At 44.0% G+C, this 144,179-nt stretch overlaps 3 protein-coding genes across 3 annotated transcripts; 2 read left to right on the top strand and 1 right to left on the bottom strand.

Moving 5' to 3' along the window:
• The first annotated feature begins 12,769 nt into the window (after positions 1-12,769).
• On the top strand, positions 12,770-16,896 carry LOC135878850 (C-X-C motif chemokine 13-like). Its single transcript, XM_065404558.1, has 4 exons — positions 12,770-12,833; positions 13,663-13,795; positions 15,125-15,208; positions 16,863-16,896. Exons 1-4 carry the CDS (start codon positions 12,770-12,772, stop codon positions 16,894-16,896), a joined length of 315 nt encoding a protein of 104 aa, XP_065260630.1.
• A 21,184-nt stretch (positions 16,897-38,080) lies between these two features.
• On the top strand, positions 38,081-47,086 carry LOC135878920 (C-X-C motif chemokine 13-like). The gene is made up of 4 exons (XM_065404667.1): positions 38,081-38,144; positions 41,169-41,304; positions 45,716-45,799; positions 47,053-47,086. Exons 1-4 carry the CDS (start codon positions 38,081-38,083, stop codon positions 47,084-47,086), a joined length of 318 nt encoding a protein of 105 aa, XP_065260739.1.
• Positions 47,087-66,896: 19,810 nt separating this feature from the next.
• On the bottom strand, positions 66,897-86,481 carry CNOT6L (CCR4-NOT transcription complex subunit 6 like). Its single transcript, XM_065404714.1, has 11 exons — positions 86,364-86,481; positions 85,606-85,792; positions 84,801-84,886; positions 82,355-82,444; positions 79,963-80,031; positions 78,070-78,227; positions 76,821-76,975; positions 75,458-75,609; positions 73,636-73,863; positions 72,235-72,437; positions 66,897-69,943 (listed from the first exon to the last, which is right to left on the bottom strand). The coding sequence occupies exons 1-11, from the start codon at positions 86,473-86,475 to the stop codon at positions 69,731-69,733; spliced, it is 1,653 nt and encodes a 550-aa protein (XP_065260786.1). The 5' UTR covers positions 86,476-86,481; the 3' UTR covers positions 66,897-69,730.
• Between the last annotated feature and the right edge of the window lie 57,698 nt (positions 86,482-144,179).

Here is a 144,179-nt window from a genome sequence, read left to right on the forward strand (position 1 = left end):
GTTAGGAATGAGGGAGGCAGTTTTGAGAGGCAGTATTGTAGCATCTGCAGGAAGTGGAGAGCTTATAAGTAGCCAAACTGTGAAAACAAGTTTTCATGTGTGTATTTGCTGGTATACAGGAAACCCACCAGTGATTCAAAATACAACCGTGTGTGTTACCCTCTGTGCCATTCAGGCTTTCATTATGATAACATCCTACTACTGCTGCCAGCTAACAGTTACTCCTTCAAGTGGTAGAGGTCTGTGTTTCAGTTCAGAAAGGTGCCTGGTTCAAAACCCATTAACCACCTGTGGTGAGGAGTTTGCAATATTATGTTTCTGCAACATTGCCTCATTTTGACAAAATATCCTCTATTTCTGCAACACGATACACTAGGTGGGAGGATGGCAAATGTAGCATTTAGTGGAATTATGGGTTTACCACCTTCTTCCTTCCCTAGCAGATGAGATCTTTGATAACAGTTTCAATTAGCAGGGCCTCACATAGGGTGACCAGATGTCCCGATTTTATAGGGACAGTCACGATATTCAGGGCTTTTTCTTATATAGGCTCCTATTACCCCCTACCCCGTCCCGATTTTTCACACTTGCTATCTGGTCACCCTAGCCCTGCACCTAATAGCTTTCAAGAAATGCATATAAAAATCTAAACTAACATCACCAGCATGCATGTGAAATCCACCAGCACCTGGGGGAAAGATGCTCAAAGGTATCTGAGGCACGAGGAACACAAGTCTCATGGAAGTTGGTCACCTAACTCCTCTAGGTACTTTTGAAAATCCCATCCTGCCATACCTATGTTGCTTTACATTTACGAGCAGGAGGCTGGATTTTTTTTTAGCGCAAACATAACACAAACAAATAAAGCCTGAGAACGCAAACTTTTCAGGCTGTGGAGCAGAGGGTTCAGTGTGGTTTAATGCGCAAATGGTACCTTGGTAAATGATGATGCATGTAGACATGTTCCACTCTATGTAATGGGGCGTGTGGTGGCAACTGTCTGAAACCAAAATGAGACTTGTAGCAGTCATTCCTATTTCAATCATTATCAAACTCCAGTCCTCTTGCCACTGAAACTGAAGTACGAAGTTCTTGTCCACTTCATTCACGTCAGCGAGGAAATTGAGTCCGCACCATCAGCTCAACTCCCTGCCCCCGCAGAGACCACTAAAGCGGCTGTGTGGGGAACTATGCAGCAGTTGGAAGGCCTGGGAGTTTCCGCTGAACCACTGGCAGAACACAAAACAGCTCCACAATCTGTATTCCACACCCTGGGCTGAAATAGGAGCCATGACCAATTCCTCTGCCTTCCCCTGGGCACCTCAAAACTGCTGGCTGTCTGTTTGAACAGAATGAGGGGGACCAGAGGATTAAAGCTGTTTCAGCCTTATCTCAAAATGTTCTGGTTATGCTGATCCTTAAATGTTCCCCTAATTATAATTTATACACACACACACACACACACACACACACACACACACTCTCTCTCTCTCTCTCTCTCTCTCTCTCTTGTGGTCTGAATTTCGTTGGAAGGTGTGACGCAGTATGGAATATGGGAGACACTTTATGATATTGTTGATCCCAATATTATAAAAGCACAATCACTCTTTCCAGATATACAGTGTAAGGTATCAGTGGAAAAGTTATAATTCACTAAATATGATCTTGTGTATATGTTTGTATCACCTTTGTATGATGAATTCTAGATATGTAGGGTATATCTGTATTTCCAAACTTGTGCTGTTTCTGGGTAACACCCCCCAACAGATTGGCATCAGCACTGCCTAGTCTGTTGCATGGCCCATCAAGGGACATCAACTGTACAATAAACCCATTGAAAGACCAGGGACTACACCTTGTGAGTCAGTAAGACATAGAGGGGCACGCCTTTGGACAGAACTCTTAGGCTTTTCCAGGCCAGATTGCCATGTGAAGCTTGTGTTTGGAACAAAGGAAGCACAGGCCACATGGCATAAGGACTATAAAAGGCAGGTGCATCATCTCCATTTTGTCTTCAATCCTGCTTCTTACCTCTGGAGGAACTTTGCTACAAACTGAAGCTCTGAACAAAGGACTGAATGACCCATCCAAGCTGTGGATGTATTCCAGAGGGACTTTCAAGCCAGCAAACTCATCTATACTGCTAAGAACCTGATATACGGACCTTGAGGTCTCTTTATGTATTTGATTGCTTTATCATTTAACAATTCTCTTGTTCTTTCTTTTTTCTTTATAATAAACCTTTAATTTTAGACACTAAAGGATTGGCTGGCAGCATGGTATTTTGGGTAAGATCCAAACCTATACTGTCCTGGTAACGTGGCTGATCCTTTGGGGTCAGATGAACACTTTGTATATGTGAGCAGTGTTTAAAATAACTTCTCTCTGCACTGGACCTAGGTGCTGATTGGGAGCCAGAGAACTGGACTGCAATAAAGGGGGCTATGTGATTTCTTTTTTGCTTCTTGATAACAAGGTTGGGGGATCAGAAGCACAGTTTGTGACTGGTTGGGGAGTTTTACTTCAGTGTTACCCACCAGTCTTGGGAGGATCTGCTCTCCCTTTTGCAGCCTGCCCTGACCTTGGCATTTCCAGTGAAGGCTGCCCTAGGTACCACAGTCACAGAGGGGACTTAAAATTAGTGAGCACTACCTGCTGTGGTTCCCTACTACAGGGTGAAAGGTTAAACTATCCATGAAAGGTACAGTGAAGCTAGGATGGAAAGGTGGGAAGAGGCCAGACAGAAGCATGGCTGGCCCAAGAATGATACTGGAGAGGAAAGCTAATATTTTGGTCCCACCAGAGTAACAGACACATGGGTGAAAAGATGCATAAAGACCAATATCTAGCAATCACTTTAACGGTCATTCGAGGTCATTCATAGCAAAGGTCTAAAGGATAGAAGTGTTGAATTCCAGTGTATGTGCTTAAAGACAAGGAAACCCTGTGTCCAGTGTTTTCTCAGATGGTGATATGCTGTTTGACCTTTAGGTATCTCTTCTCTCTATCCTAGAGCAAGCAAATATGACGCTTGGTATCAAGCACCCCATTGAGTGCTCACAGTAACTTATTTATTGTGTCTTCCAGTGGAAGGCACAGTTGCTTGCTCATTTTTTAAAATGTTCCAAACTCTTCTCTCAGGGAATCAATTTTTAAGAGTTGGATTATTCACTAACTTTAAACCCTTCCAAGGAAAGGACATACCTATTTCTAATTTTGGTCTTACTAGAGAGGTGTACTACCTCTCCACGTAAAAAAGGACTGTGGGGACTCGAGGAAAAAGCATTGGACCTTCTGTCTCACACACCTGAGAGCTAATCCTGTCTTTGTCACTGACTTGCTGTATGGCATTGGGCAAGCCACTTCAGTCTGTTTACCTCTCTGTAAAATGGGTGTAATACTTAGACTCATCTACTTCACAGACGTGTTGTGAGGCTTAGTTAAACTCTGGACAGTGCTTTGAACACTTTACATGTTAACTATCTCCTCCTGATCACACACAACAGGCTCATAATTGAAAACACCACTGTATCTCCTGCAGCTAAACTGTTAGCTATCTGCTATGAAAAGGCCACCAGTTCTAATTACAGTGACCAAATAGCTTTAATTTACCTGCTATTGTTCTAATACTTACAATATTAAATACTCCTTTTACGTTCTGACTCTAAGAAGATGTTAAGAGCCTTGAGTCATGGTGAGGATCGCTCTCTGTTCTGCTGATGTCTGACTTTTTCTGCTTGCAGTGCAAATCGAGGAAGAGAAATTTTGTTGCACACACAAGTGTCACGGTTTTTAGAGATAGCAGTTTTGCAGCCAGGAGGGACATTCCAAAGAAAATCTTATCACAACACAAAGGAAACAGATGGCTTTGTCGAGATTTTCTTAAGCCAACGTATTGTGCTTATATAAATAAGAATGGGGGAGAAATGAGAAAGTGCTGTTTCAGTTTACCACACTTCTCTCTATTTTTAAACCGAGGAGGCTTTTCCAATTGTAGCCTCAGCGCAGGCCGCTGCCGAATGTTTAACCCCCAGCGACAAGTCAATGTTCACTGACTATCCATGCTCATTAAAGGCTGGCAGAGTTAGGCCTTCACTGAAGAGAAGAATCATCAGGCTCTGAACCCTGAGTGAATCCAAATACCGAGACTGCTCTCCACTAAAAGGATGAAAATGCTATTTCCCATCCCTCCCTGCACACAGGCTTTGGGGGAACCAACTGAGGTGGGGGGAGACAAAATTCAATTCCCTCCCAAATTGGGGGCAGCTTCACACGCACACTCCACTCCGTCCTCTACTCCAACCCTACATCACAGTTCCTTTATTAAAAAAAAGGCGGACAATTTAAGAATGAGTCCTATGTGGTTGTATGCAAATTACTCTGAGCCCCTATGGAATTTCATAGTGAATGAGAGCCTTGTGATAGGTTCTTTTGCCCCAGCCTGCGGCAGCGGTATAATTGTTAAATTCTATAGGGTGCTACATAAGCACCGACTGTGAGGCTCTCGTTCACTATTAAATTCTGAAGGAATTGGGAAATTGCTCAGGTAAATCCTCATCAAATTCTATTTTGTGCTGTCATGTACAGTGGGGTAAAACTGTTAAGCTTGAAGATTGGCTTTGCATGCTAAAAGTTGGAGCCTCGAACAAGGGGTGAGCACTCACTTTCTCTGCTGAGAGAGGGGTGGGAATTGTGGGAGATGACAGTGCTTTGTGGTTTATTTAAATGGTGAATTAATTAAAAAAAAATTTACATGACTTGAAACCATTGTGTTCTGGACATCATTCTACAATCATCTTTTTTTTTTTTTTTTTTTTTTTTAGGCTTCGCTTGCCTCGGGCATCGCAGGGGCTATAGGTGGCAAGGGGGCAGGAGGGGCAGCAACGGGGGCCTCCGCGAGGAGGAACTGCGGAGGATGGATGGTGGTATCCTCCGGTGCTGCAACATCGTCCCCAGCCGGCACTGGTAGATGGAGTATACCCACGGGCAAAGCGGAAGGCTTGGCAGCGGTGCCTCCCTTCCTGGTTTTCCGGGGGGCCTCCGCACCGGATGGCAGGAGCGGAGCTCGAGCCTTCCGCTTGCCCCGCTTTCCCTGTGCTAGGGTCCAGTCCTCCATGGCATTGTCTGCGGGCTGGGTGACAGGAGTTGGGTCGGGGGGCAGAGATGATGGCTCAAGGACCTGAGGAGGTAACAGTGGGGCAGTAGGAGGGGGGGGCGGATTCCCCCTGGGGAGGGCCCTCTCCCACACCCAGCAACACCCCCACCGCACCCTCCTCTACGGGCTCTGCCATAGTGCATGCATCAGAGGCGGGGCCCTCCCGCTCATCTGGGCATGTTGGGGGACGAACCTTCGGACCCGAGCGGGAGCAGTGGTGGTCTGAGAAGGAGGAGGAGCGGCTCTGGGTACCGGGCAGCCAGGGGCGCCGGCAACGACGGGGCTGGCGCCCTGCCGGGGCTCGGGGGTCCCGGACGCTTCTCTGTGCCGGGCCAAGGGGCAGTCCCTCCGGACGTGCCCCATCGCCCGGCAGAGGTAGCACCAGGCCTCCCCCGTAGAGTAGTGCACCCGGTAATGGGCCCCCTGATAGGGGACCAGGAAAGACCCCTCGAGCGCCTCTCTGCCACGCGCCGCCGGCGGCAGTTGAAGCTGCACGTGCCGGCGGAACGAGAGGATGCGACAGAGGGCGGGGTCTTTGCAGCCCAGCGAGAGAGGGCTGATGATGGAGATTGGTTTCCCCAGGGTAGAAAGGGCGGGCAGCAGGGCGACATTGGGGACGAAAGGAGGAACGGAGGTGAGGACCACACGGACACCCAGATCCTCCAGCGGCTCCAGGGGGATGAACAGGCCCCCCACCGCCAGGCCTTCTCCACCGCCTCCTGGGCGGCGGCCTCCGAGGCAAGGAAGAAGACAACCTTGCCATACATTTTGGAGGCCGCCACGATGGCCGTGGGGCCCACTACCCTCGCCAACGCCTGCACGTAGGTCTCCACGTGGGGCGAGGCGGGCACCAGGAGGCAACGGACGCCGTGCTTCCTAGTCAAGGTGGGGAAGGGGCCCCGGCCGCTATAGATGGAAGCAGAGGCGGTGGATGGACGAGATGATGTATCGGCAGGTGGGGGGGCTGCCGCCACCTGGGCATACGCCCTGGGGGCCGGGGGAGGGGCACCCGCAGAGCTGGTGGAGGGAGCAGCGGGAAGGGACGCCACGGTCGGTGGCGGGGCCGTGGCAGTGGGGGCAGCCCCTGCCATGGAGGGCCCAGTCTTCTTAGTGGGGCTCTTTCCCTTCTTTTTGCCCTGGCCTTTCCTGCCGGCTGGGGGGGCTCCCCCAGAATTGGAGGGGGCGAGGGACATGGCAGCAGCGGAGGTCACCCCGTCGCCTGCTGCTGCCGATGCCCCAGTAGGGGCGGTGGCAGGTGGTTTGGCAGTGGCGGTTGAGGTAGAGGCTAAGGGGGTCATTGGGGGGGCAGGCGGGGGAGGGGCAGTGGGGCCTACTTGGGAAAACACACCGGGGAAGGGGAGGGGGGAAGCAGGTCAACCACTCCTCCCCGCTAGGCTGCAGGCAGGGGAGGAGGGCGCCAAAATGGGGGGAGATGGGGGGGTATCAAGGGCTTGGGGGGGAGGGACAGTCACCGACACTGGCTCCTCTAGCTGCACTAGGGGAGGGAAGGTCACAAGAACATCAGGGGGTGCAGTGATTAACCAAAACGGGGTGGGGGGCACAAGCGCATGGGAGGGGGCATGGGCACACGAGGGGAGGGGTCAATCAGGGCAAGGGGGGCGCAAAGGAAGGGGAGCAACCAGGCTGGGAATGGGGCAGAGGAACCAAGGGGCTAACTGTAGGGCTGGGGTAGGACAACCGAACCAAACTGCAGAGGGAAAAGGGCGGGGCAGGCAAACAAACTAAAACTGGGGAGGGGCAAAAGGCTACAGGGGGCAAATGGGGTAGGCAGCAAGGGGCAAAGCTGGGAGGCCTGTTGCAAAGGGGAAGGGGTCAGTCCAGAGGGGGTAGGTGCGCCCACGAGCGCTTGCACCACAAGTCAACGTGCAGGCTGCCTGCTGCTGCAGGCCCAAACGATGGCAATAGGGCGCGGCAGGCCAGGAGAGCAGCAGAGTCCCAGAGGCAGGAGCGGAGGCAGATGGTAAATGGCCTGTGGGGGTGGTGGAGGGGGCAACGGTGGTGGGGGGGGTTCGAGGGGGGACACAGATGGACCAGCGGGCAGGCTCCACGCCACACCTCCTGCGTCCCCACAAACACAGTCTAGACCCCCACCACTAGAGCACAGTTCAAAAATCACTCAGTCCACAATGGCCCCCTCCACAGTGGTCTCCGGAGTCCTGTGCGCTCCCCCAGCAGCCGATGGTCCACTCAGTCCTCTTCCTCCTCCAGGCTCCAGCAGCTCCCCAGGAAAAACGCAGCAGCAGCTCCAGCAATCCCAGCAGCCAGGCAGGAAGGACCCCTCACAGGTGGTAGCAACGGTGGTGAAGGTGGGGTCCCGGCTCCTCCCTCCAGAGATGGTGGGGAGGGGGGGCTGGCCGGCAAGGCCCCCCCACCCCTTGCCCAGCAGCAGTAGCAGCAACAGCAGTCTAGGGAGGGAACACTCTAGCCAGCAGCAGCAGCCCAGGAAGGAAGGGAGAAGGAGCCCCAGCCAACAGGGCAGTCAGAGAGGAGGAGGGAGAGCTCCAGCCAACAGGGCAGTCTGAGGACACCGAGCACTCTCTGTACATATTGGGGTTCATCTTATCGTGTAACCCCCTTTTCCTTCCTGCCCCCCATCTACTCACTTATTGCATCTTGTCTTTACATTTAAATTGTTCAGGGCAGTGACAGTCCAATGAGGCCCCATGCTTCATCTGCGGACTTTGGGCAGTACCATGATGATTCTGCACAAGCGCCGTTCAGAACAGCAAGGCTGGCGTGTAGGCTGAACCCAGATCCTTCTGCTTCAAATCTCGAGCTGCGGGCAAACCTGTTAGCATGATGGGGTCTGTGACACAAGTGTGCTGCTCTGAATCTATTCAGCAGAATATAGTGAAGCACATAGAAATTAACCAGTTAAGTGATGTGATAACTTGCAGGAATCAGAGGCCTCCTCAGGTGGTCCAACCCCATCAGCCATTAACAGTCATCAAACATTTTAATAAGACTATTAGTTTGAAAATTCTCTGAGCAATTGTTTGTGTTTTGTTTTGATTTTTGTCTCCATTCGAGTCCATCAGTAGTTGGCCATTTAGCTGGGGCTGCCTTGAGTCTGCATTCATCTTCTCAGACTTATCTCCGTGTAGATCTCAGTTAAATGGTGGACACTTAAATAATTCCCTGATGCTGAGTGAAAGGGGTGAGCAGTGACAACTTTCTCTAGTGAAATGTACTGTGGGTTTTAATTTAAGTCCTCTGAGCTAGATCACATTTTTAAAAGACCTATCAAAATGCAAACAAATATTGTCGTTCAATATTTAACTAAATATTTTTGGGAAACCAATTTTACTATTTATTTTAGACAATGACACATATTCTTAATTATCTAAAGTTTGGGTTCATTTTAAGGCTACTAATACAGCATAGTCATTATCTGATAAATGCTGACCTAGTCTTCTCTTGAGTCAGACTAATCTGCTCCATCTTGTGAATATTTCTTTGCTTATTCACTTCCATCACAACCAAGAAACTGAACACTTACTTATGTATTTGGGAATCTATACATCTACTGTGCACCATGTAGTGTTGTCACTTCCAGACCTGCGACCTCTTCTTTGCTCCAAAACACATGAGCCACTGATTCCAGTGTGGGTGTCCCCAGTCTGATGAGGGAAATTATTACAATTCAGAATACTGTTTTGGGGTTACCCAGCTGTGAAATATGCTAAATGTAGTCCAGTCCTGTAGTTCTCATGTAGACAGACCCCCAAATGGTAGTAGAGGGAAGTCCATCTGTGTAAGGACAACAAGGGTCTATGTTAGTTTCCAAACTTGGCCAACCGAGAGCTCTGTGGTAGAGTTGATCAACAGTGTTAGAAAGCAAAATTGGATTTTAATGAATCCTTACATCACTCACACAACTCTGCTTTGCTATTCATTGAGACCATTTGGCCATTAGCTCCCGATAGGCCATGTAGCGATAGTTCAGTGGTTTGAGCATTGGCCTATTAAACCCAGGGTTGTGAGCTCAATCCTTGAGGGGGCCATTTAGGGATCTGGGGCAAAAATTGGGGATTGGTCCTGCTTTGAGCAGGGGGTTGGACTAGATGACCTCCTGAGGTGAGGTCCCTTCCAACCCTGATATTCTATGATTCTATGAATGTAGTAGTGACTGCATGATATACAAGTTGAAATCAGTATTAAAGCTTCCACCCTTCACCCCAAATTGTAGGGAATGAAAGACAGGTCTCAACATTTGCACAGTTAAAGCTGGTTTTTCTGGGATATTAGACAAGCAAGACGGACGTCAAATAAAACAGACTATTTCAGGTTCTTCCAATAGTGGGTTAAGGGTCTACATCTGACTGCTGTTAAAGATGGGCAAACCCTAGAAACCCACCCACATGGCAGAGAAGAGAAGTTAATCATGTATACTCCTGCAGTGGAGAGATCATCCCTTATTTAGTCTTATTGCAAATTTAAAAGGTTCAAGGGAAACACTGAGGGATTCAGCAGGACACACTCAAAATTGGACGCAGCTGGCAAGGCATTTGTGCTTTCTCAACACACCATTTTAAAGGCTTCACTTGGCCAGCAAAGGATGCAGTTACAATGGTAAGAAGTATTATAATCAGTGTCCTCAGAAAACTGCAGAGTTGTGGCTCCTTTCCTGGAAACCTTGATATTTTTCTAGTTGATGGTCATGGTGTTGTATTAGCAGGTCCATACTCACAAAGTAGGGTGTGAAATGAACACTGCGGCACCACTAAAACACACAATGATGCATCCTTGGAATTAGGAGGGGTACAAGTTGTGTAGGTCCGTATATAATATGTCCGTGTGTGTAAAATCGGCATACTTTGTAATACATTTTCCAATGAATGTTTTCCTTTCTCATCATTTTACCCTTAATCCACAGACTTCTGTTCAAAAACCAGCCTATTTCATTAGTATCCAAAAGTCATTAGCATCTGGGTCTGCCTCCTATAAGAAGTTCCAGGGAAGTTAGATTCCTGGAGTACGTAAGCCCTAGCAGGCTCTGAAATGAGTTGATAGCTTGTGGTTTGCATACCTCTAGAGAGGGAGCTAGATTGAGCCCCCCATCAGTTGGCACAAATTGGCTGCTATGAGGAGTCTGGAGTTCGAGTGCTTGACCCCGTCCTGCCAAGTCCGCCATTTTTCCTGGCACCCTGCTGGCTTAGGGTCTTTTGGTCAGGCTGTTGCAGTGCTTCCGGTCCTGAACATTGAAGTAGCATGAGTTGCCCCCCACCTCCCCAACCAGATCATGAACCTGGCTTAAAATTAACATTCTACAACATATTTGTGGTTTTTTTATTGGCCGTCTGGTGTGAGAGTTTAGGGTTCACTTTTTCAAACTTTTCTCCACACGAAATCATGAGGGGCTAGAAACTTTTTAAACAAAAGTAAGTTGAGAAAAGATGGTCCAGTGGTTAAGGGAGATGGAGGTTCTAATCCCTGCTGTGCCTGAGTGACACTGGACATGCCACGCAGTTTCTCTCAATGCCCCAGGCTCTGGCAGTAGCAGGAAACTGATTTAGTGGGATACCCAGACGATTCTAACAAGTGACCCATGCCCCACGCAGCAGTGGAAGGCAAAAAAATCCCCAAGGCCCCTGCAAATCTGAGCTGGGGAAAGATTCCTTCCTGATCCCAAATGCGGTGATCAGTTAGACCCTGAGCATGTGAGCAAGGCCTACCAAGCCAGCAGAATGAATTATCAGTTACCACCTCACAGCACTAGCCCACCCTATACATAGCCCCACCTCCAGCTGTAGCTATCTTTGATGCATCAGAGGACAAACCCATGAATACATTGGATTGGGGGCAGAGGAGAAGGAGTGTCCTTCCTGACCCTTATAGATGACTGTCTGAAGCCCTGAAGGATGAGATTTTAGGAATATAAGGTGAACTAGGAGGGACACCTTGGCTGCTGAGTCCTGCCCATCACCACATGACTCCAGGATGTGGGGCTTTGAGAAGGATACCAAATAGGAGACTCATACAACTGAATATTAATGTTAGTCACATTCCAGAGGTTACTTAACAGATTTTAGGACTAGAAGAGACCATTAGATCTAGTCTGACCTTCTGAACCCCACAGGCCATTAAGTTTCACCCAATTATCCCCGTACAGAGTCAATAACTTATGTGGCTAAAGCATTCCTTCCAGGAAGGCATCCAGTCTGAACTTGAAGACATCAGGAGGTGGAGAATCCACCACTTCCCTTGGCAGTATGTTCCAATGGTTCATCATCCTCACTGTTACTTTTTTTGCCTTATTTCTCATTTGAATGTGTCTGGCTTGAGCTCCCAGCCATTGGTGGTGGTTACATTTCTCCACGAGATTCTCAAGCTCTTTATTACCCAGTATTCTCTCCTCATGAAGGGACCTACCAAGTCACCTCTCAATTCATACAGTGTACCAGATAAACAGAGGGAGCTCTTTAAATCTCTTTGCAAGGTGTTTTCTCCCACCCTCCAATGATTTTTGTGGCTCGTTTCTGCACCCTCTGATTTTTTTTTTTTTTTCCAACCTCTTTCTAAAACATGGCACCCGAACCGGCTGCGTCATTCCAATGTCTGTCACTAGTGCCGCGTACAGAGGTGAAATCACCTTCCCACTCACCAGTCCCCTGATTCGACATCCATGGATCACATCAGCTTCCTGCTACAGCATTACACGGGGAGCTCACGTTGAGTTGCTTGTCCACGTTGACCCCTAGGACCTTTTTGGAGTCACCATGTTCTAACGTACAGTCTCCCGTTCTGTAGGTATGCCCTGCCCTCATTGTTCCTAGATGCATAACTTTTACATTTGGCTATATTTATATGCACTTTGTTTGAATGGGCCCAAGTCACTAAGCAAGCCAGATCACTTTATATGATCACCCTCATTGTTATATATTATGCCACCAGTCTGCCATCCCCAAGTTTTATCAGCAGTATCTAGCAGAATCCTGCTAGAAACACAAGCAGTCAATGATGATTCCCCACAACCTGTGGGATAGGCCAGTTAGCCATTTATTAATCTACTGAATGTGTGTTTCACTGATTCTACATAGTGCAAATTGTAATGTCTGAGTCTGATTATAAGCTCTTCAGGACAGGAGATGTCTGTCAGCATTTTGCTTGGTACTGTAAAATACAGAAAAGAAGACAAGATATTTATTGTAGGGTTATAAAATACTTACGCATGTGAAGGCACTATTACATAAAACCAATACAATTATTTGGTGTAAATGCGGGGGGTGAAACATTACAAAGACTATCTCAATATCTTATGTAAGGAAAGTAATTTGGGTTTTCTTCCATTATGCAATGTTTTCCTCTACTGTTTAGCTGATTCTAAAATCAGCAAAATACATATTAATTCCTTCTGCTGATTTGTAACAACAATATTGCAAATTCAGCAATTTGTCTCAGGGGAATGTCTGGGTAGCAGCCCGTGAAGAGCGATGATGCCATTTCTCGGCTTTGCTTTCTAAAAATAGAATCCTGCTGATCTTGCCACAGTGTGAACCTCCCAAATAAATAGGAACCTTTTCTCCACCAAGAGCCTCAGACAAACTGAGATTGAACTTGCTGTTGAGAGGTCAACTGACAACTCTAGCCAGAATGAAATCCCACCCTGCTATTCTGCTGGTCTCTCTGCTGGTGATCTGTCACTCTGTTTACACAGGTAAGTACTTTCATTTCTTGATGGGGCAGGAGGGGTTACGCTCACTCTTCTTGAGAGAGTAAGGTAATCATTAAAAATGGTTTTCTCTCATCAGATTTGCAATGTGTGGTCCAGAGGACCGGGCACTGCTCTAGGAGTCTGGAGACCTGGGTCCTGTTCCCAGCTCTGATACCTATTGTGTGACTTTGGGCAAGTCACTTCACCTCCCTGTGCTTCTCTGCCTCAAAAAACTTACAGTCCACATAAACGACAAGAGAGGGAGAAGAGACTCTCTTATGTGTGGGTACAGCGCCTAGCACAATGGGAACCTGCTCTCTGTTAAGACCTCTAGGCACTACTGTAACGCTAATTAAAAGATGCACCTAAAGATGCAGAAAGGCAGCTTGTGGATTTTTCAAAAGCACCAAACTCCCATTGAAATCAATATTATCGTTAAATACCTTTAAAAATCTGGCCCTTACTCATGCTGCATAGTATCTTACTCCTCCAATTACCTCATTTGTTTTAATAAGGCTACATGTGGAGTAAACGCAACAGATGCTGACCCTCTGTGTCTCAATTCCCCATGGGTACAATAGGGATGATACCACCTACCTTACAGGAGTACTGCAAGGACTAATGCATTAGTCAGTACAGTGCATTGAGATCCTTCAATGGAAGGGGCTTTAGAAATACAAGGTATAATAATTATTTCCGTTAGTTGTGGCTAAAACTCCATTAATAACGTACTAGAAAGCAAGGATTTCTCTGTCTCACTAGCTAAGTGTAAGATACTTACTCTATTGCTATCCCTGAATTATACCTAATTTGATGAATTTTTGCTCCACAGCTATCCTAGAAATCCCCGGTTCCTATAAGAGCTGCAGATGCACAAAGCAGACTTCAGACTTTATATCGCCCAGGAGATATGAAAGTATTGAGATCATTCCTTTTGGGGGTGCCTGCCGAACCACAGAAATTATGTAAGTGGCATAAATTGCTTTTAACTAGCCTCGGTGCACCAAGCCTCTAATTGTAAGTGTAATTGGTGCCCTCTTCATAACTAAAGTAGATACACTGACGCAGTGTCTACCTTTACATTTCAGCTTCCATATAACAACAGAGCTAGATACTGGGTCACTTTTTGTATTTATATAAATAATGTACAAAGAGTAGGTTTTAATGCCCAAAGTCACAGGATTGACTTAGCACTCAGAGGAAAATCAAGTATAAAATCTTGTTGGCTTAACTACAGCCTTGAACCATCCTTTTTTTTTTTTTTTTTTTTTCCCAGCTGTGCGAACTGGTTCCAGTGTAGTAAGAACAGATTCAAATCAAACACGTGTTAAATGCTGAAATTTTTTAATTTTGTTGTTTTTAACTTCATGTGCTTCTGCACTTCCTGTTCTTTGGACCAGACCGGAAGTGGAAGAACCAAAATACCACAAGGAATTACTCTTGTGCTATTCTCAACCTGTATGGATCCAGGAAGTACTGGAAATCTTCCCAAACAGCTTGAGGTCACTGGATTTCTAGCCCAGTTCTGAGACCATAGAATTAGGGATACACTTTAGAGTGGAGATGGAAATGAGTGAGTAGGATTTGGTTTGGAAAAAACTTCTCGATCAGGTGTTGGTTTTGTCAGACTAATAACAGGAACCCAGGTCCCATTTTATCTGAGACAAAGTTTGAGACTGAGAACTAGAGAAAGTATTTCAGTTTGGTCCCTTCTGTTTTCTAGAGAAACACCTACAGCTTTCAGAGGGGTAGCCGTGTTAGTCTGGATCTGTAAAAAGCGACAAAGAGTCCTGTGGCACCTTACAGACTAACAGACGTATTGGAGCATAAGCTTCTGTGTGCTGCTCATGTGTGACCAAAGCATTTAACACGTTTAAAATATGCTCATCGCTAGTTATTTCAAAGGAGTGGGATTTATTTGATTTGTAGAAATACATGTGCTAGAACTTGCATCAGTCCAGCGATCTCCCTCCTTCAATCACACAAATGATCTTGATTGCCCAGTTATGTGTAACTGCAAGTTGTCTCATTGACTTTGCAGAGTGGGGGCTTTAAAAGAGGTGTCTACTGATCACATGTGGTACGAATTAAATCTGAAATTTTGTTTTGCTTTGAATAATTGAAAACGTGTACTCGTCCTCATGTCATGCAGAAATTACTTCTATTTGCCCATTCCTCTACATTCTCAGTACTGCTCCATAAGTTGCCTGTTTGAGGGATGGCTATTGCTGCTAATAAATTATCTGAAGAAAGAACAGTATTTAATGAAAACTTAAACTCCGCTTGTTTTTCAGACTCAAACTAAAAACAGGGCAGAAATTGTGTGTGAATCCCAAGGCCCCCTGGATGCAGAAATTGCTGACTAAGATCCGTAACCAGTAAGTCTCATTTAAATTATTTGCCTGTAATTGGATCCAGTCCTGCAACCGTTCTTCATGAGTAGTCTGACATCAATGGTACTATGTGCATGAGTAAGAACTACTCATGCAATTAAAGTTTGCAGAACTGCCCCCTGAGTTGTAGCAGTTCAGACTAAAGAGACCTGATCTTAAATGAGGCAGCTTGATACAGTTAGGCTTCAAGTTAATGCTTTGTTATACAGCAGTCTGAGTGCACAAGCTGTAGTTACGGTTATATTTGAATTTTTATTCTAACCCTCTGTTTTATCAAGCTCACACTTCTCTGAAATATGCCCCTTCCTGCCTGCAGTCCACTGCTTGGTCTCAGCCAGGAAAGAAATTATCCTGGAAAGGTTGAGCAAGATTCATCTGGTCCTTTTTAATTAATAGAAAAGCAAAAATAATATCCCCACTTAAACTTCAAGAAACTTATTTGATCAACTCCACAAATCAAGCTTTCTGTTTGGCTATTCTCTCTGGATATTTCCATGTCCTTAACAGTGTGATATCTGAGTGCTCAGGAACATCAAATTAATTTAACTTTACTACATCCCTGTAAAGTAAGGAAGTACTAGTTTCACAGCTGTAAACAGGTTAGAACACTGACTCATGAAAGCCTTTCATCTCATTGTGTGACCTTTGTCAAATTGCATAAGCAAGTATACTGTAGAACCAGGATCTCAAGTCCCAGCTGAGTGCTCTAACCACAAGACCATCCGTCTGTGCTGAGGACTAGACTCATTCTTTTATTATTAGAAAAATAAATTAAATGGTAACTTTGGGGCAGTCAGAACAACCGCTTGTAAACTACGTACTAATACTTGATTGGCTTTGCAACCAGTTAGGTTTTAAGCTCAAAGCTAAGAGCTGTAAATTTTTCCTTTTAAAAAACTGACTTATGAACTTTTTTCCAGTGGGAGCAGATTTAAGCCAATGCTGAAGGCTTTTGAAAACCTAACCCTTCATGATCTAACATTTAACAGGGATATTTCCCTTCCTGATTTTTGAGCATTTACTTTAGGATCTTTAAAATTTTTGTTCAATATAAAATCTAGAAGATGTACAACATGGTTAAGATAAAGGATATTGTGAGAATAATTCTCAATTCCTGACTCTTGAGTAATAAAATACAAAGCATTACACCAATAACGTAAACTCTCATTTAATGGCGAAAATTGACAGGCTAAGTCCGCTGAGACAATGTTATCTAATCAATTAGGCCATTTTAGGACAAAGTTGATCGTTAGTGATAAAGCTGAACAAAGTCCAGTCAGGAAAGTTTTACATGCTGCGTGTCTATTTTCAAATGAGAGATGTTGCTCTTTTTTCCTAACCCTCTGTACAATCATCTAGCTCAAACATCAGTCCTGTCCCATTTCTTGCTTATATAAAATCAATGGATGGCCATGGATGAAAAGCTCTGTGTGCATGATAATTATCACAATTGCTTGGTTTGTTTTTTCACATAATTAAGACGGGTCCTAAATAAAGTTTGCGACCATCTTTATCCCCCATCTTACAGATGGGAAAACAAGGCACAGAGATTCAGTGATTTTTTCACAAGGTCAAGAAGTACAGCTGTAACAGCACACCCACTTTCTCTGCATTTACTTTTCTTATTTTCCCCTTACAGAAAGGAACAAACACCTTCCTCACAAAATGAATAGAAGCGTAAACAACTTGAGAAGGAAAAAGGATGGAGGGCACAAACCTGATTGTTTCCTAATTTTGCTTTTGCTGCTTCTTATCTTTGTCTTGCTCAGCCCACAGAATTATTCTTTCTAAACAAGCAGCAACTTTTGTTAGCTACTGCTCCCCTCTCACATCTTTCAGAAAAGCTCGACCTATTTTTACATTAGTCAGATTTCTTGTTCAGTGTTTCAATGTGCTACCTCATGCATCATGAGTCATGGAAGAGTAATATCAAATCAAACCAACTACAACAATACCACTTTGGTTTCTTGGAATAAATGGACTAATGTTTACCAAGTATTATGGCATCTGCTATAAGAAGAATTTGTAGAGTGAGCTATTATGTAATGATCCTGCATTTGATTCCTCAGTGTCCTTTTTCCGTGATGCATATTCAAAACTTCCCAAATATTAATCCCTACCTTGTTCTTTGCCAGTAAATTTTAAATCACAGTATATCTTAAAGGGCCCTTTCCACGCTTGTTGGAATAAATGTGAAGCACTTTCAGTGCAAAGTATTCTTTGAACAGATTGTAATCTTTTAACTTTTTATAATGTACTCTTCGTGTGTGTGCTATGAAGCAAGTGCAATTCAATTAAAGCTCACAGTTTACAATAATTGCGTCCTCCTTTTAATCTAGTGCTGATGACTCTCTGGAGTTTTGGCAAAGCCATCTGCAATTCGTACAGTGCCTAGCACAATGATGTCCTGGTCCATGGCTGGGGGTGCTATTCCAGTACAAATAATAAATAACCAGTCCCCGCCCCTGACCTGCCTTTTCTCTGCCTCCTCCCCCACCCGGAAAGTCCTAAGTGCCGCCAAACAGCTGTTAGGTGGCGGGGGAGGAGCGGGGATGCGGCACACTGGGGGGAGGGGGCGGGGGAGGAGCAGGGATGCGGCTCACTGGGGGGGAGGGGGGAGATCCGGACCACGGGATCGCCAGTCCCGCGCCGCTCCCGGAAGCGGCCGGCACCATGTCCCTGTGGCCCCTGGTGGGGCAGAGGGCTCCGCGCGCAGCCCTTGCCCCGCACTCCCATTGGCTGGGAACGGGGAACCGCAGCCAATGGGAGCTTCGGGGGAGGTACCCGGAGGCGAGGGCAGCGCGTGGAGCTCTCTGCACCCTCCTCCCCCAAGGGCCACAGGGGCGTGGTAGCGGCCGCTTCCGGGAGGGGAGCGGTGTGGGGCCAGGGCAGGCAGGGAGCCTGTCTTAGCTTCGCTGCGTATCACTGCCACCCCAGAGCCACTCCAGGTAAGCAACGAGCCCCCTGCCGCACGCTGCAGCCCCTCCCAACCCCCTGCCCTAGCTCTACATTCATGGCCCTACTTGCAATTTCCCCACCCAGATGTGGCCCTCAGCCCAAAAAGTTTGCCCACCCCGTTCTAAGCTTTCTGCTATATTTTGGATAAGACACAAGAGCCTGAAAAAGCTAATTTGCTGAAACTGATGTACAAGCCTGTATTACACTAATCCAATTCTATGAGGTTTTTCTTTCTTGACCTGACTTTTCTGGGCAGCATTGCTCTGTTAAAGGCCTGAGGGTATAGTACAAAAAGCCTTGTTCATCTAATTTATGTAGGCGCCAAGCCTAATAATGGAAATGTAAAATGCCGGTATTTCACTGCTGATATTTTGGCCGAAACCGGCAATAGCTTAAGAGTTAATAGTCACCTACCCTGGGACATTGATTAGCATTGGGGGAGGGACAGGGCCATATAGTATTTCCACCCATGATCCTAATCTGATCCATCGCTTAACTCCCACTCCACTTTCCACTGTCTCTTCGTTAGTGAATTGATAGCATGAAGCACGTTAGCCAATCTGTGCATTATAAAAATAGGGGCATCCTTTCCATTTGAGAACTGATGGATTAAAACTGAATCTCTGTATGGCTTTTCTATCTCAGTCAGACACTGCCACCCACTGGTCAGTTTTCACCTTAGCAGGGAACCAGAATAAGGAAAAGTGCCAGCAGGTGACTCCCAGGGCTTGTGGCAACTGCCAGCTCAGCAAAACACAGGAACTGCAGACTGAAATCATAGGTGGAGTTTGGGGGGGCGGGAATAGGAGGGCATTCCCCCCCCCCCAAACTGCAAACCTCAGGCAGAGGAGAACAGAGACTGCTCCCAGTTTGCGCCCCTGAGGCAGGGAGTCAGAATTTTGTTTATAAACAGAGTGATTAGTGGCGATTAAGAGAAGAAAGGGCTTTAGGATGTTTCTAAAAGTTAAATGATCTGTTCCAAGCCTTGTGAGCTGCCAAAAGTAAGTAGCCCAAAATAATAAAGTTACTAATCTCTTCCTTTGAGAAGATCACTGATTTTTTTTAGACAAAGGAAATGCAGTAGCTCTCATCTACCTGGATGTCAGTGAGGCATTTGATACAGTGCCACAACAGAAATTATTAGTTAAATGGGAGAAGATGGGGATTAATATGAGAACTGAAAGGTGGATAAGGAACTGGTTAAAGGGGAGACTACAACCTGTCATACTGGAGGGAGGTTCCTCAGGGCTCAGTCTTGGGGCCAACCTTATTTAACATTTTTATTACTGACCTTGGCACAAAAAGTGGGAGCGCACCAATAAAATTTGCGGATGACACAAAGTAGGGAGGTATTGCCAATACCAAAGAGGGCCGGAATAGCATACAAGAAGATCTGGATGACCTTGTAAACTGGAGTAATAGAAATGGGATGATATTTAACAGTGCAAAGTGCAAGGTCATGCATTTAGGGACTAACAACAAGAATTTTTTGCTGTAAACTGGGGACTTATCAGTTGGAAGTACAGAGGAGGAGAAAGACCTGGGTGTATTGGGCGATCACAGGATGACTATGAGCCGTCAATGTGATGTGCTCGTGAAAAAGGCTAATGGATGTATCAGATGAGGTATGTCCAGTAGAGACAGGGAAGTGTTAGTACCATTATACAAGGCACTAGTGAGTTCTCATCTGGAGTATTGTGTGCAATTCCGGTCTCCCATGTTTAAGAAAGATGAATTCAAACTGGAACAGGTGCAGAGACAGGCTACTAGGATGATCTGAGGAATGGAAAACCTATCTTCTGAGAAGAGACTCAAAGATCATGGCTTGTTTAGTCTACTCACTAGACGGCTGAGGGGAGATACGATTGCTGCCTATAAATACATCAGAGGGATAAATACCAGGGAGGGAGCGGAGTTATTTAAGTTAAGCATCAGTGTGGGTCCCAGAAGGAATATATATAAACTGGCCATCAACAAGTTTAGGCTTGAAATTAGGTAAAGGTTTCTAACCATCGGAGGAGTGAAGTTCTGGAACAGCCTCCCAAGGGCAGTAGTTGGGGCAAAAAACCTAACTGGCTTCAAGACTGAGCTTGATATGTTTATGGAGGGGGCAGTATGACAGGACTGCCTACAATGGTGTGTGGCCCATTGGTGACTGCCTGTAGCAAAAATCTTGAATGGCTGGAGATGGGATGCTAGAAGGAGTGGGCCCTGAGTTACTAAAGGGAATTCTTTCCCAGGTATCTACCTGATGGGTCTAACTAATCATCATATTTGGGGTCAGGAAGGAATTTCAACCTGGGTCAGATTGGCAGAGACCGTGGGGGTTTTAAACTAGTGTAAATGGTGAATTCTCTGTAACTTGAAGTCTTTAAACTATGATTTGAGGACTTCAGTAACTCAGCCAGAGGTTAGGGGTCTATCACAGGAGTGGGTGGATGAGGTTCTGTGGCCTGCAAGGTGCAGGCAGTCAGACTAGATGATCCTGATGGTCCCTTCTGACTTCAGTAAGCGTATCTGAGTAAGAATAGACATTACAATTTTAAACCTAACCAGTGCCCCATAAGTGACTTGCCTCAAGATGTCAGAACATGTTAGTATTAGACCTGAGTGGGTCTAATATTTATTTAATTTTCTTTTCTTGAGATTGGAATTAGATACAATCCTCCCATCAGATATTTCTAAGTTATCTGCAAAAACACTAGAGTTTTCAGTTGCCTAAGTAGCCCCTGGAATCACGGTGAAAGTCATGCCCGCCCCCATGTGAAATGGTACCCCTGTGGGCAGGCACGGAATTATCCCCCCCAGCCACGCATGGCCCCATAGGCCTGACTGGGGCAGCCCCACCCCAAATATAGAAGTCAAACTACACCTATGACTAAAATCCCCCTCAGACAAGCACCAGCAGGCACTTCATCTGTCCCTTTGGGGAGGTAGAAAGATAGTTACGGAAGGGCAGTGGCAAACAGAAGCAGTCAGTGGCTCTGACTGGTATGCATGAGATGCATGTTCCTGCCATAAAGAGCAGGGAAATGAATGGTTACTGAAGTGCATCACAGTAAAAATGCCATATGCTGACAGAAGTCTTCTGTGTGAATACAACAGGGGTTTTTCTCTGCACATCACTCCTAATGGTGCAGCAGAGGGATGAGGTCGATGACACACAAATTAGTTTCATACCATGGAGCACACAGAGTGCTAACGGGAAGTGCAGTGACATGTTTAATTGGTGCCATTATTACATTGACAGGGCTTCTATTTTTCAGGGTATCGTTTAAGCAACTTGTGAGTTTTATGTAGTTGTCCAAAAATCAGGATTTTTCTCTTTGTATATACTGTACTGAGTAAGCTCTATTACATACGTTACAGTAGATAGCACTGTAATGAGTAATCTCCGTAGTGTTCCCTATTGAACTATGACAGCACTATTTCAAACAGCACTACGTTAAACCACACTAGGGAATCTCTAGTGTGCACCAGCAGGGTCTATACCAATTAATTATATTAGTGCATGTTACACACCACAGACACTCCCCGTAGTCCACATTACTGCTCTGTGGAGACAAGCCCTTAGCTACAAGTCACCATTTCTGAGGTTTATTGAACAAACACTGATTTATTTTTTTTTAATTGGAGGTGTTTTATCAGCTAAAACTCCAAAGCCCAACGTACTGATAACGTCATCCCTTCTGGAAAAGGCCCATAGGCTTTAATTGGGAAGAAATCAACAGGGTTCTACATAGCCTGTTAAATTGGGTTGTTGTATAAGTTCTCGTTAGCTGACACCACTACCCCGGGGCGGGGAGAGGAGCTGCTCCAGAGGATGACAGGAGCGGATGATTTCTCAAAGCCGCCTGTGCCCTGCATGCCGTTTGGCTGCTACTACCGAAGCTGACCCATGTCCCCACTCACACCCAAATAGTCACTGGCTTGCCCCATGCTGCACTGAGCTCGGTGCCCGACCCTGCTAGCAGTTGCCATAAGTCCACTGTCTTTTCATACTCCCCCTAGGTATCACCCAAGGATGTGGACAAGTAGCCTGAACCACTATAGCCCTTTCTCTGTTGCCAACAGCAGCAGCATCCGCATCCTAACGACAGTGCTCAGACAGACATTCTGAACGTCTTGCGTCCCATCTGAAACCCTGCCTTGCAGAGGTGTTACAGGGCCAGTAATCAGCCTGTTATACCGCCTCTTCTTGGCCACTGCCAGGCCCTCCTCTCAGCCAGCAAGCCCTACCCCATGGCCACCTCAGCCACTCTCATTGGGCCCTTAACAGTAACAAACGCATCATCCTCAGATAGATCTTCCCTTCCCTTCTGCATCAGCATCACTCACGTGCATCTGTCCCCTTGTATCTTTCTAGCCTGCTTCCTGTTGGGTAGCTGCAGGGCCCACAAAGCGGCGTGATACGGCAAACAGCCTGCTTCCAAAGCCTCCAGCATAGCCCAGACAGTTGGTGAAATGGGATTTTTTTAAAAACATTGATTGTTCCCCCATTATAACTGTTACATGCCCCACCCCATTATCATCTCTCATGCACCATCAAAAGGTCAACTCCCACCTCTGGTCTATTATATCAGCTTCCATCACCCACCTATTCAATTATACAACAAGCACCATTGTGCTTTCTCTTGCGCTGCCCCTCACGGTTGGAAGGAGCTCCCTGTAAACTTCTGCAAAGCTACCTCATTACCCTCTTTCAAATCCCCTCCCTTAAAACTCTCCTTTGATGGGGCGCCTACAAAAAGCCACTGGGGTGCTGAGACCACACAGTCTGTAATGCTGGCCAATATTGTCTCATGGTTTCCCTGTTCTCCCTCATCCGTCTTTATCCATTTATGGTGTCTTGTTTATACTTCTATAGTCAACTCTTTGGGGCAGGAACTGGCTTTTTGTTCTGTGTTTGTACAGTGCCTGGCACAATGAAGTCCTTGTCACTATGGTAATACAAATAATTGATAAATAATAAATAATAATAATAATCTAACATTAATAGAAAACCCCCAAAGATATTAGTATATGTGTCAAAAAGAACAAAGGAAGGATAAGCATCCAAAGACATTTTAAAAAGACACAGGATGGGTTCCCTCATCTTCAGAGTCAACTAGAGACACTAAAGAATGTTTCTTACAACTAGTTTGAAAACTCCTAAGCTATTGAGGAAGATCATTTCTCCTCCAACCTATGCAGAAGAGAAGCAGGGTGGGAAGTCTAGATACAACTAATTGCCCTAGAACAGACCAAGACACTGAGTTTGCTTTCCCTGTATACTCTAGGGCACAATGTATCAATTTTGCAGTGTCTATTCTGGAGTATTCACTCAAAATCCATTGTTTTCGCACTTTCATAATTGCAAGTTTTCCCATGGGAATAGCTGAACCCAAGAATTATATTAATCAAATCAGGGAACAGAAACGCAACCTGTGGCTCATCTGTCTGATAATCACTCGTGAAATCTGAGCTGTTTTGATCAACAGCTGAAGCTGTGCTCACAGTGAAATAACTAATGTCCTTGGCAAACTAGTCTCAGCTCCTCAGCCAAATATCTTCAGCAACAAGCACTAGGGGACTTGTTCACAGGCAATACGCAAACGGAAAACAAGGGCTATGTCAAGTGAATAAAAAGTTCACGGCAAATAATTTGCCCAATTCTGAGTCTGTGCACTTAGTAGCAAACATTTGTATGGAAGTACGAGCATTCCAGTCCCACACCCATTCAACTGTGAGCAGCACTTCGGTGCGGACTCGTCTTTAGGGAAAGCAGTGGGAGTGTGAGCACTTTGGACTACCTCCAGAGAATGTAAACGCTGTTAAATAATGCAGTGCCTCAATCCAGAGTAGAGAACTGAAGCCACTGCTAAATATGATTTGGATCAGTTGGGTATATATCTGCCTAGAGAGTGAAATACTGTGGTTAAGCAGTATCATTGCAAAGTCAGCTGAAGGCAGTTGTCTGCTGCTCCAGACCATTGTCTGGCTGGGAACTTTACGCTCACACTGAGAAGGAGCACCTCGCCGCAGTGCTGGGGTGTGTGAAAAAATTGTGAAGTCGTGTATGGATTAGAATCTTGTAAACCTTTCTCTGACCATTAAAAAATAGCAAGGCCTTGGTGCACTGAAGGACACCTTTACCATCTCACAGGCACATGATTAATGACGTTTTACCTGAAGACAGTCCACATATCTGACAAGGCCTTTGTAGCTGTCGATATCTTGTCTAGACACCCTTTGAATGGAACTGATGTGGGAGCAATGCCAATTTTAAGGCTTGGGGAATTCTTGCATCAGCCTAAGGCTACGTCTACACTACCCGCCTGAATCGGCGGGTAGAAATCGATCTCTCGGGGATCGAATTATCGCGTCTCGTCGGGATGCGACATTCGATCTCCGAATCGACACTTGTATTCCACCAGCGGAGGTAGGAGTAAGCGCCGTCGACAGGGGAACCGCGGAGGTCGATTTGCCGCCGTCCTCACAGCGGGGTAAGTCGGCTCCGATACGTCGAATTCAGCTACGCTATTCACGTAGCTGAATTTGCGTATCTTAAATCGACCCCCCCCCCCCCCGTAGTGAGGACGTAGCCTAAGTGACTAATGCTGTTACAACAAATTAGGCCCCTACCAAAAACTGGAATTCCAGACAACATTCTTGGTCATTAGTGGCTGGGCAAAAGTGTTGCATTTCTTCCTGAAGAGAAGCAACAGTAGCCAGCAGAAATTTGGCGAAATACCCATCAGATTGACTAGTTGTTGTATTCTCCAGAAGTGATAAGCCATTAAAATCTCATAGGGCTATTTTCTTGTTGATTAAAATATAGTAATGACTAAAGACTTGAACACTTTCCCCTACTGCCAGCACACGCGAACTTGTTGCCATCTGTTGTTTTTGTCAAGAAAATGAGCTTACTCAGCATGAAGTTAGTTGTATGCTGAAAGAAACAGTTCACAGAAATCAAACTACTCACTCATTATATTTCCCTTTTTTGATGTGTGAGGGGTCATGCTAGAGGAAACATATAGGAGCACTACCTCAGGACGTGAGAGACTTGGGTTCGAGCCCTGATTCCAACGACTACACAAAGTGGAACACTCCAAGAGAGGAGATTGAGAATACCCCATACCTCAATTCAGTCACCTCGGGAGGTGGGAGATCTGGAGCCACGTTAGGCAGCGGGGAAGATTTGAACCCACATCCTGGGTTAAAGGTTAGACATGGGGGCAGTGGCACCCCCACTGGCTGCTTTGGGTAATGCCCAAGCTGGTGGGCCTCACAGGTGGGGGAATACGAGGGAGTTTGGTGCTGAAATACATTTAGAAATTTGGCCCTAGGGGTCAGGACTTAAGTGGCTTTGCACATGCCCATTGGAAGAAACGTAGGCACCTCGGGAATTTTACCAGGGGAAATGTAGGTACCGAGGTGGGGTGGTGGCAGCTGAGCAGGAATTTTGATGAGCTACATTTAGGGTTTGGGCCCCAAATGTGGCAGGTTGAGCCAGAGCCACAAAGGGATTTAGGCGCCTGACAGGTTAGTCCGGGATGTCAGAAAATTTAACCCAGCCCTTCGATTCCCTTTCAACTGATCCCCTCACCCTCAGGCTGTCCTGCAGCCTTACAGCTTCAGCCACCCCACTACACACAGTGAAAGAGCCGAGCAAGCAGTGCCCTGACATAACTATACTTCCACTGCAAACAGGGCCCCCCGTTTCCCACAGGCTTTCCTCTCCAAATGCCCTTCCTGTCCTCAGGGCCCTGCATTGCCTGGCTCGCTGCCATTAACCATTGCAGTTTCCTGAAGGTTTCTATCTCCGTGTGGTCCAGCAGAGGTATTTATCTCATAGCCACCCCTTCCCTGTGTTATCCCTGTCAAATGAGGTCACTGCTTTCCCATAGTTGCCAGGCCTACATTTTGCCCTTAGTACTCCACTGACCTTTGTCTGTAACACGCATCACCATGCACTTCTCCTGCCTTCCCAGCACAAGCTTATTTGCTAGCTGGATCATGTGCCACCACCACCAACTGCAATGAACTCCCTAGAAGTTAGAGATACAATTGCTTCCTTTGTTCAGACTTTGGCTGGCAAGCGGTTGTGCTGCCTCCTGTTTCCATTCTAAAGAGACGTTTCATGTGGGGCATCACGAAGCACAGCTGTTTTGGCTTCTCCCCTCCCCCACAGCACAGAGATTTCCGTTTTGAGAAAAACCAAGGTACATTCCACTGCTTCGCCAAAGGGGTTTGTCCAGCTCCCAGGCACAGGGGAGACAACAAAGTCCCAGCGAGTCATAATGCCTGAAAAGGCCAGTCTGCTGTTGCTGCCACAGCAGGTCATAGAACTGACTTCACAGAGATGGCCCTGATCTGAGACCAGATGGCGTACGTTGGATGACAAAGTAAATCAGCATTCCAGCATGGGCTTTGGCACATGGGCATCAAACGCCAAACCAGACTTAGCCAATACAATGTCAGGCATAGTACACAACACATTAATAGCTAGGTGCATGGTATTAATAGAATATTGATATTCTATGGGTGTTGGGAATTTATGTTAACTGAATGTATTCAACTCTTCCCACTATTCTGTTCATCCATGTCAGGTATCCCACAACACTTTGCAAAGCTGAAGTCAACTCTGGCATTAGAAAATAGGAAACTATGTCAAAGCAAGGCTGTATGAATACTTTGCACCAAGTATAGTCAGGGGAGTATTTTTATGGCTCATCAGCACTTGGAATGTAGTATTCAAAACAAGATATGGGAAAGTATAGGGAAGTACCATCACCGCCCAGAACCGGGAATGCTAGTATCCAAAACTAAGATAAGGAAGGTACAAAGCAACAAGTTAAGGAACTGGTATAAACTGGTGGGTTGGATTTTAGTGACGTATAAAAAGTTTCCAAACTTGTAAAATCATACTGCATATACTGCTAGTTGAAATGGGTCGCTTTGAATCACACCTTCTGTGTAAGGTGAACACACTGCGAGAATTTGCTTCCCAAAGGGAGGGTGTGTATGTGTCCTTCTCATATCGTACTGCTTTGTCTTTAGACAATCACTTTGGCTGAGTTCAGTTATTTGGTCTCTTGAACGTTGTTAAGAATGAACTGGGAACATTCAAACAATTAGCTACACCTTTGAGTCAATTTCCGGGAGTTGCCAAAAGGGATCTGTTCACTCTTTATCTTTCCAACACTCTATGAAGCATTCTCGTCAAGCTGGGTTTAATGACCTGAAGATTTGTACTATAGAGAGACCCATTGTATGGTATAACATGGGAAATTTTCCTCAGCCACATGATGGTGATAGGGCTTCTATTGTTAAGTTGAGAGAGGATGGGGGGAAAAAACCCTTCTGGTCACTGATTTAAGAAGCAGGAAACAAAATAGTGAAAGAATGTCACCATAAGGCCATGTAATGTGCTGCAGGGAAAACTACTTCCTTGAAGCCCCATGTGGGTTTCACACAGTTTGATGGAGATGGGAGGTCTGGAGAGCTCATTGTCATACCTCCCATGTGGAGGAGATGGCACATTTAACTCTGCCACAAGGGTGCTGGAGAGGGGTGAAGTATGTTATCATAGAATAGAATAATAGAAAATTAGGGTTGGAAGAGACCTCAGGAGGTCATCTAGTCCAACCCCCTGCTCAAAGCAGGACCAACACCAACTAAAACATCCCAGCCAGGGCGTTGGCAAGCCGGACCTTAAAAACCTCTAAGGAAGGAGATTCCACCACCTCCCTTGGTAACCCATTCCAGTGCTTCACCACCCTCCTAGTAAAATAGTGTTTCCTAATATCCAACCTAAACCTCCCCCACTGCAACTTGAGACCATTACTTCTTGTTCTGTCATATCTGCCACCTCTGAGAACAGCCGAGCTCCATCCTCTTTGGAACCCCCCTTCAGGTAGTTGAAGGCTGCTATCAAATCCCCCCTCACTCTTCCCTTCTGCAGACTAAATAACCCCAGTTCTCTCAGCCTCTCCTCATAAATCACGTGCCCCATCCCCCTAATCATTTCGTTGCCCTCCACTGGATTCTCTCAATTTGTCCACATCCTTTCTGTAGTGGGAGGACCAAAACTGGACACAATACTCCAGGTGAGGCCTAACCAGTGCCAAATAGAGGGGACTAATCACTTCCCTCGATCTGCTGGCAATGCTCCTACTAATACAGCCCAATATGCCGTTGGCCTTCTTGGCAACAAGGGCGCACTGCTGACTCATATCCAGCTTCTCGTCCACTGTAATCCCCAGGTCCTTTTCTGCAGAACTGCTACTTAACCAGTCGGGTCCCGAGCCTGTAACGGTGCATGGGATTCTTCCTTCCTAAGTGCAGGACTCTGCACTTGTCCTTGTTGAACCTCATGAGATTTCTTTTGGCCCAATCCTCCAATTTGTCTAGGTCCCTCTGGACCCTATCCCTACCCTCTAGCGTATCGACCTCTCCACCCCCCACAGTTTAGTGTCATCTGCAAACTTGCTGAGGGTGCAATCCATCCCCGCATCCAGATGATTAATAAAGATGTTGAACAAAACTGGCCCCAGGACTGACCCCTGGGGCACTCCTCTTGATACCAGCTGCCAACTAGACATCGAGCCATTGATCACTAGCTGTTGAGCCCGACAATCTAGCCAGCTTTCTATCCACCTTATAATCCATTCATCCAATCCATACGTCTTTAAGTTGCTGGCAAGAATACTGTGGGAGACCGTATCAAAAGCTTTGCTAAAGTCAAGATATATCATATCCACTGCTTTCCCCATATCCACAGAGCCAGTTATCTCATCACAGAAGGCAATCAGGTTGGTCAGGCATGACTTGCCCTTGGTGAATCCACGTTGTCTGTTCCTGATCACCTTCCTCTCCTCCAAGTGCTTCAGAATGGATTGCTTGAGGACCTGCTCCATGATTTTGCTGGGGACTGAGGTGAGGCTGACCAGTCTGTAGTTCCCCCGGTTCTCTTTCTTCCCTTTTTTAAAGATGGGCACTATATTTGCCTTTTTCCAATCGTCCGGGACCTCCCCTGATCACCACGAATTTTCAAAGATAATGGCCAATGGCTCTGCAATCACATCAGCCAACTCTCTCAGCACCCTTGGATGCATTAGATCTAGACCCATGGACTTGTGCATGTCCAACTTTTCTAAATAGACCTTAACCTGTTCTTTCACCACTGAGGGCTGCTCGCCTCCTCCCCATACCGTGTTGCCCAGTGCAGCAGTCTGGGCGCTGACCTTGTCTGTGAAGACCGAGGCAAAAAAAGCATTGAGTGTACTTCAGCTTTTTCCACATCATCTGGCACTATGTTGCCTCCCCCATTCAGTAAGGGTCCCACACTTTCCCTGACCACCTTCTTGTTGCTAGCATACCTGTAGAAACCCTTCTTGTTACCCTTCACATCCCTTGCTAGCTGCAATTCCAATCGTGCCTTGGCCTTCCTGATTACACCCCTGCATACTCGAGCAATATTTTTATACTCCTCTCTAGTCATCTGTCCAAATTTCCACTTCTTGTAAGCTTCCTTTCTGAGTTTAAGCTCACTGAAGATTTCACTGTTAAGCTAAACTGGTTGCCTGCCATATTTGCTATTCTTTCTGCACATCGGGATGGTTTGTTCCTGTGCCCTCAATAAGGCTTCTTTAAAATACAGCCAGCTCTCCTGGACTCCTTTCCCCATCATATTAGCCTCCCAGGGGATCCTGCCCATCAGTTCCCTAAGGGAGTCAGTCTGCTTTTCTGAAGTCCAGGGTCCATATTTTGCTTCTCTCCTTTCTTCCTTTTGTCAGGATCCTGAACTCAACCATCTCATGGTCACTGCTGTCGAGGTTGCCACCCACTTCTACTTCCCCTACCAATTCTTCCGTTTGTGAGCAGCAGGTCAAGAGGAGCATGACCCCTAGTCGGTTCCTCCAGCACTTGTACCAGGAAGTTGTCCCCAACACTCTCCAAAAACTTCCTGGATTGTCTGTGCACTGCTGTATTGCTCTCCCAGCAGATGTCAGGGTGATTGAAGTCCCCCATTAGAACCAGGGGCTGTGATCTGGAAACTTCAGTTAGTTGTCCAAAGAAAGCCTCGTCTACCTCATTCTCCTGGTCTGGTGGTCTATAGCACACGCCCACCAGGACATCACTCTTGTTGCTCTCGCCTCTAAACTTAACCCAAAGACTCTCAACAGGCTTTTTTCCAGTTTCATACTGGAACTCTGAGCAATCATACTGCTCTCTTACATACAGTGCAACTCCTCCACCTTTCCTCCCGTACCTGTCCTTCCTGAACAATTTATACCCATCCATGACAGTGCTCCTGCCCCACCAAGTTTCTGTTATTCCAATCACATCATAGTTCCTTGATTGTGCCAGGACTTCCAATTCTTCCTGCTTGTTTCCCAGGCTTCTTGCGTTCGTGTACAGGCACCCAAGATAACTAGTTACGGCAGGTGACGTTGTTGCAGGTCATCTTCAGGCTCCTTTTCTTAATGTAGGAGAAAGCTCAGGCTCTTGGGAAGACCCGCTGTGTATTGTTAGGTTTGGGAGATGCAAGGTTCTATGCAGAGCTGGGTGGAGAGCTTTCGCTCTGCCTTAGGCTCCGTTTAGGCCTCTCTTGAGGCAGGGTGGGTTTTCAACAACCAGGCATTGGTATTGGGTTGCGTTTCCTGGGGGAAGGGATTGACCCGGCTGCTGTTTGACCCTCTCATTTCAGGACTGATGTACGTGTGTAAATAAAGCAAGCTATGCCTAGAATGCAGCCAGCCTCCACGTCCCAATTCCTCTGGACTGGGAAGCCAACCTGCAAGGCCCAGGACACCTGCCACTTCTTGGCAGAGGGACGACACTGGTGTCAAAGGAAGGGGCAACTGTATCTTCTCTGCACTGTGCTTGCAATGAGTATGGAATGCTGACCGAAACGCTTTTCCCCCGAAGAGAGCTAGACAGACATTTCCCACCTTCGGGGGCTTGCTGCGCTTCACTTTTTTGCATGTCTCTGTGTTTCCTGGCTTCAGCTGAACTCAGAAGCAGAAGTAACAAAATACCCTGACACAATGTGTTCTGGGTGGGAGTGTGGGGGTGTGTATGTGTCAGCAGCAATCAGCCATTGCTGGAAATCTCAGAAAGAAATCTTGATCCTAGGCCGAATGACGGGAATAAGCCTCCAGATTTGTAGATGTTAATCCCAACCTGGACTCCAAAGCTCTTGAGGCTCACTGGTTGTGGCCAGCAAGCTGCCAGCAACTATCAAGATTGCCAAGTCAGGTGCCACAGTACAGTTGTTACAGGTATGGGAAGGAAGAGGCAAGGGAAGTGGGGAAAATGACATCCCTGAATGAAGACACCCGACTCCTGCCAGAACCAGCCCTGATCATGACATCTGTAAAGAGGGAGATGGAAATTGCTAATTAGATGGTTGGGGCAGCCACATATGGGGAACCCCAAAACATCACAAACCCAACTTTTTTTTTTTTTTTTAAGGGACACTTGAGGTCTTCAGCCTATAAAATTCAAAGGCAAAAGTCCAGCAAACATTGGTGTCATACGTATCCCTTCCTGGCTGTTTGCACAGCTCAGGATTCTGTGGGCTACAGTAAAGTCCTTGTTCTGTAGCTAAATGGAGGAATATTCCAACTCAAGAGAAAGAATTGCATGTGAATTGACTGCTTGAGGCAACATCAAGACAGAACCTCCCACACCTCTCACTTCTCTAGGACTGGTAGGTATAATTTGGTGGGTACAAATTAGAGGCCTCATATGACCTTCTTCAAAAACGTTGAGATCTGTTGTTGCCGCATTAGCGCCCTGCAAATGCATCTCGCAGAAGAAAGGATGGGGTGAATGTCCAAGAAAGGAGCAGGGAAGATATTCCCCTCTCCAAAGAGTTCTGAAGACTCAGGAAAGCTGTGGCTATTAGCATTAAGGCAGCTCTCAGGCTATGTAAAGGCAGCACTCACAGAACAGCTTTGCATAGTCCAAGGTTAATGGGACATATGACCAGGTCATGTTTTCGCCTGGGTGATTAGCACCAGTGCAGACAGAGGTTCTCTTGCCTTAGGCTATTTTGGAAAAACTGAGGGAAATTTTCCCAGCATTAGCATAGGATGAATGGAAGTACTTAATTTTTTAAAAATTAGTGCTTTTCCTCATAACAGAAAAATGATCATAAACTTTAGGGTTTCTTCCAAACATTTTGCTTCCCCCCCTTCCCAACTGACACCCCTTTTTAAAACTTATTTTTAAAGCAATGGTGCCTTTAAAAACATACTATTTCTGATTTCAGCACCCAGCAACTTGCTCCCTTCTGCTCACCCCGACTCTCAACCTATTCCCCTGTCAAAGGCAGATGTGCTCCAAGATAGAGCCACTAGAGCCTCCAGATTCGGATTGCTGTTTGCGTAAAACACGTAGGACAGCTGCACAGAGCCAGTCCATGGACAGTGGCACCCCTTTGCCCAGTCATGTGACGTTCAGAAGGCTGCAGCGCCGGGAAGCAGCTAGCAGGGCTTGGCAGTTCAACTTCTGTTTGAACTCGGGGGAGTTGCCAGCCCAAATGTCTTGCTTGGAAGAGGGGCTGGCAACAACGATGAGATTCATGTAGGGTTGAGAGTCACACATTCCCCTCCGGCTTTTCTGATCACAAGGAAACCTTAAAGGAAGGGAGTAGAGATGATTGACAGCTGGTGCACCTCTAGCAGCTTACAACGTTGCTCACACTGGTACTGCTGCAATAGGCAAGTGTGGACTCACACAACTTGGTTACACCAGTCATAGGTCATGGTTATCCTTCCACCAGGCATCCTTCTCAGCAATGCTAACACTTGACAGCTATTAGGGGGACACTAAGTAGTAAACAAAGACATGTGCCTTGAGCCCCCACTGAAATAAACTTAAGTAAAACAGCCCTGAGCTCCCATTAGCTTCTTTAGTTATTGATCTGTATCCACAGCAGTTCCATGCTATCTTTCCAAGTGGTGTTTCAGGGTGTGGTATAACTAAACACGATACAGGGATCAGGAACTACATTTACAATACTTAAAGAACGAGGAGTACTTGTGGCACCTTAGAGACTAACAAATGTATTTGAGCATAAGCTTTCGTGGGCTAAAACCCACTTCATCAGATGCATGCAGTGGAAAATACAGTAGGAAGATATATATACACACACAGAGAACATGAAACAATGGGTGTTACCATACACACTATAAGGAGAGTGATCAGTTAAGGTGAGCTTTTATCAGCAGGAGAAAAAAAAACTTTTGTAGTGATAATCAGGATGACCCATTTCCAACAGTTGACAAGAAGGTGTGAGTAACAGTAGGGGGAAAAATTAGCATGGGGAAATAGGTTTTACTTTGTGTAATGACCCATCCACTCCCAGTCTTTATTCAAGCCTAATTTAATGGTGTCCAGTTTGCAAATTAATTCCAGTTCTGCAGTTTCTTGTTGGAGTCTGTTTCTGAAGTTATTTGTTGGAGTATTGTGACTTTGAGCTCTGTAATCGAGTGACCAGAGAGGTTGAAGTGTTCTCCGACTGGTTTTTGAATGTTATAATTCTTGACGTCTGATTTGTGTCCATTTAGTCTTTTGCGTAGAGACTGTCCAGTTTGGCCAATGTACACGGCAGAGGGACATTGATGGCATATATCACATTGGTAGATGTGCAGGTGAACGAGCCTCTGATAGTGTGGCTGATGTGATTAGACTGGGAGTAGATGGGTCATTACACAAAGTAAAACCTATTTCCCCATGCTAATTCCCCCGCCCCCCCCGTTACTCACACCTTCTTATCAACTGTTGGAAATTGGCCATCCTGATTATCACTACAAAAGTTTTTTTTTCTCCTGCTGATTATAGCCCACCTTAATTGATTAGTCTCGTTAGAGTTAGTATGGCAACACCCATTTTTTCATGTCCTCTGTGTATATATATCTTCCCACTGTATTTTCCACTACATGCATCCGATGAAGTGGGTTCTAGCCCACGAAAGCTTATGCTCAAATAAATTTGTTAGTCTCTAAGGTGCCACAAGGACTCCTCGTTCTTTTTGCTGATACAGACTAACACGGCTACCACTCTGAAACCATTTACAATACTTGTAGTTGTTCTAATTCCTTCAGCCTCACCTTAAATGAGAAGGTAAACTAGCCCCCCTCAAATTGTACTCGCTAGGTCTTTTCATATGATTTTAAAATCTCTATTTCCCATTGGCACAAGATTATAACTAGTAATAAGTCAAAGACCTTTGGATTCTGATTATAAAGAGCAGCTGGGAACATAAATAATGATAGTAACATAAATGAGATAGAGTGGAGCCATTTAAATCCTTAAGGGACAGACTTTCAAAGCAAAGCGCATGTAATTGTATGCATCAATTAGGAATGCAGTACTTATAAGTATTTCATGTGTATTTGGCCAAATTGAGTATATAACTAGCTGTGTAAATACCTTGATCAAAATTGGCACTCATGCTTAACCATGTATTTGCAACTGTTGGGTCAGCTTCACTTTGAAAATCTGGTGCTAAAACATAAGTAGACCGAACAAGTAAGCAGACAGGGTTCAAAAAAGAACTAGATAAATTCATGGAGGATAGGTCCATCAATGGCTATTAGCCAGGATGGGCAGGGATGATGTCTCTAGCCTCTGTTTGCCAGACGCTGGAAATGGGCAACGGGGGATGGATCACTTGATGATTGCCTGTTCTGTTCATTCCCTCTTGGGCACCTGGCATTGGTCACTGTTGGAAGACAGGATACTGGGCTAGATGAACCTTTGGTCTGACCCAGTTTGACCGTTCTTATGTTCTTGTTTTCTCTTCCTGTTTAAATTCCTCTTTGTGTTTTCCCCATTGATTTTATTATATATACTTAAAATAGACATTGCTCATTTGCATAATTGTGCTACTTTCCCCCTTCATCTGCTCTTTAGTGCAACCTTTAAAAAGATGGGAAAGTAAAAGGGATTTGTAAATAGGTTATTGTATTATAGAATTTAAAAAATTCCCATTACTTCTCCTGTGTATCATTAAGCAAGCAAGCGTGTCTTTAGCATCCAGAAGGTGGAACTCCCCTGTTGTGCTGCAATACAAACAGGTCACTTTCTGTAGTACAGTATTTAGCCTGGAATGAAAGGGGCAGCTTGTTGCTGAAAAAGAAAAGGATCAGTTCTAACAAACCCCAACATATTCTTTACATAGAGTCATAATACTGCCTCTCCCACTCAAAGTGCACGAAGGACCTTAAAAATATCAACTAGTTGAGCTTCACAGCCCAGCTGTAAGTAAAAATTGTCCCTATTTTACAGTATAAGTGACTAGGGATTAGGAAATCTAGGTTCTAACTCCCATAGGGCTGCGTGTTAACTGTTAGACAATATTTTTTCTCTCTTCCTAGGGCTAAGGAGATTCAATGAGTAGTCAATACATTGGTCATTCACCTCTGGGGTCCTGGATTCAAATCCTGCCTTTGGTCAAAAATGAAGATGAGTTTGCTGCACACATTCTCGTCCTTATGGATTTGTCTACATTATCTAACCATGGAGAGTCTCATGGCAACCAAGGACCCCAATTCTATTCCCATTGAATTTAATACAAGCTTTGCCACTGAACTCAAAAGGGAGCAGAGTTGGACAGTGCTGCCGCCAGGATCACGTGTGGGTAGCTCACAGAGCACCTGACCCTAGCCCATTTGTTCCATCAAAGTTAACACAAACAGCACTGCCTGGAAAATCTGAAGCAGCTTCACATAAGATTAAATAATAAAAATCAATAAAATAGGGGCTACTGCACTGGTGGTATGGTTTATATTTAATGCAATGAACCGCTCTCCATTTTTAGCTGCCTCTTCATTTTCAATATGCCAATAAATTTTGCACTGACAGCACAGAACTGCACCATAAAAATGTTCATGGAGGAAAGCTGGAGATGTAACAGCCGTGTAGGACACAACTGGGACTTTTACAACCGGAGAAGTTGTTGGAGGCAGTTTGAGATAAGCACATTAACTAGACATTTCTGCCCAAATCAGGCCAATAGTCAGTAGAAAAACCACTTGCCTCAGTAGTTTCCACTATAGTTTCCACTGAGAAACCACACAAGCAAATAATGATAGAGAAATATGGAGTATAAAATAAAGTATTGAATTTGAGTTTACGTAATAAGTCGGGCTTCCTCCTGAGCCACGGCCTGGCTTGCTACTGATCAGCAGAAGATCATCTGCCCTTGTTCGGGGTTTGCTGATTAAAATTAAAATGTTTGCTGAGTAAAATGGAGTCTATTTTCCAAAAAGAGGAAGAGATGGGTCAAAGGAAGCCACAGCTTTCTGAGATTTATTCAGAATTAAGCTCCGATGAAATCCAGGACATACAAACACATGCTAAGTGAGTAAGTACAATAACAGACGTACAGATATCACACCTAACAACAATTGCCAAGGCCCTGGTAACCACTGCTGAGTAGTCGTATCCCCATTTTACAGCTTGGGCTGCCTGCTCGAAGGATAGTCCCTGTTACTGGTTATTTCTGAATCTGGCCATCAGAATTTTAAGCAGCAAAGCCTCTTTTTCCAGATCCAATCTCTGTGGCTGGCTATTCGCAGCCTATCCTTATGCTCTTGCATCTGTAGCCATTTTGCAAGCTGCAGGCCGTCCCTCCTCAGTCTCCCCTGTAACCCACTAGTGAGTTCTTCTCGCGCCTTCTTCCTCCACAGCTTGTCAGCAGGCTCCAGCGCTGACCCCTCTTGTTCCGCTTCCATGGAGTACAATGGTGGAAGCACTGAGACGGAACTTCCCCAGTACAGGACTTTTCTGCATCTGTAGGAGGCCAGCAGATGGCACAGAGGAAGGGAATTAGAGTGCAGCTGGAATGCACAGAGTTCCCTTCTATCATATCATATATCTGCACAGCCACCACGTGCCCAGACACTCGACACAGAACTTCTGTGGTTCAACTACCTTTAAGCACTCTTAGCACCTTTCCGCATGTGAACAGTCCCAGGACTGAGGCCTAATTCTCTTCTGTCTTATCTGGTTCACTGCACCATGCTAGCTCCCTCACAGTAAAAATTACACCTAATTCCTGTGACAAAGTCAGGCCGGGCAGCTGCAGGAGGGTCTGGGAAAACAGGTATGTTAGCCCTAGAATGCTAAAGGCCCTTTTTCCGACGAGCTGGGAAGGGGTTACTTCAAGTCAATTAGGGACACCTGAGTCCAATTAAGGGCTGCCTGACACCTGTTAAAACCTCTCTCCTGGTGGTGGTGGTGGGGGGGACAAACTGCTGCAAGGCTGGAGGTAGCAGGCAGATAGGTTTCTCCAGTGTGAGAGACTGCGCTCCTCCCCATAGGGGAGACACCCAAACCCAGGGCCTGTTTAGGGAAAGGACTGACACCCCGGGGCCAGAGACAGGACATCTTCCCCAGTGAGGGGGCCAGGGAAAGGTATTCCCTTTTTTCGGTGCGTAATAGACTTGTTTCCCTTTGTTTGGCAGAGAAGCACTCCTCAGGCCTGCCCCGAGGCCTACCGGGCAGGCTCTGAGAAACAAACCCCGAAGCGGGAAGACAGACACACTCTGGAGTGGGGCTGATTTACCCCAGGCCATGTCCCTGCCAGAGGAGGGAGCACTAGGTCCAGCAAGGCAGAAGGGGTGCCACGCCACATTCCCAATTGCAAATTTGCATATGCTCTTGTGGTACTATAACCCCTAACACCCACCACATTTGGCTCTTAAGAGGAAGGAATGAGAGAAGTCCAGGCTTGACACTTTAAAAAAAAACTAACCATGAGAAGAAATTGTTTCCGTATATTACAGGACTCTGAATAGAAAATTCCATTGTGAAGGCTAATCTGCAAGTTCCCCTTTTTGGAGGGAAATAAAAAGAAGAGTCATTCAAGCTGCGTTCAGTCTAACAGAGGCCAAGATGAAGAACCTGGCTGTAGTCCTGGCAATAGCCCTGATTGTAACTGATCTCACTACCCTGACTGGTGAGTAACTTTTCCTACTAGAACTTCACGCTCTTGTATAATTGGCTTTTAAAAGGATGTAATTTTCACCATGAACCGGTCAATAAGCCCTATAAGCTATGCCTCTCCTTTTGGCGTAGGCGCTATTCCTACCCCTCGATTAGTAAGGCCCTGATTCTGAAAGTTGAACTGTGCAGGCAGATTCTCATACCCATGCACAGATCCAGAGAGTGCCACCTTGCCCCACCACGGACAGCTCCATTTCGGTGCCTCGGGGTATGCAAGACTGGAACCTAAACTTGTATTCCTTTTTACATTACATTGTGTTATAATGGAATACACAAACCAGTAAATAGGACTATCTACACACACACACTATTTATAGTACTTTATAGTCCAAACCCATGTACAGTACTCCCTATTTTGCTTTTCTCCTTATAACATCCAAAATAAGACATCTTTGAAAATATTAATGCAACACTGCAAATGAGACAGAACATGCTGTATTTTTTAATTAACCCATTTTAAATGTTAGTTACAATGAAACTATATTTTGACATAAATGATGTAACTGGGAAAAAGGCTTGTGATTTCTCATATGGGGAGTAAATTAATATTTATCTCTCATGCCTCTTACAGTAATTCTCCCTCTCTACAACTCTAGGCAGGGAGAGATTATTGGTTCATTTTGGTTCACCAGTACTGCCACACCTTTTTTACCCTCTTAACTGGGTAAAATGAGATTAAGTATGTTCCACCCAGTCCCTTTAAAATTTCACAATTCTATTTCTGATCGAATTTGTCTTAACCATTTTTTGTTAGTGACTTTGAATAAGCAACTTAATATGACAATTTATTAATTACATGCAGCAGTCTGGGAGTCAGCTGCAAACTCCAATCATTTTACTGGTGAAACAGATGTCAAAGCATTCAGTTTCAATATCTACAGTATAGCATCACCACAGAAACTGTGGCCTTCGATGTTTGGTTTTCTTACCTGGAACTCTAAACTAAGAGTTAGGGCTTGATACCTGCTACTACTGAAGCCAATTGGAGTTTTGCCATTGAGTCCTATGTGAGCAGGATTGGACCTGTAATGATATTGGAAAAATTAACGTACTGCATGCTAAGCAGGGGTACCTAATTAGTCAAAGAAAATATCAAGGCATCAGTAATATTGACCCTGATCCTGCAAAAACTTACATATGCCTGTCTTTATGCACTGCAAGTAGTAGACTTCACTGAAATCAATGGCACTGCTAACAGTATTTTAAGTTAAGCATGTGCATGTACCTTTGCGGGACTGGCACTGTCAATACTTTAAATCCCCAAATGCTGACTCCCCCGCACCCTCCTTCTCCTTTCTTGCAGTTGTCTTTTACACTTGGTCATTTCACTGCAATAACATTGCAAAAGGAATTATTACTGTAACAATTATTCTTTTATTATACTTTTTAAAGTACCAATCACTTGTTTTGTACATAATGGTAGAACTTAATAGACTGTGTAAAACATTGGGTAAATTTTCAGAAGTGCCTATATTCAAAAGTGACTTAAGTACTTGAGAGACTAGTTCCCATTGAGTTTCATCTCCTAATTGCCTGCTTCGTTAAAAATGGGCCTTAGCTTCTGAAATAAAAACCCTTATTACTGAAACTAAAATAAACATTTAAAGTAATATTACATGGACAGTTATTATGTCTTGGTTAAACTTAACACAATTTAACTCAAACATGGAAAAGTCTATTATAGCAAAACCAATGATTTTTTTGGCTGAACCAAAAGGCAAACATTTTCATTATAAAAAAAATCCAACTCACTAGAACAGAAGGAAAAAGTTGGAGCTTGTTTATTTTGGGGGAGAGCAGGATAATGGGTAAAACTTTCAGAAGCGGCTTAAGCACTTAGAAGACTAGTTTCCACTTAAATAGGTCTGGTCTATACTTAAAATTTAGATCAACCTAGCTACATCACACAGGGGTGTGAAAAGCTCACACTCCTGAATGCCATGATTATGGCAATCTAACGCCCAATGAGATGGGGCTAGGACAATGGAAATGTTTCTGTTGACCTTTCTACTGCCGTTCACAGAGATGACGTTGACAGAAAACCCCTTCTGTCGATGGAGGAAGCATCTACGCTACGGCACGACACCGCATAATGGTGCACTGCAGCTGCAGTGTAGACATGCCTTTAGGCTCTACATTTCAGTGTCTTTCTCCAATTTTAACCTTCTTCCAAACTAGTTACCTCCAAAGATATCTCACTTCTGTAATTACAGTACAGTGTAATATACAGGCTTGCAGAAAACCTTCACTGCTTCCTCCACCTTTTAAGGTCTTTGTACCCACATGGAGTAACTCACAGGATGAGGGCATTTGTTAATTTACATCTGAACTTAACAGGTCTGATCCTGAAACTGATTGCACGTGGGTCGGCTACTGTGCCTCTGTGGAACCCCACTGATGTCCATGGAGCTCCATGCGACCCAGCATCCCTCCACACAGCCCTGTAATGGGCATAGAATAAATGTATTATTCCATGGGCACAAAATAAATGTATTATTAATTACTTGTCCTATGGTAGAGTCTAGAAGTCAGGGCACCAATGTGCTAGGCACTGTACAAGCAAAGAGCTAGATTATGAACTCTTCAGGGCAGGGACTCAGTTTAAGACTGTAGACAACAGATAAATACAAACCAACCAACCGGCGGCATAAGGAAATGATACTATTGAGCATGATAAACGGCGCTCATAGCATACGAGTTGCCTAACCATTGTCAAGTGTTCTGCGGGTATCACGAAAGAGAGAGAGAGAGTTTGAAGGAGGACAACAAAATACCCTTAACTCCCATCCCGCTTTCCCTCACATGGCTATGGCTCATAGTCAAAAAGACAGTGATGTAAATTCAACGGTTATTTTCATTAGTGTTTATTTGTTATTTTTGATGTGCTCTCCGTAGTAGCTTAGAATGGGTTTGGGCCTTGGCAATTTTTGGCTAACAGAGACAAAAAGATGGTTTTGTTCAACGCTTCCTGTTGCAGGTCTACCTATGGAAAGCCTTCTAACCAACCAGAGATGCAGATGCCGCAAGCAAACCTCAGATGTCATCAGTGCTTGGAAGATTAGTTTTATTGAGGTGATTCCTCAGGGGATTCAGTGTAGAAGGAAGGAGATTATGTAAGTGGGAACTCCAATGACCCTCAATTTATGCAATTTCTTTTGGCATTCATTCACTGAGTAGTTTGTGTGATCAGTTTTCTATCCAGGGGTTGTTTATACATGTCCTGCCTCAGCTCTTGAGATCCTGCCAGACCTCTTGTAGATTAACTGTAACAGATTCCACTGAATCCGAGACCTCCATGCAAGAAGAGGCAAGAATTGCCCCTAGCCAGGATGTGAAATGCCTCTATTCACTTTAATGGGGTGTGACCTCTGAATCCTCACTGGCCTAGTCTAAACTAAGGAAAGGTGCATTTTAAAATGTGTTGGGTCTTGTTTCTGTGACAGCTGCCATCTTGGCCAACATACCAGATACTGAACTGGGACGCTCCAGAGCTAAACACATGAGTCTCTACAGCATGAGTTAAAATGCCAGATTATGTAGCTAGGGGCCATAATGAACTCGCACTGAGCACTGGGTTACATCTCCACACACAAGTTGCACTGGTTTCACTAAGATAGTGATTGATTCAACTGATTTAGCTGAATCCTGTGCAAATCCATGTGTACATTTACAAGACACACTTATAAGCGATTTAAAACTGGTTATACCAGTATGACTTACCTGTCAATTGACTGAGGTAAGTTAAACTGACAAGAGCCATGTTTACATCAAGTTCACACCTTATCCACAGAGGGGTTTGCATCAGTTTAAAGTCACCTTTGAAATGCAAAACCCCCAGCACCTATCCACCCCCAACAGGCAAGCCCACCACAACCCCAACCCCAAACCACAAGGCAACTCCACACCCACTCCCCCCTCCCCCTTGTCACTCTTGTGACTCAAATCCTCTCTCACACACATGCTCCGTGCACTTGCGCATTGGTGGGCAAACAGCTGTTGTATTTCAGCAGGTTTGATCTGTTATCTCAAAGTGCGGAAGTGGGGACACTGCAGCATCTTTAGCTGGCCACAGAAACTTTTCTCATTCGATATCCCAGTGCATTGTGATGATGATGCAGATCTTTAGAAGCATATAAAAAAAAAAAAAAAAAACCCAGCAGATTAATTTATTTTTCTGGCAACTGTCAAATCCATTTAAAAAACAGCCAGGCGGGTCAAATAACCAACCTCCGCCCTGTGCTCAGGGGACCTAGGGCCCAGCTCCGTAGCTCAGGGGTAACCCTAAATCGCATATTTAGTTAAACTGGGACAGTGTGGGCCTGGTACACCCTCAAAAATTTTAACAGATATAGCTATTTCAGTTAAGGGGTGTGATTTTGTTTTTTTTTAAACTGAAATAGTTTTACCAGTACAAGCCCTAGTATGCGTCAGCCATACCAGTATAAAGGTGCCTCAGACCAGTATGGGCTATTCCCCTTCCTTGTACAGGAATAGCTATACCAGTATAAAGCACCTCTACACCAGTATAACCCACCTGGGCAGGTTGTACTTTAACTCTGACTATACAAGTAAAGCTGCACAACTCCGTAGACAAGGCCTCAGTGTGTAAGGGCAGGCTTTAGCTACCAAGTTTCAATGAAGTGCTGTTTCAAAACATTTTAGCAGTGAGAGCAGACCTTTAAAAAGAGAGGAGAGCCCAGAGTTGAAGATAACCAGCTAACTCTCTCTCTTTATTTTTTTTTTTTATTAAGAGCACTTAATTAAAACATGTTAGCTGCCACATAAGGAACCCACAGATGCTTTTTCCTAGTCTAGAAAAGGTCGGTGTCTCAGGGCTTGCCTACACAAGAAATGTTTCCAGTTATATCTGAGTAGTTAAACCTCTATAGCCATACTGGTCTAACTCCCTGCACAGACACTTTTAATCCAGAATAAGAGTAGCTTTCTCCAATTTAGTCTGAACTCCTTCCAAAGTGACATAAGTAAACCAGAAAAAGCAGCTCCTATTCCAATTAGAGTGTCCATGCGGGGAGTTATACCAGTAAAACGTTTAATGTTTTAAATTCACATTTTAGCTTAGAGTGGTATAAATTTCCGGTGTAGACAAGCCCTGGCGCAAACCCCTCTGTGGACACTCTGTTCACTTGATGTAAACATGGCTCTTGTCAGTTTAATTTAGGCCGTATCTGCACTCAGGAATAGCCCTGTCTGAGCATGCAGGATACCTGCACCTGTGCTCACCCCTAAGTGTTTGTGGCCCCATTGGAACTCAACTTAATTAGTTGCCAGTTAATTCAAGTTAGCTCGCACCTTTGTAAATGCTAATTTAGACACTGTCACCCCCACACCACCTGGGTGTGGTGTTCTGTCCCATTTAGTGGTCCGAGACCACTTAAATGGAGAGATAAAATGAGTCTGCTCTACACCTCAGCTACCAGCCAGTAACTTTTAGTTCATGCACTAAGCTCCAGAGATCCCCGGTTCGATCCTGACCACTGACAACAGCGGGGTCTGTCAGCGTTACAACTGCACAGATTTTTGAGGTTTACTATAGGGCTCTGCCTGGGGTACATCACAACTGCGTGTGTCCTGGAACAAACATTTGCAAAGAGTATCTAAACTGGCATTTACAGAGGAGTTGGCTCAATTGGTTCATTGCCAATTGTTACTTGAGTTACAACACAGCCATAAACTCCTCTCTATACCTACTCTAAGTGTAAACAAAGATATTCAGAGATTTACACCAATTTTGCTAGTCAGGATTTAACCTTGCTTAAAATAATGTAAACCCTGCTTAGCTGAAAGCCCCTTGCACGTGTTTGTCTACATTCAGGGCTTGGCTACACTTGCGAGTTTAGAGCGCATTAAAGCAGCCCCGGGTGCCCTAGCTCACTACCCGTCCACACTGGCAAAGCATGTAGAGCGCTCTGACTCCACGGCTAGAGCGCTCCAGGTACTCCACCTCGGTGAGAGGAGTAACACTTGGTGCGCCTTGGCTGAAACGCCCGGGCGTCAGTGTGAACAAGGTGTTGCATTACTGTGCTCTGATCAGCCTCCGGAAATGTCCCATAATCCCTTTAAGTCAAGTGGCCACTCTTGTCATTGTTTTGGAATCGCTGCAGGAATGCCGATATGCCCTTTGAAAGCTCCGTTTCTGAAAACCGGCTGCTTATCTGCTCCGAGACAAAGCAACCATTACTGTGGAATGCTGTGTGAGAGAGAGACACGGGGGGAGGGGGAGGGTCTGCTGCTGTCTGAACTTACAAGACAGCATGTTAACATGCTCTCAGCCCCCCAAAAACCCACTCTCTCTCTCCCCACATACACACAACACACTCTCTGTCACACTCCACCCCACCCCACCACCTTTTGAAAAGCACGTTGCAGCCACTTGCATGCTGGGATAGCTACCACAATGCACTGCTCTCTGTGGCCATTGCAAGAGCTGCTAATGTGGCCACGCCAGTGCGCTGTCAGCTGTCAGTGTGGACAGACTACAGCGCTTTCCCTACTGCGCTCTACGATGGCTGGTTTAACTCAAAGCGCTCTACATCTGCAAGTGTAGCCATGCCCTTAGGCTATATCTTCACTGCAGAGTGAGCTGGGGTGTAAGCAACCACAGTGCAAAGTCACACCAAAATGTACTATGTCCTCACTGGTCCTGTGCTCCCCAGTGTGTCGCACAGACCATGCGTCTTGTGCTGCAGTAAGAACTACGTTGTTTGAGCTGCTCTAGGAATCTTTCCCAATGAATTGTGGGAGAACTTGTCTGTCCTTCTGAGCACCCAGGGATAATTGGGAGAAGGCATTAAGGACTATCAACCCAAGTGGTTTAGCCTGCACCTTGGCTGCAAAGTGGGTGTGTTATCGGCCTGAGTGAAAGCAACACCTGAGATTTAACCCACACCCCCAGCCGTGCCAGCTAGCCCGGGTTTAGAGCACCACCATCAAACCAGGGTCAGAGCTTTGCGTGTGGACAGCAGAAGGGTTGGGGCAGCACCCATGTCAGAACCCAAGTTAGCTCTGAGTGAAGACATGCTCTTGGGGTCAGCACCGGTGCACTATACTGAATGCTGAAATTGCCAGTTCCATACATCCAAACCCAGCTCCCACTTGAACACTGCAGAATTACTCTTCTGCAGTGGCGGATTAGCCACTGGGCCAATGGGGACCCGTGCTCAGGGGCCCCGGCCAATTGGGTGGTCCTGGAAAAATGCGTGCCCCCGTACCCTGACGCTGGCGCTCCTGTGCTGGGGCGTGGGGGAAGCCCCCATGCCCTGACCCCACTCCCCAGCAGGAATGCCAGGCAGGCAGGACAAGTCCCCGCTCCACAGCAGGAGTGCCAGGCGGGGTGGGGGATGAGGTGGCTGCAGGCTAAAAGGGAGGGGAGGGGCCCCCACTTGATCTGGCCACGGTCCCACAGAACTGTAATCTGCCTCGGCTCTTCTCGCTAGGTGACCTCCTGGAAGATTTCCCAAGGGTTGATATTATGAGAAGCTAAAATGACCCCATTATGTTTCACAGACTTACCCTGAAGAGTAAACAGAAAGCCTGCGTGCATCCCAATGCACCGTGGATCCAGCTATTGCTTAATAAGCTGACGCAGAGGTACTCTATATGTGTTAGCTAATAGCCACCTGTGGGTGGGCACCTCAGGGGTGAAAGTAATTTAAAGGATTTACCAGTACGCCAGAGTCCTGAGCAGGGCGGGGCCTCAACCGGAAGAGGCGGGGCCTTTCAAGATTTAAAGGCCCTGGGGCTCGGGCTGTGGCTGGGAGCCCCAGGGCCTTTAAATCACCCTGGAGCTACTAGCTGCAGAGGCGGCTGGGAGCCCCGGGACTCAGGGGCGAATTAAAGGGCCCGGGGCTCCGGCCGCCGCGGCGCTCCGGGCCCTTTAAATCATCGCGGGAGCCCTGCCGCCGCTACACCGGGGCGGCAGGGCTCAGGCTAGGGCTGGGGTAGCGGCGGCAGGGCTCCAGAGGCAATTTAAAGGGCCTGGTGCTCCTGCCACTGCGGGGAGCCCTGGGCCCTTTAAATCGCCTCCGGAGCTCTGGCAGCACTTTAAAGGGCCCGGGGCTCCCCGCAGGGGCCGGAGCCCTGGGCCCTTTAAATCACTGCCGGAGAAGTTGGTCCAGTCTGGCACAGTGTACCAGCTCTTGCCGGTACACCGTACCGTACCGTACCAGCTTACTTTCACCTCTGGGGCACCTTGAGAAAGAGATGCAAGTATATATAGCAAAATAGTTTTTTTTCTGGCTCACCAGTTCAAACTGAAAAACAGCCAGGGGTCTAAAGAAGAGAAAAAGGAGTCTAATCATACGCAAGTCTCTTTTGCTGCCACTCGACAGTCAGAAGAATCTAGCAATGTGTTCTATTCTGCCACTTCAAATTCCTTCCCCCTACAGAGACCAGCCCTTAATGCTATTGTGAACCATTAAACAGCTGCTACATTCTACACTTGAGGGAGCAGTATTTCAGTGAGGGATTTACTGTGTGTAAAGCACTTGGGGGGAGGGAGGCATGAGAAATATCATTATGCAAATACTAGGCATTGACCAACAGAAAAGATTCATTTCAGAAAAGCTTGGAAATGATGGTGCAAGACGTTTCTTTCCCTAACGTCTATGCATCAGAAACAGTCGCCTGGATAATTAATTTAAATTCCCCATCTCACAACTAGCGTTCAAACATCACAAGCACCACAGTGATAGGAACAGAGCATGAACCGCCCTCAGTTCAGACACACTATAAATTGCCATTTGTAGTTTGCAGTAATTGACTCCTGGTTTGGATAATTTTAAGTAACTAAAAATATTTGCTACCTTATTTAAAAAAAACAACTTTTTTCTCTCTCGATACAGTAACAGCGTCAGTGCAGTGCAATTCTTTGACTGATTTTTCCCAGCAAAGGAAACCAACGAGACGCAGGCTTACTAATGGACTGAAATTCCTTTCCTGGAAAGCAACGATTCACCGATTTCCCAACTACCATTACTACTTTGTTATGCTATTTTTTACTCTACTAAGCATGTTTAAGGGCTGCAGTTTGAAAATCTATAGTTACTTGTGGTTGCCCTCATCAACCTCAGGGGAAAGAGTATGGATTTGTGCCTATTTTGATTGGAACAGTAAGCATGAACTCTGCCTTGTGAATGCTTATTATTTCTACTGAGACAAATACTGTGAAGAGCTTAGCTCCAAATATGTTGTGGAGAGGATTCAAGTGGACCCTCCCTATTCCTGCAGAAGTTAACTATGAAATAATTAGTAAGTGTACTACTCTACCCTATATCACAGGGTAAAACTCATCTTCTTCAGCTGTCAGTAAAAGTGCATCGCTTCCCTCCTGCTAGCTCTCACCCTGGTATTTGGCACCTCCTTTCAAGCGCTCTATAACTCTGTCCCCCGACCGCCTCTAATTATAGACCCTCAATTCCACCAGCGCTTCCACCCATTTGTCAACGTCTTGAACAACTGCCTCCGTGTTGTCTTCCACATGGCCCCCTAGGCATGGTATGACCTCGGAGAGTCCATCTGCAAGGCTGTAAGGATAAGGCCTTTGTAGCCATATTGCAAGGCCCAAGGCCTTCATCTGCAGTCAGGTTAAAAGAACAGCAGCTATTAGCTGAGAGGCAGGAAGTCACATCCTTACAGTCCATCTAAATTACATTAAAACAATGTAATATCAGCTGTTAAGACGGAGACCCCGTCCTAATGGCCCCCACTATCACCAGATAAAGAAACAGATCTGAAGATGGCTAAAGCAAACTTAGTTCGACAGCCTTATCAATAGCCGTGGTTGTGAAATCCTCGTTTCTTTATTGTTTTGTCATTATGGTCCCCGCTTCCCTATTGTCTGTCTGTCTGATCTCTGTCCGGTTCTTTGTTTGTCTGTTACATCATTAATTTTGCTAGGTGTAAATTAATTAAGGTGGTGGGGTAGGATTGGTTAGAGAATTTCGGTAGGATTGGTTAGTAAAATTTTAGTTAAATAATTGGTTAAAGTCTAGCTCAGCAGGGCTCAAGTTTCACTATATAAACTGGGTCCAAAAGAAAGTTCTTTGGGAACAAACTCCAGGACACAGCGCCAAGAACAGAGCTGCCAAACTTCAACACTCTGCCAATGACACCGTGCAGAAACTGGAGTTCCCCCAGATGGACCTGATCCTGACTGGCCATCAAGTTCATCTGCCTGATTGGGAATGGTGAGCACTGTACGTGTAGTGTGTGCAGTCTGGTTTTGGTGCTTGTTCATAAATAGAGGATAAGGATATTACCATGTAAGGCTCTTTCACTGGTAAAAGGTCCTGCAAACCCGCAGAAAATTACACCCTGAGCCCTAGGAATTGGGTGAGGGTGGGTATTTAAAATGACAGGGTTATGCCTGAGCCCTAGGAACGGGGTAAGGGTGGGTGCCCTAGAGTGTGTGAGTAACAGAGAATTTTGTGCAGGTAACAGGCCGTAGCCTCGCTGCTTTTCAGTCCCTCTTAACTCACTTCTGCCATGCTGTCTATAGTGAATGTTGTAGATTTGTACAGGAAAAAAAACCCCAAACCCTTTTCTAATCTCTGTCAACCTGCCTCCTCTTAGACTGCGTGCTCCTTAGGACAGGGGCTATGCCTTGTTGTAGGTCTAGAAAGAGCCTAACGTATTGAAGCCACTACCACAAACAATGGAGTATTGAGAGTTTTATTAAAGCTGTCACCCTGACCCACTTGCGTGTTAGTAAAATTCAAAGTAGACTACCATTTCCACTACAGAGCCCATTTTTCCAGACAACCTGATTTGACTGTGTAAAACTTCTACGTGTAGCAAACCCCTCTTCCACATCCCTCATGTACGTTTCTGGTCTCTTCTGGCTTACATGTAAATTAGTTACCTAAGTACAGGACACAGCAGGGTAGAAGAGAGAAACCTAGGAGCCACCTCCTCTGATTGATCTTTGATCCTTGTCAGTGGTCCAGGAACTTTAGTTTCACCTGTGGGGTTAGTGGGGCAGGACTATTACCCTAGGCCAAGGAGTCTCCCACTTTTCATTTTGTGGACCACCTCATGTGGACCAATGGCCTTTTCCCCCACAAGTTGGTTCTGAGAATGTCCTTTGGTGCCCAGCCAAGGAGGACTCCATGAATCACGTCTGTGAGGCCCTGTTCTTAAGGAATAAGTATCTGGTCGAGTGTTACTCCCTCGCTTGCTCATACATGCCAGATGGCAGCAAGAGGCTTTATTAAAAGGTAATACTCTTTATGGAGTAACGCTCTGCTTTGCCCCATTGCAAGTTTGATCTCTCATTATTAGTTCTCTGATTTACAGCAGGTTCCAACCTAGATCCCCATTGCGCTAAGTGTGGTACAAAACACATAGTGAGAGACAATCCCTGTGTGCCCCAAGCAGTTTACCAGACAGAGGCACAGAGAGGGGAAGTCACACTGCTGGTCAGTGGCAAGTGTCCTAACTCCCAGTCCCAGCAGCCAATCCACGTTCTCGCTCCTGTGAATATTTATGTTCCATGCACTGCTATACTATCTGAGCCACCTATCTGGGTAAGCAGAAACATATTTGGGACTCTGATCTGGATCAGTGCATTTCGCCTCACAAAATTCATTTGTGGTGGGACAGACTGCTATGCGATTCCAGCTCTGCTGTTACCAGATACAAAACTAGACTGGCTTCTCTTTTCTCGGGGTTGCCATTTCTGTTCTGACTGCACTTTAATTGTACTGTACATTTTGCAATAAAATCATTTATGCACTTGGTGGTTTCAGATTTGAGAATTGGTTCCACTCGGATTTCAAATGAAAACTTTGTTTTCTTCAAACATGCCGGTGAAGTTTCATTAGGTAAAATTGTCTAAGGCAGCCACCTCATTCCAATGCAATTATTACTCCATAAGATGTAGTTCTAAATAAAAGCTCCCTATTTTATGAAAACAGCTGGGTACATGTTCCTGCAAAATGCATATTTCTTCCTTCCTCCCTCCCATTCAGAGAGAGTTTGTAGTAAATCCTTTATCCATGACCCTGCACAGCTGTATGCAGTAAATAAACCTAGTCCTACAGTTTTCTGAGGTCTAATCAAGCAGTTCTACATTTAATTACGTCCTCTTTTCAAATGTTTTTTCCATTCATAACTCAAAAGTGACCCACCACAAAAACTTTAATGTATGTTTTAAACACTCAGTCTTCACTGAGAACAACCATTAGGCTTCTATGTTAATTATTTCTCTTTTCTCCCCTTAAAAAGAGGACAACACCACAGGTTATTCTGTGGTTTTAAAGGAAATAGGTACAGAACTTGGCCAAGATTTAAAAAAATATATTTTGGATATGTAACCTGAGACTCTTTAAAGGGGTCTGATTTTCAACAAGTGCTGCGCTCTGTGAAGAAAATCAGACCCTTTTAATATGTCTCAACTTGAGCACCTAAAATCACCCATCACTTTTGAAAACCTTGACCAAGAGCTGGACTTGCCGCTATCCCAAACCTTTGGCTGTTCAAGCTGGAGTCCCTTGTAGCTGGTGTCTTAGACTTTCCCATCCTTTGGTCTAAGGTGGCAGGAAATGCCACAGTCTTCACTTTCTAGTTACTCCCCTCCGATCCCTGCTTTTTACAAGAGCTCACCCAGTAGCCCTGACACCAGGAAAGTACAATTAGGCAGGCCAAAAAAAAAAAAAAAAAAACTTGAAGAGCAACTAACAAAAGACTCAAAAACCAACAGCCAAAAAAAAAAAAAAAAAAAATTAAGTACATCAGAAGCAGGAAGTCTGCAAAACAACCAGTTGGACAACTGAGGTGCTAAAGGAGCACTCAAGGAAGACAAGGTTGTTGTGATGAATTCTTTTCATTGGTCTTCACTGCAGAAGATGTAAGGGACATTCCCACACCTGAGCCATTCTTTTTAGGTGACAAATCTAAGGAACTGTCCCGGATTGAGGTGTTTGTAGAGGTGGTTTTGGAACAGATTGATAAATTAAACAGTAATAAGTCACCAGAAACAGATGGTATTCACCCAAGAGTTCCGAAGGATCTCAAATGTGAAATTGCAGAACTACTAACTGTGGTATGTAACCTATCACTTAAATCAGCCTCTATCAGATGACTGGAGGATAGCTAATGTGACTCCAGTTTTTAACAAGTGTTCCAGAGATGATCCTCGCAAATACAGGCTGGTAAGCATAACTTCAGTAGCAGGCAAATTGATAATTCTGTTCTTTACTATAGTTTCAACCAAACACATAGATGAACACGGTATGTTAGGGAAGAGTCAACACAGCTTTTGTAAAGGGAAATCATGCCTCACCAATCTATTAGAATTCTCTGAGGGGAGGTCAAAAAGCATTTGGAGAAGGGTGATCCGGGGATCTAGTGTACTTGGACTTTCAGAAAGCCTTTGACAAGGGCCTTCACCAATGCTCTTAAGTAAACTAAGCAGTCATGGGATAAGAGGGAAGGTCCTCTCATGGATCAGTAACTGGTTAAATGACAGGAAACAAAAGGTAGGAATAAATGGTCAGTTTTCAGAAGGGAGAGACAAACCAGAGCGTCCTCAAGGATCTGTAGTGGGACCAGTGCTGTTCAATATATTCATAAATGATCTGGAAAAAGGGGTAAACAGTGAGCTGGCAAAGTGTGCAGATGAAACAAAATTACTCAAGATTGCAGTCAGCTTTGGTCTTAACTAAGTTACAAGGCTCACTAAACTGGCTGACTGGGAAACAAAATGGCAGATGAAAATCAATGTTGATAAACACGACGAAGTGATGCATATTGGAGAACAATCCCAACTACACACAGAAAAGGATGGGGTCTAAATTAGCTGTTATCACCCAAACATCTTGGCGTCATCATGGATAGTTCTCTGAAAATATCTGCTCAGTGTACAGCAGCAGTCAAAAACTCTAACAGAATGTTAGGAACCATTAGGAAAGGGGCAAATAATAAGACAGTAAATATCCTAATGCCACCATACAATAATCCATGGTACACCCACACCTTGAATACTGCATGCAGTTCTGGTCGCCCCATCTCAAAAAAGATATATTAGAAATAGAAAAGGTACAGAGAAGGGCAACCAAAATGATAAACATATGGAACAACTTCTGCATGAGGAGAGATTAAACAGACTGGGACTGTTTAGCTTGGAAAAGAGATGATGGGTGGGGGGAGAGATATGATAGAGATCTATAAAATCATGAATGATGTGGAGAAAGTGAAAAAGGAAGTGTTATTTACCCTTTCACAGAACACGAGAACCAGGGATCACCCAATGAAATTAGTAGGCAGCAGGTTTAAAACAAACATAAGGAAGTACATCACACAACGTACAGTGAACCTGTGGAACTCATTGACAGGGGATGTTGTGAAGCCCTGAAGTATAGCTGGGTTCAAAGTTCATGGAGGATAGGCCCATCAATGGCCAAGATGATCAGGGACACAACTCCATGCTCTGGGTGTCCCAAAGCCTCTGACTGCCAGATGCCAGGACTGGAGAACAGGGAATGTATCACTTGATAATGGCCCTGTTCTGTTTATCCCCTTTGAAGTATCTGGCATCGGCCACTGTCAGAAGACAGGGAACTGGGCTAGATGGACCATTGGTCTGACACAATAGGGCCATTCTTATGTTCTCATGTAGAATTGTCCATGTCACCGTTGGCCCAAACGCCACGAGCTAGCAGGGCTTCTACCTCAAGTCAGATAGATGGAGTCTGAGTGAGGTGGGGCTCCGCCCTGCAGGTACCTCTATACTTGCTCACTGAGGAGGCTGCAGGAAGACAGGCGTGTGTGGGTGGGGTGGAGAGCCCACCACACACCTTTATTTCCCATCTGCCTCCTGAAGTCCACCAACCAGCCATGTGCTGCAGCAAGCCTGGCTTTCACCCTGTCCCAAGTGTGCCTGCCGTTAATTTCATACAGTCTGCCCCAGTTCTAATATTGTGGAACACATTCAAAGGACAGACTGATCATTTTTCATCAAACCCTACATCATCTTATCCTTCAAGTCCAGGCTCCTCTAACGAACCCCCTCCCATGCCACACTGTCTCTGGGCATTGGTCAACCCTATTGTACCCTGAAGCATCCTCACTGCTTTTCCCCAGCCTTTGCAAACCAAATCATTCCACGACGATGAGTTGACCCAGACTCAACCCCACCTGTGCAGTTAGCATTGCTCGCTGTGTAATTTCCTCCATGGTTCTCCAGTTTCCTGTGCTGAATACAGAATAGACTCCAAGCAGAGAGCAGCGCTGTGCCTGGCTCCTTATTGCACATGGGCCCACTCAATCCCAAAGGCAGTGGCAGGAGCACCAGCGTGCCGATTTCTCACAGCCTACCTGGTTTAGACACAACAGCCCAGGTTTTGTGGTGCAGACTCTGTGTGCCGTGCCACCAGCGCAAAGCAGCCCTCACGCCAGCATAGGGGGATCCTGTTGTGGCACAGCAGTGCCCAATGTCACCCTCGTCCTCCTTGCAGCTGGCGCAGGGTACTTGGCCTGGGGGAAAAGGGAGGGATCCCCTATGGGCATATCAACCCCTTGGGACTATTGGCACAAGTTAAAACAGCCTTGAATTTGCTCTAGCTCCTGTGGAGGAGCATCCTGGATCAGGGAAGTGCAACAAGGGAGTGTTTAAGGTCACCTTTGCTCATCCTCTCCTGGCTCCTTAGCTGCAGCCGAGCATTTGGGTCAGTGACTTTATCGTGAAAAACAAACCAGACGCTTATAAGGCTTAGATGGAAAGTAGAAGCAGCTATCAACGTTTTGTACATCTCCCCCTTTAGCATGCTGACTGGCGGGGTTTCAGCTCGTCGGTGTGACAAGAGGAAAGAGGAGTTGACAAAGCCGAGCTTGGGTCTGGGATGACTTTTCACTCACCTGTCAATTTCCTATTTTAAAGCACAGCGGCAGCGACCTTAACAGGTGGATCCCTCTATCCTGTGGCAGCCCTGGAACAACGGCAGCGGGACATTGAGGGGAAGCCACTCTGTAGAAAACTCCAAAAGAAACATGAAGTCCAAAGGCAGGTAGGCACAGAGTCAGATTCCCTACCCAAATGTAAGTAAAGAGCAGGCGCTAACACGGGGAGGGGAAGGGAAAGAGGTTGGACAGAGGAAAGGATAAGATGATGTTGTGGTCAGATGGGAAGTCAGGACACACATGGAGGTGTTTGAAATCATGACGGATTTCCTATTGGTTTGCAGGGTGTTCTCTGCTGGAGGCTATGCCCTGTACCTCGTTCTTTATAATTCACAACTGACACTTCCACTCAGTCCTGCCTCGGGGGGCTAAGGGGACAATTGCCCAGGGGCCCAGGTGATTTAAAAGGGGCCAGGAGCCCTGGGCCCTTTTAAAGCACCGGGGTGGGCCTCAGGGCTCCTAGGCGTGCACGTGGGGCGATACTGAACGCCTAGGAGCCCTGAGGCAGCCAGGCGGGCACGTGTAAGCCCTGGCTGTGCCGGAAGCGTGTGCCTAGCAGTGCAGCCAGCAGCAGCTCACCGGGTACCAGCCAGTGAAGGTGCAGCACCGCCCCAATGTCAGGCGTGTGTGCTCCAGCCGCCGCACGTGGTCCAGCACCGTGCCCTGCACAAATCAAACCTCAGCCATCCCTTTTTAGGGGGCCCATTGACCGTTCTGCCCTGGGGCCTGGAATTGCTGTCGCCGGGCCTGCTTCCATTGTCCCAGAACTATTTTCACAAAGGATGTATTTTAAAATAAACTGGGATTATGCTGCACAATGAACTGTGAACTCTTCCATCTTTAGAGCTAAGTACACCAGCTGTCTCACATAACTTCCATAGTCAGTCTATTAACCTTGCTGCAGGCTAGCTCTGGAATTCCTTTAACCCTCAATAGCATCCTTCGCAGAGCTAGCTGTCAGATGTAACCCGTGAGGATCAGTCATTCCCCTCTCTGATATGCTGGGTATTTAGCCTACTGCAGGAAGCACCTGTGATCTGTGGGCACTTTCTGGATGTTTCTCCCTTCTGTCCAAAATGTGCTAACCAATTCTAAGTACTATTATAAGCATCAACTATAGGGTTACCATACTCAAAAAATAAAAAAAGAGGACACTCCACGGGGCCCTGGCCCCACCCCTTTCCCACCCCCGGCCCTGCCCCAACTCCGCCCCTTCCCCAAAGTCCCCGCCCTAACTCCCCCTCCTCCCTCCCAGCCACGCGAAAAGGGCTGCCCGAGGGCTACCGGCTTCACGGTTTGCCGGGCAGCCCCCAGACCCTGCGCCCCCGGCCAGCGCTTCCCCAGCGCAGCTGGAGCCCGGGAGGGGAAGCGCCCAGCCGGGGGCGCAGGGTCTGGAGGCTGCCCGGCAAACCGTGAATCCGGTAGCGCTCCGGCTTCGGGCAGCTCCCTTGCCTCTGGACCCTGCGCCCCCGGCCGGGCACTTCCCCTCCCGGGCTCCGGCTGCTGTGCTCCTCCCCTGACTCTTCGGCTCTGTTTAAGAGCCGAGCTGCCCGAGCGCTACCGGCTTCGGGCAGCCCCCATGCCTCCGGACCCTGTGCCCCCGGAGCAGAGCAGCTGGAGCCCGGGAGGGGAAGTGCCCGGCCGGCGGCTGGGGTCCGGAGGCAAGGGGGCTGCCCGAAGCCGGAGCGCTCGGGCAGCTCGGCTCTTAAACAGAGCCGAAGAGTCAGGGGAGGAGCAGAGCAGCCGCGGGAGGGGAAGTGCCCGGCTGGTATTTTCCCGGACATGTTCGGCTTTTTGGTAATTCCCCCCAGACGGGGGTTTGATTACCAAAAAGCCGGACATGTCCGGGAAAAACCGGACGTATGGTAACCCTAATCAACTAAAGAGCACTTTATAACTCATTTAACTAACTCATATAACACTTTATAACTCCCAAGCCTGACGCAAAAGACGATACAAGAAAATTCAATTTATTTCTACCCTTACCAATCTAAATTTAGTCTAGTTTTATGTTCTCATTCTTCACACAGAATTTGTGGCCCATGGTATGTTGAAACAATGAATCCCCATACCCATCAGATGCAGGTACAGCAAGTATTATTCCCCCTTTTACAGCTGGGAGCCGCTAATATTCCCCAGAATTTTTCTTATTAGATTTACCAAGTTTGTTCTAAGACTTGAGTTGTGCTCTAATGAAGATGCAACCAACGAATGATCAATAGGGCCAGGATTTCACTCATACCTATGGGGGTATTGGAGCACATGAAATGAAACCAAAGCCCATGTACAAGAACATTTGCTTTGCCTTTATCTAGGTGACACTACACATTGGGATCCCAGGAGCAACTGAACAAAGAGGGAAGGCAGCACTAGCTTGAGGACTAACAAAGCTCCCTCCAGAGCGGTCTGCATTGGGACAATCTGACAGAGCACCCTTCACACGGCCTCGTTTGGAATTTTAAACCACAGCAGATGAAGCAGTGAGAGACTGAATGAGCCCCCAAAGGCCCGTCCCATTTCAATCCTACTGATAAACAATCATGAGAAATGCAGGTCTGTTGAGAGAGTTCTCTTGAGAACAACTTTCTACAGGGCTTTTCTAAATCATATCAAAAAGTGTTAGACGTAGCTTCCTCAGCAAAGCTTTATCTGGATACATACCGGGGAAGAACAGAGAGAAATATCTACTGACCAAATACCACCATGCCCACATTCACTTAATATAAAGACATGGAGCTCACTGGTTCTACAAACACACTAAGTATCAGAAAAGCAATCTCTCCTAGGAGGTAGTGTGGCACCTGAGTTCCTAACTCACTTAGGTTAATTTTTTCAAAAAAAAGGCCAAGATCCATTTTTAGAAGTGATTTAGAAAGCTTTCACGTAAGTCACGGATACATTTTCCTATACACAATGGACTCTTAATCCGAGAAATTTATCATGGGTAAAGTTTTCCAAACATGACTTATTACCAAAAGTCTCACTGAAAGTCGTCTTCCTCTTCCTCCTCCTCCTCCTCCTCCTGACCTGGGTCAGAATCTGAGAACTGACCCTCCTCAAAGAGGAGTATTGGGATTTATCCTGCTGGTGGGAAACACTTTGCACCTCTTACGATGAAGGGGATCTGGGGGCTCTTTTCCTTCACCCCCGGGGTTTTGCTCTTTGTCAACCAGGGCCTTGCTCTTCTCTTTTCATCCATTTCAAAGTATGATGATAGGTAGGAAGGGGGCAGGTCCAGAGCCTGTTTGTATTTTTTTTGCTGAGGCAACTAGAGAGGTGTCTGAACATCTGGTACGTCTGCCCAGCTCATGGCAGCAAGCTTCTCCTCCGCAGACTCAGACTAACAGGGCTCACCACACCAGTGCTCTAAAACCAGCTGTGTAGAAAGCCCAGACACTTCAGAGCCCAGGCTCCAGCCTGGGCTGCAACTTCAAAGCGCTGCCTACACGGCTATTTTCAGAGCGCTAGCGTGAGCCCTGCTAGCCCGAGTCTGTCGGGCTGGGCTGGGAGGCTTGCTGCTGCCGGCCCTGTACACATACCTTGAGAAAGGCCTTTTTCCTAAGCAGCCCTTGATCCTCCTCCTCAGGTGGAGAGAGGGAAATTTCAGACAGAGTCCACCGGAGAAGAGAAGGCCCTCGCGGTTACCGCTCACAAGCAGCTTTCTTGCCCTGAGAAAGGAGGAGCTCATACTGGAGCTTTGCAATGGACTGAGTCCAGAAGGGAGCTTCTCAGAGACGTATGCTTTGTTCGAGGGGGATTTTGGATGTGGTCTGGACATAGGCTGACCCCACCTGGGGGCACCAGCCTCCAACCCTGGAGGTTTAAAAAGGAGTTCTTGGCCCGCTTGCTGCGCTGACATGGCTGGTAGGGAGTAGCCCTGAGCCAGCACTAGGAAGTGCTGTGGAACAGAGGGCAGGGTTAGGCCAGGGGCCCCTTACCAAGCTGTCCTTGCTCTGTAGCTCCCTGACACCACAATACCTGTCCTACAAGAGCTGGGCAGCTACCCCATGGTCAATAACGGTGGCTGAGGCATGGACTCCGGTGGCTGGGTAGGAAACTTCTCTGGGCCTGTGATGTTGTCCTTCAACATACACTCTCCCTGCACGGGGGTAGGAAGGGGAGGGAGCCATCATCTGCGCCAGGCCTGAGAGACTTTGCTGCTGAGGTGCGGCCAGTGTTTCCTGGGAGCTTTCCCGCTTTGGTGAGGGAGGTTGCAGGAAACCCAGGCCCAGTCTGAGCACTTGAGAAGGCCATGGGTCTCCGCAGCATAGGCGCAGAATACGATCTCCATGCAGGCACTCAATCAGCAGGGCAGGTGCGGGAAACACGGTGTCTGGCTTTCCCTCTTGTTGTAGCCTTCACCACCACGCTGTAATCTGTGTGGGTGAGTAGGGCACATGGAGAGTCCGACTGACCACGGGAAATAGGGAATTCCTTCTGCCAACAGCGGCAGACCCCGGGAATTTGGAGACTTGAAGCCAATTGAAGTTAGCTTTTTAAAACAAAACAAACTTTGCTCCGCAGCAGGGAGGAGCTGGGCTGCAACCTGCAGCAGAGGAGGCAGATGAAAAAATTCACAGGTTTCTCAGAGGTGGAGCCACTTCTCCACTGATTGACAAGTCTGCTCTGCCTCCACGGCTGCATAGAGCAGAGACCTAATGTTGCAGATCTGTGGCCCTCACTACGAATAAAAATACCTCAGTTAACAAATGCCTTTGGAAATGAGGTTTGAGCGGAAATCGCAGTTCCATTTGGTCACGAGAGAGGAATTCTCCCTCCCTTTGATACACAGAATGAAGCTTGCTTTTGTTTTACTTCCCCCATCAAAGGAACATTCCTCCCAATCTCCGAGAGAGAAGTTTTCACCATAGCTTTGTCTAATAGGGGTAATCATGATGTATTCCATCTGTTGACACCATATCAAAGGGGACTTCCTAATTAATCCTTTCTTGCTCCTCCATCCCTTAAGGCCAACAAAACTTTCCTTCCCTAGGGAGAGTGCAGGATTTGCTGTATTCAGTCCTGGAAAAATGCCAAAGAGGAATACGAGGCAGAACAATCTGACTACTCCAAGTGTAGTAGTAGGATTTTATGTTTGTATTTCATATAATTTAGAATAAAAGGATAAAGAATAATAATGTAGCATGTATTAGTGTATGATTTGATCATATCCTGCCAGCCACCCTTTCTGAAAGCAGAAAGGAATGGCCTAATGGGCATTTGTAAAGATGCATCAGCCAGAATCTGTGTCTGAGCTGATTTCAAGGCAGTAACAAATCTTTTAGGGTTACCACTTTGTTGTAGGTTTAGCACTTTAAAATAAGCAAAAGAATGCAATGATTGTTTTTCTTTTGCATTGCAACTTGATGTTCCTGTTCAAATTGTTCTGTGTACATCAATTCTGTTTTGTGTGTGAATGATGAAGGTGTTAAGAAATAAGTGTGAAGGCCATCATCGAACCAGATGTTCTAGGGAGGAACCGAGGACAGACGCAAGGGCGCCAGAAGATTACAACACGCCCCTATTGAAATGTTAGAAGAGGGCAGATTGACGACTCTAAAGATGAGACAGGCACCTATCAATGGGGACAAGATATCTGTGATCAAAACCAGCATGGGGCAACTCCCTGAGAGACTTGAAAGAACAAGATAAAGGATGAGAAGGACAATTTAAAAAAACAAAACACTCGTCAAACAACAATTGATTACAGCAGGACGGTGCAAAACTCATTGGTCCCAATGAAGGAAAATCACTATATTAACAGGGTGCCTTGCCATGAAACTTTGGGTTCGTCCTGTCAAGACTTCCCCAGAGCATCGTGTTGTGACCGACAGAACCCGGCTCCTACCTACCCGTGATCAACCTAGCTGGCCACTAGATTGATCCAGACTCTAGCCTGGTAACTATAACATCGACTGTCAGGACAGTGTGTGTGAGTCTAATTGAGTGCATATGCTAATTGTTGTATTTCCAATAAATGCGGCGTATTGTATGTCCCCTAAAAAAGATTCCGTGTGCTTCTTATAAGCATAACACAAGGTCTGATACCACATGAGCCATCCAGTTGAGAAACAAATGCTTGATATCACTGGAAAGTTGGGACTCTGGTCCCAGCAGGTTGTGAGACGTCAGACCTTAAAATAAATAAATAAATAAATAAAGTCACCATGTTAAAAGTTGCATTGACATTGGACTTTAAATAGTACAGTTTGCTCTCCTGGTACTCCTTAGCCACCCCATTAACAGCTAATCTCTCGAACAGGCAGGATATCACAAGGTGACTGCTGGGTCAAAAATGAAGCAGGAAAAGCCCAGCAGCAATCAGAATAATGCATTTATAAAAAGTCTGCTATCTAGTTACAGGCCAAGGCCAGAAAGTTCAAGCACTGGACTGGGACTCCAGGCTCCCTGTGACATCTGGGAAAAGTCACTTATTCCCTGCGCCTCCATTCATCCAGTAGTTTAAATGAGGACCATATTGCCCTCCACAGCTTGCAGTCTAAGCAGAAGAAACAGTCCATCTCCATGTGCATGTGCCACAATGCATGTACCGCTGATCTCAGTACGGGCCTCGAGGATATACTGTAATACAAATAGTCAAAATGCTTGTGCTGGTGGGTGCTACTGCTTCTAGACCCTGTGAACTTCCACAAGCACTGAACCTGTATCAGTGAGCTTAAAAAACGTTGCCACTGCTCGCACAATGGCATCACTGTTGACGACAATAAGCCACCCTTCCCTCTAGCACTGTGAACGGGCGCTACAGAACAGTAACAAGAGATACTTCCGACTCCTAGCTTCTGATGTACACATGCTGGACAGAAGCAGTGTAGTGAATTGGTACTCTTCACAGTGGAAAGGGGAGGGACACACTTCACCTTTTAGCACCAAGAAACAGGATTTCTTGACAGAAGGAAGATAAGCTGAAGACTTGCAATTGGTAGTGAGCCGCTGTGGCCTACCAAGTGTCGTAGCACACTTTAAAAAATGGCACCTTTGCAGATCTACTGCACATGTGCATCACTGTAATATCTGCTTGTGTCACTCTGTAACACTCGTGTGTGTTAGTTTAGTATTTTACCCTGTCAGCACCACACAGCCAAACCAGCTACAAAGGGACTGAGCCGGATGCTCATCCTCTTTGTGTTTCAATAGAAATATCTAGTAAATCCCAATTCCAGGGCTAATCATTCACACGCACACACTCAAGAACTTGCAGAACCTTTAATGGTTAACCTTTACACATGCAAGAACTGGATGTGGCTTTTGTATTAAAACCTGATTATTAGCTACTAGACAGTCACATAATTACACCTCTTATCTTTCATAAAGCATATAACAGTCCAAAACCCACGGAATTAAATGGAGAAACTCTCACAGACTTCAACAGGTTTTGGATCAGACTCTGTTATCCAGGCAGTCTCTCCTACCCACTCACAGTGTGACCAGAAGCAGCCACTTAATTGTAAACACCAAGATGTACAATTTGATGCAGAGCAGAAAGTAGCAACAGTAAGGGCCATGTGCCAACATCCAGCTCCTCGCCCTCCCAACTACTTTTGTGATATATACAACAATGCTCAAGAGTAGAAACAAACACAGGACAGAAAATGCAGTTGCAAAATGGCCGTTTATTGCCTACAGAGGGAAATAAAAGTACACAGGTGCAAAGAAACAAACAAGCAGATATTTAGCCCTATACACATCATGTGTGATCAGTACCCAATTTCTGTAATGGAAGAAAAAAAAAAAAAAAAGTATTTTGTCATCTGATTTGACAACAATAGTTCAAGGTTTTCAGCACCTCCCTTCTGAGCTGCCATAAGATTAAAAAGGCAAGACTGCTTAGTACAGTTACTGTCTTCATTTTGTATTGTTCACTTTTTTTTTTGTAAAAGTAAAACCTATCTCTTGCACATACATGTTGTACAGTATATATTGCGCAAAATACCTCAACTGAGCTGTGTAATTAAGAGTTCCCACCTCATTGGCTGGTAAACTAATAAACAAAACAAAGAGCTGGTGATTTCTGTCTGACAGTCTCACGATAAAAAGTAGAATTATGAATGACATGAAATTCAATGGACTGGTTCAGTGAAGTCAGTTGAAGCATGGCACTTTGTTTCTTTTAAAGAAAAACTTTTTTTTAAATAAAAAAATCATTTGCATTTTAAAAAATTACTTAAATTTGGAGAGAACGAACTGATTGTTTTGGAGGAAGGTCAATAGTTTTGCAATTATTTTGTGCGAAAAGTTGAATAAACTTTTTTGCTCAGGTCTAAAAATCAACTGCTTTGCTTTTCAACCATTAGATGAAGATATGTATACACCCCCATGTAGTTTCAATGAGACACCTGAACTGTGTATGAAACAATGTTTGCAAAATTTAAAGATTAGAGGAGAATATTTTTCTTATGAAAATGTAATTGGCAGGATTCACAGTAAAGCAAATCCCCCTACAGATTCCCTCAGTTGGCACTTATTTAAGATTATATGGTTAAGCAGGTTATATTTGAGGCAAGAGGCCCATTTAACCTATGACTCGGTGTATTACCAGAAAGGAGAAAAACCAGAATCCAGTGGTGCATTTATGAAAACTTTTCCAAAATCCAAGAATTTGTTGCATTAGGACAACTGTACAGAATCTCAAAAGTGCACCCCCCCCCAGCACTCCTAGAAGCTGGTGTTTAAGAAATGTGCATTCAATGCAGACTGTGAGCCTGACCTGGTTCCCATTGCAGTCAAGGCAAAACTCAAATAAGACCTCAACAGGAGCAGGATTGGCACTTAATTCATGTTTCATATGTGCAATAATGTAGCTGTTCAAACGCAGAGCTGAGTCAGGATTCGGGAAAAGTTTGCTTAGTTCGAATTTTCATCAAATGGGAAAACTGTATTTTAACAGATTTGTACAGAAAAATGACAGCGCAGTTTCAGATTACCCAGACAGAGTTCATGTACCTAGGGGCATTATACTCCCATTGTCTAATTTTCAAAACAAAAAACAAAAACAAAACAAACAATAAAACCAAAGCCTGCGCTTATATCACCACTGATCCAGTCAAACTTATGAGTTGAGTGAATTACAGGCAAATTTTGATAACATGGTGCACACAACACTTTAATTGCTTGGAAAAACCATACTACACAATAATTAAAAATGGAAAACAAAGCCAAAATAAGATTAACAATGTCACTTGTAAAGAGAGCCACCATGATTCTTTGCTTTAAAACAAAAAGAAATACGGAGACAAAGAAGAACTTAGTAAATGTCTTACTCTTGGAAACAGTTTAACAAAGGATGAGGCCAAGTAATATCAGAATCGCTCCACCTCTCATTACTAAAACAGTGAAGGACTTTGCAAGCTAAACACACTGTACTATGCTGAAAAGAGTCATATCACTTGTCGTGTTTTGCCATCAAAATTGTTCAAATACATTATATTAAAATACAACTGTATTTCCCCAACTTCACACTTATTTTAGAATCTACATCAAGAACAGCTGTCCCTGAAGTATTCTATCTTCCAGCCAAACCAATCCAGCCAAGCTTACTTTGTATATCATGTTTTAAGATTAGCTAAGATGTTAGTCACTTTTCTAATCACTTTCAAAGACAACGTTCTCAACTTTTATCATTTTTTCTCCCAGTGATTTTGAAAGTAAATAAAGTCTGGTAAATATCAGTACAAAATGTCCTCACTACTACACAGGATGAAGATGCACCAGTTTAGAGTTCAGCATTTTAATATCCCCACCAATCAGTTATAACAGTGCTTGGGGTACATATGTAAAACTCATTGTAAAGTGTTTATAAACTTATGAAAGTTATTTCTATGCTGACACTTGGCATAAAGACTCCAGAAACGTTTTGCGTTTTTTAAAGCTGTTAATATAGAAAACTTTTTACTGATTTTTTTTTTTAACTGTATTCTTGCAAAATATTTACAGATCTAACATGGAATGACTTTCACATTATGAATTTAGCAGACCCAGACCTTATCAGTGCACTTTTCACTGTTGCCAGTGTTCAGCTAACGTATTCAGCTATTTTTAATAATCCCTTTAACGTCCCCTCTCTCCGGTACCAGCAAATTGAGTCATCTGTACAAGTAGTGGCGATTAAAGCTTCCCTATGTTGCTCTGCCAAGACGTCTCAATGATGTTCTGGACAGACCACCTCTACAGGAAAGCGGAAGTAATCCAATTGTTGCATGTATTCAGACATTAATATTTCAGAAGATCAATCCAGATGTTAAATTTTTAGCAAGGGTGGTGGTTTTATAACCTGGACAATTGCTGTGAAATCCTTCCCCTACTGAAGTCAATGTCGAAACTCCCATTGACTTCAGTGGGGCCAGCACGTCTCCCTTGGTGTCACTTCTCCTCCTAGCAGGCAACTCATTTTATGAATATTGTGTAAAAGCAATCACATCTGAAATGGTAATCCAGGTAAACAGCTCGCTATCCCATTACCAGTCTCGCAAACTATGCTGTCTGGCTCCATGTTTTTAAAAGGATTGATTTTAGCTTAATGGCTTCCTACTGCAGACTGATAAAACAGATCAAGTACTTGATGGACCACTCAGGTTCCTAAGTGTATATTTACACAAATACTGTACAGTCTATTGAGTCATTCACACAATTCTAGGAGAGTTTTCTATTGTATTAAAACTTCAGAAGATCAAATCACAAAAAGAATAGAGAGAGCACTGAAACTCATAAGAGTAAGGCAATTTAAACTTTAACACAAGCAGGACACATCACTTTCCTCACTTAGTCATGCTTAGACATCTCCTAACAGTGAGACATGCTCCAAGTACATATGTTTCAACCTGTCATCTCCCAATATAGAAGATGAAGTGTCATTCCAGAATGTAATCTTAAAATGTAACATTCCCTTGTTTTTGTGAAGTTAGATTTTTGTAAATAAAGAATATCTACATGGCAGTACAGAATAACTGATACTAGATTAACCATGTAAATATGTACAATACTCAAGCCATTAAAAAACATTTATTTTAAGATTAATGACTATTACAACTTCCTTTTTAAATTTATATGAATTCGAGGCTATATCAAACTAATCCTTTGTGATATTTAAATAGCAATCTAATCAATATTGTTTGATAATTAGTATTTAAAAAACCCCTTCCACTCCTAAATCTTGTATGCCAAGTATCTTGCCAAACCAAGTTTTGATGCCAAAAGCCAAGAATTATAATAGAAATGTAGTCACTTCAGTTGCTGGGTTTAAATCTGATCTTTGATATTAACTGCCCACACCTTCCTCGTCTCAGTTTAATAGATTATGGAAAGAGTATTAATAATGCACTAGTGATTTAAGAAATCTTTGAACGGATGTAAATGCCCAAAGTTACCCAGCATATTTCCCTCATACATTACGTGTGACCAAAACAGAGTAACCTTGAATTTAAACCAACTTTTATAGCTTGTCTCCTCTCTATACTCCATACCTGTGATCCCCTCACCAAACTTAGTCCCCGTGGAATCAAGTGATATGAGCCTTTAATATCATCTTTTTATTTACTCCCTTGTGATTTAGGTCAAAGACTTCAGAACGAGGTGCTGAAAGTTAAGCTCCTAAAATCATGTTCAGACACCAAAATGTAACTGGCCTGAATTTTCAGAAATTGTGAAGTAAATGGGAGCTGCAGGTGCTCAACACCTTGGAAAAACAGGCCACTGTAATTCCGGCATCTGGCCATGACCCTGGAGAGAGGAGCCTAACTCAAAACCACCCAGGATGGGAGATTTTCCAGACTTTCTCAGCATTGGCCTGACTCTGTCCCCATTGAAGTCAATGGTGAAATCCTGGGAACAGAGTTAGGCCAACCCTGGGGTAGGTGCTTTTGAAGATTTTAAGGGACTGAAGATTTTGGCTACGGTTTATAAACATAGAATATCAAGGAGTAGTCGGAACCAACAAGAAAAAGGGTTTTATATTTCTGCCGACTAGAAACAAGAGTGGCTTCAAACACATAGTAAGCTTATTGGTAAAATGAAGTATTTTCTTGATGAATGCTAGAAACAGAAAGAAAGAAAGCTTTGAACAAGGCAAATGGGAAGAAAAGCTGGTCTCAGAACCCATTGTGCCATACCTGACTTCAACGTGTGGTACACAAAATGTTCACACTCCTTACATCAAAATAATGAAACAAAAATATTCAGCTACATTGTACAAAAATTTTTTATATACACACAAAACCTCATATCGAACAGATTTACCATATCGAATTTTAAAAAGTTGCCTGTAGAACGGTGTTCGATTTTTTTCTCTGCTTCCTTTAGGCAGTGCTGTTGCTTAAAAGTTGACACCAGGCACAATATTTTTAAAACAAAACCAACTAAGCAAGGAGCAGTATGTGAATTTGAACTTTTTTCCTGTGACCAGTCCTGAGGATGCTGCAGTGTTCCCAATGTTTAAAGCTATGAGACAAGCATCAGTGATGAAGAGAGAATAATTGTGTGTATTTTGTTGTACATTTATCTATTGTGAAATTAGTGATACCACTTTCCCAGATGCCTCTTCCCTGCCTGCTCCCCCTCCCAAAACAAACACACACACACACACACATACCCCTCTACCTTATAGGGTACTGAGTTTTCAGTTTTCGCAATCAGAAGAATCACAACTGCGGAAAAGCTAGACTTCGAATGTGTAGGTTTTCTACTTAAAGCCATGAGTTTCCACTCTAGACACATATGGTAATGTATGTCGACATCTGGATAATGCGCACGCATGTTTTTTATCTAAAGGTGTCATTCATCTTAAGTTTATTATTGACAGAGTTCCAGATTTTCTGTATTTTAAACAAAAACACTAAGGACAGCAGCATTTCTGATCACCGGAAATGGAAGCTCAATACAGATACTGCCCCTTCTGTTAAAAAAAAGGCAATACAGCGAGAGAGTGGGGGGGAAGGAGAGAACCACACACATGAAATGTGGATAAACATGCTCAGGTATGTGGGCCAACTAAAACAAACAATACCCATTTCAACATAAAAGTTTTTGTGCAATGTCAATTACATTTTTTTTTTAAATAACAGGCTAATGGACATTCTGAAGAATGCATTTTGAAGCAGAGAAAACCCAATTAAACACCTTCCTGCAACAGAGTGCCTCAAATTAATTATGAATCAGAAGAAAATAAAACTTAAGCTGTTTCTGTTGCCCAATTTTTTTATTTTCCCCCAACACTACAAAAGATTGTGTTTTTTTTTTAAATTTATTTATAAACAGGCTCCTCTGCAGTTCATATACAATCATAGGTGAACTTTAAATTCCATTTTATACAAACATCTCAAAAATATTGGGAGTGAAGTATGGTAGGAAATATTGCTCACATTGCTAGTTAACATGCGTGTATGAAAGGAGGAAAATGGTTTGTTAGTGCATATCTCCAGAGCAGAGAACCCACCCCTCCAAAAGAAAAACAACAACAACAAAAAGAATACAGTAGCTGATTACAAAAAGGTAATGTCCACAAAATTAAGTTTTTCATGCTATTCTACTTTCCAGTACTATATGCTACTTATTTTTTCAATTTATATGCATGCCTAGGCCTTGAACACTTGAGGTATATAAAAAGAGATACCTGCACCTAGAGGAAAATCTTTAAAACGGTTTTTGTTTTTTGTTTATTGGTTGGTTGGGTTTTCTTGTGCTGCACAACATTTTTTATTTATATTAAATTTCACTCAACTACAATAACTTCCAATTTTATATTGGATGACGGGTGATGCCTCCATTCCAAGGCACTTTGGAAAGGGAGTTGCGGTTTCATTGAACCAACTGCTGCATCCCATCCCACCCCCAAACAAATACAGGGAACATTTTCTACTAGAGCCTGATTTTCTATGAAAACAATGAGGAAGGAAATGTATAATTAAAGAATGATGGAACAGGCTAAAGTATTAGTTTTGCAAGGCAGAAGATTGCTCCTTAGTATTTAAAACTAATTAAACAATTTAAAGGTGACCCTTTTTAAATCTATGAATGAGACATAAATATAGGCTATTTATCTGTTTAAAAATTTCATTCACATAAATGGAAAAATTCTTTTTTATTAAAAATATCACATTTTGAGACTAGAAACAGTAAAGTGCATGAAAAGTTTAAAATATAAATTCAAGAAAATCTTATAGCAGCAAAAAAGCAGAATAAAGAAAAACTTAAAAACACAGACACAACCTTTTCCTATTACGGTGCCATATATATATTTTTTAAACATTAAGCAGCCAACCAATTTCTTTCAGAAAATTGCATTATGTTTACTGCCTCTTGAGGCACAACGTTTTGAACTGGCCCCTTAGAGCGTAAAAAGAAAGATTTCCAACACAGCTAAAGAGCGTTAACAGTTGGGAATGAACCAGCAGCTTTTTAATTCAACCTGGACTGAAAACAAAAACAAAGTATTAAAAGCATACGATGGCTATTTGGCAACTAGGGTCAGGAAAAAATAATCCAAGGAATGATTATGGCTACCACTCTCCCCCCACACACAAAAAAGCACCTAGACAGCTATTTAACCTTCACTTTGGAGATAGAAGTAAGATCATTTCCAGAGGGTTTTTTTTCCTGTACCTTAGCTTAACCAGTACCTCCAATCCAAAGTTTATCATTTTTGCAATTGAACATTAGAAACGGGAACCTATATATTGAGTTGGAACGTATTTGCTCTTCCAGAACTCACCAATAAGAAAACTTGCAGCTGATTTTTTGAGTGCAATTTCTTAATTTTATGCTTCTAAATCCTGTTCCCAACCTACATTGCAGAAGTTTCCCATCATGGTTTGTCAAAGTAGGGAGATTTCTCTGTTAGACCTCTCAAAACAGGCCATCCGTTTGAATTTCTTAACCAAAAAAAGAGCTCCAAGAAAGTTACCACCATGTTGTCTGCCAACCAAGAGTTCTATGTGGCATTAAATGCTCAGGTCCAAATTCTCTGATGGCATAATTCCATTGCAGTCAATGGAGTTGCGCCAGGAGATGATTTAGCCCTTCAATATGTATATGCAACCATTTTTGGTTTTCCAGTATTAGCTAGATGTGGGGGGAGGGTTATACTGTTAATAATTTACAGTTAAATATTAAGTGCTTTGCTAATGTGCAAAATTAATTTTGGATGCAGAACCCAGATCTCCATTTTGAGTTCAGTAAAATAGTATTTCTAATTATTCTCCCTTACAACTGAAACAGATTGAAGTGTTGTATTTATCAGTTTATTTTTTCTTTTTAAAAAAAGGAGGGTTTGTTGTGCTGTGATTTGGAAGAAAGCATTAATTTTAAATAGATTACGATGCAAGTTGTGAATCGGATTTGCCCATTTTATAAACACAGCTTCCTAATGAAACAATAAGCTTACCAGTTTAAAAATTAAATTAAAATCCTGGAAAGGGAATAATACTTTGGTTCCAGCCCTAGTGCCAAATGATACCAACATGCACCAAAATGTGCAAAATTTCATATCAAAACACACAATGAAAGGAGCTTGAAGAAGCAGCTTAAGGTTGGCCATACTTCACTCCTACATACTTTGATTTACAACTGTACAGGTCCATAACAACAGGTCCCAGCCCTCAAAGGGGCAGGGCTCCACTACCTCCTGTTAGGTAAGTGTACACCGTTGACAAGAGGCAGGAGCGGAGGATGGAGTTCGAGCTGTGTTAACAGTGAGAAGTGGTCTGAAGGGATGTGAGGGTGTGGACACCCAGTGATGTTGTTCTCAACCAGCCACTGAGGATCTAAAGGCCCCAGGACACCAAGCACGTTCATATGAGTGTTGGAATAGAAAATGTAGTCAATCACACCCTAAAGGGAGAGAGAAACATTCTGTTAAAACGAGGACAGGTCACAAGTTATAGTTTAACATTTTCCTAAAATGTATTTGGCACAGCTGTACACACTTGCTAGCTCCCACTCCTTGATGTTAAAAGCATGTTTTTACAATTCATGTGGCCAGATTAGTGCTGTCTTTCTAAATATCTTTACTTTTTTATTTTAACTGTGCATTAACAGTCAATGAACGTATTTTACATTTAATTTACTTTAAATATATTATCTGTGCATAATTTTAGTATTTAAATAGTTCCTCACTGGACGTGAACGGACACATTTCCCTTTTTGTGGTTGCTACTGTTTGGCTGGAGACAGGTTTCTGAAGGCTGCATTAACAGGGTGGAAGCACACTTGGCTACATTTTGATGACTGTAACTTTGCAAAGTTATTGATAAGATGAAGTAACTCAATTTGAAGTTTTTTACATGAGCTTAGAATTTCCAGACTATTGCAAAATGGAGCAAACACTGACTAGACATCCTGAAGAAGTTTTTCCTGTCCCTAATAAGGCAGTTTTTGGGGGAAGCCCTTTGCCATTCATAGCGGACATAGTCAAACCACCAGCTAATACAACCGCCTTAACCCCTGCACCCATGAGGCTGGGTAGAGGAACTATTCCATCTTCCTCATCACAAAGACATGGAGCTTAAGTTATAGTCAAAGTCTTAGGTCTGGTCTACACTGTGGAGGGTGAGGAGGGGGGGAAAAGATCTAAGTTACGCAACTTCAGCTATGTTATTCAGGTAGCTGAAGTCGACGTACTTAGATCTACTCACCACAGTGTCTTCACTGCGGTAAGTCAACGGCTGACGCTCTCCCGTCGACTCCGCCTGTGCCTCTCGCCCTGGTGGAGTACCAGAGTCGATGGGAGAGCGCTAGTCTTGATGTGATAAATCGACCCCTGCTGGATCGATCGCTACCTGTCGATCCAGCGGGTAATGTAGACAAGCTCTTAGATGCCAACTATGCACGTTCAGAAGCAATTTTTTCAATCCTCTAGAAATGTACTCTCCCTCCATCCTCATTGTACTGTTTCTTAATCGAGATACCTGAACATCTCACAAAAGAAGTCGATTCAAGTAGTAATAGCTGAGCCTCCAAATAATAGCGACCATAATATAATTAAATTCAACAATCTAAGGGGAAGGATGGTACCAAAAAGCAAACAAACACAGTGACACTAAACTTTAGAAAAGAGAGAAGGCAATAAAATGAAGGGACCAGTCAAAAAGGCTGCAAAATCAAAAGTAAAGAAAACAAAATCCTTAGATTTGTCCTGGATGTTACATAAGGACAGAACAGTCTCAAAAGGAATACATGCGGTGCTGAACAAGAAGAGAAGCAGAAAGGTGAGTGGTAAACCAGTATGACTCGATAGCAAGGTCCAAGAGATTATTCAAGACAAGTTGATGTCCTTCAAAATTTGGAAACCTACACCTAGTAAAGGATTAAAAGAAGGATAACTACAGTAGGCAATAGGCAAGAAGGAAATTCAGAGGGATTAGATGGAATTCAAAGAGCAAATAGATAACAGGTATAACAACAAGAAATTCTGTAAAAATATCAGAAGCAGGAAGCCTGTGAAACAAACAAACAATCGAAGGTTGCTGGAACACCAGATTAGAGAGTGCAATTAAGATATGGAAATCAGTGAGGAGCTAAAATGATTTATTTGTATCAGTGTTCACCACCAAAGATGTTGGTGAGATACCTGTTCCAAACCCACTCTTTGTTGGTCATAAAAATGAGGTGCTAGCAGAGATTGAGCTGTCAGAATAAAAGATGCTGGAGCAAACTGTGTCTCATAACACAAGAACAAGCAAACTTTCAATTAAATTAAAAGGTAGCAAATTCAAAGCCTGTAAAACAAAGTACTTTTTCACACAACATGTAATTAGACTCTGAAACTAACTGCCCACAGAATGTCATTGAGGTCAGTAACTTGGCTTGATTCAGGAACAGATTGGACATTTATATGGATAACAAGAACATCCAGAATTCTGGAAGGGGTATTTAGACTCTAGCTTCACGGATTAAGCCCACCTTTAAGTATTTGAGATTAGGATAACACCTAATGCTTGAGGGGCAGATTATCCCACATCTGCCTGCTACAAGATTCTTACACCTTCCTCTGAAGCATCTAATGCTGGCCACTCTCACAGACAGGACAGAGGACTAGATGGACCTTGGGTCTGATCCAGCATGGTAATTCTCACGGTAAATTTCAGTCCAAGAGAAATTAAATTCACTAGATCACCCCTTACTTTGAAATCAAAGGTGTAATTGGTGTAAGGCATCAAGTTGTTTTCATAGGCGCTCTTGAGCTGGAAGCCATGCGTGATTCTTCCTTCAGAAGCCCCATTTTTTCCACTGCCGCTGAAGTTCATGAGACACTCATTGTAACGCAGCTCTTTGAAGTCCTTATGGTTGTCAGCTACTATGCCATTGCTTAAGTACTCCACAACACCTGTTTGCAAAACAAAGATGCAATTAGTTGTTTTAATTAATTATTGAAACACAACATGCACAGTATTTAAATACCTTAGGTCAGGGGTTGGCAACCTTTCAGAAGTGGTGTGCCGAGTCTTCATTTATTCTAATGAAGGTTTAAGGTTTTGCATGCCAGTCATACATTTTAACATTTTTAGAAGGTCTCTTTCTACACGTCTATAATATATAACTAAACTATTGTTGTATGTAAAGTAAATAAGGTTTTTAAAATGTTTAAGAAGCTTCATTTAAAATAAAATTAAAATGCAGAGTCCCCCAGACTGGTGGCCAGGACCCAGGTAGTGTGAGTGCCACTGAAAATCAGCTCGCGTGCCGCCTTTGGCACGCGTGCCATAGGTTGCCTACCCTGCCTTTAGGTTAAGAACCACGTTGAAAGATCATGGTCTCCACATGAGAGAGAGAGAGAGAGAGTGTGTGTGTGTGCACATGCGCGCGCCAGTTTTTTCTTTTTTAAGTCACCTTTAGTGAGGTCTGACTTCCTGAGTGCATCTATATAATGAAAGGGCTCTCCGCCAGCTTTGACAGCATAAGCATTTCAAAACCCTGAGCACAGTAAGAATGAATACTAACTGTACAGTGGCAGCCAGCACTAAGTAAGTTTTCTTGTATATTTCTCCTTGATTACAGAGTTAAATATCAGAAGTACTACAGTATATTCACCTCAAGTTTCTGCCCTCATTTTATTTTGTCAGCTTTTCACCCAGAGTGCAATAAACCATGAACTCCGAATTCCTAAATATTAACACTCCTCAAGCTCTTAGTCTAAAACAGGCATACCACACTTCTGATACATAATAATTACTACTACTATATCAAACTTGAGTTGAAATATATCAACCCTAGATCTTTTTATGCTTTTTTTATTATACTCAATATTTACCAAATCTTGCGCATGACCAATACTTAAAGTGCTAACAACATACTGAAAAGTATTTGATATCTGCTCAAATAGAGGAGTTATATTAACTGGTTTGGGAATTTTGAACCACAAATGGATTTTATTAAGAAAGCTTTCCACAATAATAATAATAATAATAATAATGGATATACTGACATACCATACAAATGTCGGGTGGAAGGCTGACTCGAACATTCTAATAAAAATCAAAAGTGAACAAAGACAATAGTGAAAGTGATGAACCATTTCTAAATACCTGAATCGGGCAGTGAGTTAAGATCCGCGCACAGCACCAGAGGGATAGAATTAGGATCTGCTGTTGGACTGCCAGGCCTGATGGAGGCTTTCTCAAGGACATTTTTCAGTTCTGAGACAAACATCATAGTCTGAATGAGTTTTACATCTGAGTATTCAGGGTCCCAATGCATGTGGGCATTTGCCACAATAAGCAGCTGTTTGTCCACAGCATGAAGCGGCTTCATACCTGGATTAAAAGAAGTTTTTATTAAGAAGTCAATTAGGTGAACGTATTCAATTCCACCTCGTTACAAATGATAACACAAAATTTCTGCCACTCCTGTATCAGCTAGAAATGTAGATAAATAGAAAAGAAATACTCCTACTTTCACAACTGGAAAAAAAGGTAAGTCTAGCAACAAATCAAATAAAGCTCTATCCCACACTAGCAATACATTTTGTTTCACATTAACTTTATTTGGTTACAGGTCTCATAATACGAACTTTTGAATACATGAGGCAAATGGTGCCTGGAAAGACTATTGACTGTCTAATCTGAGAGAATTAAAACAACTCCTTCTAAGGGTACTAAAAAAAAAGGATACTAAATTAAGTGTCACCTATAATTCATGCTATGTCTTCCAAACACTGGTACAATTATGTGAATTACTCACAGCAGCAGATAAAAGCTCAAACAACAGCAGTGACCAAATTACTTACCTATTTGGCAGTGCAATAACCACTGCTGTGTTGTATACCACCACTTCTGTGAGAGAGCAGACTGTCTGTGGAATACACTGCTTGGGAATTGTGTACCCTTGGCAACTCACCCCTACTGCTAACATCATAACTTGCACCTTCCCCCTCAACGGGATAAATTGTCAGACCTACTGCTACCCTGAAAAATGATCAATCCCCAACTACTAGAGGGGAACCACCTGAATTTTGGGTTCTCTTAATAGAATAAAATTGAAGCACAGAAAGCCACCTAAAATTCCTCACCATTCAGTGTTTTAACATAGGAACGCAGACGTTTTTCAGACTGGTTCTTGCCTATTGGTATAGCAATTTGTTCGCTAAGAAAAGGCCAAGCTCCTGATTAGGGTCATGCACTAAGAGTTCTATTGCTGAAACAGTACAGCTAGGGCTTTTACTTCCCTAAGGACGGAGACTACAGACTAGATAGGAGATGAAGTTAAAAGACTCTTCCTGTATTGCAATTAGAGACTGCCTACTAATTTCAGGGCTATATAAAAAAGGCCACAAAATTGGAAGGTGACAAAAAAGAGCCATGTGATTCTTTGAATGACATTTGTGAGACATCACTAATTAATCATCCTTTATTAAAAAACTGTTTGATAACCAGTTAGGAACATCAGCACTGCCACAGAGACGCCGTGAAGGATTAAATGAAGAGGAAAGAGACATCAGGATGAAAAGTTGAACAGCACTAACAGCTATTGGGAGAGAGGTCTGTACTCCTGCCTGGGGAAAAGTAAAGTAAAATCAAAGTAGGGAAGAATGAGAATCTTGAGTAGAATACCAAATGCCTGACGCTCCTGTTAAAACTTCTTGATGTGAAACAGTAAAAATATATTTTTCAAAACAACTTGTGTCATATCTAATCTCAGAGTGACCAAGAAATTTCCCACTTTATAAGAGCTTTCATCAAAGTAGTCTACTGCACAGGGCTCCGTTGCAAATATTTGGCCAAGAATCTTATATGCAGTAATATCTTACACGACTGGTCTACAGAGGAGCAATTCACTTATAAAAAAATTACATCTGAACAAATACTGCCCATTAGCAATACATAGGATAGCAGTGGTGGTTATACTGACCTGCTCCAAATAATTCTTTGTGCACCTCTAACACCACAGCAACTCCAATGTTGTCCTTTGTCATCACTCTGTTTAACATAGCTTCTGATCCTTCAGAGTTAGCCATTGCCACCTGGTTAAACTCCACTGTGTGCTTCTGCACCAATGTAAATCTGTAAAAAAAACAAACAAAAAAAACAAACAAAAAAAACCCGCAAATGTGGACAGCATTATCCATAAGTAGGCAGTTGCATTAAAAACATTTTAAAGTTTACCATAAACATCCAATTTATTATTCTCTGTATAGTTCCCAAAGGCGCCAAATGAGATCAGGGGCCTATTGTCTCACTCACACTCAGATACTCTAAAAGACTGTTCTTGCCCCCAAAAGCATACAACCTAAAAAAGGCAAGGGAAAAATTAAGAATGGATGAGGTAAAATATGTGCAATTTATTTTCAGAGGTTTGTTTTGTTTAAACTATAGCTAGGAAAGTTGACTACATGTAGGGTCAGATAGACAATTCTATGATGGCTCTGATTTCTTATAGGTGTCATGGTAGAGATGTGTTGAGGTTTGTTCTTAGTGTCTCTGTGCATCCATCCCTCACAGACAACCCTTATCCAAAACTACCTGAACCATTCCAAACGAGGAACATTTCAACCCAAAAAGGCAAACTATTTTCTTTTTTTTAAAAAGGTATGAATTGGAGTTACAATGGAAGCATCACATAACCTTAAATTACAGCAGGTTATAACCACCAGCACACTATAAATCAGAGAGAATAAAGTTTCATTGATGCAAGATTGGCAAATGATCACGAGATTTTGTACAAGGAGGAAAAGGATTGCGTACAGCGCTGCTTTCCCCACCCGACCTACAGTTTCTGGTATTTACAGCACAAAACTATAGCTCTCTTCACAAAACAAGAGATTACAAAAGTGTACCCACTTTATAGTCAGAATACAGACGGTGGGCCTATGCCTGCAACAAACCTCTAGATGTAAAAATCTCTGTCTTTGCCTGTATAGTATGTAGATTTTAGAAACTTAGTATCAATATAGTGAAGCTATTCCATTAATTCAGTTCATATCCCTTTCTTGGAGGGGAATATTTTGTGTATAATCTGCAAAGTGAATGGAAAGGTACCATTGTAAGTACACCACTAACAGAAGCACAACTCTGTTGTTTGACAATGAAAAAAAATGTACTTCACATTAATTTCAATTTTTAGCTTTCCAGCATACTAATTTGGTTGCCACCCATTGCAGCAAACTGATAGTTTCATTAATTTTTTTCAGACTTAAGGAAAAATGTTTCCAGGGCTGCGGTTTGATTCTTTCCATTTATAAAAAAAAGAAGATATCTGTGAAGCTGTCCCTTACTTTTCAGTTTTGAAGAATATTGCACAGCCATCCACATGCTTTCTCTCCTGCTCAGACATGATTTTGGCACGTGACTTTGGAGAAAAAAATCCATCATACCCACGCTCTTTTAATGCTGGCAGAAAGAGGGTGAAGTATTGCTCTGTTTCCACTTCCTGGAATTGAATACAGTTAACATTACAATGAAGAAAATCAGTGACAGGTTAATAAAATAAGTAAATGCTCCCACCACTCTATGTACACAACCAATACAAGCATATGATGCCAAATAACTTGTTGCCAAAACCACACATTTATGTTGCTTACACAGAACATTATATCACATTTTAGACTAGTTGTCTGATGTATGATAAACAGATTGGGATGCCTGGAAATCAAAATTAAAAGGATGTTTTAAGAAGGAAAAGTGGCAGGCGTATTTTGAGAAGTTGTCCTGAACATCAACAGGAAACCACACCAGTTGTTTTTGACAGCTAAAAAGTGGATAGTCTCCTAGGTTACAAATTCTTACTATGCAGCAGCCATTAGTGTTTGGCTTGGTGAGCTCTCTTTTACTGAAGGGTTCTCCCCATTCTAGACCAATGTATTTTCTTGGACACCAAACACCACTGCTTCTCAGCTTGTGTCAGCTTTTTAATTCAAGCATCTATTCTCTTCCTCCTGGGTGATGGTTTTTATTCTTATAATACACTATATCTTGTTTAAAAACAAAAAGTAGATCATCTTTAAAGCCAGCACCACTTAACTGTACTCAACGCTTAGGATAAACTCCTACCAACATGATAGCAACATATGTGCCAATTCAGCGGATCACGGCTTAACTTTTAAGCGTGTGTGTAGTCCCCTTTGATTTCAACTGGACTGCTCACATGCTTGAAGTTAAGCATATACACAAGTGCTACACTGGATAGGAGTCACAACAGGAGATTGGAGAAAACAGCTTTTTGGTTAAAACACAATTTCTTCCTTTACTCAGTAAAGCCTGTTGATGTACAACAACCCAAGTAGTAAAATATTTAGGAGGCTTATAGATAATAAGTAGAAATTCTAATGCAAGTTATGTATTAGTTTAGCTAGTTTTCTATCATTTTAAAATTACAACATGGCAACTATGCACACATTCTGTAACAAACACTTTGAGGTTCATCACTAACAGTTAGGATAAAATGCTTTGAACAGAATATTGGCTCAAAAGGTGGTATTCTGTTTTCAGATAAAAGCCAAAAAATTGTTGTTTTGTTACTGTTACCTGAAGACTAATGATATCTGCATCCCAGTTCACGATTTCTTCCATGATTCCCTTTTTTCTATACTCCCAATTTAATGCCCAGGACGGGCAGTAGCCATATAGCTGCCGGGTGGCATATTTATCACATAACACATTGTAACACATAACTGTGAATGAAGCTAGGAGGAAACATAAGAGGGGATTACTGATGAATATAAATAAAACATAGTATTTTTTCTTCAGATACCTATTGTATCTTACATCCCCTGTGTTGGAAAGTAAGTCAATATCTCAATAAGAGCACTGGGTTTTTTCCCTAAGAGTTTAATTAACTGGAGTCCTTTGAGCCAACAACTGGCATACAAGGCTAAACTCTGGGAAAAAGCACCTCTCACTTGCATGTGCAAATTATGCATCTGTTTGTGGAAAGGGTAACTGTTCGCAGAGTTCTTAGTTGCTTAGCCTACGTTTGCACTATTACCCATTTTGGGCATACTGAAACCTGGAAACAACTATTGTTAAAATAAAGTACAGTGGTCGGTGCATACATGTATCTCCCACTGACATCAATGGGAGTTGTAAATGCAACCGATATGTCAATCAGGTTCCTATTTTAGGGTTTGTTTTGCACTTTAGTGACTCAGCAAGAATCCGGAGGAGCCAAGGGTCTCTACAGGATTTTTGTTTGGGAAAAGCAAGGAATATAGCTGCAACGATTGCTAATTGAGCCGAGAGCTAATATCTATTGCTTTAGCTACTTTATGGAGGCAGGAGATTAATTCATTTAAAAAAAAGTTAAACAGCACAGGAAGTTGATGTATGCATGCCCAGCAGAAGGCAAAATATAGCAGAAATGTCATGAATAACCTTTTTTGGAGAAAACACTGACAATGTTCCATCCATATTATGGAGAGTTACAACTATACCTCTGTTATTAAAAAAAGAAACCTTAACAGAATCACTGGCAGCCTTAATTATTCGCTACACTAATGGCATTGGTGCAATACTGTGATTCTGAAGCCACATCATTCTCTGAAGACCCTGTCGTGTTATCACTAACGTAATGCATTTCAGTTTGAACAGAAAAAAGTATTCTTGTTCTAAAACAAGCAATTTTATTAACAAGAAAAAAAAGGAGGAGAGAGAGGAACTTGTACTGGGCCAAGGAAAGCTGTTCCATTTTTAATTTTTTTTTTTCTTAAAGTGGATATTTGCAGTTCAGTACAAGCAGCAGCAGAGGGCACTAAACTAACTTCAGTACCAGGCATTCCTGTGCTTGTCCTATTGCAGCTGAAGGACCAGGGGAGCAGAGAGAAGGAAAGGAAAACAAAAACAGATCCAAGAGCTTCTGGAACTACATTGAGTAGCAGTCTAGAGGTGTTGCCTGTGGTATTTGTGTGCAGTTATTTTATGATTTTCACTATTTCTGTGAAACAGTCATGAAAGTTTCCTTGGTTTAAGTCAAACTGAATTCGGTATCTGCCTTATCAGGGCAGTCACTGGCTGTACACCTAGGAGACACTGAACTCTGACCTTGGGAAGGTAACTGCTTTTGCACCAAGTGAAAAGCACAAGCGAGGCTGTGGTATGCTTCTCATCCAGTGGCACAAAACACCTAGAGGGGGGCCATTGTTGGCACAGGGAAGAACCCAAAACAGTTCACGGTTTTTTTTTTTAAACTTTAATTCTCTGTATGGTTTAGAGATTATTGCAGTCAGTTAGCAATAATCTAAATAGATCTTTGCCATCGAATAAATTGTAGAAAGTTTAAAAATATGCTGTTATTTTTAGACTGACCCAAATTTTAAAGACATAAAACTTATGCTTAATACTGTTAAGGACAAACATTTGACGTGTTTTTCAAATGTCAGCAAAGCATTGACGGAAAAGGAGGGAGACAGGCCACAAAGTTACCTGAGGGCAGAATTTGGTCTCGTTCTTTTAAAGTAATCCACGGCCTTGAAGGCAGCTGCTCTGGATGAACTGAAATTACAAGAGTGATTCATTTAATTTAGTGTTTCTAAGTATCAATGTAAGTCACTATCTTAATTTACAATCGAGCTGATGGCTCAGCAGCAGTGCTCCATAGTGTGCTAGACAAACTCAGAGAGGAGCGAGCTATGCCCCAATCACATGAAATTCCAAAGCCTGTTTAGGCTCAAGGAAAGAAAGAGGGGTATGAAACATCATACAAAGGCCTAAAAATTGTAAGTGCAATAAAATAGCAAATTCAGCAATCATATAGCTTCTCCGTGGTTTCTCAGCACCTGGGAATCCTCTGTTGCTCTTAATATATCACAAGGCAGTCACTGAAACACTTCTGCCCCACTGTGAAGTTGACCAAATTTTCTCATCTGGTATTGTTACTGAAATCCCTCTCCCTGGGGACCTTATTTATGCCATAGTCAGTTTGCATGTACTGCATGAGTGGCAATAAAACTACAAAGGTCTTTGTCCAAGAAAAAAGCCTTTTTTTAAAATGGTATTGAGGAAATTGTGTGTAATAATTTTACAACACATACCAGTCAAGTCCAGGCGTGATGGATTGACTTTTCTTTATTCAATTTGCATATAAACTGAAGTTTCTAACAAACTGCACTAAAGAAAAGTTATGGGAAGTCATTAATGTTTAAAGAATGTCTTACCAAAAGGACCCCGTAAATCTTACTACGGTTTGTATTTAATGCTTCTTCAAAAAGAGAGTCTGTTTGTAGACAGGACTACAAAGTAAATCTCTCAAATACACCAAATACTTTAAAATAATAAAACAAACCTACAACCAACCTCTATTTCAGTTTGTGTCCAAATATTTGGAGGAGGGAGAAGGGGGGAAACTGGACACAAGCTAAAATATTCAGCAGTGAATTAAGAGTGGCTAAGTTATAACCCCATAAGAACAGGATTTAAAACAAATGTGTGAGATCCTTAATCACAGTGGTATTTCTGGACTGAAGTTTATGAGCACTTGAAATCATGCTGCTTGCAATCTGAATATAAGAGTGAAAAATACCAAAATAGGAAACTGAAGCCCTCTGTTTACTAATAAGGTCTAAAGCAGGGGTGGGCAAACTACAGTCCGCAGGCCACATCCAGCCCATCAGACCATTTAATCCGGCCCTCAGCTCCAGTAGGAGAGCGGGTCAGGGTCAGGGGCCGTGGTTCCCAGCCAATGGGAGCTGCAGGGGTGGTGCCTGCGGACGGGGCTGCGCGAAGAGCCGCTTGGCTGCGCCTCAGAGCCGGAGGGGGGACATGCTTCCGGGAGCTGCTTGTGGTAAGTGCCGCCCGGAGTCTGCACCCCTGAGCCCCCACCGTGCCCCAACAGCCTGCCCAATCCCTGATCCTCCTCCCGCCCTCCAAACCCCTTGGTCCCAGCCCGGAGCACACTCCTGTACCCCAAAACCCCTCATCCCCAGCCCCACCCCAGAGCCTGCACCCCCAACTGGAGCCCTCACACTCCTCCCCCACCTCAACCCCCTGCCACAGCCCTGAGCCCCCTCCCGCCCTCCAAACCCCTTGGTCCCAGCCTGGAGCCTCGTCCTGCACCCCTCATCCCCAGCCCCACCCCAGAACCCTCACCCCCCGCACCCCAACCTGGAGCTCCCTCCCGTACCCTGAACTTCTCATTTCTGGCCCCACCCCACCCAGAGCCCTCACCCCCTCCTGCACCCCTACCCCCAATTTCCTGAGCATTCATGGAACCGCCATAGAATTTCCATACCCCGTTTTTGGCCCTCCGGTCAAAAAGTTTGCCCACCCCTGGTCTAAAACAAGGACAGTGACTGTGCAAGCCTTTCCCATGTCACCCAGCAAATGTACCTCAACCTCTCCGGACGAAAGGATAGCTTGGTTCCTTGTCAAATTAATCCTTGTCTCTACTGAGACTGCCAACAATTACGCAGGTTTTTATAGATTTAGGGCACACTGATGCTCACCAACTTCTTTTGCATGTGCAAATCCCTTCAAGGAAGAGCTTTAGGAAGCCAAAACCTTTTGTCATTACTGATCAGTTCTGGACTCATACCAGTGATCTAGCGGTAAAGGGCACCATATTCCATATACTAAACCCTGAGCCATCCAGTTACCTAGGAAGCTAGATTTCTTCATGCTCTACCACAAGTTATAGCTGTTACAATACTACTATATCAATTTTGTTATTTTAGTGGCGGGAGTCCCTGGACTTGACAGTAACATAAAAGCAGCTAGAAGTGATTCAGAAACTCAGACCCTCAATTCAATGCTATCAAATACAAGTGAAAGTGTTTGGCAGTTAGATATGTATATCAAACTAAACTTTTGGCTGTGTTACCTGCTAGATTGTCAAGCATGTAGTTCAGTAGCTTTCGTGTTCCATCTGGGTCCTGGTACAGGCTGAGAATATCCTGTGATAAAGGATTGCCTGAAAGAGATTCCGAACAAAACTGTGATCATTAGCTACCCGAATCAAAACTTGCACTGCAACTGGACTTTTCTGAAAGGGAGGAATAGCTCCCCCAGGAGGGGATGGACAAGATGATCCACTCGGTCTTTTCCATTTCCAATTTCTAGAATTCTAGAATATAATAATGATAGATGATATAGAAATAGCTAGCATAGATAATAGCAGACTTTCATTTCATTTCAACTGAGCAGTAACTTAAGTGGTTTATAGTTTTTACTTCAAACTCGCTAAAAACATTTGTTTTTATATTTGGAAATTATGCACTTAATTATTGCATAAAAACATTGTTTTCTGATATTTATTTTTTTTTAAAGTAGTGAGGGAAGGACAAAATGGGCAGTTCGAGGACACAGATAAGCTACTTGTAGCAAAATGTGCAGTGCCACTATGACGGGGTTCTCAAACTGGGGGTCGTGACCCCTCAGGGGGTTGCGAGGTTATTACATGGGGGATTGCAAGCTGTCAGCCTCCACCCCAAACCCCGCTTTGCCTCCAGCATTTATAATAATGTTCAATATAAAAAAAGGGGTTTTAATTTATAAGGGGGGTCACACTCAGAGGCTTGCTATGTGAAAGGGGTCACCAGTACAAAAGTTTGAAAACCACTGGACTATGACATGTACACTCACATTGCACCATTAAACACATGCATCGGTGGATGGGCACTGCTCCGGGGCAAATGTTAAGTCTCGCTGAGGCAAATGCTTGATACCATTCTCAAGCTTTCCCAGGCTGCATGCATTTCATATTACAAAGCCCAAAAGCTTCAAAAATCTGAACTGAATGTAAGAGCCAGCAATTATACTTTCCAACAATTTCTGGGTAAAATAAAGAGGTTTCAGGAGAAACAGCCTCACGATGCACTTCCTAACTGTGCATGCATGCAGAATGCATCTCTCCCCAAGAGCATCCAGACTCAAGGATTTTGAAACTTTGTATAGAGTATACCCAGTGCATAGTTTGACAGTTATGCCAAACTGAAAAACTCATTTTTCCTCAAACCCAAAGAATGCTCTTCTGCCCAGTGTGGAGTATTTTACTTGCAGAGTTTCAACTTTCAAAGATCAGTCTTTTACTAGTGCCCTATAGGAGACTTCATTCACCCTTGCTTATCTCAAATCTGGCCGAACGCATTTTGCTTAATTTTCCAAATTAGCAAACTTTGGACACAGACCAAGTTTTAAACAAAGTTAAAAAAAAAAAAACACACCAAAAAATAAATAAATTTATGAATAGGGTTACTAGAAATCTGCAGGACATTTTGCCCAAAACTTTCCAAATTTGGAATTTTCCCCCTAAAAACCCAAGTCCTCAAAATACAAACTCTAATGTAATAAATACTCTCTTTATCAGGGAAGTATATGCATTTTTACTTAATTAGTCAGCCAGTTTTTGCTCTTCTAAAACAGCCTCCACAGCCCTGAAATCTCATCTACTCTCCCCTTCTAAAAGCATTCATAATCCTTCTAGAGTATCTTTCTTGCCATCTCAGCCTCCTGTAAATTGAAGGCCAAGTATATTGGATTTTTTAAGAATGCAGAATTATTTTCATATGGAGAACCTGCAATAACCTCCAGTGGAACATGTGCAGGAGAATATTTTTTTAAATTAAAAACGTAATCATATTATTGGACAAAGACAGGGTGCAAACAGAACACCGTGCAATACTATTTTGCTAGAAAAGGGAAATTTACACAATTTGGTGCTTGTCCAGATCTGTTCCCTGCAACGCCTGCTTTTTGTTTTATATATCCTCCCAAAAAGTTATACATCTTCTGAGTAAATATTGATGTTTATTAGGAGACTAGAATTCAGACTAAATTGTTATTAACTTACAATCAGAACATTTTTAATAACTCCTCTACAGTCCTCACAGGTAGTCAGTCTGTCATACCTATTATTGTGAATTCCTCCTTCTTGCTCATTGCACAGGATGGGAATAAGAGTATCCAGATTCATAAAGACTGATTTGGTAGCTTTCTATAATTTAATTGTTCTGTTTCAAGTTAAGTGTTAAAATTATTCTCTCCAAGAACAATAGAGTCATCTAAATAAAGCTGTTAGTAGATCTGATGTGGATAAGAATTTTTATTATAAAATAATGTTTTAGTATGATTTATACAGTTCTATTTATTAGGTATAATTTTGTTCTAGGAATGGGAGAAAGAAGGTCTCTGGAGCAAATACAGCAGAAGCAGCCATGCATGCCACAAATTTAGACTATGACTTATTTTGGAAGGGAGTTTTAAAATACCATGGAAAGCTACAGAACCCAAAAATATCAAATCAGGAAAATTATTAGAAGTGCACTTACCTTTCAAACCTAGGGTTTGTAGCTGGAAGAGCCGTCCAAGTTCATAAGGCAAAACCCGTAACAGATTGTTATTTAAAAGCAATTCCCTGCAACAGATGAAAAAGTAGTTTATTAGCATCATTTTAGAAGGATCATTCTCATGACGTTATATGCGGTGATACTCTTGAGGGATGCCTACTTTGGTTTTAAAATGGTTATACTTTCTATAAATAAGATTACAGCCTTTTACATCTCTAAGTTCAAAGATAAGGAACTAAATACCAAAATACATCAGAGAAAGGCGACAGCATAAATGCACAAGGTCTCAAGTTTAGGCAGTATGAAACTACATTAATTTTTGTACTGACCTTTGAAGGTCACTTAAATGGGATAAGAAAAAAAATCTTTTTTTTAAACTGAGTAAGCATTTTATTTGGAAGGGAAGAAGTGCTACTTGTGGGCTCAATGGCTAGTTGAAAGGGTTTTTTTATTTGCAAGCTGGCTGAAAGCCAGCATTGAACATTTGTAGCAACGGACATTAGCTCAATGTAATTAGTGAATTATCCATGTAAAACATTAGCCAGACATATGGGGATACTTTAAAAAACAAAATAAAACATTCAGGGATTTGGAGGTTTAATGCTACAGAGGATTCCTTAAAAATAAAACTAATTTGCCTTGCATGTCTATATTACTGTAAGTCTGTTAAGAGTTTTTCAGAAAAATCTATTCAGAAAGTTGAACAAGTGAACAAGTTCATGTTCACTTGTTCAAATATGCATCATTGACAGACTCTTGGGAAGTTAACCAGGGCAATGCTTCTCACCTGAGAGATACCATGTTTCCTAGTTCTGCTGGTAAACTTCGGAGTTTGTTGGATGATAGATCCAGGTAAACCAGATTATGGAGCTTGGCAATATCAGGTGGAATGCGAACAAGATTATTGTCATTGAGGTGTAGAGCAGTCAAGTGAGTCAGTGACCAAAGTGACGTACTTAAGTACCGCACTCTACCTAAAAGAGAAAATGTAAAGAACTGGGTCTTCAAACAGCTTTTTATTATGTCAAGACAATAGGCACAAGTCAGAGGGAATGGAGGGGTACACTTTTAATGTGCTGCATGGAAAGATCAGATGTGGAAATCCCACTCCTGGTAATAGAATGGAATTTTGATTTCTTACCCTAAATAAGTGCTGAAATATACACCAGGCGGAAGAACTGAACTCACTCAGCAGAATTTATCTGCAACATTTCATCACTAACAGGTTTTAAATGACCATCCAATACTTATTTTGAGTAGGAAGGAGAAATGGAAAGAAAAGAAAAAAAAAAACAGGAGCAAACCTGCTTTTTGCAAGTTAGTTTTTACCAAATCTATTCAAACTCAAAACTTGACAGTGTTTTGAGGCTAAACTGGAAATTCTCTTGAGTGATCCTAGAAGTCAGGTGTTTTTCTTTAATTATGTTCTCTCCCTTCTCTGAAACAGAGCATCTTTATAAGAGAAGAGTTCATATCAGTGTTACTATACATCAAGAGCTATTCCTAATCAGCAATTTAGCCATGCCAAGATTTGAAAAAACTCACCCGAGATTTCTAATTCTGCCCAGTGAGACTTCTTCCCATTGGCTACCTCCTCTGCTGACATGATGGTGTAAATTCTGCGAGGATCTGGCGGATCATATTTTTCCTTTGGCATCCCTGTTAGTCTGAAAGATTGCCATGATTATTACAGTACATAGCTGAAACAACAGATTTTCATTTTAAAACCAAGCCACCTGACAGATTACACTCCATCAACTTGCTTCTGCAAAAATGTGTGTACTTCAATGGTACTTCTCACAATACATAAGTAAAGTTAAGCATGTGCTCATGTCTTTGCAGAATCAGGGCCAATGTTGGAAAGGGGAGTTTCTTCCATGGAAGTCTGGTTTCTAAAGTCAGAATAATTGCATTATTTTATACTGATCGACTAGCAGAATTTCAAGAGTATTCCAGAATATCCATCTACTTGCTATTGAATATCCACCTCATTGCTATTGGATACAAACAAGGAAAAGTCTTCAGATCAGTGTACTGTATGTAATTCACAGCCATTTAATTTCCAGGTATAAAAGTCCTTTTTTCAAGCTTCAGATTCAAAATTCTTTGTAATTTGGATCTGTGTAGGTGCATTAACCACATTTTTGTTTTCTATAAATGCTTAAGCTTTTCTTCTGCATTGTGCCTGCCAATGTTTAAATCAAGAGTCTCTTACACTACCTATGATTGGTGAAATTGAAAAATAAGGTGAAAGGTAAATTTCCATTAGCATTATTATTTAATTATAGGGTTAGAGCCAATCCAGCAATTAGATTTTCTGATTATCTCACATGCTTTATAGTCTTTTCAAACTGAGCTTGCGTTTACCTTGAATGGTGCCTTAGAATGTGTGCTAACTACTTATGCTAAACTACCTGTTGAACCTTGTATTTAGCTGTGATTCTCTGAGTACATTTCCCAGATCTGAGGAAGAGCTCTGTGCAGTTCAAAAGCTTGTTGCTCTTACCAACAGAAGTTGGTCCAATAAAAGATATTACCTCACCCACCTTGTCTCTCTAAGTTCAAATGATGTAAGTTTTCAGCAGAGTGGAGAGCTCTGAAATTCCATTCCAGTAAAAAAGATTAATATATTTTACGTATCATGTGGTGAGCAGTGGTTCTCCCTATACACTCTTTCAGACTGTGCTGAACAACAAAATAAAGGCTTTTGATTCGTAACAAGTATAATCTGTGGAATTGCTTTTACACACAACACATGTATACCTCGATTTCCTGGAATTTTGAGCAAAGTGGTCTACAGAATGCACGTTTTCCTTAGTAATTATGCTTCTAGTATATTTGAAAATGTTAAAATAATTGTAACGTCTTTGGTTTGCTGAAATGACAACTCAAAAAACCTATGAAGAATTTGAGGAAACTAGTTCAAATTATTTCAGCCAGTCCAATCAATAAGTGTTATGCATCTCTGCTTCATCAGCTGATTGATCATTCACTATTTAGAAGATACTCTTCCAAATTCAGGGCTTCCATTGGTACAAAAGACAAAACAGAACTTTAGAGAGATAAGGTGGGCGAGTTACAAAGCTCGTCTCTCTCTCCAATAGGAAGAAGTTGGTCCAATAAAAGATATTACCTCACCCACCTTGTGTCTCTAATATCATGAGACCAACATGGCTACAACAGTGCATACAAAATAGAACTTTGGCATTTTAAATGGAAAGGCCTGAGTTATCAAAGCTTTCCTTTGAGCAGTTTCCTTTCCTGTCTCAGTTATTATACAGAAAACAAACCTTCTTATGATGAACTCACAGTAAAATTTCATTTATAACAAATCTGAATGAAGGTTTCAAATATCTTCAAGGTACGTAGCAGTATGCAAACCGAAGTGCTAATGACAGTGAACTTCCACTGACAGACCAAGTTGTATTGCAATAGAAGGGCTACATTGTTAAGAGGATTCTATACTCATGCTGCCCACGTGCAGCAATTTCATTCATCCAGGAACTGAACAGACGAAGCAAGGATACAGCCTTTGTCATGAGTAAATCAGAACCTGGTTTCAGAGTCTGAATATTAGGATTTTGCTAATGACTGATTTCAGGTTACAGATTTCACTGATGTACTGCTAAGTCTCCAAAGCCATTCATGTAATACAACAGCGCACTGCCCCAGCTCCAATTAAGAGATTCCTCCAGTCCCATCTGGGACTCCAAAAAGAAGCTCTTATTTCCAAGGTTCCTTGTTTTCAGACATGCACCAGGAACCTACATTACAGTGAGTCTGTATCTCCTTCTGTATTTTACTAGCACAACTCAAGCAAACCAGAGAGATTCTACAAAGTAATGAGGCGCTCTCAGCACCAGGATCCAAGTCCCCTGTATGTGGAGGGCTCTCAAATTCACAGGCTCCGCCAGCCTTGGCATGCAAGACCCAGATTCTAATCCCTGCTGGAAAGGGCACGGCAATACCACCAACCCCAATATAAATAATTCAAGATCAGGGCCCCACTGTGTTAGATGCTGTACAAACACACAGTAAGACAGTCCATGCCTTGAAGAGATGTAGTTTAGTATTGTAGTGAGTAATGTTGTAATGTGTTAGCATTATTTGAAGTTGATCCCTTAATAGGAAATGAAACTTTATAACCTATACTTACATTATACATTTCCAAGGTTACCCTGGGAAAGTTGCAAGTTACCAAAACAGTCACATTACAGTAAAAAGAGAACATACAAAAAACAAAAAAAACCTTGTGCTAACTGCATTCTCAAACAATATTTATGACCATATTCTATACATTGAAAACTCTATTTGTATTAAAGTACAGAAAATCCTCAAATGCTCAGAAAGACTATTTAACCTCTGAAGATCTCTTTTAACAAGAAGCCCATTGGTCCATAGAACCAAAAATCTTTGCATGCACAGAACTATAAGTATATACTATATGCTTGCCTATTACGAGAGGCCCATACAAAGAATTCTAACAGTTCTTCAGGGTCACCTAAAGACAGATTCTTAGAAACATACTACAACTGAAATCAAGATAATAAAGTAACCGTGCTCAGCCCAGGAGCCCCACACATAGCCGCAGTTATTCTCAAACAGCTCTTGCTCAGGTGTATACAAAGGCTAGCCCAGCAATACTCTTTTGGCTGGCAATGCTGGAATTAGTGCAACCGTGACCAGCCTTTCTGTACTCCCTCTTGACATGAAACTGCATCTGTTGGATTGGCTGTAAAATGTGGTCATCAACTAAACCAAAAAGAAAGAGTCTGAAGATGCAATTTAAACGGACGATGTGGAAAACGCAGCCTGTCAAGCAAGGAAGAGTTGAGCCATTAGATCATACTGGTGGATTGGAATCTGCAAAGGTTTAATTTAGGGACTGTAAGAAGCCGGAGACACTCAGAAATACAGACTTTCAGAAAGCCAGCCAAAAAAGGGAACAAGCTTCTGTTTTCCACTTACTTATCCTACATCTTTATAAGGGATGTTGGTGAGGATAATAAGGGATAAATCTTGCAGCAGTACTATAAACTCACTGAAATTTTGCCAGGGGGAAATTAGAGGCAGTCATATAGATCATATCAGTGTATTCCACGGAAGTGATAAAATCGTCTGGTTTACCAACCGCAGTCTACCTTCTTGAGGAAAACATGTCCTATGTTTCTAAAAGCAGCCATGATTTTCTTCACACTGTTTTAAAAAAAAAAATGCAACTGGTTGTAATCACTCTGCATGGCAGCGGTGAGACCTCAGCTGGAGTGCTGTGTCCAATTCTGGAGAAATTCTTAAGAAAGATGTGGACAAATTAGAGAGAATCCAGAAGAGAGCAACAAAACTGACCTATGAGGAAAGGTTAGAAAAACTGGGTAAGTTTAGTCATGAGAAAAGAATACTGGGGGCGGGGAAGAGGAGAAAGACCTGATAGCCCTTAACATATTTGAAGACTGTTGTTATAAAGAGGATGGTGATCAATTGTACTCCATATCACTGAAGACAGGACAAGAAGTAATGGGCTTAATCTGCAACAAGGATGATTTAGGTTAGATATTAGGACAAACTTTGTACCTCCAATGGTAGTTAAGCTCTGGAATTGGCTTCCAGAGGAGACTGTGGAATCCCCATCACTGGAGTTTAAGAACCAGTTGGACAAACACTTGTCAGTGATGGTCTAGATTTACTTGGTCCTGCCTCAGTGCAGGGGGCTGGACTTGATCTCTCAAGGCCCCTTCCAGCCTTACATTTCTATGAAAATTGTTTTAAGTTGCCAATATGGAGTTAACCCACAACCCCAAATTCTCCTGAGTCACTGTTTCAAATTTATTTATGATCATGGGACTAAAAGTTTATCTTAAACTATCAACATTTTTTAAAAATCAGATGTCTTTTTCAGAAGAGCTTAGAAGGAAACCAGCAAAGCCTCCCTCACCAACTAGGAAGAAGATACATTTACCAATTTGTGTTTGGGGGAGAGGGAAGAGAGAATAGTCAGCTTGCTTCTGCCTAAAGTTGTTATTTAATGTCTCTATTGCACTAGCATCTAGAGACCTAGCTGTGTACTGTATAAACATAAGTGCCAGTCCCTTCCCCCAAAATGCTTACGATCTAATAGAAATCCATCTTATTGAGTCATTATGGCATATATTGTTCAGTCTTAGTTCTTTCATGCCTGAACAGAGGCTTGAACACACAAATGCATTTTCTCTTTTTTAATGAGGAAGGAAGCAGGAAGCTATGTAGGACTGCAATGAGATGTAAAAGTTATTCATAAACATGCTGGCACAATTCAAAACCTCCTTCTAGGCCTTAAGCACACTGACATTTTCATGATTTTTTTCAAAGTCTTGGTAAAACTCCCAGTGCTTTTTGAAGGTTCTCCAGCAGATAGCCTGAATAATTTCTCCCTCCCCTGTAAAGTAAAACAGTCTAATGCCCATCAACCCCATTTAATGCTCGCCAAATGGGATTAAAACCACACTTCCTTAAGAAGATAGGAGTGTTTATCAATACATTTATTTTCACCTCTGGAGACCTGGATCACAAAATATGAAAAAAGAGATCCATTAAAATATACTGTAAGCAAGAGTAAATAATTCCCAGGAATACTAAAATTATTCTACTTAACACTTACTGCACTGACCTATGTCAGAGATGTCAGTGTTTCTTAGCGCTTTGGTTTTCCTTGAAGTGAAGGGAAGTTTTCCCCACCATCAAACACATCCAATTCCCAACACGAATGTAGAGAATGAAGTCAGAAGTAATAACTTCAGAAATACTTTGTAAGACAAAACTTCAAACAGAAAACGGGGGTGTGCTACATTATTTACATATTGTATGGTGTTTTTAAAAGAAAAACAAAGATTAACAAATGTCTGACGATGCTTAATTTTAATAGTAATACAATTATGTTAACATAAAGGTATGAAGTAGAACCATGCTCCTAACGTGACATAGGGAGTGATCAAGCCAAAAATAAAAGTTTCTGAATTGATTATTAATTAGTTTTAGTTTAATCATCAAGTACTAGCAAACAAGCACGCAGTCCCTTCTCTCTCAACCTGCGAGAAACTAAGAGAGAAAAAAAAAACCCTGAGATGAAGATTAGTTTTTCAAAATTATATTTACGTGGATTTATACAATGAAAACAGTCACTTATCCAAGGCTTTTGGTACCCCTTGCACAAGTTACAAGTAGTTTACCCTGGACAGCCAGCAGAACTCAATCCCCAATAAAAAACACAAAATTGTTTGTTCCATCTACTGTAGTACTCCTTATTACAACCAGAAATTTTCACAGGCGAAAACCTCATGTGACAGATATTGGAATCCCATGCAGTATCTTTGGGGATCATAATCTATTAAGTTAATGCATCACTGTGGGCCAGGAACTGTGTGTAATTCCAGGGGATAAAGTTACTACAACTGCTCCAAGAACAAAATTGGTGGGGGCATGATTAAGCTGAATCTTCTAGGTGGTAAACACCTCCAGAGAGGTACCACCTCCTGGGGAGGCTTGCATATATTGATTCAAACTGGGTTTTCCACAGGCCAACAGACAAAGAATGGGCTTTTGGCACAAAAATGCTGCCTTTAAATTGACTCAGGGCCTTCTTTCTGACCCAGCAAATGGATAGGACCTCCTGTCTGAAGGGGACCCCCTCCCCAAGTATGCGGAAGGGTTGTGAAGACTTTGGCGTAGTAGGGCCCCATAGGACTGATGGGTGACCTCTGGTGAGCTTTTAGCATGCATATAAGAATTTTTATCATTTTTATAATGTTTTTGGCCTTAACAATAAAGATGCTTGCTTAGAAAGAGCTGTGTAGTAACGTGTAAGTGATGGCATCCACTGTTCATAGCCCTGGAGAGAAAGTAACACACAGCCATGCTGGCCTTTAGGCAGTCTGGCTTGCTGGGGATATCACAGTGTAAGGCAGGGAGCTGTGCAGCCTTAAACCCATGGTCAGAAGGGAGTGGGACAAGGGTTCCTGCCCAGAGTCCGGGAACACCTAGAGTGGATCACAGAGGAAGGAATACACCTGCAGTTACCTGGAAATTGACACTCACCACAATCAAGCTAATTAAATTTCACGTATTTGTACCAATCCCTCGGCATATTGGCTGTTTTCAACGGCAGGAAGTTCTTGCTGGTCTGGTTACAGATACGAGTAATGCTGTCATGTCTAGAGGCTCTAGAAGGCACACAATCTAAATCTGCAGGATAGCCGCAGGGTGGGAGAGAAGAGGAACCGCATTCTGCTTTTACATATAGGGAGTTGAGGCCCAGGCACACTAAGTACCTTGCCCAAGCTCACAAAATCCCAGGGTCCCGGGGGCAGTCAGGGGACAGGGAGCGGGGGGAGGGGGTGGATGGGGCAAGAGTCCCGGGGGGGCCGTCAGGGGGCGAGAAGTGGGGGGGTCGGATAGGGGGCGGGGCTCCCCAACTGGCCCTCCATACAATTTTGGAAACCCAATGTGGCCCTCAGGCCAAAAAGTTTGCCCGCACCTGGCTAAAACCAAGAGTATCTAAAGTCTGAGCTAGAGAGAGCCAGACTCTAAAGCAGAGAGCTTCAACAGACCCGTATAGAATCACAGAATATCAGGTATCTTAGGTAGTTTGGGCTCAGAAGGGCAAATGTAATGCACAATGACCGACCAGTGCGTTACAACTGCATCCTAGCAGAACAATGGGGAAAATGCAGAATAAAAACAAAACAGTGAAACACTCCAGTATTTTAGGGGTGCGTTTATTAATTTAAAAAATATTCTAGGAATAATTCCTCCCCCCAGCTGAACTTTTTCACTGCAGGCGGTCATTGCACTGAAGTAATTAGCTATACCTTTGGACACTTGTTTTCACAATATGACATTTGTGCCATCTCATTAATTAGCCAAACATTTTAAGACTTGAGCAAAAAACCCAGCCACAGTAAATATAATTTTGCTTCTATTTATTATGGAGCAGCATAGTTTCCATTGAAAGCTACTAATTTTGGTCCTTTATCTAATGTCCATACCTGCTTCAAATACTGGTAGGCTAGCTCTGGTGAGAAGTAGGATTTTTCTTCTAAATGCAAGCTTAACATACTTATACTCTAAAACAGTGTTTAAATCTCTTTCTGCCCCTTTTTTGGGGGGTGGGTGGGAGGGAGAATAGGACAACAAGAAAAATTTAAAAAAGAACCTACTTGAATGGAGGCCCAAATTGGCTTGTTGGAGGCCAGATGAGCCCGTATTACTTAAATGTCACTTTTTTGGCTAGCATCAGATCTTTCACTTTGTAACTAACCTTCTGAGCAGCGAATTCCTAACCTGTACCTGGTCCTCAATGCTGCACGTTATCACTATCACAGTGCAAGAGAACAGGTTAACCCATCATGTTTGGCAAGCAAATTAAAATAACTGATTTGTAGGACATGCTTGTGGGAATTTAAAATGAATTTCAACTACATGGAAAGAGCTAATAAAACAGGTAACTAGTTAAGTGGCAAGTTTAATTGTTCTTTCGCATTTATTTGACAAACATTTTAAATTTACTAGAAAAAAACAAAACAGACAAGTCTATTCTGCAGGTTTCTCTCTTCCTGTGGAAAACAGGATTAGCCGTTTAAGCAAAACAACTCAAAACAAAACCTATTTCCAGCAACAAGATAAATTATCAGTAGCAAGAGTAGGGTGCATGCCCTAAGGCTACACAGCTAGATGTTGATACAAACAAAAAAACCAGCAAATAAGCCAGCAAGAGGGTATGTGTCCCTTTAAATTTCAGTGTATTAAATGGCCAAAAAAATATCACTTTAGTATGGAAAAATTAGGACAAAATTACATATTGAAAAAAGTCTTCCAATTATTTCTGAACAAAAGTACAATAAAACGGAGCTTTAACAAGTTCAAATCACAAGGACAAGATCCACAGATGTTGGCTATCTCTGAGTGCAAGTGCCAGTCAGTCACAAGCTAGCTGCATTACTGGCAAGCAAGACAAGACTAAGCCTTGCCCTTTTCTCTCCCCTACTGCTGAAATGAAAGGCAAAATATAGGCCTGGTCCCCACTAACCCCCCACTTCGGACTAAGGTACGCAAATTCAGCTACGTTAATAACGTAGCTGAATTCGAAGTACCTTAGTCCGAACTTACCGCGGGTCCAGACGCGGCAGGGAGGCTCCCCCGTCGATGCCGCGTACTCCTCTCGCCGAGCTGGAGTACCGGCGTCGACGGCGAGCACTTCCGGGATCGATCCGGGATCGATTTATCGCGTCTAAACCAGATTGCCTGCCGCCGGACCCTCCGGTAAGTGTAGACGTACACATAGATGCACATGATTAGCAGCACTAAGACAGGAGCAGGGAAAAGATTGTGTACATTTAAAAAACTTGTAAATATATTCTCTCTGAAGCAACATCCACTCAGACTCATGCACAGACTATCTTTATATATAGAAGAAGATCGGATATTTTTGGAGTAGCGTTTGCTGCTCTAGTAAATGCTTGTTTTTGTCAGGTCTTCATTTCTGCCATAGCAAAACTGCCTACTAAATTAAGCAAGCACGCCAAAACACAGATAAATGAAGTCCCAGAATCTTCAAGTACCCTTGGATGCAGCTGACAAACCAAACAGAAGGGTGTAGTACTGATGGCATATGGCTTGATATGAAATTCCTGTGTCCTGATCTTACTGGGATGCTTAGGCATTCTTCAGAGGTTCTATAGATATCAAAAATCCCTTTGTGAAAGTCATTAGCGTGGATGCCAGAAATTCAAGATTCGGAATTAGGGAGCCTCTTAAATGAGAACTGCTTCAGTCTCTCTGCACTTCTTCAGAAAGTATAATAATATATTATTCTTGTTCAAGTGGATTTTCTATGGATCTTATTAATAAAAAATGCAAATACTACAGTTTGCATTGCTGTTTCTCTGGCTTTCATAAGATGGATGCTAGATACAGAACATTCAGGGACATCTTTTGGCTCTACTGTATCCAAATTCTATCATTGCCAGAATCTGTTTGAGGATTTTTTCCTCTTCTAGTTCACCAAGAGTAACTTTAGCTATTCCCCTAGCTGACGTTCATATTGCGCAAAAAAAAAAAAAAAAGGCACATTGTGGTTTTGTCAACAACAGAAGTATTGCATCCTTTCTGGCCTCATCTTCACTTACTTTTTTATTCTAGTAATTCTGTTGAAACTAGATTATTAATGAAGTAAATAAAGGAAACACTTATTTTTGCAGCTTTTGCTGAGAGCAGGGGATGCTTATTCTTTTGTGCAGCCACTGTTATTGCTATTATGAAATATTTAAAATTTAGATACCTCTTTAAGTTAAATCACGAGTACAAACACAAAAAAAGACTGTTTATCAAACCTTAACTCGAACAGATATTCACCAGCTAATAGAAGGAGAATAAAATAATTAATAGTATGCTTCAAATGATATTCGCAGAGACCAGTTCTTAAATGAATATTCACCTCCCAGGAACAGCAACTGAATTTGAACATTGTGTCTGATATCATGGATCTAGCAACAAATTTCAGAGTCTGTGGATACATCTGTAACAAAGGATTAGTGAAGAAAGCCTGGCTAGTTTTTCTTTATACTATCCATCTATTGTCCCATTCTCAGAGAATGCTGCCAGAGATATTCTGACCCTGCAGCAATGTTTCTCCTAAGTGAGCAGAATGTAAGGGTAGGTCTAAATTACCTCAGTATCTCCTTTTCTCTAGCATGAAGAGACTATTAAACAGAGAGAATCAATCATAAGTTAAACATTAAAGAGAACTTCAGAAGTGTAGTGCATTAAAGGTCACTTCCTTCTATCTCCTTTCAAGTCTGTTGAGACGTTACACCACCTAAGTCCCTAAAGGAATCTGTTGGCAGACTCTATTCTTATTTTGCTCTTTTGAAGTGGTACTCAAGTTGTACAGAAGCATGGGGCCCAACAATGTAGAGCTGTAGCTATACTGTATCGCCCTGCAACCCTCCTGTGACTTAAAGTAAAGCAGAAGTTTATCTACCATTTTAGAAGCTTAATATACCCGAATATAGTCTGACTTAAGCAACAGCTAGAAATACTGTCAATATACATTCAATTTTTAAAAGCGTCTTAGAAATGGACTGGATTTATCCACAGGGACAAACTACCATCTATATTCTCCTAAAGAAACAGATGCCTTAAAGATCATGACAGAGTTCAGAGCAGCTCCACATTTTAGGGAAGAAGTCAGTTTGTGTGAAAATGGGTTGATATGTACACGACAGAAAAGAAAAAAAACCCCTTCATGTAACATTTATCCTGATGTACAGTTCATTTATAGAATGTCTGGTAGTAAACAATGTAGTTAAGGTTACAGTAAGGCAATTTAAAAAAAAATGTCAGAGTAAAATCAGTTCACCTACTTTCAAGTTACACAGGGGTGAAAACAATAGACTTTATAATCAGGGGTGGGCAAACTATGGCCCACGGGCCGCATCCGGCCCGTCAGACCTTTGAATCTGGCCCTCAAGCTCTCACCAGGGAGTGGGGTCGGAGGCTTGCCCCGCTCCATGTATACTGTGGCTCCACGCGGCTCCCGGAAGCAGCGGCATGTCCCCCTCTGACTTCTACATGTAGGGGCAGCCACAGGGCTCTGCGCGCTGCCTCCACCTCAAGCGCTGGCTCTGCAGCTCCCATTGGCCAGGAACCGTGGCCAATGGGAGCTGCAGGGGCAGCGCCTGTGGACTGGAACAGTGCACAAAGGCGCCTGGCTCGCGCCACACCTCTGCATAGGAGCCAGAGGGGAGACATGCCGCTGCTTCCGGGAGCTGCTTGAGGTAAGTTTCGCCCGGAGGCTGCACCCCTGACCTCCTCCCGCGCCCCAACCTCCTGCCCCAGCCCTGATCCCCCTCCTGCCCTCCGAACCCCTCAGTCCCAGCCCGGAGCACCCTCCTGCACCCCAAACCCTTCATCCCCAGCCCAGAGCCCGCACCCCCAGCCGGAGCCCTCACCCCCTCCCGCACCCCAACCCCCAAGTTTGTGAGCATTCATGGCCTGCCATACAATTTCTATTCCCATATGTGGCCCTCAGGCAAAAAAGTTTGCACACTCCTACTTTATATAGTAAAAAAAATATTACAACACCTTTGTTCATGCATAGCTCAAGTGCCCAAATTTCTAAACTTGAAACTTTTCAGGTATAATCCTCAGTTTTGCACACACCCAGCACAAACTTTTGCTAACATTCCCTGCTATGCTATTATCTGCACGACTAAAATAATATTGCAGCTAATATCTATACAGAAAAATCTTTCAACATAGAAACAGTTTAAGTCAGGGGTCGGCAACCTTTCAGAAGTGGTGTGCCGAGTCTTCATTTATTCACTCTAATTTAAGGTTTTGCGTGCCAGGAATACATTTTAACGTTTTTAGAAGGTCTCTTTCTAGAAGTCTATAATATATAACTAAACTATGGTTGTATGTAAAGTAAATAAGCTTTTTAAAATGTTTAAGAAGCTTCATTTAAAATTAAATTAAAATGCAGAGCTCCCCGGACCGGTGGCCAGGACCCAGGCAGTCTGAGTGCCACTGAAAAATCAGCTCGCATGCCTACCCCTGGTTTAAGTACTCAAAAACTGTGTTCAAATGCTTTGGAAACAGTTTAGGCAGCTCTTGTAAGCTGTATGTATTACAAGGCCTACTCTTGCACAATGATAATAACGGGTTCTCAGTGCTGAGGGAGAGTGGGGGGATGCTCCACTACCTGGGTCCTGTGGATGGGCCTGTTTACTCTCAGCAACCTAGGCAGAGGTCCCTAGCACTAGTGTATGAACGGAACGTTCAACCTGCAAGAAAGCGATGCAGGGGGACTGCAGAACCCCTTTCATGGGGAAATCAAGCCCAGGAAACAAACATAATCTAGTCATAGGAGGAGAGATGCCTTTATCTTCCCTCCCTCCCCCTTTTAGAAATAGGTGCTCTGCCAGAGAATGATCTGCAAAACCTGTCTTGTAGCTAACAAGGCAGAATATAACCAGTGAAGTCTCCAGGTTTGGTATCTCCTCCCCGCTGGGTCTTCATGAACAGGCTGAAGACCTCCCTGTAACAATCAGAGGACGTTCCAGAACAGAAGAAGGTTAAAGTACCTATATTTTACACCCAAGACAGGAAGTTAGCGAGTTCAGTTCAGTTTCTCATGGTAACCTTAAATAGCCATGCTGCAATACATTTGTTATCCTTTCTAGTGGACCAATACCGAAAAGTCAGAAGCTTCTTTTACATGCATCTACAATTTACCAGAGATCTGACAAACCTTAAGGTTGTTAAGTATCAGAGGGGTAGCCGCGTTAGTCTGAATCTGTAAAAAGCAACAGAGGGTCCTGTGGCACCTTTAAGACTAACAGAAGTATTGGGAGCATAAGCTTTCGTGGGTAAGAACCTCACTTCTTCAGATGCAAGTCTTGCCCACGAAAGCTTATGCTCCCAATACTTCTGTTAGTCTTAAAGGTGCCACAGGACCCTCTGTTGCTTCTTAAGGTTGTTGACAGCACAGTATGAACTGCACTACATGTTACTACAGAGCTATAAAACAACCACCTAGGAGTATGCCACATGCTCTTAGAGGTATAGCATCCCTGTTTCTTTTTAAATATGTACCTTAGCAATTGTCCTTACATGTATGCAGCAAAATAGCACACACACCATGACAGAGATCTTGAGCTTTCTTCCAATTGCTAAGCATTTAACATAACCTTAGTTTCTTGGTCCTTTTTTTCTTTTGTGTATTTTTATATATACAAAGAAGTCAGATCATCGTCATTTAGTAACTTTTTGGCCACCACTTTCATCACAAAATGAAATGAGAATGTTAATCTCTCTCTTGTGGTTTGCTGTAATATCATATTCCCTTCAGCACAGGAACTCAAGCAACTGTTTCTCCTATTTCAAGAAGCTCCTAAATATTTAAACGGTTTTACAGGCAGTGTAATATTTTCATAAACTGTATTCCCTATCAATGTCTCCCCAGGCCCATCTATAGCATTTCTGATTTTACCAGACACTCAGTAAGGAGACTAGACACACTAGCTATAGACAAATATGAAAGGGTTTTCCTTGGAGGGGAAAGGGAGAGCGGGGAAGAAATACCCAGGTAAGAAATCACCAACAACCATCTCCCCACTGCTCAGAAAGAGGAAGGGATTCTTACAAAGGTGCTGTCACAGTGCTTCCATGGTTTGCAACAGCCTCCAGTTCAGAGGGGTCTGATAAATTTGAAACCCAACCTGCAATCCCTCTCCTTTTCTGACAGAAAGGAGGCCCACCATTCTGTGTTCTCCTACTTCCACCTCAGAGCCTTCTGGCTGCTGTGAGGAAGGGGTTTCTGCCCCTCTAACCTTCCCTCCGCCTCCATTTTTGGTTCCTCTCCAGTGACTAGCTCCAGGTCTTGGCTCTGCGACCACTCAATTTCCCAAAAGAAACAGCAGAGTGAAACTGACTCAATTCTCACCACTTCCACAACTGCCCACTAGGCTCTGAACAACAGCAGTAAAAGCTGACAAGACTCTGGTCAGTTTTCATTCTACTGAAACTTAGCAAAGCTATAAGCAGTAGCGGAGAGACATTGGAGCGAGCTGTCTGCATACATGGGAAGACAGCCCTCATCATATTAAGACCTGTTCATGTTTGGAAGATTTTGCACCTCCTACTAGGATGGTAGTTTTCCTGACTACAACCAGCTGAACAGGAGTCCATGCTAGTCCAAGACACGTCTAGCCCACAAATGCCACATCACTCCCCCAAAGAAATTAGGAGAGAATTTCCTATCAAAATCATCTCACTTGGACCAACATCAACTTCATGTAAGTTTAGCTGAGATCCTCTTCCTGGAGGATTCTGGGATTTAGAATCTCCTAGATTTAGGAGGAAATTTAGCATCACTATATTCTTCTCTGGGAAATGCTTCCAGATGACAATTTAGTGTCTTCAGAAGAAAAATTTCGCTTTCTTCATACATATCCCAATGGAGACCCAGCTGGGAAAACACTAAGACTACACACCACAGCTCTAAGCTGCCACAAAAAATCTGTTCCTCTTTAACTCAAGTTTCAGCCTTTGCTTTCAACAACTAGTAAACAGAACTGTGACAAAGTGAGGAATTTTGGTAATTTTGTATGATTCCTATGCCTGTCACAATTTCTGTCTGTGCTTTACATTGCATTGCCATGCACTGAGTGTAAAGGGAAAGACAGGAGGTGGCTGTGTCACATAACTCTCTGGCGTGACATGAATGGGTTGTTCTAGCCAGTCCACATCAATGGAGGATCCAGAAAGACAATAGGAACCCCATTGTTCAGGTCATTTACAAATAGCAACCAACAGCCAAGAAGGAGACTTTCCCCGCCTCTCTGCAAGGAAGCAGAGCAAAGGCCCCAAGCTGGAGAACAAGGTGAGAGGCGTCAGATGTCTGTGTTAGGAGCTGGCCTTTGGAGAGACCCAGAAATCTCACCTGGGACTGACAGAGACAGAGAGAGACCAAGCCAAATATGGACTCTACAGCAGCTTGGCTGGGTAGAGCCCTGATGGTGGCCAGCCTGAACTCTGCCGTCACCTTTGTTTTTCTGTGCTAACCTAAGGACTTCCTGATGCTGTGTCCCACTTGACTAATAAATCCTTCTCTGTTTTGAAAAGACTACCTGGCACCACTGCAAATACTTGCTAAGATTCACTGATCCCTGAAGAAGGCAAAAAGTCTCTGAACAGGAGGTCTTTCTCTATTGGCGCTCGCTCACGGTATTCAACAGGAGTGCTGGAGCCCGGAGGCTCGGTCCTGGAGGCACCGAGGCCCCATGGCTTACCCGTAAGGCAGAGTGGAGCTTCTTAGAGGCTATTTAAAAGCTGGGGTGTAGCAGCGACCTGTGGATCTGTGAGAAAAAACTAGCATACCTCAGCCAGGATCTATATTGGCAAGGGAAAACCAAAGAGCAGGCTGCTGAGAGGTGATTTGCCACCATGGAGGAAGGGGAGAACATCAGCTACACAGGCCTGGCTGTCTCTCCCAGCTCCTTTGTCGGAAAAGCACAGGCAGGACTAGATAGATCTCTGCTCCTCCTACACATCTCAGCCACCAGAACTCCCTCTGGAGGGAATGGGGAGGGAGAAAGAAGGTAAGTTGTGTAAAGAGAAGGAAAATGGCACTTGAATTTAAGATGATGCTTGGTCCTCTCCATGCTCCAGAGGAGGTGGTGTGCCGCCATGTACAAGGAAGCTGCTGCGTACCTCATCAAGTGGGGGTCACTGGGGAGAAGATCCACCTGCAGGACATAAAGCCTGTGCCATCAGGTGCAGCTTTTCCACTGCCTAAAGTAATGACAGGGACACCCAAGGATCAGCATATACAGGACTTGTGTCCACAACACTGAGTTTTTTCCTGTCTCCATCTGCTGGAAGGGAGGTATAAACTCAATGACTGGGCTATCTTAGGAAGGTCCACATGTTCTCTCTCTCTCTCTCACACACACACACACCCTCCCCGCATATTCAAACACTAAGACTGAATTTAAAAACTATCTGCCTTGATGTAATTTCCATTGATACTTTGCAATGCAGGCATTACGCCCTTTATTTCTATCATGGAGAAAATAAGACAACTCCAAGAGTCTTAAAAAAATTCTATCGGGCCAATATACAGTCACCATTACCATAATAGTAAACAAACAAAAGTAGACGGGAGAAAGTCACCTCTGCGTAGCTAAATCCAGAATTTTAGAGTGGGTTTGCGTTCATCTGCTCAAGGTGACTATCATGAATGTCTTTGGTCAGTACTGATGTGGAAAGGGTAAGTTAGTTTTCAACATAAACAGCAATAAAATGCATATCCTGTTCATGTTTCATGGCAGAGAGCACTTAAAGTGAACACGTAGGACACAGATGAACCTTTTCTCCCTAATCTAAATGAAAATTCTGTTTGTTTGTGTGTTAAAGTAACATGCTTCACATCCTGCCAAACTTTGGGGAGCTATTCATTAGAAATCTGCAACACCATCTTAGTTTCCTATCTGGTAATGTGACTAGTTAGGAAACAAACAGCAAGACTGCTTGAAAATTACACAGCTAGCTTCCTTTCTAATAACAAGCTAAACAAATCTAGTATTCTAGGTTTATAATGCTGCCTCTGGTGTGGAGCCAAGAGCATATTGTCAAACCCCTATAATGTAAAAACAAGCAAAATGTACAGCTGGGTGCAACAATATTCAGCAACCACATCCTCTGGGGCTCCCCAACCTTCCCCCTTACTCTAGGGGTGTTTTTCTTGACATATGGTGCAAACCTAAGTGTAGTGAAATTCTATCACCAGGAAATCATGAAACACCAGGGTATCTGGGAATCTGCAGCTGACAGTAACTTTTATGGTGGTGGAATTCCAAAGGGCTTCATGTTATCACTCCAACAAAGCTCACAAAAAGTATACTATAGAAACCAATCCTGAAGAAAAGTTGCAAAAACCCCAGGGGATCTATTCTCTTAGCTTTTGGGCCAGCCTGCAATTACATTTAGTGGAAATGCATAATTTTTCCACTGTATCACACCATGTTTTTTTCCCTGCCTTTAAATGAATGGCAATAACAATCAATTATTTTGTAAACCATCCCTGGTACTACAGTAAAGCCAGCTTGCTTTTTATTTCTCCCCTTCCCTTTTCTTGTTTCCTCCATCACTTCCTCCAATCAGCATTTTTACAAGAAAGATTAAAATGTTTACTGCATGGAAATGCCAGATACCATTTGAAATACTTAAGTTTTTCAGTTTTTAGACTTAGTTTTACTAAGTCCTTACATGCAGATTTTTATTTTTTATTTGTATAGTAAGTAAAGCAGAAGTGAGTTTCTTCCATTATCCTGATAGTCTGCATGATCTCTCTTAAATGAGAGATATAAGAGTTTGCCATGTTTATTCTCTTCCACAGGGACACTAGCTACAACAATGAAGAATGTAGTACATGCAAGGTTTTTTTTCTTAATTGAAAATTAGTAAGTAAGTTCCTAGGAAGTTATAAATATAGAGAGAGGTATAAGCCTTGTCAAATGAGAAATTCTAGTGTCATCATCTAAATGCATAGGAGCCTGAATGTGTGTGACTTCTTGAGCAGGAAGAAATGGTGTTCCACCAATCAGACTGTAAATTAACTAACCCCATGAGGAAGAGTCAGGATAAATAAGACTCCTGTTTACATAAGGATTCAAAAGTATCCTGGATTGTCCAATGAAATAGCTAGTTTGGAGACCCCACCCTTCCCAAAAAGAGGGCATTCCTAGTGGCCTTAGATGAGATATAACAAGGACATCAGAGTGGCCTAAAAGAATTAGACCTGCAGTCACAAAGCACTTACAGAAAGATGTCAGGAGCAACTGAGGGGCAGCTGGAGTAATCATGTGACCAATGGCAACCACCACCAGGAAAAATTATTCTCTTGGGCCATGGGGGCGGAGTAAGAGTGACATAGTCCTAATGTAAGACAGCACATTTGTGGTTCCCAATTGATGATGGCAATATCTGAATAGAAAGCTTTTCTCTTTGGGAAGATCCTGAGTGAAGAAGGAAGCCCTGTTTCCAAGTAAACCACAGGCCTACAGTAGAGGGAAGGTTTTTACTGACAGACCTGCCGCTATAGTAGAGTTCAGTAGGGTAAAGTATTCTAACTAAAAAAGAGAGAATCGCTGATCAAGTTGTCTTGAGTGACTGCCTCTGACGAGGCCACTAACGGGCTGAGTCCCCAGGGGTTGAAATAGAAATCCATATTCTGTGAGCAAGAATTTTTCAGAATAATTCACACACACCGTGATAGCAATTCTAAAAAAAAAAAAGGTCTATACCTTACAGAAAGAGAGAAATGTTTAAAGTCCATCTAATGATCAAGTCAAATAATCAGTGACATTTCATCCCCCAAAGAAAATTTGCACTTGGGGGAAAGGGGAGAAAGGAGATTATTCCCCAGGCTGTACCGCTGTCTTTACTCTTGATGTTGTACAGCGCCAAAACTAATAAAACAAGTGAAGCCCAGCAGCACTACAGCTCTCACTCATTCTATTACAGAAAGATAATGGCCAGCTTCCTCTCTCTCCGATCTGTTCTTTGCAGCAATGATTAACTACATGGAATGAAGCCACCAAAAAAAACTTTATTTCACACAGCTTAAAAGTTCCAAAGCTTACCCAAAGAGATCCAGCTGTCGGTAAATAAATTTACATTAGTCAAAGCTTGATACTAAAATGAATTGTATTTTGCAATCATTGGCATAATAACCGGGCTTTTTTAGTTAGACAAAGTGACATTACAGAACAGTCTTAACAGGTCACACTACCCCACAGCAATGTTTAAACCACCAAGAGCCTGGGGTGTTTGCAGGGAGGGGACGAGCAGAAACGGGAGGTGGAAGATGAGAAATAGAAAGAACAGTGGTACAAGTCACAAATCCCTCCCAAGGGATATATTTAAAAGGAGGAAATCTTTGCTATTTTATCAGGGAAGTCAACAATGCTCACCTGGTCTAGCTTGAAATCTTACTTTATATCCAGAAACTTAGATACATGCAACTCAGTCTCTCTCATGTATTCATCGCCCTGCATATCTGTATTAATTCAAGGCTATAACTCTATAGAACACCAGGTTTCCAAACCTATTTAATTGTCTTTTCACAAAACTGATTTGACAGCTATCAGCATGCATTCTTATAGTCCTAACTAACTTGCAATATGACACTGAGAAAACTGCAATACATTATATCCAAGGCAGTTAAAGTAACAATCTTTGCCAGAAGTGGGAACCATGAGTCTGAAATATGCAAAAGAGCTTTTAAAAAAATCCCATTTACATCATCATCATCATAAAAGCGCCCATAAAATAATTTAAATTCAACCATGAAGACCAGTAGGCAACTCACCTCAAGAGTACACAACAGTGCTGATCCAGTAAATACAACATCAGAAAGCTACTACGTAATTATAACAAGTATTCTGGTCTCGAAATCAAATGAAATTCAGTACCAGGCTAATACTGGTAATACTACTCTTAGCCTAACAGAACAAAGTAGATCAACAAACATGAGTAAGCCTTGAACTATACAGCAGCTGGAGAGGGGCATAAGCAGAAACTTATTTCTATATTTTTTGTCAAACTAAGTTTGGTTTAATAGACTGCCTCCTCTAATTGTCATTTGGATGACTTGGTTTTTAAAAAATATGTTTAATTTGCTAGTCAGAAGATACATTTAGCTTGATATTCCTTTAACAAGTCAGTTTTCTTTTTTTTATTATTTTACATTGTGAGGCACTGGATGTTAGTTAAATAGTTTACTTCATGTCTTCATTTTGAAAAACTTCATTGTACATTTTTTCGGTATGGGCCACTGTCATTTGCTGTTGATGTAAAGTTACATAAACCAACAACCACTGAGAGCAGTGGCACTGACTCAAAGTTATTTCTATTGTGGTAGCACTCCAAGTATGCAATCAGTTCCCCACTGCACTAGATGCTGTATAAACACACAGAAAGAATTTGTCCCAAAGAATTTGTAATCCAAGGCCCCAATCTTGCAATGCATCACAAACACGTGGGCATGCACAGACACTGGGATCGAAGCATTGCAGAATCAGAGCCTAAAACAGCAAACACCACACAAAGGGTGAAGGAGAGGGAGAAAAGTCAATGTACACTTTTGGTCGTTTTGGGGTTTTGTTTTTAAACACACCTAGTTTTGTTTTCTAGCTAGATAAACAAATGCTAGTGAGCTATACCCAGTTACCCCTCAGCCTATCCATAATTAGTTGGCTTATAACTTGTATGTGTCATGGAAAAAGTAGATCTCAGTTTGGGAAGAGAGCAGTTCCATTTTTATAACTACAAAAGGACTAAACTTGACAGTGAGTATGAATTACTTACTTCCCTGACTATCCCAAGCTGAGAAACTTTGTACACTGACCTATTCACCGCACAATGCTAAAAATATAGTCAGCTGCTCTTAATCCAAAACACATCTATGGAACAATATGGATTCCTTTGGTGGCCACAATACCACCTCTCAGGTCTTTACATACATCTGTAAAGGCTGTGTAGCCTAGCAGATAAATGCTTTGGTATATGAAGCCTTCTCTTAGTCTAAGACATTTCAGGGAGGTCTTTGTGCTAAAGTTCCCTTACTCTAGCAACAGCTGTTAAATACTCAATGCTATCCTGAAGAGGTGCACTTATCTCAACTGAAAGTTGATCAATTTATCTGATAATCCTAGCTTCTTCGGACTCTTCCACTCAAGAGCCGGGCAGACACAATGAGTAGGAAGACGGTCAAAGTACAGGCATGTAACTTTGTCCAGATACATAGTGAAGTAAGGGCAGGGCCCGGTCACTTTGGAGAAAATATGCAAGCCAAGGGCCAGATCCACAGAGGCTGAAAGTCCAGCAGGACTCCATTGAGGTCAGCTGACAATCTGAAACCAGGTCTTCCTGGCACTTCTGACTATATTCCAGTACTTGAGACATTGTCTTGCCTCGTTTCCCCTTTGCCTTCCTTAAAGCTTTCCAAAACAAAAAGGGATTACAGGAAAGGCGTTCACAAGTGGAAATTTCTATTGGGTGGAGAATTCATCCTGTGCTAGCTCTCCCATTTCCAGAGCAGATTACAATAATTGTACATTAGGACAAATACAAATGAAAACCAACATTTAGGCATATGAAATAACTAGATAACAATTCATAGATTCATAGATTCATAGATTCTAGGACTGGAAGGGACCTCGAGAGGTCATCGAGTCCAGTCCCCTGCCCGCATGGCAGGACCAAATACTGTCTAGACCATCCCTGATAGACATTTATCTAACCTACTCTTAAATATCTCCAGAGATGGAGATTCCACAACCTCCCTAGGCAATTTATTCCAGTGTTTAACCACCCTGACAGTTAGGAACTTTTCCTAATGTCCAACCTAGACCTCCCTTGCTGCAGTTTAAGCCCATTGCTTCTTGTTCTATCCTCAGAGGCTAAGGTGAACAAGTTTTCTCCCTCTTCCTTATGACACCCTTTTAGATACCTGAAAACTGCTATCATGTCCCCTCTCAGTCTTCTCTTTTCCAAACTAAACAAACCCAATTCTTTCAGCCTTCCTTCATAGGTCATGTTCTCAAGACCTTTAATCATTCTTGTTGCTCTTCTCTGGACCCTTTCCAATTTCTCCACATCTTTCTTGAAATGCGGTGCCCAGAACTGGACACAATACTCCAGCTGAGGCCTAACCAGAGCAGAGTAGAGCGGAAGAATGACTTCTCGTGTCTTGCTCACAACACACCTGTTAATACATCCCAGAATCATGTTTGCTTTTTTTGCAACAGCATCACACTGTTGACTCATATTTAGCTTGTGGTCCACTATAACCCCTAGATCCCTTTCTGCCGTACTCCTTCCTAGACAGTCTCTTCCCATTCTGTATGTGTGAAACTGATTTTTTCTTCCTAAGTGGAGCACTTTGCATTTGTCTTTGTTAAACTTCATCCTGTTTAACTCAGACCATTTCTCCAATTTGTCCAGATCATTTTGAATTATGACCCTGTCCTCCAAAGCAGTTGCAATCCCTCCCAGTTTGGTATCATCCGCAAACTTAATAAGCGTACTTTCTATGCCAATATCTAAGTCGTTAATGAAGATATTGAACAGAGCCGGTCCCAAAACAGACCCCTGCGGAACCCCACTCGTTATGCCTTTCCAGCAGGATTGGGAACCATTAATAACAACTCTCTGAGTACGGTTATCCAGCCAATTATGCACCCACCTTATAGTAGCCCCATCTAAATTGTATTTGCCTAGTTTGTCGATAAGAATATCATGCGAGACCGTATCAAATGCCTTACTAAAGTCTAGGTATACCACATCCACAGCTTCTCCCTTATCCACAAGACTCGTTATCCTATCAAAGAAAGCTATCAGATTGGTTTGACATGATTATTCCACAATCTCCTTTAACTGCCACACGTCCAGGTGGATTTCCCCACTCACCTTGCCAGGTTCCATTACCCCATAATGTGATGAGCTGTGATTTGGGAGGAGCGGGGGAGGGGAGTGTTTTTGACAATCTGAAGAGAATAGTTTATCAGACGAGGACGACTTTGTTTTCCCGGTCTATTGCCAGTTAACAGATCACAGTTGACACTTGCACATTTACTGTCTGTTCTCAGAAGGCTGGAGTTTTGATAAGCCTCTTTTCACTTGTGTAAGAAGAGCTTGAGTTCAGTGCACACGGAGAAGTGGTCAACTAAAAAAGTGAACAAGCCTTTCTCTGAGACTCCAGGAACAGCTGGACTCTCAGGGCTTGTCTACATTACCCGCTGGATTGACGGGCAGCGATCGATCCAGCAGGGGTCAATTCATCACGTCTAGTCTAGACATGATAAATCGACCGCCGAGCGCTCTCCTGTCGACTCCAGTACTCCACCAGAGCAAAAGGCACAGATGGAGTCGACAGGAGAGCGTCAGCTGTCGACTCACCGCATTGAAGACACCGCGGTGAGTAAATCTAAGTACGTCGACTTCAGCTATGTTATTCACGTAGCTGAAGTTGTGTAACTTAGATCGACCCCCCCCCCCCCCCCAGTGTAGACCAGACCTCAGACTAGCCACAGTTCCTATCTTCAGTTCTCCTGAATAACTGCCCAGTGAGGACTGTGGAGGACAACTTCACATTCTCATATGAAGGTTTCAGTTCCACTCCAACACAGAGACACAATAAAGCTGAAGAAGTGGGAAGGGCAAAGGATCTTCCCCAAGCTTGGAATCCCCTAGCACAGAAGGAGGACTTAAAAGGCTAGATGAATAACTAATTTGAGGAGACCGCATGAGATAACCCACTTATTAATGTCAGGTGGGTGTGGTGCTGCATTTGGTTATCTAATAAGCTAAATAGACTGGTGTGACACAGAAGCCCCTTGGCAAAGGGTCCCCTATTCTTTGCAAACAACTCATCTCAGACCTGACAAACTCACTGTACCAAACACATGTCTTAAACAGTATTTATCCATAAAGGGTAACAGATAAGGTATCCACAGAAAGCTCATAATTATCAAGACTCAATCACTGTGAGATGTCTGTACAGGTAATATTTAAGAAATAACGTTGCTATGTTGAAAGTATGCTTTCTGGCTTTGGAGTAAAAGTCAGTCACTAAGGGAGAATTTGTCTTGGTGATGGCCGGTTCAAGCAGGAGGGAGTTGTCACTCTTCCTGGTTAGCCAGTGACATAACGCAAGGCTCAATTTTCTAGCCTGGCTCCATCCCAAGACTATCAATGGAAAACCACGAGAGACAACGGCAAACAATCAAAACCACTTGGAGGAAACATTTTGTGGCGTGGGGGTGTTTTCATGCAAGTTTGAATCCTGATTCCAGGAAAGCCAGCCAGCTCGGCAACAGACTGAACTCTGGGGAGAAACCTAAGTAACTCTTAGTAATTGTAGACCCTAGTTCATGTTTTATGATTTTGTTTTGTATGTAATCATGTTTCCATCACTCTCTTGTTTCTAGTTGAATCTCTACTCCTTCTTAAATAAATCTTTTGTTTTATTACAAGCGCTGTGCTTTATACAGAAGCAGTGATTTATGGTAAAAACTAGTAAAGTGGGGTACACTGCTCCTTTGGGGGCAGAGGATCTGGGATTTCTGTGAGTAGCCAGTGTCATGGGCTGGACATCACAGGGGAATGCTTCAAAGGATCTCAAGGACTGGGGTGCACCTATTGTTAACCTGCAAGGTGAAGGCAGGGTTGGGAAAGCCCACAGGAGAGCACTTGAGTGGCTACAAGGCTGGTGGTTTTAGGAGGCAAAAACCCAGCCATCACTGGCAAGGCTCCTCTCGCTAGAGGCAGGGGACTCTCAGTTCTGGGTACCCCGAGAACCATCCCAGCGGATACAATATCTAGTCTACCTGGGAAAAGCAGCCTATTGTCTCAATATAGCCATGCTGAAGTCCTTCCATCAGAGGATATCGGATTTCCTTCTGGGCCTTGGATTCTGGGCACTGAGCACCAGAAGCTGGAATAGAGTTGTAATCAACCCAAATGAAAACTGGAGAAGTTGAAGGTTTTCTCAGCTTAGCTGCATAAAGAACACAAGAACCCACTACCAAGGCATATGAAGTGGTTCCAAATTATAAGATTTTCTTCCCCTTCAGCCTAGTAGATTATTTCACCTACAACATGAAAAGCAAGCAATAAGAACAAAAGCTGCCCAAGAAAGATTAAGTCTCCAAAATATCGTTTTCACACAGATTTTTGGTGGACTTCGCAGAGAGGCAGAAAGTGAAATTAGCCTGTGATAAGAAAAGCAGTTACACGGATTAGAAGGCACAGGAATGCTTTGCTTCTGTTGGTTGCCATCTTCCTGAGATACAAAGGAGGAGACTACACATTGGTCAGTCTGCAGCCACATCACAAAGAGAGTTCCATTTCAATGGTCATGTTTAGGGCCCTACCAAATTCCCGGCCATGAAAAACGTGTCACGAACTGTGAAATCTGATCTCCCCCATGAAATCTGGCATGCAGCCAGGGGTTACTACCCTGCACAGGGGCTCCAGCTGCTGGGATGGGGATGGACTAGACTTCCTCTTCCCCTGCAGTGGCTGCTCCCTGAGCTGGTCAGACCCACCTCCGGGATCTCCCCCGGCTGCAGGAAGCTTGGTGGCTTCAGCTGTCACCTCTCCGCACAGGGAGGCTGTGGCTCCAGCTGTCAGCCCCCCACTCAGGTGGGAGACTACCAGGAAAGCTGGACATATGGTAACCCATCCCCCCCATGCCCTACGACCCTCACTTCTGTGCTGTTGCTGGCAGTGGCGCTGGCTTTAGAGCTGGGTGCCCGGCCAGCAGCCTTCCTCTCTGGCTGCCCAAGTCTGAAGGCAGCGCCCTTGCCAGCAGGAGGGCAGAAGAAAGGGTGGCAAGCCCATGAACCCGCCACCCTGACTGCCTTTTGGGTTGGGACCCCCACGGTTCCAACATCATGAAACTTCAGACGTAAACCTCTGAAAACAAATTTTAAAACCCCTGGCCGTGAAATGGACCAAAATGGACTGTGAATCTGGTAGGGCCCTAGTCACGTTTAACAAGAGAAAGCTTAGTTTGTCGGGCCTTCCCACACATCCCCAAATTCAGAGTGTGTGCACACAGTTTACAAACCTTTGAAGGAGAAAAGTTAAACACGATACAATCAGGACATGTACACACACACACACACACTGTAATTTTTACATTAAGGTAGCTTTACTTAGATAATTTTAGTAACTGGCTTTTCTACTTGTGAAATTCACTAGACTAAACCAAATACATTAGACAGACCTTAAAACTGAAAATTCCACTTTACACTCCTCCCATGTTCCCTAGCTCCCCCGCCCCCGATAAAAATTGTCTTTTAAAAAAACAGCAGCAGAGCTAAGACTAAAGCAGCAGTAGGCAGGAGTGGCAGAGAAAAGAACAGGAAAGGCTGAGCATTTCTGGTTTCAGATCTGCCCAAACATCCCTTCTTATCATCATCAACAGGGTAGCAAAACAAAACGTCATTGTTTTCTTAAAGGTATTTTTTTTATTTTAGTCAATTTTAAAAAGATTCTAGTTGACAGCATCCATTTAAGTGCTGAGAAAACTCCCACTCCACCACTACAGTTCTCTGACTTCATATTGCTTATTTCTAAGGGTACAACACAGCAGACTTAATTTTCAGGCCTTCATTATTGCTACAATAGCAAATAAAAGGCTCAAATGCATTTTCCTTTTTTGGCAGGTCTCTTTAAAAAGTGATCCCTCCCCCGCCTGCCAGCATAGTTTAGTCAACTCAACCAATGAAACTTGTTCCCTCTGAAGATCATTTAAAAATACTGTGCCTTGATTTTCTTTTTGAAAAGTAAGAACTATCCACTCCCTTTCACGTACCTTCAATAGTATTTGTGAAAGGATTAATGGTCTTGTGGTTGGTGCAAAAGACTAGTAGTAAGGAGGTGAGGTTTTTTATTCATCTCTCTGCCACAGGTTTCCTGTGTGACCCTGAATATTAGAAAGTCAAGGTGGATGAGGTAGTATCTTTTATTGGTTCAGTAAAACCAATAAAAGATATTATCTCACCCACCATGTCTCTCTAATATCCTGGGACCAATACGGCTACACCACTGCATGTGACCTGAAATACGTCACTTATGGCTAGACTGTGGCAAAGAATGTGTGGTGAAGACTCCCTCTGCAGGGGGAAGTATGGCTGCTGTATAGTTCTCAAAATGGTAATAATCACAGGGATGGCATGAAGGATTAATCCATAAGTCACTTTGGAGATTCTCACATCTGATGGAAGATGACCAAACTGTTGCTTCTGTATACAAACCAGAAACTATTTTAACACCTCTAGGGGTCCAGAAGGAATATTCTCCTACTTAAAACACTACTCAAGCACCAAGTACACCATTATTCCCACATCACCACCACCCCCCCCACCACCCCATACTTTCTATTGGAGAGACTTGCACTGGCCATTGTAGGCAGGATAGCAAAAAAGATGGGATTCACAGTGTAATATAGCCGTTCCATGACCCTACTTAGGCTTGGTCTACACTAACCCCCCAAATCGAACTAAGGTACGCAACTTCAGCTACGTGAATAACGTAGCTGAAGTTCGAAGTACCTTAGTTCGATCTTACCTCGGTCCACACGCGGCAGGCAGGCTCCCCCGTCGACTCCGCGGTACTCCTCTCGTCTAGCTGGAGTACCGCAGTCGACGGCGAGCACTTCCGGGTTCGACTTATCGCGTCCAGACAAGACGCGATAAGTCGAACCCAGAAGTTCGATTGCCAGCCGCCGAACTAGCGGCTGGGTATAGACGTACCCTTAAAGTGAAGCCAGATATGGAATTTCTATAGAGGTGTTGTTCTCAACTTAGTTAAAATTGGCAGAGTCAGAAATAGCTATCAGGTCATAAACATGCCTGATCTTGCTTTAGACTGTGCCAGCATTCAAGGCACTTATACAACACTCTACTCTTCTACGCCAATTTTCTCAGAGGGGGAGGAATCAGTATTTTCCCTATTTTGATTGGGGGGGGGGGGCGGGGGGAAAGAAGAGATTAAGAAATGAAATATACAATTCCTAGGTTTTCCCCTTCCCTCTTCCTTCCTGATTTTCTGTGTCCTCATTAATCCATTGACATGATACTGCACGATGTACCAATGTTCTAAATTGGTGCCACTTGTGCATATAATACACCAAAAAAACAAAAACCCACAGACCAAATGTACATATAGTTGATTTGAGCCTAATTTAACCACTCCCACCATACATCCTTTCTTAATTCCCTTAGGGATCCAAAGACTAAGTCCCATAGAGTTTTACTGCCATGTTCTGCAGATTCCTCAGTACGGAGGAAAAAATATAATTAGGAAACCTCTTAGACAAGAAAACAGTGAAATATCCAGCAGTAAACCATTTAGCCAAACACTAAGTTTATATTTAACTGCCACATTAAATTAAAAAAAAGTTTAAAATTCAAAAGGACTTTGACAAATTGGAAGAGTTGGGGGGGGAGCCCACCATTCGCCAGCAACTCAGTCCCATGAGTGGCTGTGGCAGAGTCCGCATCAAAGGGATGCTGAAAGCCTCTATTACATCCTCTTTGGCTTGGACTGTCTTAGAATTCCAGTCCCTGGGAATGTTTAAAGCACAGCAATTGCCATTTTCTTTTATGCTTTTTCTCCTCATTGGGTTACTAATTGAGGAAGGATGGTGATCCTGTGGCTTTCCAAAGGCAACCCTGTGTCAACATGAGGCTTTCCCTTGGTTGTAAAAGCAGCAAACGTCCCTTTCAATGGAATTGGGCAGAACAGAGGAACAGGACAGGCATTTCTCACCCCTGGTCTTTTTACTGAGGGGTCTACCATTTTTGAGTCTGCCTGCCCCCTTAGGGAAGCTGCAGCAGCACCTCAGTGAAAAAAACAACTACCCCATAATCAGAATTTGGAGCCAAATTAATCAGACACGGCTCAAAATTGGGCTGTAGGCAAAGAAAAGAAATGTTGAAGCGAGGAGGCAAGATTCCCCTGTCCTAAGGGAAGGTCTGCTACCTCCTTTGCTAGTCTAGAGGGAGAGAGAACCATCTGGCTTTTCACTGGAAGGAAATCAGCCTTTTCCTAGTGTTAACAAGTCTCCTGCTGCAAAGCTGCTAGTGACTGAAGGCCTACTGTTAGAATCTGTGGGACTACATCATAAAAATATTGATGACAACAAACCAAAACACTCAGGACAAATTTATGGAAGAGCATTGTACAGCTGGTCCATAAATCTCAGATTGCATCATACTCTATTAACTAAACACTTCCTTAAGGTCAACTCTAAACAAGTCTATTAGCGTGCTACTCATTACAAAAATTCGACATGTCTGCAGTAGTGCTGGGGCAGGGTTAAGTTTGTGGTTATTGTTTCACTACAAATGGTTTGCTTGGGAGTGCAATCTTAACATTACATTTGTTATTTAAAAAAAAAAAAAAAATACTACCGTATAAAGTTAACGAATAGCACAGATTTACTTGCAACCTAGATTTCATTAAGGAAAAGTTTTATATAAGAGATAGTGTGATAAATAAACATCTACATGTTTCAACAACTAGCACCTTCAGGAACTCCCTTAGGATAGAGAGAAGGAAAATAAAGAAAGGGCCAGGACTACAATTTACCGGAGAGTTAGACGACACCTGTGGAAGACAACAACAACTGGCCTTCTTCAAAACCCTGAATAAAAAGACCACCCCTTGTTTTACTGCTCCAGTGACAAACTCCAATTATGTGCTGCTTTTTAGTGTGTAAGATGACAAACTTGGATGAATGAGCAGTTCTTGGATTTGCCTTCAGTTTACACAGAATTATTTGGAATAAAGGAAGGCCTGAAAAACCAAATAAGTTGTCATGAAGTAAAATAAATGGAAGTTAGGCAAGCAGCACCTCAATCTGGCAGACTGGCTGGTCTAGTCTGAGTAACAGATATGTACTGTGGAGTCTCACTGACCTATCAGATCCGCAGAAACAGAAATTTTAATAAAAAGCAACAGAGGGTCCTGTGGCACCTTTAAGACTAACAGAAGTATTGGGAGCATAAGCTTTCGTGGGTAAGAACCTCACTTCTTCAGATGCAAGTAATGGAAATCTCCAGAGGCAGGTATAAATCAGTGTGGAGATAACGAGGTTAGTTCAATCAGGGAGCGTGAGGTGCTCTGCTAGCAGTAGAGGTGTGAACACCAAGGGAGGAGAAACTGCTTCTGTAGTTGGATAGCCATTCACAGTCTTTGTTTAATCCTGATCTGATGGTGTCAAATTTGCAAATGAACTGGAGCTCAGCAGTTTCTCTTTGGAGTCTGGTCCTGAAGTTTTTTTGCTGTAAGATGGCTACCTTAACATCTGCTATTGTGTGGCCAGGGAGGTTAAAGTGTTCTCCTACAGGTTTTTGTATATTGCCATTCCTGATATCTGACTTGTGTCCATTTATCCTCTTGCGTAGTGACTGTCCAGTTTGGCCAATGTAAATGCCCCTCTGCTATGTACATTGGCCAAACTGGACAGTCACTACGCAAGAGGATAAATGGACACAAGTCAGATATCAGGAATGGCAATATACAAAAACCTGTAGGAGAACACTTTAACCTCCCTGGCCACACAATAGCAGATGTTAAGGTAGCCATCTTACAGCAAAAAAACTTCAGGACCAGACTCCAAAGAGAAACTGCTGAGCTCCAGTTCATTTGCAAATTTGACACCATCAGATCAGGATTAAACAAAGACTGTGAATGGCTATCCAACTACAGAAGCAGTTTCTCCTCCCTTGGTGTTCACACCTCTACTGCTAGCAGAGCACCTCACGCTCCCTGATTGAACTAACCTCGTTATCTCCACACTGATTTATACCTGCCTCTGGAGATTTCCATTACTTGCATCTGAAGAAGTGAGGTTCTTACCCACGAAAGCTTATGCTCCCAATACTTCTGTTAGTCTTAAAGGTGCCACAGGACCCTCTGTTGCTTTTTACAGATTCAGACTAACACGGCTACCCCTCTGATACAGAAATTTTAATATACATCTTTATGGCTACGGCAAAGATAGCAGGAGTTTTCTGTTAAGCTGAAAAGCAGGTTACAAGAACACTTGAAGTATTGTCATATGCAATTATCTAAGGTAGAGGTGGGCAAACTACGGCCCACGGGACCGTCCTCTCCGGCCCCTGAGCTCCTGGCCTGGCAGGCTAGCCCCCGGCCCCTCCCCTGCTGTTCCCGCTTCCCCGCAGCCTCAGCTCACCCCGCCGCCGGCGCAATGCTCTGGGCGGCATGGCTGTGAGCTCCTGGGGCAGCGCAGCTGCAGAGCCGCGGCCTGACCCAGTGCTCTGAGCTACGCGGTGGCGTGGCTGGCTCCAGCTGGGCGGCGCGGCTGCCTGTCCTGGTGCTCTGGGCGGCGCGGCTGTAACGCCGCCAGCCACCGGTGCTCCAGGCAGCGTGGTAAGGGGGCAGGGAGCAGGGGGGGTTGGATAGAGAGCAGGGGAGTTCGGGGGGGTGTTCAGGGGCGGGGGTGTGGATAGGGGTCGGGGCGGTCAGAGGGCAGGGAACAGGAGGGTTGAATGGGGGCAGGAGTCCCGGGGGGGCAGTCACGAAGGAGATGGGGGGTTGGATTGGGCGGCAGTGGTTCCAGGGGCGGTCAGGGAGAAGTGGTGGTTGGATGGAGCAGGGGTCCCGGCAGGGCCGGCAGGGGGCGAAAAGCAGGGGGGTTGGATGGGGGCGTAGGCCGGGCCATGCCTGGCTTTTTGGGGAGGCACAGCCTCCCCTAATCGGCCCTCCACACATTTTCGGAAACCTCAATGTGTCCCTCAGGCCAAAAAGTTTGCCCGCCCCGATCTAAGGACTCATAGAATTTTAAGAGGAAAGCAAAGCATATGAGTAAGAATTCATGCTCCCATAGGAGTAAATCCACTAGCAAACCTGGACTAGATCCAACAGGCCTCCACATATATACAGGTTTAAACTTATTTTACAATGTTTTCTACAGCACCTTCCTTTCCCTCACACCCAAACTGGTCAACTTCATTGATATGATTGCCTCTCCAGTGTTTTGCTAAACAGACTGTATGCAATACACCCAACAAGCCTTTTTTGTTTTTAAAAGCCTATTCAAACAAGCTTACAAAAGCCATTGATACACAATCTAAGAATCCTGCATTTAAAAAAATATATAATTAAAATAAAAAGTCATGTCCAACAAACTCAAGTCATCAAAGTAGCATAGTTTTCTGTTCAAAGAAATCTGAGTTTATGGTGGTATAATTTAAAGTTCGACTGCAAGTTTTCCTAGCCGGCATGAAGAAGTACAGTACTGCAATAATTTAAATTGCTCTATACTTTCACATGTAATAAAAGCAGATAAAAATGTATCCTTGGAGGTCAAATAAGCACGTCCATTTTCAAACCACCTCTCTCAGTGAGTAAAAGGGCCTAAGCAAGCACACTTGGGCATCATATAAAAATCCAGGAGCATCATCCATAAAATGGTTCCTCCCACAGGAAAAATTAGCAAACACAAATATGACATGGGAAGATTTCAGACATATGGAGAACAATGCACGTCAGAAGTGGTCAGGTTTTTGTTCAGGTTTTAAAAATGAGCATTTCCACTTGTTCCCTAGGCTACAGTTAGAGTCCAATATTTTTAGTAACACATGAGATTGCTTTTGCTGAACTGCAGAGATACACAATTAGAAAAATAAATCTTGCTAGATAGTTATCTTCATAAGAGCTCTGACAGTTCAAACAAATTCTATCCACAGTTGGGATGTCAAGGTGCCTACATTCTAAGAGAAATAAACAAAACAAAACAAAATAGCAAAGTTTAAGGTTGCAAAGTCAAGCTCTCAAGTTAGGAAATGCAAGAAGTAAGGTTGCCCATGCAATCTTAATTCTGTCCCCTTATGCATATGCATGATGACAGTCCAGCTACATGCACACACAGTACTCCTCCCAACCTTGTCAGACCCCTGCCTCATTTTAATGCTTGTCAAGGATGCCAAACAGACAACCCTGAATAAAGTAGTTCTGTGGGTAAGCAGACAAGTTCTGGCTAAGCAAGCTTCCCTACGCTTACGTGTCAGTGCACCTCAACCCTTACTGGGAGGGGTGACCCGCTCTATCAGTAAAAGGGTAGGTCAGTGTCCTTGTCATTTCAATCTTTAATTTCCTCTGATAAGAACACCAAAGTTGCCAATTGTGATGGAGCCTGTCTACCACGAACTGAACCCAAACATTTCACATAGCCCATCAGATGACAAATTTAGAGTGACTACTAAGCAAAGATGGATTTGTGCAGGTGACATACCTGCAAAAGATTATGAACACCACGGCCAATCAGGGGTTTGGTGGCACTGCATAGGATAGATCTCCAATACTGCAATCTCCTTTTATTTTCTTTGGTAACTATCTCTGACCTTTTGTGCCTACCACTTATATTCACTTAAAATCTATCTTTCTGTAATTAATAAATCTGTTTTACATTTTACCTAAAACAGTGTGTTCTGGTTGAAGTGCTTGGGAAATCTCAGTTCAGTTTACAAAGGCTAGAGCAGGGGTGGCCGACCTGAGCCTGAGAAGGAGCCAGAATTTACCAATGTACATTGCCAAAGAGCCACAGTAATACATCAACAGCCCCCCCATCAGTTCCCCATCCCTCATGCCTCCGGCCCACCGGCAGCCCCGCCGATCAGCCCCTTCCCCTCCCTCCCCGCACCTCCCGAACTGCTGTTGCGTGGCGTGCAGGAGGCTCTGGGGGGAGAGGGGGAGTAGCGAGAGCACGGCACGCTCAGGGGAGGGGGCAGGAAGGGATGGAGTGGGGGCAGGGCCTGTGGCAGAGCCAGGGGTTGAGCAGTGAGCACCCCGTGGCACATTGGAAAGTTGGCGCCTGTAGCTCCAGCCCCGGAGTCAAAGCCTATACAAGGAGCCGCATATTAACTTCTGAAGAGCCGCCTGTGGCTCCAGAGCCACACGTTGGCCACCCCTGGGCTAGTGTGTGTCCACTCCACATGGAGGAAGGGGCGGACTGAGTAATGAACTTATACTGGTCAGGCTTTTGACCAGGGCAAGGCAATATATTCCGGGGGTGCAAAGGTGGGGGCTTGGAAGATTTGCTGCTGCCTTTCTCTGTGTAATTCGTGAGTAGCTCAGGGAGCATTCACGCAATTTATCTAGGTGTGGGGTTCCACGTGCTGTTGTGCTGAGTGATAACAGCACCTGGAGGGGTTTGCTGCTTGTCACTAGCAAAGCACTGAGATAGACAGCCCACGCTGGAGAGTTAAGGGGGCACAGCGGTACCCCAGTTTCAGGTTGTACCCCGGGGATCTCATCGCAGTCCGTTTTGGAGTAAAACAAATTACTAACACCAGAGTGCAAATGAAACATTTTCTCTAATGTTTCTCCTTCAGTTTACTACAAAAGACTCCATCTCCAGCTTAGTTTTAGGATTAAAATTCAAAATGATCTGGACAAACTGGAGAAATGGTCTGAAGTAAATAGAATGAAATTCAATAAGGACAAACGTAAAGTACTCCACTTAGGAAGGAATAATCAGTTGCACACATACAAGATGGGAAATGACTGCCCAGGCAGGAGTACTGCGGAAAGGGATCTGGGGGTCATAGTGGATCACATGCTAAATACGAATCAACAGTGCAACACTGTTGCAAAAAAAGCGAACATCATTCTGGAATGTATTAGCAGGAGTATTGTAAGCAAGACAGGAGAAGTCATTCTTCCGCTCTACGCCGCTCTGATTAGGCCTCAACTGGAATATTGTGTCCAGTTCTGGGCGTTACACTTCAGGAAAGATGTGGACAAATTGGAGAAAGTCCAGGGAAGAGCAACAAAAATGATTAAAGGTCTAGAAAACATGCCCTATGAGGAAAGATTACTAGGTTTGTTTAGTCTGGAGAAGAGAAGACTGAAAGGGGACGTGATAACAGTTTTCAAGTACATAAAAGACTGTTACAAGGAGGAGGGAGAAAAATTGTTCTTCTTAACCTCTAGGACAGGACAAGAAGCAATGGGCTTAAATTGCAGCAAGGGAGGTCTAGGTTGGACATTAGGAAAAAGTTCCTAACTGTCAGGGTGGTTAAGCACTGGAATAAATTGCCTAGGGAGGTTGTGGAATCTCCATCATTGGTGATTTTAAAGAGCAGGTTAGACAAACCCCTGTCAGGAATGGTCTAGCTAATACTTAGTCCTGCCTTGAGTGCAGGGGACTGGACTAAATGACCTCTCGAGATCCCTTCCAGTTCTATGAATCTAGTTCCTGGTACTGCTCAGAGAAAACTGCTTTATTTTTTAAAAACGTGTGAATTTTATGTTAATGTTGACGTTACTACAGTGCTGGGCTAGGCAAACTTAAGCAAATTTATCTTTGTAAAGATTATAATAGAAAAATTAATAGTTAATGAAAAACTATATGACACAAAGGAAATAAAAACACTGCCAACACCCAAAATAAGCAAAAGTTTTATACCATCTCCCACTTTAGCTGTTAGCACACAACAAAATTCTGCAAACCTAAAATTTACAAGTTTCCATTTACAGTGGAAGGGGTTGAGGATGCAAACGACAAACTAACCTATCACTTCCTTCAAGTAAAATTTTAGTCTACACTAAAACTCGAAGTTTCAAACAGAAGCTGTAAAACTTCACACTCCCACAACTGCAGAAAAGCTATGCCATCACCAAACGTATCTCTTGTCTAACAACTAGATGAATAATATTTACACTCATATCTTACCATGGTAGAGCCTCAAGGACAGAGGCACGGTAAACATAGTTGAAGATTCTCAAGATACCTATTATCTATTCACATTGTCCTTCAGAGTTTCAGATTAAATTCTGCAAAACTAAACTAAAAGGAAACATTCCCGATAGATGAAAAACAAAAAGAAAACTGCAAAATGGAGATGCAACTATATTGGGGCTCCCCAAGCAAAGAGGACCATTACAAGCCTCACCTGCTACTAGTTGTGAAGAGGACAAAATTATCTCTGTGTAACAGAATTACAAACCACAAGTATCAGAGGAGTAGCCGTGTAAGTCTGGATCTGTAAAAGCGACAAAGAGTCCTGTGGCACCTTATAGACTAAGTATTGGAGCATGAGCTTTCGTGGGTGAATACCCACTTCGTCGGATGCATGTAGTGGAAATTTCCCTAAGCAAAGGTTAGTCTATAAGGTGCCACAGGACTCTTTACAAACCACAGTACACCCTCACTATAATGCCCTTCATAATAATGAACCTTCCGCTATAATGAACCCCATCCCCGGATCCCACCTCGACCCCACAGCTGAGGCTGGAGGAGTTGTCAGAGACCCTCCCCCCCCCCCCCCCCCAACGGGGCTCTTTCACTATAACAAACTCCTGGCTATAATGAACAAATGGCTTGGATCCTGACACGTTTGTTATAGCAAGGGTGTACTGTACACTAGATAAGTATCAGAGGGGTAGCCGTGTTAGTCTGAATCTGTAAAAAGCAACAGAGGGTCCTGTGGCACCTTTAAGACTAACAGAAGTATTGGGAGCATAAGCTTTCGTGGGTAAGAACCTCACTTCTTCATCTGAAGAAGTGAGGTTCTTACCCACGAAAGCTTATGCTCCCAATACTTCTGTTAGTCTTAAAGGTGCCACAGGACCCTCTGTTGCTCTGTACACTAGATAGGCATTGCTCAATACAGCTTTGCAAAATTGCCTTGAACACCCAAGCAAAATGTCATTACTTTATTATTGTCTTCAATCATTATGAAAGAGAATGGGCAAGTAGATCTTATGCCTGAGCTGAGCTGAGTTTTGTTAGGATGAATCAGACTCAACATGAAAGTCCAGGTCATGCATATGGTGGAGTCATCTCTATGAGAGCAGTGAAGGGCAATAAGTCATAGAAGTTTCTCCATTTTGATCTATTCTGGATCAATACTACCAAAACCACAGAAGGAAGTAAATAAATTTCTGCTGCACTAAACAGAGAAGATTTAAGGGTGACCATTCACAATACCAGGGTTCTTAATGAGTTGTTTGCACTGAATAATTATTAAATCAAATGTACGAAGCATAATATACCATGCAAGGGGAAATGCTAAGCACAGGAAATCAGATCAGGTTGCTGCACTTGTTTTCACCACAAAGTAAGCCACAAATATAAGTGAACCCTTGTGTTTCAGCGTTTAAATTACCTTGTGTAAAGTATTGCCGTCATAATAATTTATAACTGTAAAATAATTAAACCAAGACAAACATTAGCTGAATTTTATCAGATTCACATTTTACTGTGAACTTAAGAATTTCACCATCAATGCATATTTTAAGGAACAGAACAGAAAAGTGAAACCCACTGTCATAGTATCATCATATGTCCATAGTATGTGGACATATTTCATGCTTACTGAGACTGTCCATTTCCTGACCCTCCAAATTAAAAACGAACTTAGGGAAAAAAAAAAAAAAAAAAAAACTCTGTCACTAGTAGCAACTTCACTATTAAAAACAGTAAAAAATAGCTTTACTTTTTTTGCCACTGAACCTATCGGGTTTTGCATTTATTTCTCTAAAGTGGTGGCAGGGGCTGAAATTAGACTGTTTGCTATCACTTTTATTAAGGCCTTGTCTACACAGGAAAGTTTTCAGTTATACAGGCATAATCCCCCTGCGTGGACACACTTGTTCTGGTAAAAGAGTGGCTTTTTTCAATTTAGCTTTATGGCGCTTGGGAATAGGTTTAAGATCAACCAAAAATACATTATTATACAGAAATAAGATTGTCTGTACAGGGCAGGGTTATACCGAAATTTTTTTTGCATGTAGACAAGGCCTTTGTCAATTTAACTTTCAAGCTCTCATGCACAAGAACACTGTTTGGAATCATAGCACCCTGCAGCAAATGCTTAGACAGTCAACTCAAATTTTTAAAAACTTTGTGATAGTAGATAAAATATTCTCAGGCAAGTAACATTTAAGATAACTGTAACTAAAAGGTTAGATAAAAAGTGGCTCATTTTAGTTTGTTTATGTTTTACATTGTTATTGTCTTCCTGTTCATGTGGGCCTTATAACCAGCTATGTGGAAAATGTGGTTATAAAGCACAAAAACTGTCAGAGGAACTCAGAAGCAGTGTAGTATCTAAGCTATTTTTAACTTTAAAAAAAAAAAAACCTAACTAAAGTTATATCCCTTTACATAGAAGAGTCTTCACTGAATTAAAAATTTGTGAATATATTTCCATTCATATTAGGGTTTGCAACATTTTATTTACAAAATCTAAGTTTCTGAAGTCTAGGTCAGTGGTTCTCAACATTTTTTCATTCGCAGATCCCTAAAAGAATTTGATTGGAGGTACAGACCCCTTTGGCAATCTACTGTCTGTATATATATAGCTGAATTCGGTTCAGTTTTCAGTCAAAGCCTTTTGCGGACCCCTTCGACATAGTCCGCAGGCGCCCAAAGGTCCATGGACCACAGGTTGAGAAAACACTGGTCTAGCTGACGGTGTTCCTCTAGTCATTTAAAGGTGATGCTAATTCCTTCTAGTGGGCTGCTCTGGAGAATCGGATAAATGAGAGAATTTACCTCTCTAATATGAAAGATGTCTGGGATATGTAAAGCCATCTATACATGTTAACTAGCAAAGGCCCATATCCTGCTAATATTTATGCACATGATTAATTTCATGCAGACTTCAATGAGAGTACTCACACAAGCTAAGTTAAGCACATGCTTAAGCATTTGCAGGATCAGGACTCAAGTATGTATGCCACTATGTTCTAGAAAAACTTGTTTCAACACAGCTATATGTATTTGCTCTCTTCTGACTACGTCTTATCTAGGCCCTCTACATCACATCTTCATACTACAGGTCTCTTCTTCTGTAGCCTCTAGTCTACTGCAACTTTGCCATCCTCAAGTCAATTCAAAATGCTGCTGCCAAAGTCTTCACACTTCATCACTTCACTCATATCATACACCCATTTGTCGGTCCACTAGATTCCCCCCTCCCTATAGCATCAAATGTGCTCATTATCCTGACCTTAAGGGCCATTCATAGTTGAAACCAGCCCTACTTACCAGAGCCACTATCTTACCTCACCAACCACAAACAACTATGTACAGTAACTCCTCACTTAAAGTCGTCCCAGTTAACGTTGTTTCGTTGTTACATTGCTGATCAATTAGGGAACATGCTTGCAGGAAGAGCAGCCCGCTGCAGCTAGCTGGTGGGGGCTTGGAACCAGGGTGGACCGGCAGCCCTCCCCCCCCATCAGTTCCCCGCTCCCCTAAGTTCCCTGTGCTGCAGCCGCCCAGCAGGCTATCAATTGCTGGGCAGTTCAGCTGTCCCTCCCCCCACTGCCATGTGCTGCTCCTGCCCTCTGCCTTGGAGTTGCTCCCAGAGACTCCTGCTTGCTGTGCTGGGGGGAAAGGCGGGGGCTAATGTCAGGGTGTCCCCCCGCTCCTGCACCCCGCTTACCCCTTCTCCATATAGAGCAGGGAGGGGACACTGACAGAGAGACAGAGAGAGCTTGGGGCAGCAGCTGCTGTCTCAACTTCCTGATCCACTTAAAAAGACACTGCACTTAAGAGTGGGTCAGCTTACTTAAAGGGGCAGTGTGCATCTCTCTCTCTCTCTCTCTCTCACACACAAGGTATGTGTCCATCTCTGTCTGCTATGCTTTCTCCCCTCCCTCATGTACGTGCTGCCTTGTGTGAGAGGCTACATTAACAACAATGTGTTAACCCTTGAGGGCTCAGCCGAGTGCTAGTTCACCATTCAGCAGCAAGGCATCCCCTGGGAAATATCCCTCCCTCTTCCACCCTCTAACTTCACCACCTCAACCGAGCTTCACAATCATCATAGCTGTGAACAGTATTAAATTGTTTGTTTAAAACGTATAGTGTGTGTGTGTGTGTATATATATATATATATAAGTTTTTTGTCTGGTGAAATTTTTTTCCCTGGAACCTAACCCCCCCATTTACATTAATTCTTATGGGGAAATTGGATTCGCTTAACATCGTTTCGCTTAAAGTCACATTTTTCAGGAACATAACTACAACGTTAAGCGAGGAGTTACTGTACTTCCGTGACACTCCCATGCCTGGCACAAATTCCCCCTACAAATTTGAAAAGTGGCTAATTTCGCCTCCACCAAATCTCTCCTTAAGACTCAATTTTAACCATGACGTCTGCAGAACAGTGCCTGCAGAAACACTACACGCTGATGACAGGTAGGCAAGTGGCAAGCTAATCTAAGGCCATATCTATACATATAGCACTGCAGCTGTACCAATACAGTCGCGCCACTGCGGTGCGTCTGGTGAAGACATTCTATGCCGACAGGAGCTCTCCCTCCCATCGGCATAATAAATCCACCTCCACAAGCAGCAGAAGCTATGTCGGCGGGAGGAGTTCTCCCACCAACATAGTGCTGTACACACAAGTGCTTATGTCAGTGTAACTTATGTCGCTCAGGGGGGTGGTTTTTTCACACACCTGAGTGACATAAGTTATGCAGACATAGGCTATGTCTACACTCCAGCTTAAGTGAAAACATTCCTCCTTTGCCACCTTGTCCTCGCACCTGTTTGTCTCCGCTACCATATTGAGTTGTCATTGCCTCAATGGTAAGCTCTATAGAGCAGGACCTGTGTTTTTACCACATATTTCTACAGTGCCTAACCTCTGGCTGCTATTGCAACATAAGACCATAAGAACGGCAATAGTGGGTCAGACCAAAGGTCCATCTAGCCCAGTATCCTGTCTTCCGACAGCAGCCAATGCCAGGTGCCCAGAAGGAATGACCAGAACAGGTGATCATCAAGTGATCCAGCCTGTCACACATTCCCAGCTTCTGGCAAAACAGAGGCTTGGGACACCATCCCTATCCATCCTGGCTAACAGCCATTGATGGACCTATCCTCCAGGAATTTATCTAGTTCTTTTTTGAACCCTGGTATACTCTTGGCCTTCACAACATCCTCTGGCAAGGAGTTCCAGAGGTTGACTGTGCATTATGTGAAAAAATACTTTTGTTTGTTTTAAACCTGCTGCCTATTAATTTCACTTGGTGACCCCGAGTTCTTGTGTTATGAGAAGGAGTAAACAACACTTCCTTATTTACTTTCTCCACACCAGTCATGATTTTATAGACCTCTATCATATCCCCCCTTAGTTGTCTCTCTTCCAAGCTGAAAAGTTCCAATCTTATTAATCTCTCCTTGTATGGCAGCCGTTACATACCCTTAATAATTTTGTTGCCCTTTTCTGAACCTTCTCCAATTCCAATATACCTTTTATGAGATGGGGTGACCACATCTGCACTCAGTATTCAAGATGTGGGTGTACCAAGGATTTACATAGAGGCAATATGATATTTTCTGTCTTATTATCTATTCCTTTCTTAATGATTCCCAACATTCTGTTCGCCTTTTTGACTGCCGCCGCACATTGAGTGGATGTTTTCAGAGAACTATCCACAATCACTGCAAGATCTCTTTCTTGAGTGGTAAAAGCCAATTTAGACCCCATCATTTTATATGTATACACCTCTACCCCGATATAAAGCGACCCGATATAGCATGAATTCGGATATAACACGGTAAAGCAGCGCTCGGGGGTGCGGTGGGGCTGTGCACTCCAGTGGATCATAGAATCATAGAATATCAGAGTTGGAAGGGACCTCAGGAGGTCATCTAGTCCAACCCCCTGCTCAAAGCAGGATCAATTCCCAACTAAATCATCTCAACTGGATCAAAGCAAGTTTGATATAACGTGGTTTCACCTATAACGCGGTAAGATTTTTTGGCTCCTGAGGACAGCGTTATATCGGGGTAGAGGTGTACTTGGGATTATGTTTTCCCGTGTTCATTACTTTGCATTTATCAACACAAATACCCAATTTAAAAACAAGATTTTAAAAACTTTCTACACTAAGGAACTAAGAAAACCCATATTACCGGTTATGATGAAGTCCCCTATGAGGTTTAGTGTCACAAAACAAGCTTGAAGATTAAAATAAGTGTCAGAAGTCTCACTGGAAACAGTTTTACGGATAACAATTGGCAGGATCGGCTACTAAAAGTGATATTTCTAACTGGAGGGACACATGGGACAAAGAGCCTCCAACTAAAGGAAACGCTTTCGGTATCAAGACCTAGGGTTACACGACAACCTTTACAGCCCTGGGCCGTGATCCCAAAAGTTCCTGAGCACCTGACACTCGGCCCCCATGGGGGGGGCCCTCAGCAGCTTTCAGGACCAAGCCTTGGATGGGGCAGTGGGGGGGAAGCCAACCCCGAAAGTACAGGCCCCCCAGCAGGAGCGAGCGCTGACGACTCCCCACGTTTAGCCCCCCCGGGAGAGCCGCACGGCGCGCTGGAGGAAACCCCACAACTCCGGCGCCTTCCCGGGGCTCGGGCCACGTGTTACACAACCCGCGCAGCGCCATGGGGGCGGGCGGCCGGGGGCCGCGATGGCCGCGCGGGGCCGAGGCCTGGCGCCCGGCTCGCGCACACACGCCAATGGCCGCGCTGCCCCGCCCCCATGGCGGGAGACCCTTCATTAACGCGGGGGGCGGCGAGCCATTCCCCCCGCCGCCGGGGCAGGCCCGGCCCCGCGCGGCCGCCGCCTCAGCGCGCGCCCCGGGCCGGTTAGGCCGCGCTCGCCGCCCCCTCCTCCAGCAGGCCCCGCCGCCCCCGGCCCAGCTCACCTGCATCCAGCGCGCCGGGCTGGCGAGGGCGGCGGGGCTGGGCGGCGGCGCGGAGGGCAGCAAAGACATGCAGGCAGCGGCCCGCCGGGGCGCGGGGATCGGCGGGCGGGGGGCCGCAGGCGCCTGCTGCCGGATAAATATTGGGATTATTCCGGGGGGAGGCGGGCGGGAGCGACGGGGCGGGGCTCGGGGCCCTGTCTCCGCCTCCTCCTCGCCGGCCGGCCGGGCGGGCCCTGCCTCCCTCCCCGCTCCGCACAGCGCCGGCGGGCCGCGGCCGGGCCCACGGGAGTCCGCTGTGCGCACCGGGCAGGTTGGGCCTGCGGGGGGTGGGGATGAGAGAGAGAGTGCGTGTGTGTCTCTGCGGTGGGAGGGGTACCACACCCTCTGTGTGTGTGTGTGTGTGTGTGCGTCTGTGCGGGGGGAGGGGTACCACACCCTCTGTGTGTGTGTGTGTGTGTGTGCGTCTGTGCGGGGGGAGGGGTACCACACCCTCTGTGTGTGTGTGTGTGTGTCTGTGCGGGGGGAGGGGTACCACACCCTCTGTGTGTGTGTGTGTGTGCGCGTCTGTGCGGGGGGAGGGGTACCACACCCTCTGTGTGTGTGTGTGTGTGTGTGTGTCTGTGCGGTGGGAGGGGTACCACACCCTCTGTGTGTGTGTGTGTGTCTGTGCGGGGGGAGGGGTACCACACCCTGTGTGTGTCTGTGTGTGTGTGCGGGGGGAGGGGTACCACATCCTGTGTGTGTCTGTGTGTGTGTGCGGGGGGAGGGGTACCACACCCTGTGTGTGTGTGTGCGCGTGTGCGGGGGGAGGGGTACCACACCCTGTGTGTGTCTGTGTGTGTGTGCGGGGAGAGGGGTACCACATCCTGTGTGTGTGTGCGGGGGGAGGGGTACCACACTCTGTGTGTCTGTGTGTGTGTGTGTGTGTGCACGTGCGGGGGGAGGGGTACCACACCCTGCGTGTGTGTGTGTGCGCGTGTGCGGCGGGAGGGGTACCACACCCTGTGTGTGTGTGTGCGGCGGGAGGGGTACCACACCCTGTGTGTGTGTGTGCGGGGGGAGGGGTACCACACCCTGTGTGTGTGTGTGCGGGGGGAGGGGTACCACACTCTGTGTGTGTGTGCGGGCGGGGTTCCACACTCTGTGTGTCTGTGCGGGGGGAGGGGTACCACACCCTCTGTGTGTGTGTGTCTGTGCGGGGGGAGGGGTACCACACCCTCTGTGTGTGTGTGTCTGTGCGGGGGGAGGGGTACCACACCCTCTGTGTGGGGGGGGGTGTACCACACCCTGTGTGTGTGTGTGTGTGCGCGCGCGCGCGCGGGGAGGAGGGGTACCACACCCTGTGTGTGTGTTTCTGTGCGGGGGGAGGGGTACCACACCCTGTGTGTGCGTGCGCGCGGGGGGGAGGGGTACCACACCCTGCGTGTGTGTGTGTGCGCGCGCGGGGGGAGGGGTACCACACCCTGCGTGTGTGTGTGTGCGCGCGCGCGCGGGGGGGAGGGGTACCACACAGTGTGTATGTGTGTGTGTGCGCGCGCGGGGGGAGGGGTACCACACTCTGCGTGTATGTGTGCGCGCGCGGGGGGGAGGGGTACCACACCCTGCGTGTATGTGTGTGCGCGCGCGGTGGGAGGGGTACCACACCCTGCATGTATGTGTGTGTGTGCGCGCGGGGGGAGGGGTACCACATCCCGTGTGTGTGTGCGTGCGCTTGGGGGAGGGTTTACCATACCGTGTGTATGTGATGCGGGGAGGGGATACCACACCCTCCCTTGTGCATGTGTGCACTGGGGATGGGGTATCGCATCGTGTGCACGTGTTGGGGACGGGGTACTGCACCCTGTGTGTGTGCGCGCGTGTGCGGAGGGAGGGGTACCACACCCTGTGTCTGTGTGTGTCTGTGTGTGTGTGCGGGGGGAGGGGTACCACACCCTCTGTGTGTGTGTGTGTGTGCTTGCGCGCGGGGGGAGGGGGTGTGTGCTTGTGTGCTGGGGGGAGGGGATACCATACTGTGAGGGGGGGATACCCTACCGTATGTGTGTGTTTGTGTGTGTGATGCGGGGAGGGGATGCCACACCCTCCCATGTGCATGTGTGCGCTGGGGATGGGGTATCGTGCTGGGGATGGGGTATCGCACCGTGTGCACGTGTTGGGGACGGGGTACTGCACCCTGTGTGTGTGTGCGCACGTGGGCATTCTGGGGATGGGGTACCACACCCTGTGTGTGTGTGTATGCTGGGGACAGGGTATTGAACCCTGTGTTTGTGATGGGGAGAGGAGGTATCAGCCTCTGTGTGTGTGCTGGGAGGAAGAGGTATCCCACCCTTTTTGTGTGTGTACACGTGTGCTGGGGGCAGTGGGTGTCACACCGTGTGTGTGTGTGTGTGTGTGCTGGGGGGAAGAGGTATCCCACCCTTTTTGTGTGTGTACACGTGTGCTGGGGGAGTGGGTGTCTCACCCTGTGTGTGTGTGCTGGGGGGAAGAGGAATCCCACCCTTTTTGTGTGTGTACACGTGTGCTGGGGGAGTGGGTGTCACACCCTGTGTGTGTACGTGCAGAGAGGGTGTATCCTACTATGCATATGCATGCACACATGTACTGGGGGGGGGCTCCTGGGTTCTGTTCTTATCCCTCCCACAGACTCTCTGTGGGAGCAGTGCGTCCTTGCTCTTGCAATTAGTGTGGTCAGTTACCTCTATGCAAAGCCCTTACTGAGGAAAACAAAATACACTGCAAGTCAGCATGGCAGTATTTTACACCCAGTTTATACCAGTCACAATGGCAACACACGGCTCATAGCAGTGGCGAATCAGGCCTTGTGTGACAGCAATCTTAAACAAGTCACTTATGATTCTGGACCTCCATTTTTCAATCTGTAAAATGGGGATAATGAGAGACAACCGTGGACTTGAAATTTAGTCAATTACATATATATTTTATAAAATGTCAGAATCTGCCCCTGCCCTGGAGTTGCAGGGTCAGTTGTGGACTTTGCAATCAAGTTTACCTTTTTTTTGAAGTGCTTTTTTTCCTCCCCTGGCACTATCTGAAAGGCCTGCACAAACAACTGTGATAGTACAGGCCAAAGCATGAAACAGAGGGAAGTATTGTCCAAATGTACAATCTCAACAGAAATAGGGGAAATTGCTATCCTTTATAATGATCTTAGATGGTTTTTGTAACTATAGCAGGTCAAAATTTTCAGACAGAAGTGTGATATTTAAATTGTGCCCTTTTAATGCTGTAAAGCACTTTGAATAATTACAGCCTCTAAAAGTAGAACTATTGTTATTAAGAAGATTTAAGGCGAGTTATTGATGGAGAGGAGAGTGTTTGTTTTCCCCCCCCACTTGTGGTATATACAGTGCATTGTTATGATGGGACCAAGAGAAGACCAAATAATTAATGTTATAAAAACACAACTTTGATGTTCTCCGCCCCACCCCTTGTTAGGACAGACCACAAGTCTGTTGACCTTCAAAGCACATCTTTTTTTTTTCCAGGCTTTTGACCTAAGGGACGGCAAAAAGCATCTGGGCCTGGGTGTAAAGAGACACCTATTTAATCCTGCTCTTTTGAAAATCTGTATGCATAATGCCAATTTATTTAGTTGGAACACAGCCAACCTGTTCTTCATGTGCTGACAGGTTCCCAAGTTTCCAAAAACTGGTCAAGTGTAGACAGCAGCACAGGGAAGGCAGGAGAAAGTCTGTTGCAGAAGGGTTATTGGGGAATGGAGGTGATTGAGGGAGATTTTAAAAGTGTCTAGGAAGGAAGGGAGGAGGGAGGTAGGGTGTTGAAAGACAATGAGGGGGCAGACGTGTTGGCAGAGAGCTCTTGTATACAGAATTATTACTCATCAATATCCACTGAGATTATTTCTATTTATTGGGGAGAAGACTGAATGAATAGAGTCAAGTAGCAGATGGGTATGTAAGGGAGTGGAGAGGACAGTTTTGAGGGGGAATGGAAGGAGACAAACCACCTTGTTTAAAGAGAATATTAACTAGAATGTATTTCTTTGCATGCTGGATAACACCCCTTTTTCCCCCCCAGTACACATCTTCGAATGGTGGTGAAATCCTATCTACATTTTTACTCGCTGGCTTCACTGTCAGGGATTCATTTAATATACACAGTTGTTATTTTTCTCTATAAAAAAAGGCCAAAAGTTCTGTTAAGTGCTCAAATCTACAGACCCAAGTATTCATGTGCTAATTTGGGGATTTAGAAGTGTGAATATGCTAAGAGAAATAAAGACTGCAAAAATCATGAGATCACATCAGAATTTTAAAAGTACTACATTTTATTAACTAGTATGTGAAAACTACAAATCCCAAGGTTATGAAGTATTCTGAAAAGTGTGTTCTACTGACCTACATTAAACATTTTCAAGCAAATTGCTTATTCAAAGCAATTTTGGGGGTAATCATTAGAGTATGTCAAAATAAAGTTTGCTATGGAGCTATCCGTGCATACTTAACTATGTAGTCACTAGCATGCTTTTGCTATTACAGGCAGGATGCAAAGGAATATTATAAGTTAATGTTGCCCAACACTTTCTATTACAGGCAGCTTAAAATGGGTTATAGCTATGGCAAACTAACTGTTCCAGCTGAAATTTTCCTTGCTTGATCTCTTCCTCAAGTTAATTTAAAAAAACAAAATCCAAGCCAAAACAGTTCAGCCTCTTCTCAGATTGAGGTTAGTGAAAAATACATCGTTTTGACAATATTAAAATTGTTTCCAGCCATTTGTTTTTGAAGAACTCTAGCCCATCAGGGATTTGGAGCAGGGGGATAGTCTTGGGGTAAGATAGGTGTCATTTGCTGTCTCCATGACCAGCTGTGCAGATTTGGCAGTGTTAATGTCCTTTAAAAAAAAATCACAATTTGCATACATTCAATAGAACTTTTTTTACCCTTGTTCTTCAATTGTCTGAATATTCCATCTGCACTGAGCATGCTCCTAAACCCTACTGAGCTTCCTCATCAAAGTACCCTTTAGCCTAAGGGAAGTGCACTAAACTGGAAGCCAGGAGACCATGTGCTGTAATCTCTTTTCTTCCACTGACTTGTGTTCAGGGCTTAAATTCTCATAGAGTATTTCCTGGAACCCCCCTTACACCTCCCCCCAACATGCTATAAAAACTCCACAGGGGTTGAAAATATTTACTGGAGCTCTGCTCCGGACAGCTCTGGCTGAATTTAAGCCCTGCTTGTGTTAATAATTCTGTACATTTCTCAGGCCTTATTAGAGACCATGGCCTCATGACAACCTCATAAGGTAGAGGGAAGTGATATTTAACCCACTTCTTAAATAAAAGGTAAATGAGAATCAGAGTTCAGAGCAGTTGCACAAAGACACTTCTGGCAGAGCTGTCTCCAAGAGATCCCAAGTCTTTTATAAGGCAGTCTGTAGTCTTATTTGCTTAGCCACACTGCCTCGTAGAATACAGGTGGCAAATCTATGTTCTTTAATCTTGGCTATGCTGTGTACCAGAAGAGGTTACTCCTGCCTATCCTCCTCCAAAAAGCTGTTTGACATACAGATGAGTGCGCATGTAAATTAGCAAATGAGCCACTAGAAAATACTCCCTTCAGGAATAGAATCCAGGATTCCTGATTGCCAGCATTTCATTGCGGTCTGGAAAACAGTCACGTAGGCATAGATCCAAAGGTATTTGGGCTCCCTTACTTCCATTGAAATCAGTGGAAGTTAAGATCCTAAATACCGTTGAGGATCTGGATTGTAACCCACTTACACAGTGTGGGTCGTGTTCCCGTCTAGTGACTGGTCCATAGAGGTTAAGAGACTACTACTGTTACTACCAGTTACTACTTTAGCTCAAATAGTGAAGGTCTGTACTACAGATATGAAGATTTCAGGGTCAAACTCAGTTGACACCCCATGCAAGGAGTTGCGTGTGCTGGCTTTTTTCTTTTTTTTTCAGTTCTCTTTTTAAAATGTTGCCACCCCCATACTGGAAATTTTATTTTAAAAAACTTTTTAAATAATTAAGATTACAAAGTTTAGTACTAGAAAGACAAAAAATGCCAGCATTAAAGTTACGATTGCAATCTAAATCGGATATGTCTTATGGTACAGTCTTTCATTACATGAGCAGATATTTGTAATTTAAATTAAAATAGGTTTTCTATACAAAAAAAATTCATACTTTTAGGGTCCAATATCTCAGGCCTAGAAACAGATTGCTGTATCCTGGCTGAAAGCAGGGATTCTCACCCTTTTCAGTGATAAAAGTTTCTGTTTCTAGCCCTGTCAAGATGCATGTTATTACACCATGCACCAATCACTGTTCCAGGACTGAATGTTACCTGGCCTGCGCCTCAGACCAGTGTAATTCTTGGGGGAGGAAAGGGTTTGTTTGTTTGTTTGTTTGTTTGTTGCTTCTTTTTTAAGGCGTTGTTTGAGACTGTTTTTAGATTTGGAAGGTTAGTAGTAGTTCCAGGGAAGATGGCTTAATGGGCACAGAGGGCAGGTCAAAATTTTATCACTTGGTTCTGCAGTTTATCACACTGTCTCTTACCACCACCTACTGTGATGCGTGTGACCGGAGTAGACACTAGTGTTTTAAAAAAAAAAATCATATGCTCTGTAGCTGTATTTTACATCTGTGAATTTTTTCCTTGTCATCAATTCCTGTGTTTTCTTCATGAGCAAGCTATTATTTCCCCACACATCTTATTCCTTGTTTCGGATAAGGAACAAATAATTGGATTGGATGGATACATTCCAATTTTCTTACTGCCTCTTTACATACATGAATCAATGTGTTAAATTAGTCTCATTTAAGATGAAGTTCGGTTCCAGTTCAGAGGTTTGTTATTACAGCTCCTCTTCTTTAATTCCAAAGTACAGCAGCAAGCAATAGACAAGAAAATAAACAAACCTTTAGGACAAACAAGCTCCACCATCTATCATATCATATCTTCACAGGTCACATAGTTCCTGTAATGGCAGGATTCCAACTTACCCTTTGGCTCTTGCATCATATCACAGAACATAGATGGCACTCATCAGGACTTAAAATGTTTTGGTCTCTGCTGGAGGTCACAGAATGCAAAGCCACTGAAGAAACAAAGGGATTGCTGGCCCTGTGAGACCAGGCAGCATCAAGTGTGGTGGGGGGAAAAATTTAAATTGGTGACAATATCAGTCAGCATGAAATGCAGCCGCCACCATTAATTTACCTTCATAATCTTGCTGCGCACGTGAAAACCTGTGAGACCTTACTTACTCTAATCCTGCAATTTATAGCAAATGCATGGACTGCTGCACCGGCATGGAGCCCTTGTTCTCAACAGAAATCCATTCAGGTGCAGAAGCCTGCCTGTACTCTATCAGTTGCAGGGTTTGATTCCTAAAATGAGGAACCCAGTGGTAAACACACCCAGCACCACTTGAAATAAATCTAGATGCAGCTGCCACAGGGTGCTTCCACCCAACCCCTAAGGAGTGCAAAGTTAGGATTAGTAACTTGCTCCTGTAAGCAGGGAGGACCCAAGAGTAAAACCGGTTAATAATGAAGGGCCAGAGGTGAGCCATTGGAAGGCTACCTGTAATAGATATAAGCTCTTTGGGGGAGGGACTGTCATTATGTTCTGTGTTTGTACAGCACCTAGCACAATGGAGTCCTGGTCCATGACCGGAGCTCCTAGGCACTATGGTAACACAAATAATAAATAATATCACACTAATAGAAAGCCCCCCCACATATATTAGTATTTGTGACAAGAACATGGCAAGGGCAAGTATCCAAGAAGAACAAAGACATTTCAGAAAGACAGGATGGGATCCCTTTTCTTCAGTGTCAACTAGAGCCACTAAGAAGTGTTTAAAAAATAGTTTGAAAAATCCTTTGCTGTGGAGGAAGATTATTTCCCCGCCACTCTATGCAGAAGTGGGGTGGGAAATCAGAGCGTTTTAATAGAAGGCTACAGAGAGCTGATAGACTGGGTAACCCTCCGCTTCAGAAACAGAAAGGACCCAGAGTCTCCAACAGAATATTCTCAATCCAGAGAATATTCCACACCCCACTTTCTCAGAATGAACCCTCAAAAGATAGCAATAACATCCTCCAGACACAAGCAGATGCGGGTGGATGTTCATGGCACATCCTATCAACAATAGTGGATTTATCAATAGACTCCTGAAGGCTTACTCAAGAGGACAGTCAGGCACTCCAATTAAATGATAGAGTGGGTCTTTAAATCCTGCAATGATTAATTTCTAGACACCACTGACCCTCTGTCAATGTGTTTGAAATGGAATGAGACTCACTTGAGCCAGGAAACACCAATCTTCTGTAGCTCCAGGAACAGGTTGAAAGGACTATTTGGTTGCTTAAATTGGTTAAACCAATAAGGACTTGGTTTTAAAGAGAAAAAAATAGCATTTACAAAAACTGTCTTAAAATTGGGGATATTGGTTGTAATAGATTGTACAACTGAAGTACTTAGAGCTTCTAAATGAAGACACCAAGGGCCAGAGGTTGTTGATGTAACAACAGATAGAACTTTTGTCATCTTTTGTCTACACTACAGGATTAATTCGAATTTATATAATTCGAATTTAGGAAACCGATTTTATAAATTCGAATGTATTCGGCCACACTAGGCACCATTAATTCGGTGGTTTGCGTCCAAGCTACCATAGTAGCATCGATTTCCAGAGCGTTGCATTGTGGGTAGCTTTTACATAGCTATCCCATAGTTCCCGCAGTCTCCACCCCCCTTGGAATTCTGGGTTGAGACCCCAGTGCATGATGGGGCAAAAAACATTGTCGCAGGTAGTTCTGGGTACAGCCTCCCCCTCCCTCCCTGAAAGCAACGGCAGACAACCATTTCGCGCCTTTTTTCCTGAGTGAACTCTGCAGACTCCATTCTGCATCAAGCATGGATCCCGTTGTGCTCCAGAACGCAGTCTTGAACATTATAAACACCTCGCGCTTTCTCGTGGAGTTTATGCTTACACAGGACCAGAAAAAAGAGGCGAGGAGGAGGAGGAGGCGGCGATTGCAGCGCAGCGACCAGCGTGATGAGGACATGGACACGGACACAGAATTCTCTGAGACCGCGGGCCCCGGTGCTTTGGAGATTATGATGTTAATGGGCCAGGTTATAGGCTTTGAACGCCGATTCTGGGCCCGGGAAACAAGCACAGACTGGTGGGACCGCATAGTGTTGCAGGTGTGGGACGATTCCCAGTGGCTGAGAAACTTTCGCATGCGTAAGGGCACTTTCATGGAACTTTGTGACTTGCTTTCCCCTGCCCTGAAGCGCCAGAATACCAAGATGAGAGCAGCCCTCACAGTTGAGAAGCGAGTGGCGATAGCCCTGTGGAAGCTTGCAACGCCAGACAGCTACCGGTCAGTCGGGAATCAATTTGGAGTGGGCAAATCTACTGTGGGGGCTGCTGTGATGCAAGTAGCCAAAGCAATCACGGAGGTGCTGCTACGAAAGGTAGTGACTCTGGGAAATGTGCAGGTCATAGTGGATGGCTTTGCTGCAATGGGATTCCCTAACTGTGGTGGGGCAATAGATGGAACCCATATTCCTATCTTGGCACCGGAGCACCAGGGTACCCAGTACATAAACCGCAAGGGGTACTTCTCAATGGTGCTGCAAGCACTTGTGGATCACAAGGGACGTTTCACCAACATCCATGTGGGCTGGCCGGGAAGGGTTCATGACGCTCGCGTCTTCAGGAACACCAATCTGTTTAAACGGCTGCAGCAAGGGACTTACTTTCCGGACCAGAAAATAACCGTGGGGGATGTTGAAATGCCAATTGTTATTCTTGGGGACCCAGCCTACCCCTTAATGCCATGGCTCATGAAGCCATACACAGGCAGCCTGGACAGGAGTCAGGAGTTGTTCAACTACAGGCTGAGCAAGTGCAGAATGGTGGTAGAATGTGCATTTGGCCGTTTAAAAGGTCGCTGGCGATCCTTATTGACTCGCTCAGACCTCAGCCAAACCAATATCCCCATTGTTATTACTGCTTGCTGTGTGCTCCACAATCTCTGTGAGAGCAAGGGGGAGACCTTTATGGCAGGGTGGGAGGCTGAGGCAAATCGCCTGGCTGCTGATTACTCGCAGCCAGACACCAGGGCGATTAGAAGAGCACACGATGAAGCGCTGCGCATTAGGGAAGCTTTGAAAACCAGTTTCATGACTGGCCAGGCTACAGTGTGAAATTTATGTTTGTTTATCCTTCCTGAAAACCCGCCCCCTTTATTGACTCATTCTCTGTAAGGAACCCACCCTCCCCCTTCCCCCAGCTTGCTTTCAAAGGAAATAAAGTCACCATTGTTTAAAAATCATTTATTCTTTATGAATTGATTATAAAAAGAGGGAGAGAACCTGAGTGGGGTTTGGGAGGAGGATCAGCGGGAAGGAAAAGCCCAGTAAAAAAAGGTTAAGAAAATGGCAGCCTTTTGCTTGGGCTGTCCACTGGGGTGGAATGGGAGGGTGTACGGAGCCTCCCCCCCCGTGTTCTTACACATCTGGGTGTGGAGGCTATGGAAAATGGTGAGGAGGTAGGGGGGTTATACAGGGGCTGTAGCGGCACAGAACCTGAGTGGGGTTTGGGAGGAGGATCTGCGGGAAGGAAAAGCCCAGTAAAAAAAGGTTAAAAAAATGGCAGCCTTTTGCTTGGGCTGTCCACTGGGGTGGAATGGGAGGGTGTACGGAGCCTCCCCCCCCGTGTTCTTACACGTCTGGGTGTGGAGGCTATGGAACATGGTGAGGAGGTAGGGGGGTTATACAGGGGCTGTAGCGGCACTCGGTTCTCCAGCAGCCGTTCCTGAAGCTCCACCAGACGCCGGAGCATGTCTGTTTGCTCACGCAGCAGCCCCAGCGTTGCTTCCCGACTCCTCTGATCTTCCTGCCGCCACCTCTCATCTCGAGCGTCTCTCCTCTCCTCACGTTGGTCCCTTCTGTCCTCACGTTGGTCCCTCATGTCCTCACGTTGGTCCCTCATGTCCTCACGTTGGTCCCTCCTGTCCTCACGGTCACTGGCTTCTTTCCTATACTTGCAAACCGTCTCCTTCCACTCATTCAGATGAGCTCTTTCATTCCTGGTGGATTGCATGATTTCGGAAAACATCTCTTCTCTCGTTTTTTTTTTACGACGCCTTATCTGGGATAGCCTTCGGGAAGGAGGAGGGAGGCTTGAAACATTTGCACCTGCTGGAGGGAGTGAAAAAAGGAGAGAATTTTTTTAAAAGATACATTTTTCAGAACAATGCTTATACTCTTTCACGGTGTATACTATTCACATTACATAGCACATGTGATTTCTGTGCAAGGTCGCATTTTGCCTCTTAATATTGAGTGCCTGTGGCTTTGCTGCTAGAGATCACAGACGCAGGTCGGGGCAACAGAATTCACCTTGCATGCTGCCATGGTAAGCCACTGTCTTTAGGCTTCTGCGCCCTGCTTTCCCACATACCAAGCAAAGCCCGTTGTGCTGCAGTTTTCCTGTTAGCTTGTTTTCTGCTGCTGAAGGTTAACACCCCCCCCCCATCCAATTCTCTGGGATGAGTGCTTTATCCCTCCCCCCACCGCGTGGCTGGTATCAGGGAAGATCCCTGCAGGAACCAAACTAACACCCCCCCCCCCACCCGCCATGAATTCTCTGGGATGAGTGCTTTATCCCTCCCCCCACCGCGTGGCTGGTATCAGGGAAGATCCCTGCAGGAACCAAACTAACACCCCCCCCCCCCACCCGCCATGAATTCTCTGGGATGAGTGCTTTATCCCTCCCCCCACCGCGTGGCTGGTATCAGGGAAGATCCCTGCAGGAACCAAACTAACACCCCCCCCCCACACCCGCCATGAATTCTCTGGGATGAGTGCTTTATCCCTCCCCCCACCGCGTGGCTGGTATCAGGGAAGATCCCTGCAGGAACCAAACTAACACCCCCCCCCCACCCGCCATGAATTCTCTGGGATGAGTGCTTTATCCCTCCCCCCACCGCCTGGCTGGTATCAGGGAAGATCCCTGCAGGAACCAAACTAACACCCCCCCCCCCACCCGCCATGAATTCTCTGGGATGAGTGCTTTATCCCTCCCCCCACCGCGTGGCTGGTATCAGGGAAGATCCCTGCAGGAACCAAACTAACACCCCCCCCCCACACCCGCCATGAATTCTCTGGGATGAGTGCTTTATCCCTCCCCCCACCGCCTGGCTGGTATCAGGGAAGATCCCTGCTAGCAAAACGCGAAAAGCTCTGGGCCAATCCTCCCCCCCCCCTTGCACTTGGCTAAATGCAGGGAAGGATTTCTTTTCAGCCACAGGCAAACAGCCCAGTAGGAACGGCCACCTCAGTCCCCTTAATTAAATTCCCTTATTTCAACCAGGTTACCCTAAGCGATATCACTCTCCTGAGGATTACACAGCAAGATAAAGAACGGATGTTGCTTGAATGCCAGCAAACACCGGGACCATACGCTGCCAGGCTCTGTCAGGCAATGATACCAGATTACTTGCTACTAGCATGGCGTGGTCAAGTGTCCTACCATGGAGGACGGAATAAGGCTGCACTGCCCAGAAACCTTGTGGCAAGGCTTTTGGAGTACCTCCAGGAGAGCTTCATGGAGATGTCCCTGGAGGATTTCCGCTCCATCCCCAGACATGTTAACAGACTTTTCCAGTAGCTGTACTGGCTGCGAATGCATCCCAAGTGCTCAGGGCAAATTAATCATTAAAAATGCTTGCTTTTAAACCATGTTTTATATTTTAAAAGGTAAACTCACCTGAGGTCCCTTCCATGGGGTCATGGTCTTGGGTGCTGGCTTGGGAGGCTTGGGAGGGTACTTCAGTCAGGGTGAGAAACAGTTCCTGGCTGTTGGGGAGAACGGAGAGCTGGGTGCTCTCTGCCAGCTCGTCCTCCTCCTCCTCCTCTTCCCCTTCCATGGAATCATCAGGTGTACCTGATGAGATTATCCCCAGCTCGGAATCCACAGTCAGAGGTGGGGTAGTGGTGGCGGCCCCCCCTAGAAATGCATTTAGCTCAGCGTAGAAGCGGCATGTCCGCGGCTCTGACCCGGAGCGACCGTTTGCCTCCTTTGCTTTTTGATAGGCTTGTCTGAGCTCCTTGACTTTCACGCGGCACTGATCTGTGTCCCTATTGTGGCCTCTCTCCATCATGCCCTTGGAAATTTTTTCATAAGTTTTGGCATTTCGTCTTTTCGAACGCAGTTCAGCTAGCACTGAATCCTCTCCCCATATAGAGATCAAATCCAGTACCTCCTGTACGGTCCATGCTGGTGCTCTTTTTCGATTATCAGCCTGCATGGTTACCTGTGCTGATGAGCTCTCTGTGGTCACCTGTGCTCTCCACGCTGTGCAAACAGGAAATGAAATTCAAATGTTCCCGGGGCTTTTCCTGTCCACCTGGCCAGTGCATGCGAGTTCAGATTGCTGGCCAGAGCGGTCACAATGGTGCACTGTGGGATAGCTCCTGGAGGCCAATAACATCGAATTGCGGCCACACTAACGCTAATTCGAATTGACAAATTCGATTTTGGCGCTACTCCGCTCGTCGGGGTGGAGTACAGAAATCGAATTAAAGGGCCCTTTAATTCGAATTAAATGGCTTCGTTGTGTGGACGGGTCAAGCGTTAATTCGAATTAAGGCAGCTAAATCCGAATTAAAGTCGTAGTGTAGACCAGGCCTTAGGATTAGATTCTAGGAGTCTGACTAGGTGAAAGATACCGTCTTGAGGTAATCAAGTTCCAGACTCATCAGCTGAGGGAGTTTGCATTTAAATGCAGCTAAAGTATGAAGCAGTTAGATTGTATTTGATGCTTGCTGCTTTGAGTTAATGAAACATAAGGATGGTCATACTGGGTCAGACCAATAGTCCATTTAGCCCAGTATCCTGTCTTCCGGCAATGGCCAGTGCCAGATATTCCTGAGGGAATGAACAGAACAGGTAATAATCGAGTGATCCATCCCCTGTTGCCCATTCCTCGCTTTTGGCAATCAGAGGTTTAGGGATGCCCAGAGCATGGGGTTGCCTCCCTGACCGGCTTGGCTCATACCCATTGATGGACCTATCGTCCATGAACTTATCTAGTTCTTTTTTGAACCCAGCTATACTTTTGGCTTTCACAACATCCCTTGGCAATGAGTTCCTCAGGTTGACTGTGCATTATGTGTAGAAGTACTTCCTTATATTCATTTTGAACCTGCTGCTTATTAATTTCATTGGGTGATTCCAGGTTCTTGTGTTATGTAAAGGGGTAAATAACACATCGCTGTTAATTTTCTCTACAACATTCATGATTTTATAGACCTCTATCCTATCCCTCCATAGTCATTTCTTTTCTAAGATGAACAGTCCCAGTCTTGTTAATCTCTGATCATTTTTGTTGCCCTTCTCCACACCTTTCCCAATTCTAGTATACCTTTTTTGAGATGAGGCTATTAGAACTGCATTAAATGAAGTGTTCACAGAATCAGACCCCTGGGTATTAGAGACTGAAGTGTTAGTTATCTAAGGGAGTTACAATTATGGGAGAGCTGACAAGTGGTAGGACCTCTACTCCCCCTATTCTAAGTTTCTGGTGGGGGGAAAACAAATTCCCACTCTTTTTATTACCAAGATAGCCTTTCAAATGTAAAAAGATCACCATGCTGGAGTTTTTCCTTTAAAATAAAAACACCACAAGCTATAAATGATTATTTTGAGTGGGCAGGGAGAAAGAGTCAGGGCCTTTCACACTGTGGCTCTTACCACCACCATCGTAGTTGCTAGACACTAAGAACTCCTATACTGAGTTCTTCATAGTCAGAGCCAGCATCAACAGCAGCTCAATGGGGGGATGGCTAGGGAACAGCAAAATCTCCATTCCATTCTCATCATTTTGCTGGGCTCTCTCCTTCAGCAATTCTCCCAGTAGTATCACATAGAGAAATTGACAGTAGCCCTTAGTCCCCGAAGCACTGTTATTTCTCTCTATTGCTTCATGAGAAGATGAAATCCCTTTGTGTCTGAGGGATTAGGGAAAGGGAGAATGACTTCAGTAAACGCCCGTGGGTGTTGAATGCTCCATGGAAACATACTCCCCTTGTGTAACTAGGAGTATACGGATGGGAAGCCCCAAACTATGAACAACTGAAATCAAAGGCAAATGTGGTTGCACAGATGTAACTAAATGTATAATTTGGCCTGCAGATCTTTAATTACTGGTGCTGCTGCTGCATGAGAAGGAAAGAACCTATTTTAGCTTTCAGAAGGTAGGTAGTCTGCAGAGCTAGCAGTGACTTATCTTTTTATTTATAAACTGAGCAAATTTGCTATGGGAATTAGTGAGACACAATAAATGTAAAACCTCACAATACCATTTTTAGAGTCATTTCTCAGAGCAGAGTTGCTTTTTAAAGTTGCTGGACAATATGAAAAGGAAAGTTACAAACTGTTCGCTGTGATCAGAGCCAATCCTTGTCAGGGAAGGCTGATTAAAGTTTCCAGGCCATGTTAAATGAAAAGAGAATGGAGAGGGAATACTTGGATAGTTAGTTTACTTCAGTAGCAACATGTGGCGAAGTTCTG

Source organism: Emys orbicularis, chromosome 5 (genome assembly GCF_028017835.1).
Source record: "Emys orbicularis isolate rEmyOrb1 chromosome 5, rEmyOrb1.hap1, whole genome shotgun sequence".
NCBI lineage: Eukaryota > Metazoa > Chordata > Testudines > Emydidae > Emys > Emys orbicularis.

Excerpts from the sequence above, each read along its gene's own strand:
- LOC135878850 (XM_065404558.1), top strand. The coding sequence starts at position 12,770 with ATGAAATCCCACCCTGCTATTCTGCTGGTCTCTCTGCTGGTGATCTGT. Across the intron at positions 12,834-13,662 it reads CTGTCACTCTGTTTACACAG|CTATCCTAGAAATCCCCGGT; the intron begins GTAAGTACTTTC and ends TTTGCTCCACAG. Across the intron at positions 13,796-15,124 it reads TGCCGAACCACAGAAATTAT|ACTCAAACTAAAAACAGGGC; the intron begins GTAAGTGGCATA and ends CTTGTTTTTCAG.
- LOC135878920 (XM_065404667.1), top strand. The coding sequence starts at position 38,081 with ATGAAGAACCTGGCTGTAGTCCTGGCAATAGCCCTGATTGTAACTGAT. Across the intron at positions 38,145-41,168 it reads TGATCTCACTACCCTGACTG|GTCTACCTATGGAAAGCCTT; the intron begins GTGAGTAACTTT and ends TTCCTGTTGCAG. Across the intron at positions 45,800-47,052 it reads CTTAATAAGCTGACGCAGAG|TAACAGCGTCAGTGCAGTGC; the intron begins GTACTCTATATG and ends CTCTCGATACAG.
- CNOT6L (XM_065404714.1), bottom strand. The coding sequence starts at position 86,475 with ATGCCAAAGGAAAAATATGATCCGCCAGATCCTCGCAGAATTTACACC. Across the intron at positions 78,228-79,962 it reads AGACCAAATTCTGCCCTCAG|CTTCATTCACAGTTATGTGT; the intron begins GTAACTTTGTGG and ends GTTTCCTCCTAG. Across the intron at positions 76,976-78,069 it reads CAGATATCATTAGTCTTCAG|GAAGTGGAAACAGAGCAATA; the intron begins GTAACAGTAACA and ends ATTCAATTCCAG.